The sequence below is a fragment of the Varroa jacobsoni genome, unplaced genomic scaffold (genome assembly GCF_002532875.2).
Source record: "Varroa jacobsoni isolate VJ856 unplaced genomic scaffold, vjacob_1.0 scaffold_23, whole genome shotgun sequence".
NCBI lineage: Eukaryota > Metazoa > Arthropoda > Arachnida > Mesostigmata > Varroidae > Varroa > Varroa jacobsoni.
In genome coordinates, this window is record NW_019212925.1 from 30635 (window position 1) to 134227 (window position 103593).

At 39.3% G+C, this 103593-nt stretch overlaps 9 protein-coding genes and 5 long non-coding RNA genes across 24 annotated transcripts; 8 read left to right on the plus strand and 6 right to left on the minus strand.

Annotated features, from left to right (window-relative positions):
* Positions 1–964: 964 nt before the first annotated feature.
* On the minus strand, positions 965–7737 carry bbc (choline/ethanolaminephosphotransferase 1 bbc). Its single transcript, XM_022830151.2, has one exon. The coding sequence runs from the start codon at positions 6296–6298 to the stop codon at positions 5123–5125; it is 1176 nt and encodes a 391-aa protein (XP_022685886.1). The 5' UTR covers positions 6299–7737; the 3' UTR covers positions 965–5122.
* A 180-nt stretch (positions 7738–7917) lies between these two features.
* On the plus strand, positions 7918–13104 carry LOC111258692 (mitochondrial ubiquitin ligase activator of nfkb 1). Its single transcript, XM_022830162.2, has 5 exons — positions 7918–8524; positions 10184–10395; positions 10703–10917; positions 11220–11456; positions 12037–13104. The coding sequence occupies exons 1-5, from the start codon at positions 8393–8395 to the stop codon at positions 12324–12326; spliced, it is 1086 nt and encodes a 361-aa protein (XP_022685897.1). The 5' UTR covers positions 7918–8392; the 3' UTR covers positions 12327–13104.
* Positions 13105–23737: 10633 nt separating this feature from the next.
* Positions 23738–27723, minus strand: LOC111258617 (solute carrier family 75 member 1). Of its 2 annotated transcripts, none has more exons than XM_022830033.2 (2): positions 27338–27723; positions 23738–26054 (listed from the first exon to the last, which is right to left on the minus strand). In XM_022830033.2, exon 2 carries the CDS (start codon positions 26047–26049, stop codon positions 24640–24642), a length of 1410 nt encoding a protein of 469 aa, XP_022685768.1. In that variant the 5' UTR covers positions 26050–26054; positions 27338–27723; the 3' UTR covers positions 23738–24639. The 2 variants fall into 2 exon arrangements, with proteins under 2 accessions (XP_022685768.1, XP_022685779.1); XM_022830044.2 differs by having other exon boundaries at positions 27656–27711.
* A 106-nt stretch (positions 27724–27829) lies between these two features.
* On the plus strand, positions 27830–29984 carry LOC147754005 (uncharacterized). Its single transcript, XR_015310230.1, has 2 exons — positions 27830–28094; positions 28359–29984. It is a non-coding gene; the product is annotated as an uncharacterized LOC147754005 (long non-coding RNA).
* Positions 29985–31628: 1644 nt separating this feature from the next.
* LOC111258627 (uncharacterized) lies at positions 31629–43962 on the plus strand. Of its 4 annotated transcripts, none has more exons than XM_022830067.2 (12): positions 31629–31843; positions 32314–32358; positions 32770–32899; positions 34862–34994; positions 35159–35301; positions 35412–35568; positions 35830–36056; positions 36352–36630; positions 36806–36937; positions 37061–37297; positions 37449–37619; positions 37928–38729. In XM_022830067.2, exons 2-12 carry the CDS (start codon positions 32327–32329, stop codon positions 38054–38056), a joined length of 1770 nt encoding a protein of 589 aa, XP_022685802.1. In that variant the 5' UTR covers positions 31629–31843; positions 32314–32326; the 3' UTR covers positions 38057–38729. The 4 variants fall into 4 exon arrangements, with proteins under 4 accessions (XP_022685802.1, XP_022685788.1, XP_022685795.1 ...); XM_022830053.2 differs by lacking the exon at positions 31629–31843 and adding an exon at positions 41917–43962 and having other exon boundaries at positions 37928–38071; XM_022830060.2 differs by lacking the exons at positions 31629–31843; positions 32314–32358; positions 32770–32899 and adding an exon at positions 34286–34680.
* A 119-nt stretch (positions 43963–44081) lies between these two features.
* On the minus strand, positions 44082–47201 carry LOC111258660 (uncharacterized). Its single transcript, XM_022830112.2, has 4 exons — positions 46836–47201; positions 46351–46496; positions 46005–46106; positions 44082–45421 (listed from the first exon to the last, which is right to left on the minus strand). The coding sequence occupies exons 1-4, from the start codon at positions 46924–46926 to the stop codon at positions 45320–45322; spliced, it is 441 nt and encodes a 146-aa protein (XP_022685847.1). The 5' UTR covers positions 46927–47201; the 3' UTR covers positions 44082–45319.
* Positions 47202–48524: 1323 nt separating this feature from the next.
* LOC111258643 (uncharacterized) lies at positions 48525–53699 on the plus strand. Of its 2 annotated transcripts, none has more exons than XM_022830088.2 (4): positions 48525–50125; positions 50740–50897; positions 52057–52407; positions 52980–53699. In XM_022830088.2, the coding sequence occupies exons 1-4, from the start codon at positions 49831–49833 to the stop codon at positions 53151–53153; spliced, it is 978 nt and encodes a 325-aa protein (XP_022685823.1). In that variant the 5' UTR covers positions 48525–49830; the 3' UTR covers positions 53154–53699. The 2 variants fall into 2 exon arrangements, with proteins under 2 accessions (XP_022685823.1, XP_022685813.1); XM_022830078.2 differs by having other exon boundaries at positions 48526–50125; positions 51703–52407.
* A 157-nt stretch (positions 53700–53856) lies between these two features.
* LOC111258662 (uncharacterized) lies at positions 53857–66981 on the minus strand. Its single transcript, XR_002679128.2, has 3 exons — positions 66856–66981; positions 55572–55705; positions 53857–55192 (listed from the first exon to the last, which is right to left on the minus strand). It is a non-coding gene; the product is annotated as an uncharacterized LOC111258662 (long non-coding RNA).
* Positions 56848–58766, plus strand: LOC111258669 (uncharacterized). Its single transcript, XR_002679132.2, has 3 exons — positions 56848–57297; positions 57480–57749; positions 58387–58766. It is a non-coding gene; the product is annotated as an uncharacterized LOC111258669 (long non-coding RNA).
* On the minus strand, positions 59301–61387 carry LOC147754006 (uncharacterized). Its single transcript, XR_015310258.1, has 2 exons — positions 60921–61387; positions 59301–60706 (listed from the first exon to the last, which is right to left on the minus strand). It is a non-coding gene; the product is annotated as an uncharacterized LOC147754006 (long non-coding RNA).
* On the plus strand, positions 66856–71928 carry LOC111258652 (acetylcholine receptor subunit beta-type acr-2). Of its 2 annotated transcripts, XM_022830100.1 has the most exons (8): positions 66864–67135; positions 67585–67697; positions 68484–68715; positions 69178–69372; positions 69724–69847; positions 70065–70196; positions 70611–70778; positions 71240–71928. In XM_022830100.1, the coding sequence occupies exons 1-8, from the start codon at positions 67005–67007 to the stop codon at positions 71468–71470; spliced, it is 1326 nt and encodes a 441-aa protein (XP_022685835.1). In that variant the 5' UTR covers positions 66864–67004; the 3' UTR covers positions 71471–71928. The 2 variants fall into 2 exon arrangements, 1 of the variants encoding a protein (XP_022685835.1); XR_002679115.2 differs by lacking the exon at positions 71240–71928 and having other exon boundaries at positions 66856–67135; positions 69724–69788; positions 70611–70750.
* Positions 71929–74717: 2789 nt separating this feature from the next.
* LOC147754007 (uncharacterized) lies at positions 74718–77535 on the plus strand. Its single transcript, XM_086967561.1, has one exon. It carries the CDS (start codon positions 75662–75664, stop codon positions 77246–77248), a length of 1587 nt encoding a protein of 528 aa, XP_086823687.1. The 5' UTR covers positions 74718–75661; the 3' UTR covers positions 77249–77535.
* Positions 77536–83400: 5865 nt separating this feature from the next.
* Positions 83401–95816, minus strand: Rh50 (Rhesus blood group-associated glycoprotein Rh50). 4 transcript variants are annotated; one of them, XM_022830190.2, is made up of 13 exons: positions 95540–95809; positions 94256–94406; positions 93073–93244; positions 92660–92753; positions 92279–92564; positions 91550–91736; positions 87814–87916; positions 87277–87469; positions 86797–86988; positions 86353–86462; positions 85636–85778; positions 85082–85251; positions 83401–84341 (listed from the first exon to the last, which is right to left on the minus strand). In XM_022830190.2, exons 5-13 carry the CDS (start codon positions 92460–92462, stop codon positions 84103–84105), a joined length of 1521 nt encoding a protein of 506 aa, XP_022685925.1. In that variant the 5' UTR covers positions 92463–92564; positions 92660–92753; positions 93073–93244; positions 94256–94406; positions 95540–95809; the 3' UTR covers positions 83401–84102. The 4 variants fall into 4 exon arrangements, with proteins under 4 accessions (XP_022685925.1, XP_022685936.1, XP_022685920.1 ...); XM_022830201.2 differs by having other exon boundaries at positions 87325–87469; positions 92279–92753; positions 95540–95810; XM_022830185.2 differs by having other exon boundaries at positions 92279–92753.
* Positions 95817–95969: 153 nt separating this feature from the next.
* On the plus strand, positions 95970–101514 carry LOC111258737 (uncharacterized). Of its 2 annotated transcripts, none has more exons than XR_015310208.1 (4): positions 95970–96273; positions 99418–99717; positions 99837–99927; positions 101401–101514. It is a non-coding gene; the product is annotated as an uncharacterized LOC111258737 (long non-coding RNA). The 2 variants fall into 2 exon arrangements; XR_002679163.2 differs by having other exon boundaries at positions 99418–99564.
* The last annotated feature ends 2079 nt before the right edge of the window (positions 101515–103593 follow it).

Genomic DNA, 103593 nt, shown 5'->3' on the forward strand with positions numbered 1-103593 from the left:
ATACACGCAACTTTAGATGAAGAAGAGAGAACGACTGTTAGATGGCAGTCAATTAATGGGTAGGACAGCACAGAAGTTCGGCACTACCATTCTTGGTCGCTGTTGGCGACGCTACCAACCGCACAATGTAAGCTTATTGGGTAAGACCCTAGGGTACCGGTTAGAATGAAAGCTATGACAACTTTGAGACTGACAAAATAACATACTAAAAACAACGGTGATTTTTCCACGGTGATGCGATTTTTATTGTTGCAGTTCAAAATTGGCTTCAAAATAAAGCGGGGTTATCTATACACAGATATCTAAGGTAAAAGACAGATCACTAGCAATAAAATTAGCTTATATAAGATTTCCAGAAGCTCTTTCAAGAAATAAAAAATAATTCAAATAATATATTCGAATGCTGAAATTTCTTAGTAGGTTTTATAAACTAAACAGCTTTGTAGCCTTGGGTAGTCGAACATCTCACGCAAGCAAATAGTAAGCTAATCGCAACTATGGAAAAATTGCGCTTTTGATGTTGTTGGAATGCCTAGTCGATTTTTTTCATAACCGCCATCTACTGATTTTTATCTGCAACAAAAAGAAAAACGTAAGGATAAGCAGAGAGAGAAACGTTTTCAATTTACTACCTAAGCGTATCTGCCATTTAAATTTCCCTGGGGCTAAAGCTTTCTTTAAAATAAAATAGCTTAATAGCATTAAATGCTGACCTTGACGTTGATATGCTAGATATGAAGATGCTTCCTCTACAAACATTACAGCCGTTGAGGAAGTATGAACCGCAAAAAACATAATGTGTAAAATACACGACTTAGTAATTTCGACCGGACTTTCGGGTGAGAAATGTTTTGATGAGGTGATCTTTTAAGAATTAAAATTAATTAGCATGTGCAAGAGCAAACAACGTGAAAACGCGACCATAATAAATAACAGAAGTAAATAAAAATAAAAAACACCAAAATTATAGTAAAATGATTCTTATAAACATTTTTATTCACTATTACATTTCTTCATATTCTCATTCACCGGTGGTATTTAATATTATACTCGATCGAACGTTATTTTTCCTTTGGATTAGCTACTATTTATCTGCCTTTGATCAATCCTTCTTCATTGAGTCCAATGTCGAATGCGATCAAGTTGTGTGTGGCGTCCATCGAAGCAGAAGATCCTGGCAGGCCATCATTTTTTCGAGCTCACCCATTTTACTCAAAAAAAACCAAGAGGGTATAGATACTCCGATCTAAAAAACTTTTCTCTGGCGCCATCCAATCGTACCTCATTCGCATTCTGTGTTCATTCAATGACAGCATATCACGTAGCATTTCACATTGCTCTGATACATATACATCACTCACCGTTTACCTCACGGCTTGCCGTATTGCATAGTACACAACTCAAATGACTTTGGTTTCGTGTGTATGTTTCTTGTTTAATCAGTATTCTGGACGTGTCTGTATTGACTGACAGGTAAATCAGACGAATTCAATATCATTCACTTTGGTTAGTCATTATCAATACTACTACATATATATATATACATATATTAGTCGTGGATTTCGTTGAGTCGAATATTCGAGTGTCGACAAGGGCATTCGTCTATGTGCGTATCCGTGTCCCTGTGTTTGTAGCTATTATACTACATGCTTTATTAATCGACCCATTTGGTACTAACGTTTACCCTCACCAGCTCGTATTGTAAATACACTCGCTTCTCTGCACCGCCGATACTAATATTGTAATAAAAAAAAAATAGAGCCTTCATGGTAGTGATAGTAATCGAATCAATTCAGAATTTTTTAGGTAACCGATGTTGCACAAATACGTACTAATAGTTATTTTAATAAAACGTCACCGCCGTCATAATTATCATATTTATAATATAATTGTAGTACTATCTACACACATGACCCTATCATTATCAATGCTGATATATTTTATCATTTCCACTGGCGTTTTACGTTAGAGTGCTGCGTCGTTTTATTTGCTCAAAGACCAAAATATACATAAATCGTAGATCTATGTGATCTCACCTTAGATCTGCATGCTTCCTTGCCTCAAACTTGGATATATATAGATACAATGATACAGTAGTTTGCGCATGTCACTTCTTAGTCTCCTCCTTCATGAAACCTTTTTTTGTTCTCTTAGTGTTTTAGACCTTATGCCTGTTTGGCTGCACCTGTACGTCGCTGTCATCTAGCGATTATGGGGCGATTATTAGGGTCTAGGCACATTACTTCTCTCCTCGATCAGTTCGTTCACTGGTCTTGCGCAATTCCGGTTGCAACTGACCGCGCTTAAGAAGTGAATGACGGCTAAATCATAGAAGGGGGTTATTTTCGGAGCATTGTCTAATATGCTTTATTAACGTCAACACTTCATCAATTTGTACTTTTACACTCTAGACTGTAATTATACTCTGTAGATAGACCTACAGAAAACATTAACTGTATTACTGGGACTTCGTTGTTCATTATCTTAATTACGTAATTCTCACTACATTTGAGTATACGTTATGACGTGTTTGAGATATCGATGTTAAAGACAATCGAAAGATTCAGCCGCTTGATTCGCTCAAAGCCGCGATACTTCTGTTGCTTAATGTTGCTGACTGTTTAGAGATGGTTATGTAGTAGGAAGTCACATAAAGGTTAACAAGGTTATAATAGAAGAAAACTACGTGGAACCACTCAATCAGCTCGTATATTCGTTCACGACACATCCGTTGCCGGCAGTATATACGCACGGACTGAGCTCGATGTGGTGCCGCCGGTGGAATTTGCCGAACTAATGAATGTAAACATCGTGATCAGACTAAAGTTCATATTGGAAGGTTTTCATATAGGAGCATGACCAACCGTTCGCTCAATAATTGGGCCGGATGCCACAAGAACGATTTCTACCCCATTTGGTTGGTTTAGCCCACCTATTCCTAGCTTCCGCTCCCACTGAAATTGACATTTTAGAAAAACCTAAAGGGGAGTGCGCATTGCTGCCCTAAGATGTTCATTAAAATTAGGTCGACATACAATAATGGCTTAGTGGATACCCATAGCACAACATAATTTTTAGTTTATTTCTTTATAGTAGTTTATTTCTATTTGTATGTGTCCACGTTGCATCACTATATCTGTGTTACCCTACTAACCGTATGATATTATGCTCTACTAGATAATTTTTGAATGCACGTTGTAAGCTATTTTCATTTTAGCCGATAATCTCCGACGCAACTATTGCTTCAACAAATAGCAAGAAAAAATCGTACCATATCTTTGGCCTCCACATACATCTGACTTATTATATAAGAAGTAGACTTATTTTCGAAAATTAATTGTGGTAGTTTTGTGATTTGAAAATCATATTAGATCGGCGACATAGTGAGACGACGGAAAAAGGTATGCTGAATATGACAAATTTAGCAGTAAATGGTTTAGAATCTAGGAAGTGGCACCTAGGCTATTGGCTATCACGGTATTAAACAACCATCAGTATGGACGCATACAGCATGAGTCAGCCGCGCCCCAAACAACTAAAGAGGCGCGCTGTTTATATAGGTGTCACATTCTAAACACTTAACTGGAAAGTTTCTTTAGAGAAACTATTCCACAGTAAACAGCAATTTGGAAGCCTTGATTAGCTCAGTATGCTGGGAGCAGGTGCTTCAGTGCAAATACAGTGCTTATGGATGGTTGCTAAACAACTAGCAAAAGATTGTAAACAACTCCAAACAGTAATAGGAGTAGCGGTAATAACAAAGTTTTCTACTGGCGCACATAATCGTGCTTTGATACGAACACCTACAGACATGGTGCTTTGTTTAAGAACCGTGTAGATTATAGAAGTCAAACATGCTGGAGCACTCGTTTCAGCTATGTGAGACCATGCTAACTATGATCCTTGCAATACTACCTTCCTTCAACGGACGGAGAGACAAGCACATAATTACAATAACAAGTCAGAATACAAAAAAAATCCATCATTAGCTAATCTTCCCCTCTTGTTATTAATAACATAACTCTACGTAAGGATTGATTGTGTGTACAGGCTTAAAACGATGACGGCTTCATTTTAAATTGACATATCAGTTATTTTAACTGAACGTTTGACGAACATTTAGTCTTCGGAAAGGTACTGCCGTTTGTGCTAAGATTTACTCTAGAGTTATTGGGCCTTAATCGACATGTTTATGTCACAAGATTAGTGACTTAGACGCTTTTGAGCTTGTCATTTTCGAAGCTTTCATTATTTGTATATTTTTATAGAGGTGACCAAGGTTTGAATGGACACGCAACTTACCGTTTAAGAGAATTTACTTATAGAAAGAATTACCATTTTCTGCAGCTTTTTGTTCACGCATCAAAATTTACTGCAAGGTCCCTAATATGGTAATGAAACAGCAGGATAATTTTATGTGGCTCAATACTGAACACCTCGAAAATAATGATCTTGCTTTCCTCACAAATTGATCCATTGCAACTGATTAAAAACTAACTACACGGCGGACAGTATGCTTTTCTGTGTTGCTGCTGATGAGGAAGAAGATCGTTTATGTTGATCACGTTATTTCTATGACAAACATACAAAACGCTATGGGAATTTTAAGCATCCGATCTGTTATACAGTCATTATATATATATATATATATGCGCATAAACTTTCTTTCTCACACATTCGTGTATTGCGATCACAAAGTGTGGGGAGCTCCGGTCGATTGCAGTTGTCAACATGTTCGGGAGGTGGCTACGATAACTAGACGAGGCGCCGACGCAAATAAGAAATGACTGATATAAATGAGTGTCACTTCATTTAGTTTACGGGAGCTTGCTGTTTGAAGACTGCAACTGCGAAAACATGCATTGTCGCAGTGCACGCTTGCCGTTGTCGTTCAATGGATGGGCACTTTACCAGCCCAATTAATGTGTCCTTTACACTAAAGCCGTACGCTCGATATAATCCGAACGGACTGAAGAATGCATGTTGCTGCTGACTTCACTGTTGATGTGACTGCTGTAGCGATGCTTACTGTTCTTGTGATTGTTCCCCCTGCTGTTGTGAGATGAAGCGGCGAGCATTTGCGAGATGGCATCTCACGTCAGAACGGCCGGGTCCTATTACATCATCTTTGGGCGGCGCTGCGGGTCATGCGTTTTTCACCACCAGACACTGGCTTTATTCGGAACAGCTCAATCTTTAGGTGCTGACAGAGTTCGCGACAGACTTGATGACTATATGCGACCATGTCGACGCAAGCGATCAATGTGCAAAAGTAGAGAACGTAAACTTCCGGCAAAAATTCGCTAAAGTATTGATTAAGGAACAAGCATACTGGGCCGAAGAGTGCGTAGTCTGTGTACTTCATCTTGCTTTTAGACATTTGTGCCACAATTAAGCGGCAAGTAACTTTGGCGGCAACAATACCAAACGCGATGATGTACAGAGTGGGATTGTACTCGAAAATATGAGATTCGCTTTTTTTGAAAATGCAGTACGCTGGTACTATCACCAATCCATAAGGTATGCTTGGAGATAATACTGACGTGCCTGCCACGGAGGAGCCATTTTTCCCCGCGCCTCCCCATAGAATGACGCGGAATTGCCGGACAAACACGTATACCGCGCACAGCAAGCCCACATAAAACGGCACGAACCGCAATTCCGTATGTATCAACGGTAGCTCGATTGCCCACATTTGTGGACCGAAAAAAGCCGTCAACAGATAGATAACAATGACAATACACTGAACTTCAGTAACGTCAAAGGCGCCCACATTCAGCGCCCCGGACACAAACGTCTGCCAGTGGGCGCAGTAAAAAAGCGAAATGGCAATAAAGCTTTGTAGAAACATATAATCGGGAATGTTACCATAGCCCATCGTAATGCAGGACCCGATTGAAACAAATACAGTTGACACGGAATCGCAACCATGGTCGAAGAGTTCACCCAAGGGCGAACTTGAGTTGGTACGACGGGCCTGTTTGCCGTCACAGGCGTCTAGCGTCTGATATATAAATAAACCCAGTGCTGAAAGGACAAGACACCACGACGGCACTGGACTTTTACCGTCAGGGCTGTACCATACAAGAAGTAGCGTCGTCAGAACATTAACAATTAATCCTAACATTGTCATCAGATTCGGCGCCAACCATAACGGCAGTCGAGCTGTGACAGCATTCCAGAACGGCTGAAAGAGCGGTTCCAGTAGAGACCGTCCCTCGCAGTTGTACTTGTGTTGTGCGAGCCGCCGCAGTTGCGACGGCTCAAGGACCTTCTCATAGCTGATCCAATTCAACATGGTCGAATTTGGACTAGAGCCATCGGCACCGTCGGAGACACCGAAATACACGTTGCGATCCGCTGTTTTTACTGCTGAAATTCAGGGCTTCGTATCACACTTGCCGTGTACTCCAGTTGCGCACATAGATTTGCCTCACACACACCACTGTTCAGTAGTTGCTTTTCAGTTGTCTGTTGTTATCACCGGGACGAGTAGAGTTATTAACCAGATAGGCAGATAGCTGCACGTAATTTTGTTTCGACCCAAACTGCGTTCGTCTACCGCAGTTCGGCTCCGTCAGCGGTACTTGCCGTTCCTGTCGTTGCTGTTAGCTGTGAAAGAGTCAACGTACCAGTGACGTTTTCCGCTCCGTTCGTGTCGCAGACAGCGGCCTTTGCTGTCTGTATATCCGTCCCTTGTCGTTTTTTGGCCTTTCGAATACTTTTTGTACTCCTGTTTTTCCGTAGTTACAGCTTAGAAGGAGAGCACACAGGCCTGTCGTAAATGCTGTTTGCAGCTGACGCTGTGACTTTTTCTATCAACTACCCCTAAAGTGTGTGTCCTACTGACAAGGCGAACTCCACTAGCTCACCACAGAGTTCACACAGCAAAATATCTAAATCAACACTCACGTACAACTCTCCAGCAGTAACGGTCGTGGTTGCCGAAAAGGTTGTTTACAGGCCTTGGACTAGCGGTAGAAACAGGGCTGCTGATAGAACTACCCTCCCCCAACTGTTGTTGTCACCTTTCAGACACGGAAAGATAGAGTACTTATATACACACAGCACTATCCGCAATAGCTCCAGCCACGAAGATACACGATGATGGCGGCGGCGAGGGCGGAAGAACGCAGAAGACAGTTCAGACTAGAGCAGCGGGCAGACAAGCCCTGCCGTTGTTAATGTTCTGCAGTGCTCCTATTCGCATTAACCGAGGACGAATTGCACGAAACAGGGCAACAGCAACGACCGGACGGCACAACTCGACAGATACTAAACGCAGACCTGACGCGCGCCGCTGAGCTGCGATTACCAGCCTTGGATAGTGAGAGAGGGGCGTTTAAATTTTGCAGCGCCAAGGTATCGTCGACAGAAGAGTAACGAAAGAAAAGCAAGAAAGAGCACGCATTTTTAGTGAATGAATTAATAAAGTGCATGTCAATGGGCTACATCGGGTAGCTATGTGATAAACTAAGTAAAAGAAACTAAGAGTAATTGGTCTCGAACTTATGTATTATTTTACACGATATGCACCTATAACTTGTTTACAATCACTCACATATATTGATATGGCTGTTATGCTTTTATCCCGTAGCGTATTTGTGTGACTGGCCGAGCAAGCTAACTTTCAAATCATCCCACGCGAATCTGTTCGATTTCATCGTTGAATGTAGAAGCTGTTATTCTGCTTAATTGTATTCACTTCGAAGAAGTGAATACAGTTAAATAGAACAAAAGCTACGCGAATTAGTAGCTGACTGTCGTATATTTGTAAACATGAAGTCGTGCTCTGATTGTTCTATCGTGGCGCCGCTGACGCTGCCGCTGCCGCAGTGTTGTGTTACGGTGGTGGTCCCTGTGACAGAAGCGCTAAGCGACGTTCGATTTCTCCTAGTCGCTTCAATGGCCACTGCTGTTGAATTTACTCTATGGTGTGTTATGCTGTTTTGTTGATACTTAACGTCCTCTCCTACTCTAAACCTATAAAATATATCAAGGGCAAGACGCTGCGTCCAGGTGCACGTGGAGACGAACTCGGCGGACCGTTTCTATATGCGTGATTGTGTGTGCTGGTTTGCTTGCGGCTTTTCACCTTTCGGTGTCATCCAGATCGTAAACTGAAACCAATTCTGATGGCTAACATTATATTATCAGAATAGAAAGTAGCTCATCAATTGCAGGTTACTGGCTAGTGTTGCTGCATCAACTCCGTCGGCTGTGCGCAGTGGACCTGGATCGTAGTGCGCGTGTGCTCACGACAAAGGAGCACGCAGTCTTGGATGCTATTAAATTTGCTGCGTCGTGGATGCCCCCACGCTCATCTGATAACAACAACATCGAGAACGGCACCAACTGAGTCGAAGAGCGCCTTCTTGGCAGATCATACAAAATGGGAATATGGTGGGACATAGCTGAAAATTTCATGACCGCCGATACCGTCTGTTTTGTAGTTAACGCGGCTACATTGGGCATATTGCATCGGGTGTACAACAGCAAATACCATAATTATGAAGCAGTGAAGGTATGTAGCCATGCTCGTATAAGCTACGTATTTGTATAGGCAAATCAAATGATTCGCCTACTTACGATAACATTGGAACAGCTGGTCGAATGCGTCTTGGCACATTGCAGGCGTGTTAAAATGTAAAATTGTTACAAAAATATTCACAAAGTAAATGTCCTATGTAAAAAGGAAAGTAAAATGTAAATTAAATAGGGGAATCGCATAAAACATTTTATATTTAAGTGTGCTAACGTCATGAAGTCTCTTAGTGAAGACTTTCTGGGCTATTGTCCACTGCACGATAACATCGTGATTATCGCAGACGTTGATCACGTGCTTTTATGTGTGATCGGCTGATTTTAATCGCAACAATTTGACGTTCTTTTAAATAATCAATTTGATATCTCTATTGAATATTGGAGATTTCTGCCTGGAATAATCCGGGTTTTCTAAATTATGAATGGGACAGGTTATGATTGTTTAGGGTGGCACATCTGCAGCATTTGGAAAATGTAACTTAAAAAGGAATTTATTTAAACTAAACAGCTAACAGATTGGCCTTATAATACTTGTATGTCGAAATCGTGCGGTCTAGTGACTTGGTCGCAATGTTGATTTAAGTCGGCTTATCTTTTGATGATGAAAGCCCAAATATGTCTATGATTAATTATAAATATAATCTATCGATATGGTAGGTGCTCAATATGTATTTCAAAATCGTTCGCTGTAGATATTTAAGAAGAGTTAGGAGAGTCGCCGACATCGACACGGACTAAGACAAAAAACACCTTCCACAGTAATGTGTCGAAGGGAATATTTCCTGGATTGTATTATTCCTAAACCAAGTCACCGAGCTGTTTGTGTTGACAACTCACAAAACAATATTACACAATACAAACGTATCTTTAGTTAAAAGGTAACGAGAAATACAATCATCATGTGTTAAAAAAAACTATTTTTTTAAGGCTAAATATACACAGAAACTTTTTCATTTCTAAAGTTCGCACCTGTACTGGATAATAAAAAGTACAACGTTAAAGTTAGATTGAGTGCCTTTTAAACCTTATAATCAGTTCTGCCTGAACTGACCCGCATCTGGTGCAGTTATAAAAAAGATTTCCAATGACACTGAATCATAGACTAACACAAGGGAAGATTTTTGTTTATTTGGTTAATTACGCCGTGGACGGGCGGTGTGCATTTTGTAGAGAACTGGGTGTAAATATTGTCGTGTAGATCGCTTGCATCGAGAATGAAATCACCAGTTAAGCTTTTTAAACTAAGTCGTCTTTGCTGAGCAGAAAATTTCGTATTTTGGTTTAGACGAAACGCTAAGTAAAGCAGGCATCGTAAGTGCACTTTCTTACACCGATACCGCTTATATTTAAAACCTTATTCCGATTACATGTTGAGCCCATTTTTAGAAAAAGAAAACAAAAAACGAGAATCGACAGAAGATTCCAAAAGCCTACTACATACAGCATGCAGATGAGGATTGAGGAGAGAGGATGGCCAGCAGTCGAAATTGGTGGGCTGGGACTTCAAACATAAGGGAAATACACACACGTTTAGTGTAGGTACTAGGTTGCCTTCATCAGCCGCGCTTTTTGTATATGTGATCAGTGAACGTTTATGAGTGGCTCCGTCATCAACGAAAATCTGTTTGTGTTATTTTAGACAGCTCGCCAGCTAGAGATTAGCGAACACTTAGACACTATCCTGCGGGAGGACTATCCCAATGGCACCTGCGTACACGCCGTCGTTCGGGGAACAGTCAAAGCAACTCAGAAGCCCCTAGAGTCTAAATTTGCTCAAGGGCAAAAAGGCGTTATTCAACGGCTAATGGTCATCGAACATAAGATGAAATGGAATCCCATTTCGCGATTTTGGTATGAACAGACACCCCCATTTCAACGCTGCATAGGATTATGCACCTAGGGAGTAACGGTAGTATCTGTCAACCGAACGAGTAGATCGTAATGTTTAATAACTAACTAAGAAACTTTTAAAAAAATCTTCAATAGACACTAAAACTTTTGTGAGGGAAAATATATTAAGAACATAAATAGTGCGTCATATTACATCTAAAGATCCGTCCTGGCTGTCCGAGATCTAAGTACATTTCTAGTATAGTAACGACTGCCATTTGCCTTCAGAGCTTCAAGTATTTAATTACGTTTGTCCATTCAACTGCAGGACGCACCAGGAGCGCGTGATTCAGGACCGCGTAGACACTACGCAGTTTGTATTAACGTCACTGGCGACAGCTAACCCTCGAGCGCGTGTTGAAGTGCCTAACCCCTTGGAAAGTGCTTCGATCCCTCTGAAAGCGGTGTATGATAAGTTCACGCCAAATAAGGATGGATTCGAAAAATCCTTTTTCGGTTGGCTCGAAGGTGAACAACCACAGGGTAAGCGACCTCTTGATCTAGTAAGAACCCAGAAGCATTGCTTGTGCAGTTTGGTCTGGAATCTCAAGGCCTATGCTGGTACGAACTACGCATGTACAAGTGTGCATCTAATGGCGTACCGCTGCCTCGCATTAAAATAAAGTGATTCTCTCGGAGGTGGCATAATGATAACTTCGAGGCTAACAACTTTAGTGCAGTTACGATAGCGATCTTAATTTTTCTTTTTTTTTTTAAAATTTTTTGTCCCTCTTTACGTATTGACCATTGCATTATATCTGTACGTTTGCTTGTGTTGAATCTAGGAATCCAAGAACAGGAATATCTTCTCCCTGAAAATACCATTTTGACAGGCTTCGGTACGTTAGTCAGAGACGAAACTGGTTCCGTATCGCTAGTGGTACCTAAAGATGGTACCCAGTTGATTCTTACGACGGAAACACATTCGAAGCTAATAGAACAGCTCCGCAAAGAGTGTCGCTGGGTAGGGTTAGGAGCTTTCTTTTTTGGGATGACGTGCACAGCGCTAGCAAGCTATATGGGTAAGTTTTTACTGGATGTTAAATTCAATATGGTTTGTTTGTAGTAGGCTATAGCTCTTGAGCGTTTCTGCGAGACACATTGCGGAAGAAAAAACGAAACTAAATGAAAGGTTGTGCTAACTAGTTTAGAATGTACCCTTCCATTAAAGATCGTACTATTAAGCTGATTAGAGACAGTTAAGCCATCTAAACTAATGGATTTTTTGAGTTGAGTTGAGAACAGTTTTTGAGAAGCGCTTCGTTGGTCGGATTTATATTATGCATATGCTTACCGACAAAATGGTTAGGTTTGTCCAATCGAAAAAGTGTATTCTCACTTACATGTTTAACATTCAGTAAAAAATAAAATCTACGTACTTTGTGCCAATCCATTCAAATGAACCAACATTCGAATAAGCCGACGACACGGAAAAAAAACTTACTAAAATCATGTAAAAATAGAGTAGCTATTTGACGTTATGAACTCCATATATAATTTCCTGTATGCTCATGTCTATCGGCTCAAATACTTTTTTTGATAAACTATGCGTAAGTTCGCGACACACGTTTCAATTTAGCATGTATCGCTGTTGGCTTTCAGCGTACCGCATCTATACAAATTATCGGCGCCAACGACAGCATCGCACGGATTTTATGCGTCGGGACGAGCTTCGCCGGAAACGCCGAAAGGAGGCGAGAGAAGCTGATGCTGTTGGCTCTCTAAGTGGAACTCCGCAGTGTGTCGTCTGTCTGACGAACGCTGTAGAGGTGCTGCTTCTCGAGTGCGGACATCTTTGCCTCTGCACGGATTGCTGTGAACAGATAACGGACAACATATGTCCGATTTGCCGCTGTAGGGTAGTTCGGCAAGTCGCAGCTTATTTGCCTTAGGAAGAGGTAATTGACGCCGAAAAGATGGGCTGCCACAGTTTAACGGGGAACGCCATAGGGTTTTAGCTCGTCCAGGAAGGTTGCCTGCCACGATAAAACAGTCAGTTGAACTTGAAATTCTACAGTGTTATTGTATTACTTTGTAGACCAGCTACTGACTTGATATTATTAGTCCCATGTATAGGTAAAGTAGGGCGGGAGTAGAAAGGAAAAGTAAAGACGATTGCAGAGATTATTCTATGGCTAGTTTGCAAATATTAAAATGAAATTAATATGTTAGTAGAAAGTTGGTACGGTGACGAGCTTGCCGAACAATAGGAAAAAGCCAAGGAAAGACTAATGGCTTAGAGTAGTATCACATATAATTGGGGAGAATTTTTTCAGAAGGTTTTTTCACAGTTTTTATAACTGTGAAAGTTGTATGGTGAGTAGCTGCTTTCAATTTGACAATTACTGGTTGGATCCAACAAACCGACTGTATGATACATGTAGATGTAGACTATTATTGATATGTAGTTGCTTGGTTTTTCTCCAAAGTAAAACTATGAGAGCCTATTTTGCTCATATACGAGAGCTGCAAGTGTGGTTATATATGGAAACCTGTTGTGCCCCGACGAATCTGTCATTGCTGCTCGGATCAATACAATTAGCAGTGGACAGATCAACAACATAATTGGATACGCTCAGCGAAGTAAGTTTTTTGGTACACTGAAATGAATGCATGTGATTTTAAATAAAGTTGCTTCGGTGACAACCTTTTTCTCGGGACTATATTGAAGTGCTTGTGTATAGACTTCAACAGCAGTAATGGTTATGGTTACCTGGTTGATCCCTGTGAGATTTCATTTAAAGATGAAATTTAAAAGAATCAAGCTAACACTTTCTGAGGTAAACAGCGGGATTATTTTAGATAGATATAGATCAAACGCAAACAGTTAGGGGCTTTTCAGTGGATCAGTTAATCGCCGTTTTGAATTGACTGGTAATTTGGGGAATTAAGGAAGACATCGGAACCTTCATAATTGGCTAAAAATCATGACTTTGATTTTGCATCGAGAGTTTTAGGGATGTTAAAGGATTGTTAAAGTTAAAGGATGAATTTTTTTTCCTTAGAAAAAAAACAAACATTCAGAGATTATCTTTTATGAAATTTAAGGTTTGAAGGAAAAATGGTTCATATTGAGGCTTTGCTCCGCAACTCATAGAACCATAATGGAGTAAATGTGGCTAGTCTGTATGAAGTAGAATACATCATCTATACATATAAGGTAGTTACTTCTAAGGCAATAAATACAATGATCAGTTAGGGTAAAAATCTAGTAAAGTTGTTTTACCTTTTTAGTTCTCTAGTTATCTCAGTTTACCCAATAATGTCAAAATATTTATGGGAAATATTGTAATCTGTAAATGACAAATATATATATTGTCATCATATATTACATCACACAAAAAACAGCTGTTTAAAGTTTGTCCTCTCTAGCTAGATACGGAAAATATTATTCCTTATAGAACATTTCCTACACTTATTGCTACATGATTAATAATGATTGTAAAAATTGAAATTATTGTTTTAGTTTTTATTGTTTTAAAATTCGTTATTTAATTCGTCAGGAAGAAACGATTTTTCAGCATGAAACGGATTTAAGCCTAGACCAACAGGTGTGTAGCTAAGCACGTTACTGCTTGTCGTCATAGGAACGACAAGAAAAATAGTCACCATTGTAAAAATTTACCAAATGGTGAAGGTCGTTGCGTGCACATCGGACAAGATTGCTTCTCAACAAGTTGACAAAACTTATACATACTAGTACGTTATAAAAAATGGCTTTATAGAAAAAAAAAAAAAAAAAAGAATGGCTAGATATTGCCGTTTTTCTCTGTTAGGTCATCAGCGTCAACAGATAAGTTACTGTAACAACTTTGCCGTTGAACTGGCAGAAATTAGGCTTAGATGTGCTGCCTACAGGACGTTTACCCGTAAATATTATGTACTTGGTTTGAGTACCTTGAAAATTCCCCGCGCTTTTCCGAACATCTGTGCCATCACAAGCAGTGTTCACACTGAAGATAAATGACGCTTGGGATTTACACCTCATTCGTTTTATGTTTTTTATTGAATAAAATTTCGTCTGTCTTTCTCGTTCCCTCCGTTCTTAGATAACCCCTTAAGAACTTAAAAATTGTTGTTTAAAAATCTACCGCCAAAAAATGCACTTTAAGAGGCTGTTTTGAATACGTTTAGTTGAATCGTTTAGCCTTATGCTTTGATAGACCAATTGGCATTCAACTCAAACTTGATATCTAGTAAATTTGATAACGGTTTCAAGATTTCCTCTTTTAAGGTATGGATTAGACAGATATGACAATGAAACAACTAAGTAACATACAACTTCAGTTCATATTAAACCACCGGGGTTACTACAAATAATCTGAAATCATAACTTGTTAAATAAAATCTCACACCAGTCTTGAGGTTTCCGTTAAACGTCACACGTCTAGAATATGTCCTCTGATTAAAGCTATTTACCAGAGCCTATGTTTGACAGAGCACTTCATTTTCGTAGCAGTAGAAACAGTGGCTTGAAAGAGGAGCCGCAGTGACCAACTCAATTCGTTGCGTTGGGGTCATGAAAAAGCTACTGACACAGACGCTATTGTGTCGTGTCGTTCCTCTGTCATCTATCGGCTTTGCTCTGTTTCGCACCGTGTTTTTCATTGCGGCCAGAAAACGATGTTAACCATGTTTTTTACAAATTTTAACGTGATTACAGTGCTTTCGATAGTATTGGTACTATATCGAACAACAGATTTTTATATTTATACGGAACATGGGATTTTAAATACCTTTTGGTGTAGCTGGGAGTAATGATTGCCTTGAAGATGGCCGGAGTTTGAGTGAACAAAGGCGTTGTCAACTACGTTGCTGATCAGTAAGTTTCATTATGAATCAATGCTAAAGCTGGGGGGGGGGGGGGAGCCAATGCGAAAGTACTTTACGATGAATCACATATAACAATATAAGCACCGATGATTAACAGTGTTCTTGTATATATTTTAAATTGAATTATATCTCGCTATTATTAGTCGCTATCCTCACAAAAAAAGTACAGTTAAACGTTAATACTATTCACACTAATTATAATAATTAGATGGTTCGGCCCAGTGCCACTGATTTAACCATTATTACCGAGTCTTACATCAAATCTTCGATTTCACGCTGTTTATCGAGGCAGGGTTTCTTGACAAGCGATAGACACTAATGGTTCGCTTAACTTATGGCATAATGAGTTATAGCCAAACGATGCCTAAACTGCAAAGGTGCTGCTACCCTGTTAATATTAATAAATGAATCATATTCCGCTACCTGTGTCAGTGGACGTATTTAAATGTTATTGAGGAAATGATCACACTTTCCACAAGTAACTCCGATACGGCCACCTCTTTGCAAAATGGTACGGAACGTCACCAGAGGTCACTGCCGGCGACGGCATTAATGAGCGGTTTTAGACTGAACATAGCAAATCTAAATTAAGCGGCGAAGTTAGAAGAAACATGAAGGAAAATAAAAAAACGCGTCGGAGTAAGATCAAACAGTAGATCAAGGTTAAGAAACATAACAAGAAATTAGGGTGCAACATGCTTTTTGAATGAGATTGCACATTTGTGGAAAATCTCCGTGACTTACCGTTTGATATGAGGTTTTTTGCGTCCCGCTGAGATTGGCAATTCGTCACCTAAGGAGTTGGTTTTTCAATGAGGGTATTTTCGACTAGTGAAATAAGCGAAATCGATATCAGGAGAAAAACTTGCTTGAAGAGTCAAACCGCAGACGAGTACACCACGGTGTAAACCGGTTGTCGCTTTTTGTTGTTACTAATGGTTCTCCGTATAAATTGGTAATTGACCCTCATAGCAGCACCTGTGTTTCAGGTGCAGAAGTAAACAAAAGCTAAACGACTAGTACCGTTGCCCTTATAGTATCGATTATTGTGAAATGTAAACATGGCGTCAGGGTAGTCGTGAAGTCCTTGGTAGCGAATGAATATAATGGTATGTTAAACCTTGGCGTCAATAACGGGTCTTTTTCGCTTGGTCTGCTGGTGCGGCCCGAGTGCTGCCGAATGTTGACAACTATACTAACCGCATAAACTTAAATAAATCTTGGTCATAATTGGTACAATTTAAACATGACAGTGGCGGCTTTCGCCTGTGCTTTTAAACCTAAATTATCACTTTGTAACTTAATGTAATTTTACCTAAAGGCTACATATGTAATATATAAAGCAAAAGATAAGTAGTACTCGTGGTAAGACTGTTTTCTTGTTCCATAGGTCTATAGTTGGGTCAATCTCGAAATTAATTATGTAAAAAATGCGTATAACTTAGAAAGAAGCTCCCACCGTATGCACAATGATTACTTAGAATTTTTTGTTCAGAAACCGTTTTCGAACTTCATAGTCTCCGCTTCTAAGCTAAATGTAACACAGAGTATCATTCAACTGTTTAATAACATTTCATCCTCGTAAATTAAGAAACTGCATTATATTAGATTGGAGAGAGGAATTGTGAACGTTTTACATCAATGTATTTTTTGAACCTGCGATGATATAAAACTTGCTTTGGCTTCCTGTATAATTGCGCAGACGGCTATTCTCAAGGTAAATGCATGTAAGCTACTAATAATTATTTACTATACCCTTTTTCGCTTCTGTTTAGAAGTCAGTGTTTCGGGTGTATTTTTGAATACGCATATTTTGATTTGGTGGAAAGCCTGGACGAGAAAACGATACCACGAGTTGTGACATCATGTTGAAGCTGACGATTTTCGAGTCAGACGTACAATTTCGTAATTACTTTCGTAATTACTACTGCCTAATTCTACATAGTCACCATATGGTTAAGGACAGGCGTAGGGTTGTATAATATAAAAAAATGTTTCCAATTTGACGTCCGGTACTGCCAAGCATTGTTTGGTGGTTGGTCCTTGTTCGCACGGTACAGGTGGATATATGTCAGGTGCCAATCTGCCAATTGCTAATATGCAAACAGGCTATCATTAGACAATCATGAGGGCAGGTTATATCGTATACAGGAATCCATTAGGTTTACTCAAATGTTCGCGCTATGAGAAAGTTGCAAATGCAATCGAATTAGTGCTCCCAAAAAAGGGCAAAAAAATCCCTTTTTGGGAGCCGTGCTTCTCGACGTCTCCCACGGTTGTTCGGAGGTCCAATGTTTACAACAGTGCAGCTCCCACCGTTTTATGCAACGATTTGAAACAATTAGTGTGTCTGTCGCTTTATGACTTGGGAGCCTATGGAAAATTCCCACAGAGCAGATCGTGTATGGAATACGATACCTGAGCACGTGTTAGGTACGAACTTATCACTTTCTTGCTGATCGCACAAGTTGGGCTTGTCGAGCGGTGTAAGTTATGCTGCACAAGGCTTCAGTGTTTGATATAAGGTCCGATTAGGCCAGGAGTTTAGGACTGCAAACCATGCGAAGTGTCGCGCGTTTCTTACAATAGAAACAACTGTAATAAAGTCCCAATTTTGTGTCAAAAGTAAAATTTTAGTCAGTTTGTTACCCTCCCTGATTATACCGACGTGAACAAAAGTGCCGCCCTTTGGAGATACAAGAGTCTGCACGCTATCTTCAGGACTAAAAATATGCGTATGGCGCCGGCCAGAAGCTGTCATGGAATCTTTTTGTTTATGGTTCTTATTACCGGGAGATGTTCGAAGAAAACTATATGTGACCGAAACTGGCTCAGATTTATTTTAAATGTGTTATTCGTACAAAATTGTATCCTTTGCTGACTGCTAATTCGCAACAAGTTACATGAAGTTTGGCGGATGTGCAACTTGCAGCGAAGCAACTGTAATGTGACATTCAACACTGCTGGGCCTTTTTCAGTGCGGTTTTTTTTAAAATCTATAAAATTGTATTTTCTGTTGTTGGGAAGCTAAAAGGGTATTCGACATAATATGGTAATCATTTTTGTTCGATTTAGTGATTTTTTTTTCTTGCTTTGAGCTAACAAAAGGTCCCGACAGGGTTTTTTAGGGATTTTAATGGTGAGCGAAAAGATCAAAGTAGTTTTCACTAAATTTACGTCAATAATTTGTCACCATACGAATAAATACAGCAATTTGTCAGCAAAAAGGAACCAAAAGTAGTGATATGATAAAGTAAAACGAAAAAATGCTTAAAAACTATTTTGTTTGTACAGTAGAATGGCACACTTGTGCCTACAAAGACGTATATGCATCGATTTATATTCACTATTTGTACAAAACAGCGGCTAACTTCCATATCACAACTGAGATTATTCGTTACTGTTTTTTTTCTTTCACTAGAAATTATTTTTTCGAATCATTTCAAGTCGCTTAAATAGGAACGAATTGAAAAGTAGGTGGTATTAACAGTGTGGAGATTATTGTTGCAGGCGTTAGATCTATTCGACGCAACGCAATGTTGACTAGATAAAATGCCTCGTCCAATTTCTGATGCACGAAGGTTTCAACAAGCATTTTTTTTTTTTTTTAAATTTTAGCCACGTATGGTGTGGGCAAAAATTTTAGCTGATAAACACAGACAGAGGAGACCCTTCAAAAGGCATTGTTGCGAGTTTCACATTACAAAATTGTTTAGCAAACAATTACGAACGGCAGAGCAGTCCTCGCTTTTCCTACTCAAATGATAACACTATGACTCGTGGACTTAAGTAATGAACATGTTTGGTTGTCACCTTTCTCAGACTCTACGAACTTCTAAATAGAGTTATATTCATAAAAAATCTACGCAGCGGCTTGTGAGTTATGATTTCAGAGATGTTGGATCAAAAGGAAAAACGGGATCCAAAGCACACCGTAGTGGTTTTTGATCAATCGTTGTGGCTTATCATTTGTACCAGAAGCGAATTTAGATTACAACGTACAAAGGATTTGTTCTCGGGAGCACTCTTCTCATTTGGCATCGAACGGGCGGAGGAGGAGTACTTTTCCAAATAACGTTATAGATAACTTCAGTATTTTGATGGTAAGCATTGTGCAGCATGAGAAATCAATTAAACATATTCTCTTTTGAGTCTAATTATCACTTTTGCAAGCGAACCTGACGACGATCTATCACGGTTTTTTTTTTATCTTCATGACTGAAAAAAAATCGCTGCCGTGTGAGTTTTAGATCTCTCTGTTAAATAGTATCTTTCATTTTTATAAGTACCATCAGTTTTGTCCACCTCGATTATATGAGAAATCACAGGTGCAACAGACTGAGTGGTGACAGCTATTGGATAAATCCCCTGAATTGAAAAAATTGTCTTCTTATGAGTTCGAATACTAAAGCAAAATGGAACAATGATTGACTAGAGGTTGATGCTTCTAGCCCTGTTCGACAAGTTATACGACGGGTGCTTGATAAAAATAGATCAGCCAAGATTAGTGCTTTCCGATATTTCGTAGAAACCTGTAACTGTGGCTGCTTGTTCTCCGGATCAGGGCAAAATGTTGAGAGACAATAAAAAGCCGTATTCACCTGTAGCTTTCGCCTATTATTGGCTTAATCTGACAGTAATATGATTGCTGAACATATTCCGAGCCGATTCGAGAAGATTGTGTTCCTTCTAACCTATCTTTAAGCAGTTCTTATAAATGACCAAATGGTTGACGGGGACGGATGCATCCTTTAGTTCCTAAATGCTTTTATTGAAGCTAACGAATCACCTTTAGTAATCCCGTCAGGCCCGTAACCCACGGCACAAATGCCCTAGCGTGCTTTGTTAGCTTTTTATTTCAGCAAAAAATGAAATAGAGCAGGTATCAAAGAATGCGGCGATTTTCGATTTCATTTCACTGCATAATGAAATAGTGACAGGTGTATCTAAAAAGCTCTTTAGAATGACCTATAGAAAATAACAAACAACTGAAAGTGAAGAGAAAAGGAAAAAGTTGAAAAAACGCCATCACTTATAACATTTTACACTATTTTAATGCGATAGTGCGCTGCTTTTATGAGACCTTGCATTAGATTCGATTGCTGATGTCCATGAATGCATTACAGTATCTTTAACAGGAAACATGAGATTTTCAACAAGCTGCAATGATTCTACCGCACTATCTTCTTCACATGATGAACACGGATTGTAGCGACAAATCACTGATGGCGGCGTCGGTCAGCCTGCCTCCAAAATTGTAAAATATCGGGTGCTATCATAGTACCTTTGGCAGGACACAAGCTGACCTAAGTATTGTGTGTAACTGGTATGGCCTTCGCTCCATTAGAATTCTTCGGAATCTTCGGTATTCGTTTAGTTTTGTTTTTCCGTGCGAATAGCGTCCGACGTCGCTAGAATATGGAGCGATGGAACAAATGGTAACGGAAGTAAGCAAAAAAACAGCCGAAAGCAAAGGCTAGCGAAACGGAGGATATAACCACCATGGCATCAATCCTCTTGCCTATTAAGACCACATTACTTAAGTGAAATTCATTAGTGAGAGGTGGTAACTCACTACATGGGTTGTTTTCAACCATGAATTCAAAAGAGGTTGTCAAACGGAAAGCGACCACGCCACTACCCAAGCTTCGTTGTTACCATGACTTTTCTGCTGCTACCGGGGTCCAACCCGGGTTCCGGCTAAGAAGCAACGATTCTGCTTAGAAGCAGCACTTGAACACTTCAGTGCAGAATAATAACATACGTTGCGTTGACAAGACTGCATCTAAGAGAAGGCGCTAGAATATACAGAGTTTCTAGGAAGTTACGCAACTTTATGGGTAATAAGCAGAAGTCTCACAGAGTACTTTATCTTCTTTACTACTGATTCTGGTAAAATAAAAGCGACCTCCATTTCCAAACAAAAAGAGAAGGCGCGATTATTTAAGAAATATGCCCCAGGTCCAGTCAATATATGGTTAAAATCTCCATTATTTTGCCACAAGCTCAAGCTTGTAGTACATAGCCTTTCACACATAATACCCAAACATGTTAATCTTAATATATCTTCCAAATATTGACATTAGTTGCGCGACAGAAAGTATCATATCTAATGGAAAATCTTGCGTTATAACATGTAGTTTTAAAGCAACATTATCCCTCCAGTTGTTAAAGATACAGACCTGCTCCTAATTACAAGCGTTTTTCAGTAGTAAATAGTGAACGATATATTTGATGCCAGTGCAGATTTCACTAGATTGATATTTTTGCAATTTCATTTCGGTTCTGCCAGTATTCATTCATATCGGGAACTTCACAAGCTTCCTTGATAACTTTATCAGGTGATTGAATCGACCAAACTTCCGATGTAAGCCACTTTATCTATGTCAATTAATGTTGTTCAAAATATGGGCACTAAGTTCAGCTAGCAGACATGTAGCACAAAACAAATTCTTCGTAAATTTGCCCTGCTAGAAGATAAAAGAACCATTAATGGTACGAGCAACAATTTATCGTCTATTGTAAACAACGTTCCAATTTGCTCACGACTTCTGAGTTTTTGGCATAGCGCATAACTTGCGTCATATTATGTAATGAATTGATGCATAATGAATAGTTCATATCATATGCGGTATTAATATCGTACTTTGTCAATCCGCAATACATATTCTCCATACTATTGAAGAATACCACTACTAAAACGGACTTTCGAGGTTAACTTTAGTCGCTACTGTTGCCTTCCCAGGCGCTACGAACAGACGTGACGAAGATAAGTATTCCCTAACTGTCTGACCAACAGGGTATGAGAGTTAATTTAGTTGATTTAATGGTACGTGTGCATGACACAAACAAGTAGAGAAACTAGGACAAGCTGAAAAATTCTGTAAAAGTAAAATGTATTACATTTAACTATTTACACTTATCCGATCACCCATACAGTGAACCATAAGCACAGTGATAACTAGGCATGCTTTGCGACTTTGCTGTGGATCATTACAAATTGATCTACAATTCCTGTTGAGAAATTATTATGTAATTATTTAAGAATTGCGTAATATTTTAAACAATGTTAACTTTTATTTTAATCGAGCTATGCATTGTCAGCCAAAAAGATACGCACATCTAGTCGTAAGGATAATGAATGAACTTTTAATGGCTTAGATATATATAGCTGACGAATATAGAGATTCTTTCTTTTTTTAAATCGCCACAGTGCGTAGTGGTCGAGGACAGATTGATCTTTTCTGAATTCTCATATTGACATGATGCAAACAAACACACGAATTACTGACTTTGTAATTAACCAAAAGCATGTTATATTAATTTAAAAGATTTACAAGATATTATAGTAAAACCAGCAAACTTTGACGAATAATAAACTCCTCTTGTGCACGGTATAAGGCAGACTGTAAGACCAATGGATTCAATATACTTAAATGCTTGGAATAAGGCAACCATTGCATATGGCTTTATACATTTTATATGATTTTTCAGGACAGTTAATTTTGTGAATCCACTAAGGAATATGAACCCTGTATGATAAGTTCAACCTTACAGGAGCATACGCAACCTATATCCTATTTTGATTCCTACTTAATCATGTGCAGTAGTTTGCTTTAAAAATAATCCAAAAGTTGCGTTCATTTCATTAATTCTATCTTGAAAGGTTGAATCATACCGATTTTTTGGTCAACTTATGCCTTTTTATGGTGTTATTATTTTGGTGTCTAGGTGCATTTACATTGCCGTTTGATGAAATGCTTAAGGGCACTACCGGACCTTAAACTCGAAACATGGAGGCGCATTTACGCGTCGAATTTCAATGCAGATACAACCATCGGAATAATGCAGCTCCAGCCGTCTGATTTGTCTTAATCATCTAGTTTTGTTGGCAGTTATTAATATTTAGAATACGCGCACGTATAATACGGAATTATTACATGATAGTAGCGTGTACGGTGCAACGTGAATAAGACGCAAACTAACAAGTCATTCTATCTCGAAAAACACTGCAATAATGTTACCACTTTATTTTTGGTAACAATGTTTAAATACTGGTTGTTTAACTGGTACGAGTTAGGCCCCATCATTTCGTTTAGAATAACAATCAGATAGCAGAATTATAGCACTTATGGCAAACTGTCGTTTGCCTACTATATATTTACTTCTTGCATACCCACTTTGTACGCATAGAGGTCTGAGTCAGTACAGAACCAGGACTCCCAGTGAAAGTCCGTGAAATAGAGCAAAATAAGAACCATTCGACACGTTTGCGTTTGGCTTATGACCCCCATCTAATCACTTTTTATTTTTTATTATTATTTTTTTGGATTTATTTGAATTTATATGGAGCGAATCAATACCACTGCTATGGTGGTATTGATTCGCTATTTCGAAAGCTCGAAGCTTTATACGTAATGGCATATTTTTTTAAAGGTAAACATCTTATCTAAACAAAGTAGACGACAGAAAGCAAACGAACTTATAATTTTATTCCGTTTAACGGTTGATAGAACCATCTGTTTTTGTTAGCTCTTGATGCAGGCCTTTATGAGCCGTACTTATTTGATACATGAAGACGTCAGTGATGCATTGATATTTGCGAAGCTGAAATTTTCATTGCTAATAGTAAATGTCTTTGTAATGGTACAACTTCAGGCATGTCGGTTCGTTCCTGAAACTCGCCTGTTCACCACATTATTATTCCTTTGTAGTGCGGTTTGTAAGAAGTACAATGTACATTTGTTAGTTATAAAACAAAAGGTTTTGAGAGATTTGCAGGTATTTTACCCGTTATCGAACATTATCCCTAAGCGTTTCTTTTATTATTATCTTATTATATTTGCATTTACGATTATTAAAACTCTATATAAAAACTGCAATGTAATATCACTACTATTAAGTTCTGCTTGTCAATTTAATGATTTCAGTGCATACGTAAGTCTACTGAGAGGTTACGTTCGATCGAAAGACGCGCAAATATACATTTCCGCTATGCTTTTATTTTTAGCAGATAACGCATCGCATTTATACCTCTTTTTTAATACGCAGACAATTGGATGAAATTCGTTTAATTAGATATCAAAAATCGATCATAGCTATATTTAATCGCATTTCGACTTTGTATGGTTTGTATACATTATTTACAGCGGAAATTTAGTATATTATTCAAGCTATGAGGGCGAAATATGTAGATCGATGTATATAAAAAAGAAAATAATATAAGAAACCTATTACATTGACTTTTGGTTAGATCGACACTACGAGTTAATCTGTTTTCAAATACTTGTGATGTTGAAGAGATAAGTACGTGTCATATATAACAGCAACAATAATAGAAATATCAAATACTTTATATATTACCTATTCTAATTAATCTTCTTTTATTGATGATAAGAGCTTCGAGCGGATACAGAAAAGCGGAATGATAAAAAGCTGCGAACCAAGTAGATAGCAAAACGACGCTCCTCGGGACCAATAGATTGTGGAAAACACAAGTGGACCTAGAGCACGACTTAGAGCTCCGATTGATCGCAGAATCCCAATGATAGTGCCCTTTTGATCGCGTGATCCTATGCGGGATACATGGGATGTCAAACAGGGAACAACGAACGCTGTCGACAAAGCATATAGCAGGATGCCTACATACAGGACAAGCGTCGATTGTGCTATGGCAATAATCGAGAAGCACGGTATTAATAAGCCAATGGCATAATATGCAGCCTTCAATTCGAGGCGAGGTGGAATTCGTCGAACGAAGCCTCCCTGAATAATAACCATGACGAGTCCAATAGTGAAATACATTTTCCCTTGGTCCATTCGCGAATAATCAAAACGCGAGTGGGTCAGGAAGGCAATGGTGTATTCCAAGCCGGAGTAGATCAGCAGGTATGTAAAATAAACAAAGCCTGTCATTGTTAGGTGTGCCTTGTCTCGCGCATTCAGCTTTTGCACTGGTTTAAACGTGAATAATGAGTGGGGGTTGATGTAGTCGAGAGCTGTGGCCATGCTGTGTCGAATACTTCCAGCGCGGCTTGAAGCTGGCAAGCTCTCGCTGAAGAGCACCATTATGATAAGCATGTTAAGAGATGTGCTTCCTATTGCCAACAGGGCCGGAGTCACCCAGAAATCGGAGGATCTTGCCATCATTGCACCAATCACCGGGCCGATAAGAAAGCCAACCGAAAACGCTGCACCCACCAAGGCCATTCCTTTGGCTCGAACTTGGGGTGAACAAACATCAGCCACTATCGTCGTACAAATGGATACGCTGCCGCGGCTTACACCTCCGATAATGCGTGAAGCGACGAACATTTCGAAATTCGATGACGCCGACCAGAGAACATAGCATGCTAGGGAACCCAGGTTGCTAAGTAACAGAAGAGGTTTGCGCCCATATACATCCGATAGAGCACCTACGATCGGGGATGTAGCGAACTGTAGCAGAGAAAAGATTGATCCGAGCAGGCCGCCTATAAGAACGATATCGCTGACTTCGTCTTCGGTGGTGGAGACGAGAAAGGTGCGACGCCAGGTTCCTGCGACGCTCTCCATCCAGGCATAAAGAGGACTGCCGTCTTGTTTACGGTAGTAATCAAGGAGCGATGGCAGGAGTGGCAAGATCATGGTGAAGCCAAGAAGATCAAAGATTAGCGAGTTAAAGACAAGGTACATGACGCGGGGCGCGCGTCCGCCAGATGTTGCAGCCGATAAGGAGGAGGCGGCACCCTTTCGTCCGGACTGGTCTCGCTCATCGAATTTAGCCTGTGATGACATATTCATTGGTCCTGTACGAAACAGATGACATCGCCCATTAATATTGTATACGGTATTACAAGCTAATCAATATGACAACAAATTGTTATTTAGCATTACTTTTTAACAGTCACACCCGTATCAATGTGGCTTGCAGATGTGAGTTGTATCGGCGATTGGTTTAGATTAGTTATTTCACCGCGTAACACGAACAATATCAGCGTGATGCATGTGTAATTTCAGTATGTCTGTGATGAACTAATGATATAAGTATTACTATTGCTCTTATTTATAGGTGCTTTAGACTGAGGCCATATTTACTTATATACAAAGCTGTCAGCTTAACCTAATCTTTATGGAGTAATTATGATAAAATATCGTTATTTGTTTGATTGACAAAAAATATAAATATAGTACAAGTGTTTTTTGTAAAAAAGGAAAGTATATAGCAAGAAATCGTTGATTTATCTTTGCAACTAAGGAAAGAACATTACATTAAAGCATAGCTATTTGAACTTTTGACTTCACATCATTCGTTCACATATGAGCAGGTGTCAGCAGTACTTTGTGGACTAATTCCTGTAGTGATTGCATTTCTCTGACTGGCACTTATTCAATTTCAAAAAATACTGACCATGTGTATAATACTGACCATGTGTATATCTATAATAGTGCTCATTAAGCCTTAAATACGCGGGATGCTTAGTGTGACATCAGGTTGAATGTGAAGGCCCAGGGTTTTTCGATGTGAAGGCAATTTTATAAACATATCAATAGCAAAATTCGATAAAACAGCAAGACCTATAGCTTAAGAGTATAACTGCTGGAAGAATTCAAATCAATTATGTTGAAATAATAAGCCTGCATATAATATAAATATGAAATATAAAAAAGCCAAATAAGTTGTAATTAACTTGACCTTTATCCGTTTATGTCGCAAAACAATTCGACATTCAACACACTACGGCTTACGAACATGCGAAAGCAAATAACTTTGTATTTTGTGCGACTCTGATGTAAACACTATGGGCATCACGACACTGCCAAAGTAGAATTAAATTTTTTCCACTATTGAATCTCGGTGTAATAATTGTGATTACATTTCCGACCATAAATAAGCAGCATCTTGTACTTTAGTCTTCGTCTAGTAGCTTGTTTCTATAACGTGCACTGCTGTTCGTGGACCCATCTAAGCGGTCAATCGCCAATGAGAAAAATTAAGTCATTATAATAAAACAATACGTCAGACAAACTGATATTGCCTCAAGGACAACTAAGTCAAAGGCAAAAAAAAAAACTGCTTTAAAGCTCTTACTGTTGAAAAAATATCGATGAGCACTGAGTTTAATTTAATCGGTCAGTCGTTCGTTCGCATAGCCGCCGTCCGCGACAAAGCAACCCGTCTGAGGAAACAGCTCTACGGGGCAAGCGAATCCAAACGTAGCCTTCTGTGAACAACGGATCCTAGACGTCGCAAGAAAGTTGACGGTGAGAACATCTGTGGACCGTCGTTTACACTTTGTATCAGCCACTTCTATAAGAAATGACTACTACTGCCAACACAAACAACTAAAAAGTGCCTCCACCTTGTAAGTTTTTGATACATTTTAGTCAATGAAAGTAACTACATTACAGTTCGTCATGACATAACGTTGACATATAGTTGCACCGTGCAGCAACCCGCACCGTGCGAGTTCGATTCGCGCCTAAGCAAGAGCTGCCAGCTGTTTTGCAGATGAACGCATGAGAACTGGAGGCCCGCGAAAGCATGCACGGTTTTGAAAACATCTATGTGTTAGTAGCTCAACATGGAGAGTCAACAAATTACACTTCACGAGGTGCAAACGGCATCTGCCAGACAATACTAAAAACCTGCTATATACGTAAAACTAAGCACATGTAACGTATAGCGTATGTACATGCAGTGGAGTATTAATGCACTTGATAGGGAAGAATGTAGATTAGCAGCTGACTGAATTTCACCGACAAATGTTACACTATGAGAATCATCTGGGTGCTATTTGTCAAACTCATCCTGCTTTGCCTCATTCGTCACTAACACTTGACTACAGGTACTACCTCGATGGGTTAAATACCTTTTTCTGGGCGTCGTAGTACGTCGTCTGGTCGTGGGGTTACAGCAGCATATTTTCCTATTCAGGCCAACCCAACGTTCAATTTCAACTTTCCTTTTGTTCTCTTATACTTAACATAAGCTACCGTATCGTGTTAACGCGAATCCTGTAATCTTCGCTGCGGTATCTCGCTCAACAAATTTCAGTGTTATCGCAGCATAGGATGTTCGAGTCCACTAATCCGTTAATTTTTCTTTGCAGCCAGATTATCGTGTTTTGCGTCTAACTCACCCGTCGTTTGGTCAAAATAAACCTTTCAGCTATGGATACAGTTAATCAAGACAGGCGCTAACGACAAATCAAAGATACTACTAGCTTTCAATTGTTAGTCCGTCAGTCAAGATAATAGTGATGAGAATCGGTGGAGGGTTGAAGTCACGATCCACCAACAGCCACTTGTTTCTACCCTAAACGATGCCCCTAAACGATTTCAATGGCCATCAGTAAACTGTATACGATACAGTAAGTATAATAGACAAAGAATTATAATACGTTTTAATACTATAAGACATGCCATTGCGCATCAGAAAATTTGGGTGCCGTAGGCCAAGATGTTTAAGGCCATTTAGTACACGCTATTTGCTATTGGCTAGTGTTTTCGTTGATGAAGTCTAAGGCTGACGATATTTTGAATCGAGCCGCTCGATGGGTGGCAAGTTTTAAATGCACGAAATAGTATTCACCAACAATTTCAGTCTAATAGCAGTTTGTTGGGTGTTTGAGAAATTAAAGCTAACACGCTGAAATGGCCACTCAACTCGGTATTTCCAAGCGAACTATCGGCACTATACAACTGTATATCTCAGTCAAATAAACCTATCTAACAAATACATACTAAATATGTATTTGTTGAAAAACATTATTATGGACCATATAATATTAGGTACATACAAATCAGATATTAAATTCGATAATCGACAAGATTGCCTATAGCTATCTGTATTAAAATAATGAGTCAAGACCGGATCCGAATGAATGCGATTGTACACGTTTACGTGGTAACGTCTCTGTACCTAAGCTTCTTCAAGATACCTGAAACAACGACGCTTCAAGGACAAACCAAATTCTCGACAAAACGTCAGTCGTACAGCCATAACTATAATTGGTAACCAAATTATCTTTTAATAGCTCCCAGAGAAGCTGATATTAATCTAGTAATAGTAAATTGAGAATAGTGTTATATTATTTCAAGCTCTAATGCTAGTAGGGTATCTGTATAGAAGGTAAAAGTTTACCCTATTCGTATTCGTTAATTCCCTGATGTCACAATTTCCATAGAAGGTATGAGTAACTATACTGCAGCATTGAACCATTGTATTCACTAAACTAAAGAAAAAAAAGAGTTTAATGTTAAAAAAAGTTTCCTTTGCTTAGTGAAATGTTGTGAAAACGAAAGCTTTTAAGCATGTTGTACCGTGGCTTAGTATTGATCTAATCATGGCATTTTGCGTGAACAATGGGACTGCGATGTTCTTTAGCGATTAAAGATTGCCCACTCATTTGAGATGACATAATTTCCCTGAAGTTAAAACCGTTATTAATAAAAAAGCTTTTTTGAAGCTAATTGTATCTCTACAGTGCCAGCTATAAGTATATATAGGGCAAATACTTTGAACAAAGTCAAATTAGTATATCCCAACCTTAGTTCATAATTAGCAATACTTTACCTTCTGTGATTCTATATTGCTTGTCGTCTAGTTATTCGGAGCGAGTAAGATTCGGACCTTGGACTTCTTAAAGTTGACGCAGTCAATCGATGATTGGATCTAGAAATTAGCTTAGATTCATTTGAATTGAAAAAGAAAACAGTTGCTCTATGATTTTTCACATATGGCTTTTCTTTTAAGTTATGGACAAAGGTAAAATCGTCTGGTGAGACTGCTCATAAAGGCTCACATTTCTCCGAAAAGAAACAGAGGAGCGAAGTTAGGAATAGAGATAAAGACACGTTACGATTTAACTATTGACCAATGGAACCCGTTTATTAGTTGGAACTAGTTAGCAAGCGATAATTCGCACTTTTGTCTACCATAACGATGCAGAAAAGAGATCCTTAACGGTGCTGGCTTGTTGCCAGCTAGAATCGTACCACAATAATAATTAACAAATGTAGCACTCGTTCTGTGTTTTTTTTTTAACTGAGGTCAAAATCACTTGTTTCTTATCAGTCAAATCAAAATCTACTTGTTCTGGCTACATGGTTATCGCTTGCTAGACCACGAACGGTGAGAAATACTTCGTTCAACCTCATAATCAATAGTTTGTTTGTATATAATAGAACACTCCTATCTTTTGCTAGAATAATAACAAGCTCTGATCAACAGATTACACTACTGTAATAAGGTTTTTCCATCGTCAGTGTTATCAGGAAGACTTTATTCTCATTCGAGTAGACCAATTTACGTTTTACTAACGTAACCCACCCTGACAACGTTTTGTCACCTCGTTCTACTGTGCTACTCGTTGACTGTGACTGACTTGCCGACATACGGCGATGGTTGATTGCTCAAAATGTATATGTTACAACACATAGTTCTATGTACAGCGTGTTAACGAACCCGCATTGAGGACGGGGAAATGTTTCATTCAGCTGTTTGTGGTCTGAACTCTTCGAAAGTTTCATCTCAGCTATTCTCCTACGTTGGTCGCAACCTAACTTCTGTGATGACTCTCCCTCACAAGCATCCAATAATTTCGTTTATTTATAAGTTCTCGTAGACAAATATCGACGAAGGGATCGAAGATTACCTGTAACTATTATAGCCCTCTGTTTCTTTCCATCGAAATATTAGTTGCTACATAACGAGCAAATTTCGATCGTGAAGTGAACCTCAACTTGAAACCGACGATAGAGATCTTCCGAATTTTGGTTAAAAACGCGTATGACATAAAGATAAAATAATTTTTAAACATTAGCTGTAAATATTCTACCACTTCAAACAAAAGTCTTTGTGTGATTGTACATGACGTTTGCATCTTTATTTTGTACTCGATATAAAAAAAGGCAGCCTATGTTGTTAAATGGCAAGCGTTCCTTAAACCGACGGAGAGCAAGTCTGTGAAAAACTGAAAGGAAAACTCTTCAAAGTTTCAATGATTCAAAAATTTTGCACAGTCCTCAATTAATAGATATAATAATGTTGTTATTACCTCTTTAATAAAGTATCTACCCAAAAATGAGCACCTCTACTTGCATAATAGTACACAATTAAGCGACATAATCTGATATCGGGCATTCTTTACTATTACATTGTTAAGCAAAGACAACGAGACCAAAATTGAGCTTTATCAGAAGCGAAAAATATAATCATCTGTATTGTTGTCAATGAATGACTTCACAAGTAACGGAACCTCGAAGCAGGGCCGCAAAGGTAGCTTGCTTGAGTTACAAGTTACAACGTATAGTTCAGCGCGGTCAAATCGGCGCCAGGCTTTGATAGCAGCAATTGTCGGTCGTACATACTATATAGTATACTGGTACGCCAAATATTATAGGATGTGGAAATATCTACGAAGTAGATTTTTCTGTTTGTACTCCTTACTTTCCTTTTATTGCTAATAAACGAAGTACTCGTGAGCAACTGAAAGTCAACGAATCCAGCTGAAGTCACGGATCCTGCCCTAATAATACTGTCATTTACTTGTTCTGGGATTAGGAAATCCTTCAACGTGGTGCCCTTCCACTGGTGAGTCGGAAGAAGACACTACGTCATTCAAGACTCAACGACGTATGCATTTCCCTGTGTACTTTGCCGCGTTTTGCTCTATTAACTGGTACCTTAGCAAAGTGTTTTTTGTGGTTTTTCCCAATAGGTGGACCGAGCTCAGTTCTAACTTTATGTCCCCTCTCCGCACAAAATGACAGGATTGTGTCCTAGCTGAGGGGATTTAACCTGCTGGATGCACGGATCTTGAGTCGTTTTTGACGAAGCAGGCGGCTTAGGCGTGCAAATTGATTGTGTATTTTACTGGCTGGCTGGCAGCCAGCCAGCCAGCCAGCCGAATTCGCCTGCTCAAGGCCTTAAGATTAGGTCTAGGTCGAATTTTCCAAGAAATAGCTAGATACGTTACCGTAAAGTACGTGACTGTATCAGTTATATAGTTCGCAGACCCGTACTTGACTGCTAGTATATGATAAATTGATTTCGTATTTAAGGTGGCGTCTCGCAATGTGTAATCTCTACCCAACCGCGACGGCTAGGTGAGGTTGTTTTCGTTACGAACCTTGAGTGTATTAGAATTAGCCGCTTGTTTTATTGCACTAGAATCGTCCTGTGCTTAACAAATTGATAGGTAGGACATCGTTCATGTTCTACTTAATAGTTTGTACATATTTAAACACTCGGGAAGAGACACTTACAAGGTGGAAACTTAACAAGTGGTCCTGTCATTTGGGAAGCTTTCGCGCATCCTTACAGGACTGCTAAAGTATAAAAACTAACAATGGCGCAAAATTTATATAGCTAAGGAGACCGGAAGAAGCGAAACGTGGCTTTTATTGCAATATTTTTTTCTGGTGATACAGATTAAACGGTTTTCACTCGCTTGATTCTCAGATTTGTTTGGGCAAGTTTCTCAGCCAGAAGATAATGAGATATTGCTGTTTGGTCAGCCCTCACCTAAAAACAGGCGCAGGAATCCACAGGAGATTGCACCGAAAAGCTTCCAGGAAAGTCTACAAAAGAGTCCACCGAAGAGCGCATCTAACGAAAGTCAATCCAATTTCGACCCGAGCAGTGACGGTAAAATTGTCTCGAAGTTCTCTTCATTGCATTGGAAACGAATCAGTAAGCGCACATATAAGGGGCACTTCTGTCTGACCACATAGCGATACAGTGGTTACATAGCGGTCTACTTTCTAGTTCGGGTGTGCTAAGCTCGTTCTAGCTGAAATTTAATTACAGTCAGCCGTACTTCCACAGTGACGCTAACAAGGTAAATTCGCAGCCACCGAATAGGTAGGAACAAGTTGATATTTTTCTATTTCTGTTTCATTTTTTTCAGACGGGCCTGTCACGGGCAATGCGCTCCGAAGATCGTAAAAAGAATACATCAAATTGATATAACTAAAGCCAATAAGCTAGAGAAGTTTCGCGGTAAGGCACATCAATGCCTTAGGGTTTTTGTCGGGCGTACGGTTTTGTTGACATTGAAATTGATCTATTACGTGACAGTTAGACGTTAAGGTCGATGCGGGTACAGCTAATCAACAGAATCAGCGATAGTTTAGAGTCTTCGACAAATAGATTATTCCGTCCCCCAGCTTTTTTTGATGATGTTTCACTTCTGCTAGAGTGCAACATTTACGGTTAACTTTTTGCTGTGGTAAAAAGTTACGGAATAAAATCATACTAAACCTAAGGATGCTACAGTTTTTCGTTGATCATGATTAATGTATCCTCTTTGTACTGGCGAACTTCCCGGATTTAGTGCCTCGCCAATGGGCAATAATACCTGTGGTATGGTGAGGACTAGATTTTTTTTCATAGTAATTTACACATGAATACGACATAATTTGAAATCGGACCTAGTGGGAATCAAGCTTAAGATTTGATGTTTCGTCCTGCTCGCTCTGCAGTGGTCAATTAGTCAGGTCCAGAACTAATGATAATCAAGTTACGGTTGTGCAACGCGTAAGTTAAAAGCACCTGCTGCTTCAAAAGAGTCGAAGGTATATATAAATAATATATATATATAAAAAAAATGCCAACCTGTATAAATGGCAGTTGGTGTATTCCCGCAGTTTTGTCTATCTAAGGATAGATAAACTTCCATTTATTGTGTGCCGTCTAAACCATAAAAAAAAAAAACTTAATTAAACTAAATAAGATTACTGTTAACAGACGGCATATGCAGTTCACTTGATGAAACAGGTTTTCTAGGAGCCGAGCAAGTAACTAAAATATGATAATTAAAAATTGCTTGTAGCAGGATCAGTAATTCCTTTAAAAACTCATTGTTACAGCATTCTTGTGTAATACACCGGTAGATTCGCCCCAGGGCATTATTTGTAACCGCAACTCTTTCTCTTCTGATTTACTCGACGATCTCCCGGGAAAGCGAAAGACTCTATTTGCAGGAAGGCCATGACTAGCTGCTCGAAGCCAAGGCTGCTTCGTCCGATTCTAGACATTGCCTTTGTTACGGGCAACAGCACTAGTCAATGTAAAGGCTATCGTCTAGACAAGACCGCAAGAACATTTACCCTTGCGTATTAATTCTCAGTGAACAAAACACAAGACTTGGCGTATTTCGAAACGGGTTTCTTCTAGTGAAAATGTGTATAACAACAGCTCACTGACCGGCAGGGCAATTTTGTTTACATTGACTTCTGGAAAGTGGTTCGGCCGGTCGGTTGGTTATTATTTTCTCTATAAGGTGACCGGTAAACATTATGAAAAGCAATGGTGGGCGACCTGATCTGGGGCGATCTGTGACGTGCTCAGGGTTTCGTGATTTGTTGTAGATTGTGTCGATTACCTCCGTGATGTGTTGCGATGTTTATAACCCCCATGACGATGAGGTAGTTATATGCATGCACGCATAAATATTTGTGTGTATAAATTTTGCGAATTATGGCAAGAGATTGTATTTTTTTTTTTTTTGTTTTTTTTAATAAACCATCCGAAAAATATATCACATGCTATTACTAAACATATTGTCATATATCGCCTATTCGGCTATACGCAACATCCAATCGCCAGTCAGGCCAACACGACCACGAGAACTTATTTGTTATAGAAGATGATCCTGCTGAAGAGCAGAACAGAGAAACCATCGGCTTCAAACCTCGACAAAAGCTTTTAGATGGCACCTCCCTACTAGCACGATACAAAGGTATCTATTTTGCTATATTTGTAAGGAAAATACGATTTATTTACTTAACTGAGATTAGATGATGATGATGATGATCATATCATGTTAACTATTAGCTCGTGATAGAATCTATAGCGAAATACAGATATTGCACCCTCAAACTCAGAGAAACGTTTAATTTTCAGGCAAACATGCTAAGGATTGGAAAGATGTCTTCAACCCGGAATATTGGCGAGGCTATGTTGTCCGATGGGAACATTTACCAGACGTTGTACTTGAACAAATAATGGGACATCTCAATATTCCTGACAAACACAGCATGTCACAGGTCCGTACAGAACCCAATGAACGTGGACATAGTTGTCAGGAAAATTTGCTTCGGTCACAGGCTCTTATTTGAGATATATCTATGAAAAAATAGCTTCTTTTTAAATACAGGTGTGTCGTAATTGGTACCGTGCCTTTCATCTGCCACGATGCTGGCGACATTTCATACTCAACGATCGAACACTGACCAAGCGAAAGTATACCAGATACTTTGGCTACGTATATGAACTCGACCATTACCGTATGCAATTTTGTTTACAAAAAGTGTGTAAGTACTCGAAAGAAAAATAGAAAAAAAAAAAATGTTGAATTTGTGCTACTTTTTTGGTAAATTCGATTGAACTTTTTGAAAAAATGTCACACACTCAATGATGAACAATCTTAGGAAGTACACGCGGTTAGGATTCATCATTTAAAAGTGTATTTTTTTGGTATTTTCGGAAGGTTTTTTTTTTTTTGATTTTTTTCACATATGTGGTAACACCTAACACCCTTCATCTTTGGTTTCATGCTTTTCATGCGCAATCAGCACCGTATTGGCATGCTATCCACGTGCAACCGATGTCGACTTTGATGAATCTATTCAACTTTGTCACTCTTGCTGCCCACTTCAGCAAATCGCGACGCGAACGGATCGGTGTCGAGGCGTTCAGAAACCTGCACACATTTGAGTTTAACTTTTCACCGGATCACATACAGGGTACTGGTCAGCATCACGATAACGTGGTATACGGAACAGGAGGACAGCTTCTGAAAGTAAGAAATGAAAAACATGCGGTACAAGTTCGTGATACTAAATTTTCCCCATTAGAGGATCTCTTGTGATAGGCAGTAATGTAGCCCTGTTAGTCTGTGACTAGCGTTACATAGATCTGCTTGTATTGCTCTATTAATCGATTTGCTTTATATAGAACCGTCGATAAAAGTTGAATTTTAGACAAAGAAAGGTTGTTTTCGATGCGAGGAATTATTTAAATCTAACTGTTTTTAATTGACTCGCAAAAACAAGAATTGAATGAATGATCTTTCTAACTACGAAATTATCGAGTAGGGTGTCAAGGACCTGCTGACTGAGCTACGCTTTCTGCGTCACCTGATTCTAACGAACTTACTATTGGATAATGCCTTCGAAGCTACGAGTCTGCTTGACGAAGCTGCTGCTAATTGCATGTTTTCGTTAGAAACACTCAACATTACCAATTTGACTCGTGGTCCAGTTACGTTTTTGCATCCTGGTACATTCTTTCATCTGCGCGTGCTGTACATGTCCCCTCAAAACTTACACAAGGACACCTTACGAGTGATCGCTGAAGGCTGCCGTAGGCTCCAGGTAGGTACGGATTGAGATGCTCATGTAATGGCGACAATGCCAAATCAAAGGGGATGGAAATAATATATATATATGAGCTTCGGTTTTGCGCAACACACATTTTCTATGCCCTTTTATTTTTATTCATATATAACTTGCTATGGATTTGAAAGCTGTTACTTATTTTTTTTTACAGGAGATGCATCTGGTTCAAAATCAGTACACCCAGATAGGCATGGTAGTTGCAGCAAAGTACTGGACAGAGTTTCATAGGATTAATCCAGCTATCAAGGTGCAACTTGTCCTGCAGGGAAGGGCCAGAACCGATGTAAGCGATATAGGTTTATGATTTTCGTACTTAACATAGTTTTTTTTCTTAAATTTTAGATCCGTTGCAATTATGTGTGTCAGTAAACAATCCTTTGTGTCTTCGGCATGCGTGCTTTCTTAGCTCATTTGGCAGGAGCGGTGTCCCGTTGAAAGCGTTGTTATAGACTCACGATTCAAGCCTCTCACAGCTGAAGCAGCTGTACTGGCTACATCTTTGTACGGAAATGGGCTGCGTAATTTAATTTACCTGGGGTTACCCCGCTTTCCACAAAGCAAGAAATTCTCGGAAAGGTGCGACTCATCACTGCTGCTTCTCGTTAGACAATGTACCCACTTACAGAGACTTATCATCCGGGAGGTATGTGCATTCTATAGAGAACATGTGTAGACAATTTCCTTAAAAATTCTTATGGGTAATATGATATAAAATCCAATGGCTGCCATTCAAACTATAAGACTTTCTGACAAAACTGTCACAATTCAGTATATAATTAATATCTACGTATCAGGTAATTTCCACATGCACGCTTCTCCTAATTGCCTACTATGGAAGTCGCTCTAATCTCGAACTGCTAATCGTACGAGCCAATGGAATTAAACGAAGATTCGATTTCCCGCCCAGCCCAGAATGGAGCCCAGAGTTTGTACAATGGGTGAAAGCCTGCTCGACGACTTACAAAGTAAGCAATTGAAACATATTATCTGCGTTTGAGACCCAGAGTACTTCGGTAGTTTCAGTTGAAAACACCTGAGACAAACCATACTTTCTTGATAAAACGCTGGGGAAAAAACGGTTAGTCATTGAATCGCTAATAGTATGCAGCTTCAGCGCGCAGACTGACTGTTCTAGAATCAGTCTACCTGACCGCCACCCCGGTGCGTTTGTTCTGTTCGTGACTGGATGTCTCAGAGGTTTTAATATCTATTAAAGTATAATTGAATCGATAGTAAAAGAATAATTGTGCACTATTTTATGCCCCTTTTGCAGGCTTGCTTTGCTGAAGTCTGTCAGTTAATGGGAGACCCGTCATGGAGACCACTCACTGACAAAGAGTTTAAAAAACTACAGAATTATGACAGTGTCCGCCACATGAACAGAATTAACTATAATGCCTAGTACAGACATAAGAAGGTATAGTTGTCAGTGACTGTTCTAGTTTATCTCGGATGTTTCATTTAATCTTAGACGCTAGTCGTCGACCACTGGTTACGGTTTACGACTCTGTTATCATGTCGTTTAGACGCAGATAAAGCCACAGCGCGTTCGAGAGAAGATATTGAAATACTTCGTTTACTAAACTTCACTATTGACAATTTGTTATAAACACATATTGTAATTAAGGAACAAGCTCTACTCTAATAATTCCGAAAGCAATGTATCTTCAGAACACGCCGTCTTTGAACACTCTTCAGTTAATATCGCTCAGAGAACAATACTTGAGTGGCGCAGTATGGCAATTGTTCGAGAGGAAGCAGCTACTTTGAACAACAGAATTTTCGCGTAATTTTTGACCATAGTGTGAGATTGTATGATATAGGGATCAAGCTCTCATATGTGGTAGAATCAAGATGCATCTATAGCAGTGGAGCCGTGAAAAAACCGTACAAACAACCAGAACCATAGCGTCATGTAAAATGTATAGGTAATAGTGAAAAGCTAGTATGGTCCCAGTAAACAATCAAATATTCAACCACAAAACTGCGCCTGAAATCCGATTGTCACTGACATGGATAAAGCTTTATTTTTACTATCCAATTCAAAATAAATACTTAAGACAAATGATTTCGTATATGCTTAGTTTAATTATATAATTAAAGTTGAGCGAGTTTCAAGACCTCGTTCTGCCTCCCCGCGCTGACACCACTGGTTCCTTCGACTACTTCCGCGAACTAGCACAATTTCAAGCAGAAAGCTCTTGTCTGAATATCATTAAAATTAAATCTATGAGTTGGCCTCAATTTTTACAGTATCTGCACCGAGACACGTGCTGCCACCGCGGCGTAGAATTTATAGATTCGTCTAGATTATGATCTGTATAAATAATCCATTACCGAATAATACAGTTATTGAAGCATTCGGCATATTGAAGGCAATAACATCAGATTGTTTTCATCAACAATAACAGTCGTGAAAAATGACAACTAGAAAAGGTAAGACTATTGAAGGTTGACCTTTATTTTCTGAGGCAGTTGTGAGCACGCTGTTGCGTGATGGTCATGTTCAGTGTGCGTTTTTTCCACGTTCTGCACGTGCGCGACTTTGCACACGTGGTTTCCGATCCTGCCACTTCAGTTTGGTAAGATCCACAGAGATACGACCTGCGAAGGCACTGGCTCTAAATAACTAGAGCACGCAAGCGAAAAACAAAGGCAAAATAATTACAGAAACGATTGTGGGTGCATTTTTAAACGTATCATTATGTATCTACGGCATGGGTATACTAATCAGTACTGCAAGTTTCTTCTAGTGAAACTGGATTCAAAATAACGTGTATTAGTAGAACTAACTACTTTTCCGGAAGAAGAGAGCAATCATTCTTGCAATTTGAGGTTTCACAGGCGGCCACCAACCTATGTTTAGGCGAGCGACAGTTCTCATCTGTTGTAAGAATGTTGTTATACATGAAGCAACCAGAAATAGGCGTCAGAAGTGTGAGCATTCATATAGTACCCTTGTTTGTATAACTATAAGTGCAATTGACGTTGGCCGCTGGCAATTTATCTCAAAAAGACGCTGGTAACTTTAGTATGCATAATACATGCAAACAAAATACGCAATCCGCTTAAATGTTACCCTACGCGACCTGGGCTTCGTGAACTTAGACGTATTTCCCTGAATATATGACCAGGTCTTTGAGAGTACGAGGGCACGACATACTCAGCAGCTACTACAGAGTTCGTTTTACCATATTCGCGTATGGTGTCATGAAAAACTGCTTGTTCGAGGCTTCGAATTATCGTGCTATACAGAATTATCAGCGTAGGAAACTGTGTGGCAAGCAAAAAATAATACATATATAAAACTAAGTATTATAGTGATATACTGATTCAACATCTAACGCGTCACGTCACGATGAGACTTACATAATGCAGACATTAAAAACTTACTACTTATCAGCTTGCTGATATATATTGTTGCAGCAATATTGCTGAACAATATTCAATTTTTTGACAGGGAATTTGTCGTACGAACTGTGGGTTAAAGTTCATTGTGGGATCTTTCGACTGCAGACCCAAAGGTCTCCGGTTTCAACCCCAATTTCCTCTCATCTGCCGTGGTTCCAACAAGTTTGCTTAATCTAGTTTGGCTGTTTTGGGCTTTATGCATTCTAAATGCTTGCGAATATGTCTAACGTTAGCTTAGGACACCAAAAAGAAAAGCCGGAACCGCTTTAGGATGACCTACAATTTGATCTCATGCATTCTTATTACCCTGCTATTAGCCTTTCTTATCTAAGTTTTTCTTTGAATTATTTCCAGTAGCTTGTATCGTTTCGCCTCAATATAATCCAATAGGTCTTACGAATTATGTGGTGCATTGTCAGAGGGGTGTACCAGTATCCTAGGTGGGGGTTTAGTAACTTCAACATCATAATGCGTATATTGAAGGCCTAACGTACGGCTTACTCTCTAAGTGACAGTCGCACAGCCAAATAAATCTAACAGTCAATTTTATTAATATCTATACAAATAGCTACCAACTGCAAAAAGCAAAAACTGACGTCAAGTAATCTGAAATGAGCTCAAAATCTTGGCTGATTGAAATCTGGATCCATATTCGAGGTTGTAACTGGATTAGAAATCGAGTATCCGATATTTGCGCAAAATGACACTTATCACCGTGAAGATGCAGACGTCGTTTGATGCGATTTGAATGGGAAGATTGCTGGCATAACGTGTCAAATATACAAAAACACCGTAATTTTTACGCGTCCTATGTCATAATCCCAATAAGAGGAAACGCGTTAAACGATAAAGAACTTTCTTTTCGAATATTAGTTATTTTATAGGGGTCACGAGTGTCTATCGCTATTAACAGCATCATCGCTGTGCGTCCGATAAGTGTGCCATTGAGTCCCGAAAAGCGGATCGCTTGCGGTACGATTGCGTAAACAATGCGTTAAAGTTAGAAGTGACTTTTCTCGTCGTACTTACTTTTAGCTGGGTTATATGAAGTAGCACCGATGCTGTGTGTTCTTCTGCTTATTCTATATTATTTTGAAACCTATAACGGTACCGTGTAACAGCTTAACCGCGGATGTTGGGTAAATATGGCGTTTAGTACTAGGCATTTTGAATTTCGAGATCGGAAATGAATTACTTTTTATGGGTCCGTGAGGACAGGACCTGTCGTCTCAAAGATTCGACGAGAAAACAGCTTAAAAAAGAGTCGATAGTACGTTCTTTTTGCAATACGGCACGAATTTGCTCTCAAATTTGTGAGACGAGGTTTATGCTAACAGCGTCATCTGTGGCATTGTTTCGAATGGAGGGCATTTAATGGAACATTTAAAGGAAAATTTGTGCTCGGCAATAGTCGCTGCTCCTAACATGTGTCTTTAAAAAAAATAATTCGTCTGCTATGATCTCACAAGAGAGCTAAACTGGTTGTCTCAACTCGTCTTCGATCGAATAGTAAGAATCGCAAATGAGGGATCAACGAAACGAATTCAAATCTGTGCGACACACTATTGAGCCTCATGAATCACGCGCTTCGACCTTTAGAGGCTAGTGATTACTTCAAACTGCCATTTAAACGCAGTGATCGTAATAGCAACAACCAGCTTTAGTCATTCGTTGTTGTTGATAGCAACAATTCCTTTGTCTTGCAGTGATTTTTATTTACTAATATGTGGATTACATCTGAAAGAAGTTGGCGCGCATATGGTGCACAGACCGTTGCACTGGGTTCATTTCTTATATAAGCATTTATTGTCGAATTTCCTTTCAGCAATATTTTATTGTATCGCCTTTCAGACATTGTCGTCACTGACAGGTGGATTTGGGCAACCAGACGGAATCCACATGAAAATTTGCTGACCCCGAAGCATCAAATAATCAGAGTATATGTTAATAAACTATATTGATTGTTGTGCTCACCAAAGGCCCGTATAAATATTGTTATTTGTGGAGATAAGCGTCGTGCCTACACTAAGTATATTAGCAGACACTTGTCTCTAAATAAACACAACCTAATGCAGATAAAATATAACGAAACATTTTTACTGGGAAAAATATCTGATGACGAAAGCTGCACGAAGGAAACACTTACGATAACATTCTGCTTTTTTGTTTGACAGATTCGAAGGCATCTTGCCTTGTTTTCTCTTGTTCTCTAAATATATGGATTAAGCAATGATCCATATCTCGAGTAACTGATGTGGTTTTAACTAACGTCAAAGTTGAAACAAGATCAGTATATCCTTATTAAATGCATTTTTTTTTGATTGTATGATATACCGCACTATTTGAGTATGTATACCCACGTGAGCAAAAAGTAGGACGAAAGGTTAGGTTAAATTTTGGTTAATTTTTCCTGTAAGGTCGCATATATCCTGTAAGGTCAAGTTACTATATATATATATATATATATATATATATATATATATAGAGAGAGAGAGAGAGAGAGAGAGAGAGAGAGAGAGAGACAGTTGAGTAGGTTAGACTGGTGCTTATACGCCTTTTCGGGGTGGGCGAACAGCTTATGGTGTCGAAGTCGCCTACATTGGAATACAAGAACCGTGTCTAACTATCACATTTTAATGAAATAGACTAGAAATAATGAACTTGTTCCTACATTGATTAATACATGCAACATAAACACGATATAAATCGTACGGAACAGGTCAGCTCAATTCTAGGCAAGACATTCAGTAGTAGCTATGGTTTGCACAAAACAGTAGTAAAAGCGGGAAATAATTATCGGATATTATTTTTATAACAAGGATAGGTGCAAAGGGACTACCGTCCACGTTTGTCTTGATATGATTTTCGAGAACCTCAGCTTGTACACCAGGCCCGTCAATTGTGAGTGAACATGAACGGCATATTCCGTGGCCTTACGTCTCTCCTAGCATTTGCCTGTTCTGCTAAAAAAACGATTCAAAAACCGTCAATTCTTAGAAGCACACTAGTAGCCGTATTATATTAATCATAATATAAAGCGCACCTTCAGACAATAATCAGTCACATAGATTTGTCGTAGTCCTCTTCAACGAGCATTGCGTCATGAAACATTATGTATTGAAGCATATATTTTTCGTGTATATATTACTGTCTTTTTCAAATATAATCAAGCATTCTCTTTCAATCGGCTCAACACAGATAGTAATAATGTCTCACAGTCGTTCAAGTGACAATGCGCAGTCTTTAACCACCAACGTTTCTCCTAAACAACCAGCAGAAGGCACCGTTCGAACACCTTGAAATATCACAAATACTTACGAATAGCACAATTTAGCTTACTTGTGTCCTTCTAGTTTCGCGCCTGTACACAATGTTCTTATATACTAAATGATATTCATTATTATCTAAATTCAAATTCTAAATACGACATTGAGGCACGTCCATATACTGCCTCAGTGCTGGAGTGCCTATTAAAAAAAGTATCGGAGAAATGCGCTAGGCTTACAGATAAATTCCAAGGTTGAAGTTCTAACCTATCTTAAGGCCGTAGTAGGCGGCCGCTGTGTAGGCGGCGACGCGTGGCTGGTAGACAGCTCCAGCAAACCTGCTTATGGTGAATCTCAATGAAGTGGACCATCACCCAGTTTCAATTTAATTGTTTAGCTCTACAGTTCGAAAGTTAATTAGTCAAGCACTTGTCGGTATCTACATGAATAACGGCCGTACCACGCCGTCAAAAGATCTTCAACGGGCTTTGTTGTCTTGCGAGCTATCTCTACGACTGAAAGCTAAACGCAAATGGATGGAAACTGGAAAATCTATATGTCGGTAGGCGCTATTTCCGTGGTCGAAGTTCAATAACAGATAACTTCACACAGAAAACCCATGAAGAAGACCTCTCAGAGAAAAATAACTCATTTTTTAAATTACTGTATTTTTACTTTTTCCTTTTTGCTCAGATATTTGACTCTGTAGACCGTAAAATCCCTCACAACATTATATGAATCCTACACCGGTCGTGATGCATTCTGTGCAATCGCATTTATTTAATAGATCTGAGTTTAATATTTAGACTGGGTTTCTTCTTCTTGTCGTCGGGTGCTACACTAAGCGTATCTCGGCAGTTACGTTCTAGTTCTCTCCCGGCTTGTTTTTTTGTGAAATACATTGGATATATTTGTGTAATTCTGTTTTGGTCTCTTTCTGTCTTGTGCAACTCGACTTTTATAGCTGGCTCAGGACATCCAGGCCTGACAGGGTGTATGGGGCAATATTCTTTTGTACGGCAAGATAATATATATATATATATATATTGCATGGTAGTAGCGACCAACATACAACGAAATATACAGCTCCATAAAAATATCAGAATATTTTATCGTTCCCAACATATTTCTTGAGCCCGGGTATTACACAGTATCTCTAACTTTTTTCTCTTTTTAAAGGTCCGTTTTTACCCATTAGTCGGATCTATTGCTGTGACTCTGGTCTTCTGCTAGCTATATCTGCTGTTATATCACTAGTTAATTTTTAATGTCACCCGTTCATTGACCGTCAAGAATGAAGCGAACAGTCCCTCTACATGTCTTGATTATATTGTCGGCGCCTTCAACTTAGTTGCCCCAGGTTTTTGCATCTGAAACTACGGGGCCTAAGATAACAAAGCTCAGCGACGTTTTACAAGCCTAGAACTTTTCTAAATAACTTGTTGATCCGAAACTCTACACGCCTGTGGGTTAGCGCAAACGAACCCATACATGGTTTTATTTAAATCTTAACGTTCAATCCTTTTTAACCTTCTCAATATAACTGAGTACGATAGAAAAGCCATTTTATGCCAACGTCTGTACCCTGAAGTGGAAACACAATAGTCATAGGGTAAGCTAACCTAAATGAAAGCTGTTTAGACATTGCTGCTTTCTTTTCAAGTAACAATGCCGAATTTAATAGCGGAACCGAGTTCCGCTGTGAGTGTTTTCCAAGTAGAAAGCCATTTCTCCATGCATCTAAAAGGCGATTCCAACGAAATAAACACAGGATCTATAGCCCTGCTAAGCTCCAGTTATATAATAATCGCTTTGGATTACGTTATCGAAAAGTGTGGCATAGATAGCGTAAACGGTTCCTGGGAAACTCCCACAAGTAAGTTATTCATTTATTTTCGACTAATAAAAATAGGCTGGAATAAAGCTTTGAAAGTTTTTCTAAAGAGCTCTCCAAAAGGTTCGCTTTCGAGTAGACAAAATATTTATCTTCATTTATCGTTTTTTTGCTTGATAGTTACACAGCTGTGTTCCTCCAGCACGCTACCACGGCCCGGCTGAACCACCATGAATGACTTGCATTTATGAAGATTCTGAAACCGCATCGGAAGGTTGGTAATCGTCAGATTAGGATGGGCTTATTGGGCAGTACGCAGTCATAGACTAGCATCAAGATGTGCCTTAGTAATATCAAGATTACGAGCGTAAAGCTTTGCAGAGGATAACCAGTATATCCAGGTCGATACTTACTGAAAACGTGTGCCCACATGCATTTACGTTAAACTTTTACGTAATAGTGTTTTGTCAAGCCTGAGGTTTTGAAAAAGCAAGTTTTAGACCAAAGGAATGTTTATTGCTGACTTCCGTAAATCTGCAAGTAGTATCGTTAATAAAGCAATCTAGTAAATATTTTTTTGTAAAAGATACGTCCACACACATACAAAACTGAGACAACCGGATTGACTGTCGTCTGCACTTTCATCTCTTAGCTGGTAGCTCTCACAAAATGCGATGAAAAATAATATTTTTTTGTTTGACTATTATCAAAATGACACACCGATACATGAAAAAGACAGGACTATGCGCAATAGATATGAGTGGTTTATATTGAGGTTTGTTTTTTTCAAGTAGAAATATCAATTAATTCGTTCAGTTTAGGTAAATGAGATCGTTTACCTTTTCAGCGACGAGGGTACAATCCAACGACTCGAAGTCGTCCACCCTACAGTTCGAGGTACCGTAGACAGCAGTAAAATTGTACATCGGGAAACGGCATGGCTAAATAGAATGAAATATAAAGCGGCAAGTCGTTATCGATCAAGCTAAACTTTGAAGTGTTCCCGTATTGCGCAGATTCACGGTAATCCCCTGTGACACTGCCGTTGATAGAGTTTTTCCTAAGATATTCAGATAGATCTAAACCAGGTTTCAGTCTACCGTACCCCGAAGTCATATTTAGCGAGCACAGCGCACTCCAGTCTCCTTTAAGGGCATGTTTAACTGCAAAGGAACGATGTCTAACCTTTTTGTAGGCATTGACAACTTCGACAAGGATATCTTGGAACTCTTGATGGTTTTGTTGAGAATAGAAATGAGCGGCATATTCGGCAGCCAGACGAATTTCGCTATCTTTAACATCTCGCGGCTCCCAATCCATGTCACAATCGCCTGGAACGCCATAAAACTAGGTTGTCGCTCAAATATTGTTAAAAAAAATTCCGGGTGCTATTTTCAAGCCTAGTTACTTAATCACGAGCTTTAAATTCGGACGGTGAAAAAAATGAAAGCAGATTTGTTTGTGCGTTTAATACTGGACAATCTCTCTGATTGTTTTGTAAATAAACACTTTACATTGGGCACTACATCTTCATGCTACGATACAACACGTCACCGTGATCCCCACAATAATTTTTTATCGATTCTTCATGACTTTTTTTTTCACTAGATCTCCATTTGCAGGGAACCCATAACACCGCATCCACACTCACTAGAAGAATCTCTACGAACCGATACAAGAACTGTTGACAGCGGTCGTTAAGTCGCACACGACGGCCAGCACCAGAGCGGCGCCAACGAAAGCTTTTATAACAAACGCCATTAAGACGAAGCAGTAACACTTTGAAGCTCCTGCTGCCAGCAAAACGTCCTAAAACGGATTGAGTCGCCCAGAAAACGGGATACCTGGGCGCACGAAGCAACTATCCACTGTCAACACCGACTATTGACTCTATCTGAAATGGCAATAGGCTTGCTATTGGTTGACAATTGGCAAAGCGGCGTTCTTCTGCCACAGGATCGATGGCAAGTAAACAGCGTTATCTTAAAACAGATTTAATCCCCCGGGTCTCTTGACGTGATGATGGTCGGCAGATTTCACGGGGTGGCTTTTTTTTCGGATAATCAGGAAAAGTGCATACGCATGGCTCTACTGATCGCGTTACTCGTAAGCTGGAAAGTACGTTCGGTAATCGGATTGATTAGCTAATGAGCGGTAGTTGGAGAAGCTTAGCTTGTAGCTTCCAAATAGAGAAGAGGAGTAGGTACGCGCGAAGCTAACGATAGGAAACGGCTCGTAAGAACGTTGTTTTCCGGCCTTTTCCTATCAGTTAGCGTTAAGAGAGATAGCTTTTAGAACGGAACGATAACTGAGTAGTCAATAAGCTATGATGTATGTCTATTCGTGTCTTCTTCTTAAAACTTCTGTATCCAAAAGTCAGATGTACGAAAAATGGCTTTCTGAGCTATTGTGGTAAATTTTCGAGCTCTTTTTGCTTGAATCAGAATCAAGAATTTTCCGGTTTACCTGATAGAAATATTCTTTTGAATTTTTTTTTCAGAGGCGCATGAAAATGGCGAACCTCATAAAGGAGGCTTCCGATCTCCTTGACGCTTCGTCCAGAGAAAAAGTGTTCGACGACAACAACAGCAACTGATCTTCGCAATCGCTAGATGCCGACCTTAATGATTAAGAAATAGAAGAAACATCTCCCATTAAGGTGCTCACTTGATTACAACCTTGTTGACCTATGCCAACAAGATACAAGTAGAACGCATTGCGCGCTCCGGTTATGCTTAACCGACTCCAGTCTTCAAAATCGCATGAGCTTATTAAGAGCCTGATCTACTTTTCATAGATTCATTTGAAACTGGAACGGAATCGAGGGAGTGAAAGCGACAGACAAAGTTAATAACTTTTTCATAACTAGGTAATGCAACTTTATTTTCTAAGGGCTATTAACAAGTCGTCTGTAAATCATGAAGAGATGAGACGGTAGTATAGTACTTGATGAATTTTGTTGGGGACTGTCTATTGCTAGCGGAGAACTGCTCACTTTTCATAGTTTAGTAGCCGTTCTAGCAGCGTTCACATATACAAAACTAATGTATTTCTATAGCATAATGTAGGGTACTGCAGTAACGACGTACGAATTTTTTTCTTCTGATCTGACGTTTGTGCTGGGCGCTAACCGGATTGAGAAAGCGATTTGTTCAGCGGATTAGCGTACAACCGGCTCTCTCAGTAGAAATACGGAGCCCAGGCAAGACTGCTGGTCAAAATTTCGCGCCGCTAACGTAGCAGCGCTAGCAAATATGTCCTCTGTGTACTTCTCGTGTTTCCCCTTTCCTATTTGCATTCGTTGCCCATGACTTGTGAGCACCCACAATAATTATATCCAAATCATATCATTTCGGAGCACTCGCGAAACTGTCGCCTAGTTTTATATGATTGTTTATTCGTTTCTGATAATATTTAGACGATTTCTGCGTATGTTTTTGTTAAACCTGCATTCTGTGAGAAAGACTTTGAGTATGCCTTCGGATAACCGCTAAAAATAGCTTATGTGATGAACAAAGTGGCATTTTTTCGTCTGGAAATTTTTGATAGCGCATAAATTATTTGTATCATTACGTTGCAGCCATGCTCTAGCACTCTGTAGACTACGGCATCAAGCAATTTTTGTACGAAATAAGCATTAGACCGTTAACTGCGGCAGCCACAGATTTACTTCGACAGACTAATGCTCAAATACTATTTCGTAATGTAGTTGTTTATTTTGTCAGCGTTTTTTACGGTTCCACTCGTAACGATGCTACTAGCACTTCCTAGAGGTATTTATACTGGAAATATCGTACGAAACCTAAAAAGCAGGCTCCCATTATCGTATAGTTATGAGCCAACACATACACACAGACGGAACCGCATCGCTAAACATCTCAGCGTCGCGGAAAGTTCGTGACGGGAAGTCCCTTGTAACACACACACACACACACGGAGGTGTCTCCCTATCGGAAGCACACGAGGCACACGTTCATCTGAGTTCCAGTTAGCGACGCAAGCGGACATTACAATTTCTTCTGCCAAAATGAGCCCTGTTTCTAGCTGACTTCGCTATTGCCACTGACCTAACGGAATCTGCTGTGTACCCCGCCAGCGAGTAATGTCAAAGTTGAACCCCGAAAGCCACAGAAGAAAAACATTTAGATGTCTCTCCCAGCAACTGCTTCGTCGTCAGCATTGTTCACTCGTGGTCTGCGGTGGGGAGTTAGTAAGATTTCTATTCGTGCTCGACGATGTCGCTACGAACCAACAAAAACCATGGAACATTTCGTGTGGTGGAACGTTAAAAAGCTGCCAATCGTTTAGGAATGAGCGAACTTCCCTGAGCCGGTTTCATCCTCCCACATAAGAGAGGCTGACTGATTGGGGAACACAACCCCTGAAATAGCAATGGCCATATATAAACTAAATGCGTTACCGGTTCGAAAACTTCTACGACGCGTTTCCGTCGTACTCGCACACAACTTATATGAAGCCAGTGACTCTCACATCGAATTAGGTACCATCTATTAAGCATCCATTCAACTGCGGTAAATCTAGACTTTGCCTTAATCAACTAGTTCGATATCAGTAAACGGATTATCGAACAACGGTTAAAGAAAACAATCATATCCGTATCGAATAACTGACACGTGAACCGGAACTTTCGTACGAGAAGTGGCTATGGGTGACCAGAATTGCATATGTTTGGGTGTTAGAATGAAACTAAGGGGCTTAGTGGCATGCTTACTTGTGTTCGTGTTGGTCACCGCCGAAGGTGCTTTTACTAGTGAGGACTTGATAAATCTGGAAAGTATAAAAGTCAGCGATGCTCTCCTACAAGAACTTCAGGATATTGATGAAGTACGAATTATAGAGGTGCCCCAAAATAGTCATGAGCCGTTCATGGGACAAGGAAATCAGAAGACAGTGCGCACATTTACTGGGATGCTATATCGAAAACCCGGCAAAGGTTTAGGTGAGTTCATGGACTGAAAACGATGCGTGTCCTTTAAGCTTGCTCAAGGACGCATGTCTAGTGGCGATGTTGATCATTGCATAATTGCGTCCGCTTAAGTGTTTCATGTCATGGATTTTAGCTTACAGCTATCTGAGATTGAACTTAAGTAATGCTTAGTTTAACCTAATGTTATTGTTCTTTTTTCGTCTTGGCTTCTGTGTCAAAATCTTATCTTATGAATTTTTTTTATATGTTTTACTGAACGTCAGGATAATATAAATACGCCCGTGTAAAAACAAGCGCATAACGAGCAACCAAAACAATATAATAATTTCTGTGAATAATCAAATTTAGCAAAAATGATCTTACAGGACAAGAGAATAAATCAACAGCGTAGTCTGTTTGATCTAATTAGAGGCATTCGAGAATAGTAAAAAGGGGTTGTAACTTAAATATATTCGCATAAACACAGTACTCCGGTTGCTTCCGTATATTGATACTGTTCAACTTGACGGGCGCGCAAAAAACGTTTATCTTCTTTGTGTCGTTCAAATAGTCCCGATTCATGAAATGTTGATCTACTTAGTAACCAATATCTTACGCCTGTATTCTCGGCTCAACACTGCTATCAGGTCCTGGTTCATTCGCGCAGGAGAAAAGACGCGAACCTGTTATAATAACAAGCGATCGAGACCAGATGATGTTCGTTAACCTGGGCGCCATCTTGGGCATGCCACACGTCGGGATTGCTCGGCTGCCACTTTCCATTCTCAATAATCAGCAATATGAGGTGGGTTGTCGCGCTCCGATGTTCCCATTAATGGAACATTAGTCTGTCATTAGGTAATTATTTGGGTAACAATGCCAATAGTCTCCGAATTGTCAGTCCCTGAATACCTCAAATATTCCTTAAAGTGGGCTATAAAAGCCTAAAATCTAATAAATATATATAATAAATACTTGCATTTACGAAGGGTTTTGCTATATCTTGGGTTCAGATAGGTACTATTTGAATCGGCATTTAAATGTCTCAAGGCCAGCCCACATCTGGTCAGTGGTCTCGTTTGCACAGGCGAATTCACGAATGAAACGTTATTGATGATCCAATGCTTGAAAAAACAAGATCGGATCGTTTTTGTTATACTATCTTGACCTCGAAAAGATCGTTTAAGACAGCTTCCTGTTTCGGTAACATGGAAATGTAACACAAGGGACCCTTTATCGCATGTTATCGAAATATAAAAAGTAGTGTCGATAAAGCTGTCGATAAAGAGGTCTGCTTGTTCCAAATTCATCGAAGGCAAAGCGCTAATTACCAAGTACAAATAACAACTTTACCTATGAGCGCTTGCAATGTAAACGAACTCTCTTCTCGAGTTATGTTTTCGAGAGTAAGTTAATTTCATAAGTGAATTTTCTTTTCTAAACCTACTGTTACGACAGATTACTGCTCAACATGGTCACATACGCATTGTAGAATTCGATATCAGACTTTAGACATTATTATCTTATGGTGTACTAAAGTGGTCCATTCTTACAAATAAGTTATGCGACCATCTAGCCAATTATATAAGTGGGCTAATTTTTTCCTGCAGGGTCGAAGATGGGTTGCGGTGCCTTCTATTCCGCATGAAACGAAGAATAAAGTTGTCAAGCTTCCACCTGTTATCCGAGTCACTCCGATTTCAGGAGTCAATATCAATTCGATCGATTCCAAGACTATGTCAACCCAGTTAGTTCGCTTAAACTCCTTGCAAAAGTCCCCAACGAACAACTCTTCTGGTGATAGCAAAGAAAATGCTTCCGGCACTGGACAAGAGCCAGCTAAAGACTCTAAAAACAATTCACCTCTTAATCTGAAGTATCGAGATCAGTACGTAGGCGATCAACAAAGGAGAGCCCAAAAAGGTTATTCTGAATCGTCCAACAATTCGTTCGTTATCCCGCAGCGACCGCCGCTACAGCATCTGTACCGAAACCAACATCTGGGCGTTTCGTCCCAGCCGATTCCTGCTGCTATAATGCCGCCAAAGTACTACCAGCCTTATTTACGACCTGTTCAAGGAACGACACGGCCTCAATTGCCGAACCACTCAATGGCGTTGCCGGCGAAAGTGCCACGTGTTACCTCGTCCTGGATACCTGTCGGCAAACCGCTTAGTCCCGAGGACTTTATGCATATGCCTACCTTAACTGCACAACCGATTCGGCGCACCCCTAAGATGCTTATTCGCCAACTGTTTGGCGGTACCCAAGACAATATCGTTATTACAACTGACAACAATGAACAATTCTTCCAGGTAATCATATATGAGCGTTACTGCTTTTTTTTTTTTTTTTTTTTTTATCTGACATTGATACGCGTAGACTGCAAGTGAAATTTCGATGAAGCGTTTCTCTAAGGAACGAGTTGACCATTACATCAGAATGTTGACTTATAATTAGCCATAATGTAACGAACTTTGAATATATTAAACGTTAACGAATAGCACCTCTTCTGGTATACTTTTATTTTTCGTTTACCCTCTCAATTTAAAAATACAAGTTGCGGCCATAATTATACGTTTTATGTGTCTTCTTATTTTTCTTACTTATAAAACACAACCAAGAAACTTCATTGAAAGCTGTACGAGTGAGCTGCAAGTGAATTACTATAAGCCGATTCGTAAATGTTTTAAACTTTGCTTTCGCTAACTAGGCATTGCTTCAGAATGCTGGTCCCCAGCACGAAACGAAGTGTGTCCATGCCCGGGTTAGAATCCTAAAATATTACATATTTCTAGATTGACTTTTGTCTTTGGCAAATCTCTAGCGATAGAAGGATGCAAAAATAAGCGTTGATGAATATTTAGCAGTGACTCCTTATTTTCAGGACGATGCTCCACTTGTTCCAGCGCCCTCAGCGGTCGCACCTGTCATAGCGCTGCTATCGCCTGTTAACCTAGAAAGAGGTGCACTGCGGTCGGTGGTACCCTCTAAAGAACTGCACAGAAACGCAGGGCTTTTGTTGGATCAAAAACGTCGATATCCTTCATATTTCGGTTAGGTGACCGTTTGATTAAGTATGGCACGTACATGCGCAGTATAGGCAATTGATACCATGTGTAGGGGATTGTACCAAACTGAACAGGAAAAGTCCGCACTGCAGCATTTGGCGTGAATACTCGATGGGTATTAAAATATATACACACCAACGATCTTAGATGCCCTCCATGGTCCAGCTTTGTTCTTAAAATATATATGTATATGAGTCATTAAACGCCCTTGAAGATCAGAGGGCCACCTGTAATGCTGATCTGACGAATCCTGATCGATCAGATGTATTGTTTAAAGAATAGAAATCTGAGTTGCTTAAATGGTCACGAGCTAAAATGGGCATGGCACGGATCAGGGGGGTATGTCTTAGTGTGATTCATTGAAATGCGGTTCGTCAGATTAAAAATGAACTTCTGAAAAGTAATATCCTTTTTCCTACCTGCCTTCACCCTGCACAACATAGATAAAAAAAAAAAGAAATAGTTGTTTATGTAACATACTGTGCCTATATTTATTATTATGTTACAATTGATGAATAAAAGCAATCTAAATGGTGTCAAGAGTGTCATCATTTTTCTAATGCATAATTAAAGTCTAGCCTAAATTAACTACCGAAGTGTATGACTGCCAACTCTATTATTAGAGATACTATTCAACACGAATAATTACGATTTCTATAGAATAAAAATACTCTAATAAATAAAAATACTTAATAAAGAAAGTAGAAAATATATTTGTAACATTTACAAGGGAACTAATTGTTTCACTGCAATGAAACTCTATGGAGAATATAGTTAATATTGAACACAGTTCTCTATGAGCGAACGCTAGCAAATACATCGACGCCCACAAGCAACACCGAAAGCCACCATCAGGAGTACTCGCACTCACGTAGGCAGCGTGTAGATCCGCTGAAGTTACATAAGACAAGGGTTCTAATTTTACTAAAGGCTTTTGTAAATTCAGTTAAACAAGACCGCTACTCTCCCGCCCTACCAAGTTGACACAAGTGTCTTTATTGCTATTGACTATTTTAACAGCAATCTTAGAAAGCCGCTTGCACAACGGTGTTGTCATGGGCTTAGGATGGGTGGTAAATGGTCGTGATGATTCTAACTGTTCAAGAACTCGTTCGCGCAAGCAACGTTTAGCCATGCGTATGACCACGTAGACATCATTTCTATCCTTTTTCTTCAAATAGAAAGACCTTTTTCCTTATTCTCCTCGCTCTGTTTTTTGATTTATCAGACATATTGCCGCGACAAATCTAGTAAAATAATAAAAATCTAATAATAACAACTCTAAAAATTGCCTTTAGATTTCTAATTTTTGTCCTGATTTTCTATCATCCGCGCATGCCGCAGAGACAAAATTAATATCGTACTTCGAAGCATCGTCGATCCTAGCAGCCTCGTTGCCAAGGTCAAGACTAAGTGTAAAACAAAAATTATTACATTAAGAGTTTTTATGGGCTGAAATGCGTTGCTGTACTTACCTTCAACTGCCACATCGGTCTGCTATGGGCTAAGTGAGTGATTAATAGAATGGGTCGATTTGCCCAAATATTACATTGTCCCATTGCAGTTGTTGGATTGTCTCGACGATCGTTGGTTACCGATGCAAAGCGGTGGCAATTGCTAGTAAGTTTTTGCGGTGTCAATTTGAAAACTGTGTAAAATTATCTACCGACTTAGCGTGATGTGTGTAAATTTTCTCCGTACAAACGATCGAAGTGTGCTGAATTTTACGTCCAGTACCGCCGTCAGGCATTTCACAAAGCGGCTGTGGAAAAACGTGTGTCTACGCCCAGGTTTGGAGCCAGACCCCCAAATGATCCGACCTTGCTGTATCTATACCGATTTAGTGAATTTTTTATTTACATATTTAGATCGCTTCATGTACTACAGGACGCGGGAACAGACTCGCGTTTTTCAAGTAATTGCACGTATAAAAAGTTCCTTCCCGAAGACCGATGACTTCGAAGATATTCAAATCTGCTAATGAACTATTTGTTACACGTTTCTTTTACACTCGTATATAAGCGTTTACCTGAAAACCGTAAACGTATATTTGTAATCGAGTATATATGTAAAAGAAAACTATGGTGTATATCTAGTTTTTTTACCACTGAAAGAGATTTTTGACCTTGTTGATTTCTTGTCCATGCCAGTTATTGCGTTGGACCCTGTGGCTTTAAAATAGATTATATATTTGTGGCGGAAATTTCAGAATCGGTTCTAATTTTAAATAACTTCGGCTTGAATTGATGATGTACATCGTAACGTTCTGCAGGAACCGCGGGGGCTGCTTATTTGGCTGTGTCAAAATATGCGCGATGATTTTTACCATTTCGCGGGCTCTTAATAAAAATTATATATTCTTTTTAATTTATTTAAGATGAGACGAGTGCAGCTATGATGATACTTACTCAGGGAAAAACGCTTTTGTGTAGCATGCGTTGGGCCTGTATATAAAGTCCACGTGTCAAGGAGACGCTTTGCATCGTAACGTGCCGTTGCAAGCCCAATGTATCTAACCAACATCATCGTGATCATTTGTTGTCTGATAAAAAAAAAAAAACACTTTTTTTTTAATTATTCTACAAGATCGTATAGACTACTTGGCATTAGTGCACAAAATACATCGTTAGGTTGAGGTACGTATACAGTCTTGCATTGATCGACAAGTTACGAATGCTTGCTTTGTCCGAATTTTACCAATTGGTATCTCGAGAATTAGGCGTTTGCTACTTTCATCTATTATTCCGCCAACGTCAGAGATCATGTACATATACACCAGTTTTCACTCATGTATATATAATCCTCTTCAGCGGCCCCCTTGAATGAAATTCAGAAAGTCGTTGCACTCTAGTGTAAATTGCTCGTACTGTTGATGACTGCAATGAACAGCATTGTTTCCGAGTTCACCTCAACGATCGCATAGAAAGCTGAACGAATTTTGTCGTGCGTATCATGAAAATCTGATGCGGCTCTTCGGACCGGAGTCTGGCCAGCCATTGACGGATGCCCTTGTGAATTCTAACGTTTTTGTAGCGGAGGATTTCGGCGGCGAACTAAGACTAATGAATCTGGATTCAATAAATGATGGTCGAAGAGTTCACCTTGCGCTGGCCATATTATTAGGCTTAGTTAGAATTTTAGGGGATCGAAATATTTAATTCGTCCCTTTTGTCATCCATTGTGAAATGGTAAAGTGAGTTCAATTCAGTCGCTCATTTTGTAGAATGTAGCTAAATTTAGTAAACTGGCAAAAAATGGGCCAAATAGGAGATTTTGCCTTTTGGGCTCCTATTGGCAAATGATGTGGTACCAATTAGGAAAATGCGTCTTAACAATATAGTATCCATACGAAAAGATTTATTTGCCACATTCCAATATTGTAACAAATAACAAGAAATAACTGGAAAGAAAATAGTTTTTTTTGGGTAATTTAAGCTTTAATAACAGCTTTATAAAACATGTAAAGACAAAAACAATACAGTATCACTGTGAATGCTCGCTGCTGTACTCTTCAATGTCTCCACTAGATTCACAATAACGAAATGCTGTTTAAATCGTTGTTTTCAAAATGTCCTTTGAAGTGATGTCAGTAATAACGCGCAACTGTCACTTAACAGATAGCATCACTTTGGGCTTTTCCACGGATTCTAGAGCACTCGTGATATATTATTAATTTGTATTTACCCTATATGATCGATTTTTTATCACCCATAATCAATCGCTTTAGGAACGGCTCGACTCTGTTGCAGTTCCGTCAAGTTTCGCAGATGGAATTATTTTGTGTGGCAGCTAAACGTCCAACCTTTTTTTTGGAGCCTTCCTTCGAATAGTTCAACACAGCTGAACAGTAGATGTTTAGTTCCTTGGCAATACCATGGCTACTTGTTACTTGTCAACTTTCGCAATATCTTTACCGACGTCTTCGTCATTACCTAACCACTGCAAGAACAACATTTAACGCACGTCGGAGTTTCGACAGCGAAAGCGTCAGAGCCTCTTTTCGGACCGTTTCTTCTAGTAACGCATCTGGACCATAAAAAGAATACATCTTTATATGAGCTTGTGTGCCCCTATCGTAATAACACTGTAAAATATAGTGAATCGTTACACGAATCTCATTCGTGTTTCAACGAAGTAAGTTATACCATCTACTGCACTGTTAAATTTCAGTTTCCAAATGATGCCATTGCGACTTAAATTATCCAAGATGTGAGATTTTAAAATCACCGTTAATACTTACTTTTTCGACTAGCCCACACGTATGTACATATATTTTCATACTGCTGAAAAACGCTTATTCCGCCCTGTATATTCAGGTACGAACAAGCACGCCGTCGAACTTTATCTGCGTTCTCATTTCGGAGGGGGAGGCACATCTTCTAAGTTTGTCTATCTGTTTAAGGCCGCTAAAAATTGTTCATATCCAATCTGAGTCACTGCGTCAGATTGTCTCCATTTCGATTCCCTGCATTGTGAACCTGTCGCTGGACATTGTCCTCGCTCAGTTCAAAGAACTATCATCATAACTGTGCCATATAGTTTCGCTAGAGGATAAATCACTGCTGTAATCTACATTACCACTATAGGTAATGTATCAAAGACCCCAGAAGACTGTTTTAGATTGACGACTAAGAAATACCAAGCAAATAGGAAAAAAGAACATTACACTTAGCCAAACTAATTAAATCAAATTTAATATACGAGCAGTTATTTTCTCTTGTCTTCCACTGTATCACGCAAGCCTGCGGCGACGCCATAGAAATTTTGCTTTGTAGAACAAAAGAAAATGCTAGCTCCTTTTCAACCTATATGAAATAAAATAGTGTTTGCTTATTCTTATAATTTCTGTTTGCTGGTTGGATATGCCTATGCCGCGTAACTTAAACATTCGTCTTGCGAGTTCGCATTACCCTACTTGCTTGAACTCCGTAAAAAACTACTCATTGAGAATAATTTCGAAAGCAGACCCGGCAAAGATATGAGCTTCTTCAAGTATAATACAGGGCCAACTGCTAAAGAAGTTTGGCACAAATCGTGTTACTTCTAACGAGAGCGATAATTACTGTTACTGTGTTGTTTGAGTTGTTTTTATAGGAAGATATAGATTTTGTTCGCATCCCTTTTTGACAAACTGAATTAAGCTTAAACGGTCAACTCGACAAATATAAAATTAATAATGCATTATAGAGCATGAAATATGAGTGTTTTCACGAACCGCTGCAGGTTGACTTCTCTCGGTTAATATTGTGGAAGTTTGGAGATCGATAAAGTCAATGGGAAGAGATTTCACAGTTCACACAACGAAAGTACGTGACCCTCAAGGGACCTTCTGAACAATAGTCATCTACGAAATCATCGCTAATTCAATTTACTAAGAGGCTGACTCGTGCCGTAATTGATTATCATACCGTTTTTGGAAATGTATGCTGGTGCTGGAAAAGTGTTTGTTCAAGAAACACACATGCGCATGAAATGAAACTTTCATGTTAAAAGCATCTGTCAAACTTAAACTAACAAGCGTATCTGCATCAAAAGCATGAAACAGGAGCTATGTTTAAGATCAATAACCAACAAATAAAATACATACATCTAATCTATGCGTATCTCTAAAATGTGTTTTTGCCCTGCTAAGGTTTAGCGTATTGGAATTGCTTTGACCAAATCTACTTTAAGACATCGGTGGTACTGGAGTGTAGTCATGCAATAGACGCGTCTGAACTACATAGCTCGTATTTTATGTGCCAAGTATAATAATAATAACATTAATCAGAATCTGACGACTACTTCATATTTATGTCAGACACCTACCTCGTAGTATTCGATGCATTATAGGATATTTTCAAGACCTTTTCAGTGCGTCTAGACGTGTTGTTAACTCGGCCTTACGGCGTTTGTGGGTTATCAAAGTTGTGCGAACTACATAACGGTTGGCGTTTCTTAACAACTTATTTTTTCAAATAAACACCAAACGGTTTTTGGTTTGAACCACCTTCACGTAGTTATCATATCATGAGCGTTTGCTAACAAACCCGTCCACTGGGCAGGGATGCTCAGGCTGGCATTAAGCAAATACCTGGCACTATTTTACCGTATTAAATGAAGATAACTGCAGCTAGTTCAGTAAAACTACACAGGCATTGCAGTAGCATGCTACAACTTAGTGTTCACAGAAATTACATAGTAGTGATATTTTATTGACTATTATTGACAAAATATATAGGTCAAGCTATACAGAAACAAGAAAGACTAACAATGAAAATCTCATCATTTTCATGTCCAGATGTTGAAACATTTCTGTTTTTTTTTCTTCTTCTTCTTCTTCTTTCACAGAATTCACTTCTGTGAAATGTACGGAAACCTAACAATGACGATTATATTTGCGTGTATGTTGTGCGTGCACCTGCTATAAACGGTTCGTGTATCGTACGTAAAGAACAAACATCGTTTATTGTTATTTGCTTTAGAAATAACTAGCCAAAAAGTATTTAAATGACATCAGCACCATTGGGCTGTCCGTGTCATTAGCGAGGTTAGCAATAAGACAGATTCATGTTAAACACGCTTTGTTTGCTCGGTTGTTGCCGACGGACTTTCGAATGATTGGTCTTAGAAGCGTGCTGTTGTTCCCGTAATGTGATTTAAGGATGGCTCAATAGTGGTAATTTTGACAGTGACGGCCCTATTGGATTTGTCTAATCCCACCCGATAGATTCGGTTGCTGTGATAGTAATAATGTCAAGTGATTTGAGAGGCGTTACGAGTATCGTAAGCGTTCTCTCTATTTTCTAAGAACTAATTGCAAATAACCAAGGCAATGTCGGAGGCCCTGTTTACCGAACTACAAAGGGAAGCTAAGAAGGCAGCCTAATATTTTAAATTTATCTTAACTAGGATCCTAAACCTGATTGGTTCAGCCCGCTCGTCAATAGTTGACACATTGAAATAACTAAGAAGACGTTACTTGATTATATTACTTCCGGCAATGCACGGGGAAACTGTTCTGGCATAGCTTTGTAGATAAATAAAGCCACTTAACAAGACACCAATAGCCCCGTTGGCCATTACGCCACAAACACACGAGCAGCGCCAGCTTTCGGCTGAAAGCAGCGGCGTTCCATAGCCTAACACACTAGCATTTCAATTGACAACGCCTACGGATATTATTAAGGCTTATTACGGGAAGCATTCGACGGTTGGTAGAGACAACCACAGATGGTCGAAGCAGATGCGTCCTTTTTAGGCGAGTTTGAACCTTAGTTCTGTTCGCGACTTCAATGTATTAGAGATCGAACTGGAATTTGACTAGTTCATTATTTTACAATAATTAATTAATAATAATACGATTTATCGTGTCGGAGCCACTGTTTTTCTATTAGCTAAATTTAGCCTCGGTTCTATAGAACGCGTTTGAACTTAAGTAACAATATCGCAGGCAACGCGTTTCGGTCTTCGTGGCTCTTGTGTCGGGCGTCTGAGTCCTGTGGCCATCATCTCGTTACTCAGTTTGCTGACTGTAGGCAAACATATGCCGTAGGTTCGTATTCTGGATAAATATAGATGCCGTAATTTTATTTAGTCCGAAAAGAACAATGTCAAGCAAAGTTTTTGTTCGGCCTGCTATTTCTTGTTACTAAGGAAAAATATCGACAACTGATTCATTTGGTTTCGTGTTGTAATATTATGGGAATTTCTTACACTCTTTATATGATCTCATGATAAGTATGGTAAAACGGGTGCGATATCGAACAAATTACTACCATCACAACGAGTTCTGCCAGTAGGATGTTCCGTTTCAGAACGATTTATGTGGTCTCCTTGGTCGACCTTGCAGCAAAGCGATTGCAGCTTTGCTTCGTTAACTGATTCAGATCTTCGCCTGAGTCGTATCCAACTTCGGATTTGTATGCGTTTGATAATTTCGTGCGATCCGTCCACAGGGCCGCTGGTCTGAAAAGTCTCGTTATACCGTCAACGTTGATCGTTCGTACTACTACTGTTCCGTGGCTTTATATAACTTAAAATATACTTGATTTTTTCACTGTTCATTAAAGGTCTACAGTTTTGAAAGCCTATAGCAAACAGTTTTACGCAACCGACAGCTACAGAGGCTTGCTGGGATGATTAGGGCTACGATGCTACGGCATAGTTTTGTATCATTTTGAATTATTTGTAAGATTAAAAACCCTAATAAATAAGTATGGGGAAGAAATGTTTTTAGGAGAGCTAAATATTGGGGCTTTTTTGATACGATTATATGGGTGTTGAGCGTCATCCATGATCGATATACTGGTGCACCAAATCGCTCGATGAAAACTTAGTAGATAAAAACCTCTATGAACTTTGCGGAACAAGAGGTCCATTAATATGAGACAGTAAAGGGTGAATGTAGTTATTAGCGTTATTTACAGATCCACCGAACAAAATTTTCGGGTTAGGTATGGATGACGATGGAATACTTTGGGTGGAACTCAAATGCTCTTACATGGAATCCCATCGACTTCAATGATCTATCCCACTATTAGATGATGAAAACATCGGTCTTGACAGCAATTCTCACCACAAACTCGAAATGAACCAATGCCCAATCATTAGAACGCCTCCCCTTACGTAAGTGCAATCGGACGTGCGCGTACAGTTCAGAAAAAAAAACACGCACCTACGGCAAAGGCTTATCTATTATATTTGTTCCTTTATCTGATCACACTTCTCATCTGATAAATCCACCGTCCGTACACCACTTCACTAGGTGAAAAGCGAGCATTTATTTAGTTAATCGCCTATGATGACCTGTTATATACAAACTCTTACCTTGAGATTAACCTGCGTTCAGTTATTATTTTAAGTCTGTGTCGAATTTTGCTATCTTTATGCTAAAAAAAGATACAGACTGGTGATAATATCATTTGGTGTACAGTGGTGCCCCCAGGCTGCAATGCCTGTCTCGGAAAACTGGTTATTCCAGCAAATGAATTCGATTGCGAAACAAACATCAGCGCTCCAGGTCGGAATTTCGAAATACCACCTGTGTCCATAAGAGCAGGTACGTTTTCGAAAAGAGACTTCATGTAATCTGTATTTATTCGAATTGTAGTAAACTTTCAATTTCAAACATGCCTAAAAATGGGACCGAAAGTTAAACTAGCGAAGTCCAATTTGTTTCAATATATTCTTACCGAAAACTGAAATAGCAGGGACATTATGTAACATAATATATGATCGAATGACTATGTACCTCAATAAGATCTGCTTTTATTGTCAGTATCTCTTTTCAGTTGACCGACTGAAGTGAAATGATAGCGATACGTAGAATGATAGAAATGTTTAATCTCGATGCTTATGTTTCTCATTAACCGATAATTTTATATTAGATCAATCCTTAGTTGTGAAGTGTGATCATTTTTGCGCCGGTGTCTAACTAGAACACAGGTTGGCCATCGATGAAAAGAGATACCAGTTATCTTTATATAAGTTTCGTAGTGGAACTTTCTCAAAAGGCAGTAATATTTGTAGGCGAAACATCTCATCTATTCCTACTTGGAGAAATCTAGCTTGATTAGTTATCCTGTTAGCGTGTAGAAACATGTGCTGACGTTGGTTTCTGCTGAACGATTTTGCGCCAGAGCTTCATTAAATGTATACAAATAATAGCACGTATATTGCAAAAACACACTCCGCTTTCGTCACTGATGCCTCGTATCATAGTTAACGATTGCTATTAGATAGCTATGTCCTTTGATACGCAAGCTGGAATATCGACTGTATTCGGAATTCTGTCGAGATCTAAAGGTGAACTTTTTTTATAGGATAATTCTGCCGAAAATGATACTTGTGAATTTTCTTATAAAAAACGTTCGTTTCTAAATAATATTAGTCAACTGTTTAAAGATAAATTGAATTAATAAGTTGGTCTTTAAACATTAGTTAGAAACATTACAGAAAAGTACGGAATTTTCTCTGTAATTAGATGTCCTTAATTCTTAATCAGTTTGGCGCTGTTACTTTTCCTAAACGCTCTGTTTTATATATATTTTGTGTTATATCACAAATCTTGATGTTTAAGGGTAAAAAAAAGCGCCCAATCGGCCTACTAAACAGACAGCTCTGTTACCAAATATTACGTACCTAAGCAGGTGTCAATCGCTATCTATCTAGCCTTAGTGTATTATGCAAAAATACGCGTAGAAAAAAGATGCAATACAAAAAAAATTATATTTATATATAGACGGGGTGGCGATCTTTTCGTTGATTATCTCGAGTTTATGAAAGTCATTGACGAAGCTAATGTGAAAAATTTAGTGGGCATCCGCCGGAGTGCACGCCAATGGCTTTGTCAAAGCTTATAAAATTTCATTTATTTTCTATGAAACATTGCACTCAGGATTAGATGTTCCAGTATATAATGTATACTAATGTGATGTGTTTTTTTCGGAGTCGCTTACCCCAGCTCCTAGGATAACATGTAGGAATGCTGTGCTCAGTTGTCTCATATGTGTACAGATAAACTGATTCACAGACGTTGTATGTTGCGTCAAAGTATCTATATATCTGTTTCGTCATGCCCAAGATACATGGGAGGTCATCATTGGAAGAGATGTAGAACATCAAGCGTTATCAACTTATGTATATTGATAAGTGGTTTATATCTTCACTGAGCCACATTCAAGTTACTTAAGTTTATGATACATTTTTGTCAGCATTTAACTCATAATTTGTGCGTGTACTTCAGTTGACCCTGGCTCTTTTTTCTGAATTGCTGAGCTGCTGGTGTTTGCTGAATCTGTGATTGGATGCCGTTCCTAAGTCGGGTTTAATTTCGGAGCGGCGCCTCGTATCCACTTTTGTTTTGATCACCGTTGTCACCGTTCAGGTTAATACACGATCGTGGGAATCTTATGATTATCGTTAGCCTTCCGCAACTCTGTATAGCTTACCAATTCGCAAATCGTCAAGGGTATCGACATGTCAAAGCTACAGTTTCAACCAGTTTTGACAAAGTATCGAAAAATCTATTAAGTAAATGTAAGCGAAATATAGCCTGCAAACTCTACGGCTTCTAAAAAAAAAACAAAAAATAACGGGTTTAACTCTAAAAACCTGTTACAGTGAATAGTAAGGAGTCTGTTTGTACTGTTAGGTTAATATATGCTTAAGACAAGCGCTCTGCGACAGAGTCGTATCAACGGAGTTGTGGTATATATTGTTTTTTCAATGATCAGCTATTTTCAGTTCAATATTAATGTCTACAATCAATGTATTGGACAGGATAAGCTCTAACACATCATTCACGGTCGAAATTCGTGGCCGTCTCAGATCCAGACGTACGCACCACCCTTAGCGCACTGCCTTAAACCTCCACTGATTTTTATGCTGTTTAGCGATCTGGTTTCTCGTCAGCTTGTGTTCATGGTCTTATTTGTCTTCCTCGTTCCTGTGAACGAATTCTTAAACTCTACCTACAAATTGAACGAGTCGGTCTAAAAGAAAGCTATTTCGAAACTTGATTTAACAATTCCAGTAACAGAATATATAAGGTGTATAATAAGTCCTAATAGTAATAATAATAAACAAGGGAGACAAAAATTATCTGGGTGCAGACAAACTTTATTTTCTGTTCGAAGAAGCCAGCTGTCTTAAGGTAGTACAGGACCTACAACTTGAAACATGCATTCAGGTGATACCTAACGAAATTTGATAAGATCTTACAGATTGGTTTTTATCGCAATAGTTCTGTATGGGCCATATCCGTTGGGTATAATAACCCAGTCGGTGTGCGTTTTGGTTGAAAAGTGTGGCTTTCATACCATTGCATAGATTATGCAGTGACAGCAAACACTGCTAATCTCTTTAGCTATTCATGTTTACTTCTATTTGTAATCGTTATTTGTTCTTTAGATGCATCGAAGCAGCGCCGTTCAAAAGTACGTCGAACGAGTTCGAATCACTATGCTTGGCTGAACTTCGCAGACAGCTACCAATGATGATTTTTGGGCGGAACCTCGACCCGGATAACGACCAATTCAATTATAGCGCTCTGTCGACAATAAAATGGCAAGGCAGTTTGGCGCAAAGCACAAGCGGACACCTGCGTATTTTGCGCACTGGGCACGAAAGACAGAGTAAGGCGCACTGTGCTTTACTGTCAGGCGCTAACTAGCTGTCAGGGATAAGCAGGCACACAGAGAGGTATCAATGAATGTTAGTGTAAATGGAATGACGAAGAAGGTCAGGGGAAATTGGAATAAGGTTACGGCCTCCTTTGAGGACATTATGAAAAAAGGAACAGCTCGAAAGAATGCGCTGCGAAAGACTAACGGAAGGACAAGCTCGAGACGAGCAGTCGGCTTTTATGAGCAGAGCACAACACCCCGCCCGGAAGTTAGTGTACTTGGGAAGGAGGGAAGCCCGAACGGAGGATGGACCGGAATATGACAGAGGGGATAATCGTCCAACGCCTGTCCCTGCAACATATGGTTTCGAAGTAATATTAAACTATATCCCGAACCAAAGCCCAAGTCTTCGAGGGTCCAGGATTTAGCGGGTAAGAGTCCCACAACATCAGACAAACTACAGAGTTGTGAAGTTTGGTCTGCATGATGCATTTGACCTCAACCTCAAAGAAAAAAAAAGTTGTAAGACTGATACTCAGTGCCCTTATTTTACTTGATTTGTTCCGCTTCGGATACTTCTTCCTGTGAAAAAATATTGATCGACACGGTTTATATATATCCCGATAGTTATTTTTAGTATGTAAGAATAGCGAAATAGAACGTACCATATATTAAAGAACCTGTAAAACCATTGAAAAGGACTGATAAAAATAAGGTGCGAAGGCGTTATACTGGGTTCATCGATTGTATCGAAGCTATTCTATCAGAGTTTCTACTCTCCGTAACAGTTAAGACAAAAACTCAAATACTCAATAATACGTGCTAATATTTGCCGCTGAATGTTTAAGCTTGCATTGCCCTATATAGGCCCTATATAAGGTCTTACTTTCATTAGTTTATTCTATGTAAGTATCTCTGAGTTGTCGAACCTTTCCGCCAATAAAATCGTGACGTGCAGTTCTACTTATTGAGTATATCTATCGCTGCCATACCTGTTACGTCCAGCAAACGTAATGTATTTATATAAGGGTTGGTATCGTGTAAATAACGTGTGTGAATGAATTAAAGCTATTCTTATCTACCAATCTAAATATAACAGATCCCTTCGTTCGTTCTAAGGCCTGTTGGAGCTTCATCCATCACAATGTCAACTTGCTTCCATGCTCTGGTTTTTGACAATCGTTGAATATCTATTTGCGTTTTTTGTCATTTGCATTTATAGAAGCCTTTATTCTGTACGCTTTTTCGCGTAAACTTGATACGGCAATGTAGCATCCTCCTTAGAGAAGTAATATATCAAAACGAATAAGGAGCATCCCACATTGTAAGGCTGTGTTTTACTGTCGAGTAAAGTTCTCAATGAAAGATAACGCCCACAAATATTAGCTAGAGTGAAACCCACTGGGAGTATTCGACAAATACCAGAACAGCGCCAATACTGGCCAATGACACAGATTGGAAAAACTGCTTATTAAGCTTTCCAATCGGCGACTGTTGCGACTCTCTATCCGTTAGCAACACAAATATAGGCTATATATATTACTGTTATTATTATGTGATAAAGGCAAGCGAGAATCCAACTTACCTTCCCGGGAGCTCCGAAAGCACAAAAGTGAGAACGATTTTTTAGGTTCGATATCGCACTGTACAAGGAGGAGCAACTTCGAACTGTAATTCCGTAACACCGTAACGCGTAAGGGTTGATCTCGTAAACTTAAAAACGTTCGAAATTCAATGGCGTCACCAGCAGCGTCTAGCTATCGTCGAACTTCGCTGCGTTCTTTGTCAACAGTCATTGTGCTTATGGTGCCTTTGCTGACTATGACCAAGATCATCCCACTTGCACGAGCTGCTAATGATGCCAAGTACGTAACAATGAGGATGAACGTGCGAGTTGAACCCATACGAATATCAGTAGTTGTGTAATAGATTTCGAAAATTTTGTGTGCTACACTTGTTTTGAAGCTGTATATAAAGGTGATTGCTCGGTCAAATGATAGCGTAGGAGAACGATTTCGCATACTCATCTCTAGGACACGTAAAGGTCAATGTTGAAAACGTCGCGTTGGAACGAGCCAGTCATCTGGAACGATGCCTAACCAGAGCGGTGCTAGACATAAAGCTCGAATGAATCAATCGACCATATTTCGAAAAGTATTTCTGGGTACGACGAGACGCTCGTATTGAAATATAATTCATACCCTATTTGTACATGATACGATCTAGCGGTACTCGACTAAGTTCACCACAGGAAGATTACTGAGTTAACGATATGTTAGTATCTGCTAATATCTATTTTGCGTGTTTGGCCTAGATATTCTTCGGAAGTGAAGTTGCTCGACTACTTTCGAGACTTCGATGTTCACGTGCCGCCCGTGGACAGTGCCAGTGATCTGAAGAATCTCCTAATCAACATTACGATTAAACGTACGACAATGTTATTATAAATATTCTCTTATTAAATACTGTGAATAGATAATAACGTTTTCCGTATGTAGATATCATATAGGTTTTTTTTCTCATCCAACTCTGCCAGGCCGATGTATAGGTTATAGGCGCATATATTATATATAGATTGATCCGGTAATCGGTCAAAAACAACTATTTTCGAATGAAGATGACAGTTGAACGTAGTGTCGGACAGGCAGACATCACCAGCATCAGTGTACAAAATACATACATATATGTCATTTATTGATGCTTTTAGCATACCCCAACTATGAAATGAGCATAAATTAATAATAATAATCTCATTATAATAATGGCATTCGTATAGAAATAGCCAAATGTATTTTTTTAGATAATTAATATATAACTATTGCGTAACTAGCAAAATAGGTAAGTGATATATAATAATGAGGCCATTTAGTAAATAGAAGTGTTCCAACACTAACATCATTGCACAATATAATGGAGAGCTGCAAAATTGCTTAACGGTAGCTTAACAGTAGGCTATTTCAATCAGAATCAAGTTGAATAACAGATTTTGTGTCAAGATTTCTCCTAGCTTTGAGCTGTTAAGGCCCATGTCTAGCATAGCCATGTCTAGTAGGATCGAAGAACCAAGCGTTACCAATTAGATATTATAGCACTCATCCCCTTAACACCCCTCCTCCCAAATCTTAAAGGACAAGTGGTTTCTTCTTGGCCAGGTCCTTAACAATGTTAAATTATCATGTTAGTTGTTCTAAACATTGATAAATATCTGTCTAGCGAACGAAATTTTCGGTTTGACTGTGGACGAACACCAAGACCTCTGGATCGACCTTTTGCTTTGCCTCTATTGGAACTCCAGTGCTTTTACATGGCTGCCTTCGGATTTCGGCAATATCACCTATATATCATGGAAGAAGAATCACATATGGACTCCCCAATTTACCTCCGGAACGCACCTCTTCCTCGGTGCTGATGATATGAAACCTAGCCGCGGGAAAATGCTCGTTATGTAAGTCATTTAAATTCTGTTGGGTCAGAAAACGAAAAATATGGTTTTTCATCAAGCCGAACGCTTTCTGCAGCCCCCCCGGCTGATCGCATAACGTAACACTAATTTGCTGAACCATTACTACTGTTATTAAATAATAAACGTCAAGACTTCCTAGCTCATGGATTAGTTGTCGCGTAGTCGGAGTTATCTGCTTTTTGATCCGCACAAAATTTGATCTCAACTATTCTATTCAATACCTTTCATTGAAACCTATTTTTGAATGCGCCAAGTGTTTTGCCGCGGCCTTGGCATCTTTCAATTGTTTCGGATGCGCATAAACCGAAGCTATTTTGATAATCAATAAGTAACTCCGGTCAGTGATTATCATATAACGCTGTTTTTAACTGAAAGTTTTATTGATTTTCACGCCACAACGCGTTTGCTACGTCCACACTTTTCATCCCCATTCAATATATCTAGGATCCGTTGGGACGGCCTGACAGAGTGGTGTCCGCAGGTCCGGCTTGTGTTGTCGTGCAAAGAGCAAGCCAACGGCTTTGATTCTTTCCCTGCGGATCAGCTAAAGTGCGTTAGCGACATTTCCAGTATTGATACAATACACAGTGGGCAGTACGCTAACATACACAACTTCACGTACTCTAAGCACGATTTCAGGTAATTTAACAACATGCCTTTTACTATGGGTTCTGTTATCTCTATCGGGTAGTACACATCATCCAGTAGTTAAATACTACACTTTAATTGGGTCCCTAATTCAGAAACGATCGGTGAAACACACAGGTTCATAGCAGTTTGCTTCTTCTTTTGCTGCTTATCACAAGGAAATCAGTCGTATAGCTAGCGAAATTACGTTGCAGCATCGCTAAATAATCTGTAAATTGGACGAGACATATAAAATTGTTAATTTATTTTTCCAGACTGCGGATTTAAAATGAAAGTCATTATGGGGTGCACGATTAATGAAAAAAGACTACCGAACTGATACATATTGTGGCCTCATTTCAGGCGAATGGGTGATTTATTTGGTAATTCAGGCTATCGTCTTCAGTACATGCGGACGGAAACTACAAGTAAGCAGAATAGGATTGTAGTCGGCATCCGTCGCAGTGCCTCTCAGTGGCTTTATCAGGTTTGAGCTTATGAACACCATTGCCGCCAATCACGCATAATATTGAAGTACGTATTGAGTAGAGTTAATCGAATAATGAAGTAACTCAAATACAAGATAAAACGGTTAAGGTTCGTCGTTTGCGTAAAAAGTCTGTGTAGGGTACTTAATCTGCAGAAGTAAAATCTAGACCAAAATTTAGCACGAATTACGATTCTTTCTACAAATATGCGATCAGATCACCCTCCCGATCATACTGATGGCGTTGCTCTGCATAGTCAACTTGTGGCTGGATGCAGCTCCTCATGAAGACCATGACAGTCGCCGTCTCACAACAACCTTCGCACTAATTATTTTAAGCATGCTTATGGTATGTATCGCATTTCTGATAATCCTAGTTTATCTTCTGGTAGTGCTCATGAATCTGATCATTTGGCCATTATGAAAATGACAAGCTTCGCACCATGATCAGCATCTCCCTTTGTTTCTGTCATACCATTTCAAGATGCTATGATCATTCAGCTGTAGACCTGCCGTACGTTTTCTTTACACAATTAAGTGTACTTCTGTTGTTGTTGATATTTTCTATAACGTTAAATATCGTCTCGTGGCGGTCAAACCAGCGATTTGTTCTATTGCTTACATCTATTATTTCTATACGCTTTTGCATATGCACTAGACTTCAGTAATAGGCATATATATATATATATATATATATACGGCAAGGAGATATATAAGCTATTCTACGGGCTAGATTTCTTTTCTATTTCTGATTGAACGTTAGATTCAAATGTACTCGCCATTACTGATTCACTGCTCGAGACCTCCATTTATCCTGACACTTCTCGCTCACCTAGTTTATAGCCAGTCCTTCTTTGCTGCAAATTACATCCTTCTAATACATATCGACAACTGCGACAAAACGCCGGCCTTGTACCAGCGTATCCAGCAGGTGCGTTCTTATTTAGGCTGTCGAACCTGCGTTATAGGTATTGAATAGAAATTGTGTCCTTTGAATTTTTGTCCTTGATTAAGAAAACGTTATCGATGCCATATCAAAGATGCTAACAACAATTACCTTAAATGCCTATACGATACTATCAGAAAGTAAGATCGCTGCATTTTTGAACCGGTTGCCCTAACAGCCGTCAAGAAGGTGAACTGTACCTGTTCCATTGTCAACTTATATATAATTAATGTTTGAAGCTAGTCCTTATCAAAGAGCAATATCACATTAGAATAGATTAGCGTGAAGTATGAGTTCGTTTGTGACAAAGGTATGGTATAATTGTTTTTGTTATGTTGAAAGGGTAGTAAACAAGTACGAGTTTTTCATGGCTGTCGGTTTGATCTAAAGTGGCGGTCAATCAGTAATTTCGAACTTTTTGTTCCGGTTCCTGCTGTCCCGTATAGATGTACGAGCGGAGTGGTGCATACGGATATGCTAGATATGTTCGAACTATAATGTTTGGCTGGACTTTCGAGAGATTTGATAAAGACTGCGAGAACAACGTTGGTCGTAGAGAAGGACACGTTAAAAACCCAGCAGGAAGTCTAGCAGGAAGAGTCTTTCTATTGGTGAGAACGTGCCTCACCTTTGACATTATTTTCAATCTATGCCGGTTTGGATTTATATTTCTTTAGCAATCGATTGTAGGGCATCGGTTAATTCTCAAACAAAAAAATAACAGTGATAAAAGCCGACTTTGGAAAGCTGCAATGAATACAATTATCGCAATTAGAATATTCTTGTGAAAACCAACCTTCCAAAGTACAAAAAGATCGCTAATGAAAATGAACGATTTAAATTGATGGTGGTCGCGCAGCTGAAAAGGGGGACCAATGATAGAAGAGAAAATTGTTTATATATCGAAGTTTCGTGCATGTACGATCTTGCACGTGTATGTGACGTCGAATTAATCGACTCCTAAATCCTCAACCCGACCGGGTTGCGGGAGGCATCTACTTGTTTGATGAAAGCAGCAACGATTTCGGTATTACTACAATAGCCGATTCGCGACCTAATTGGATGAAAAAGTGTATGGGTGTATATGCAAATGATGTATAATAAAGATAGGAGGGTGTTTGCTTATTCCATATTATTTGCGTACCCCTAAGTGATTTGTGAGACATTTTTGCATATTTCAGCTTAAAAACCATTACTTTTTGTATAGCAAAAATTTAATCTGTTCGCTGCATCCTTGTTTCAGTGCATTAGGAATAAGTACAAGAGAGACTGGAACAGGCCAATCTCAGTTAATCCTACTTTTTGAAAAGCCCCCTGACAACGTAGATAAGCAGATCCCAAACTGAGACCTAGCGCATTAGTGAACCGTAAGAAAGCAGGCCATTTATTGTGTTCGTTTTAACCAATTTGTGCATGCGTTACGAAGTTGGATGTTCGTGGAATTGATGCAAATCATCCGGCCCGCCCAGTTACCCACTTCAGAACAGAATGATTCCGCCGAACGTCATTGTCACTACAATGCGGCGTAATAATGTCAAAGGAAACCAGAATCTGCCATGTTTGATGTTCTATTTTTTCTTCGAACAATGAAGTAGCATGAGATATATTAATTCATAGCCCCCCCCCCCCCCCCCCCCCAAAAAAAATGATTTTTTTTCTAAGACAGTTCTATTGAGATAAGGATATCCAACTCTCGTGAAGTACAAGGGTGCCTGTGATGTCAGTCCTATTAGCTAGTATAACAATTAGCATTGGATTGGTGTCTTTTGCTAGAAATGGAGGGTTCGCCTGTCATGGTCAACGAACTGCAACAAAAGTTCAGTTTCAGATAGCGACGATCAGCAGTTCCGTGTAGTTGTTTACTATTGAATTTCAGGTTGTGTCCATTGATATGTTCAGCTATTCAACGTATGGGTTATCATACATGTTCCCGTAATAGAATTTACGCTAATGCCAATCTATTTTGCCATAACGATTGCGCTTTCAGATGAAAAAATAATGCCTATGGTTATAATCGCTTTTTACATATTCTAATGGTATTAACATCTGCATTTGGTACTTTTCCTTTTTTAGAATACATTATTCTATATCGTCAGTCGGTTGATCTGTCTATAGTTGTCTTGTGCCAATCAAGCGGTATAGTCATCAGCCATATTTTCTGTTGTTCTGTTCACTTCGAAGCCGATGATTTCCATGGCGTTCGTATCTCCTTCGCCCGCTCCTCAAGTTGGGGAACAGACGGTAATGTGTGGCACGATCTAGACATAATATCGGATAAAGACCACTATGCACACGCTGACAGAACTGTGTAGATGCCTCTATACAACGCGTTGAGCTGTCGTAACCCAGCGCTGGGGTCGGGCGAAGGGGCATACTGATTCTGCGATCCAGCTATTCTCACATTCCACTCGGCACCAGGTTACCAGCTCATTCTTTGGACGACCTATTGAGCCGCGAAAAAAATATCTTCTAGACGGAGTCATGCATCTTTACAATCCTCATACAACCCCTTCAGCCATACTGGTTCTAAACAAACATCTAGTGTCGCTGCGAATTTATGGGCTCATTTCCGGTAAATCATAAACCGGAGGAAGCCACCGACGAGCAAAGCATCGCTTAAGCGCCGCTGGAATCGGCAAAAAAACAGCACTCCCCTAAAAGAGGCCAGCGCAGCAACGCTGCTTCGGCGTTGTCCAAGCAACGGCTGACGATGAGCACCCACTGGGCGTCGTGAATCGAACATTACGCATTCGGCCGAAATACGAACGGGTAGCGGAGCTGTTGAGCGCCGATAAAACAGAGTGTACGTCGTTATTTACCTGCGGATTCAGTTCAAAATCATGGTGCATTATGCTTATTTTTTATTCGTCCCGTGCTAAATATATAATACTCTTGCTTATGAGAAGAACTAGCTGCATCAGAAGGTTAAGTTCAAGTTGTCATTAGCCCTGACTATTTAAACTTAGTTCGGTCTAGAGCTTATCTCAGACGAGAGCAAAGATGCAAGTTAGCTCTAACTTGTACGTTTATGGCATTACTACGACTAATAACGGCAACTGTAATAATAAGCCAAACGAATTCCTCTACCGTTTATTTGTTCGGTAGACTAATATATCGCAGAGTGCCGCTTAAATGAGATATACGTACTTACGTGCATCTACGTGCTCATATTTTTCTCTCCTATTATCGCCTAAAAAACGCGGTAATGCCTATCTACCAGGTCTAGATGACCTTCTGGTTTTGGTCAGAGTACTGACCCTTTAGTTGTACAAGTTTTCTTACCTAGACCATTAGTACTGCGAGAGCCCCTTCGGATCATCTGACTGCGATGAGCGACAGCGTGCGAAGCCCTGTATTGGCCGCCATTTCCATCGATAAGCGCTGTCCAGCGGAGCAGTGTATTCGGCCCATTATTCTATTACATCGTTGTATAACATGTACTGTGCTTCAGGTTTCCTGACCTAATCATTTTGCTGTCATTGTTGTTAGTTAGCATTGATTCTATTGCTAGATTCAAGTGAATGCTGCACCTTCTTGATTGGTCACCAGGTCGATCAGGAGCTGCTGCTGGTGATGTTGTTGTTTCAGTCGCGTCGAAGGCCTGCGCTAGAGGTATAATCACAAATCATTACTGTCTTCATCATCATGTTTATATTGTTGGTGTAGGCAATGTCGCGAACACCTGTCCCGCAATATGGCCACACTAAGGCAATATCCAGCGGCAGAGGAAGCCAGGGATTGTGAGAATAGTGTTACTAGAGGCGGACTTGGCAGCCGCTAGCAACTGACCGATACGTATGTGCGCAACAAGCCTAAAGGCGGACGTACGAGCGTGTTCGCCTACGTTCCTGGTCGCTGCTGCGAATCCGCCCTGCGGACGGCAGCGGCACTAGTCTACAGCCGCTACCGGCGTCGTGTTCCATTGTCAATCGTGAGCACCGGCAGTGTAGTAAGCGCATACACACAAATGCTGATTGAGCGTCTCACTGGCTGGCTAGCTGACTTCCTAACAGCGGTGCGCGATAGTAAACGCGGCACAAGCCGCAGCATCTATATCCCCGATACCTATGCATAGTCCGAGGAGCGTCGCGTCCTTTCTCCAAACAGCAGATAGCGTTGGCCACAGTTTTGCACAGCGGTGCTCATGTCAAAGGAAAACAGTGCTGCTCCGGTAAACCACTGGACAACAAGAAGAGTTGTTGCGCGGAAGAAGCAAAAAAAGAAGCGGCGAAGTGAGCCAAATTGAATATCGCGGGAATGCTTACGAAGTTAGTGGCCTGTGACGGCGAATTATTACTAAGCTTGTTGTAAAAAAACAAGTGTGCTTGTGCTCTTCGTCTAGGTAACCAGGCCTGGCTAACTCCTTGGCCTCACCGAATGCGTGCGGGACTAGCAATGCTAAGCGCTGTATTTTTTTAGTAGAGTTGTGTTTGTTGAATAATGCATTGGGAACTCTAAGCACTTAGTCTGGCGGACTCGTTACGTTGCCGGTAGCTGAAACGCATCAAAACGGGTACGAGGTACAGAGGCCAGAAAACGCACCGAAGTCAAGTAACGTGGCGTAATTCTTGCCAGAAGAAAACTAAAACTAAGGAAATAAAGCGTAGGAAATGTAACTAGTGAATCACCACTTACATATAAGCGGAAGAGAATACTAGCCTGAGCGCTTATACGAAATCTGGTACAAGCAGAACGGGCAGTTAGGTGTTGGAATTACTTATAACTTCAATAAGAATCTACAGCTCTTAGCCAAAGTCGTAGGATTCGTTCAGCTTTTGTAGCTGATTTAGGCCGTTTTGCTACTGGATTAGTTACTCTTCTTTGAATTTGATGACCCGCTATTTGAGTGGTGTATCTTTTCGCATGGAATGATAAACGTCTCGGTGGAAACCATGTCCTCGTCGGCTCCATGCACATCCTGTGAAATTGAGCCGCGCGACGTACGCTGCGTTGATCTACTTGAATTTCTGCAAATCAACGAGCAGCTTCTCTGCACCGTTGTATGGGATACTCTGCATCATTGGGCGTTCACCGTGGACGGTATCAGCATCTTTGAGTACCTTTACAATACTGAATGGGATTATCACCAGTGGGCTCTTCGGGTACGGCGTTTTTTCGGCAAGTTTCTACAACGCGAGATTGAGTTGAAACTATTCTTAGCGTGTGACGAATCGTACCCTGTGGCCGGGGTCGTGCCTTCCCGTGGAGTGACGTATACCGACCGTCTCACCGATTGCGCGTTCGACGTAAATTACGCATTTGCTCTATTTGTCGATACTTGCTACGATCTCGGTATGAAAGTTAATGTCGTTGATGACGCCCGTGAAATGATTGAATTTGCCAACAACAACAGATCACCCGTGATATCGGCTAATACAAGATTCTGCCTGTTCGACATGGAAAATGGTGTGGTTCTGCCACAGGTGCAGCGGGAAGGGTGGCCGATGCTGGTGTACTACGATCGGTACGAACTTCTGCAGAAGCTTAATTGCAAGAACGATCGTGTCCTGTGCCAGCTGGCGCTTCTGGAATATCTCGATTGTCTGGAAGACCGCGGTGACTGCTTTTGCCACCTGCCCAAGGACGTCAGGGTACCGCGTAAATTGGAGCCATACGTCGCTACATTGCTGATGCTGAAAGATCTGACACCGTTCGAAGTTCGTTGGGAAATCGTCAAGAACAAGATTACCCGTCATCGCAATCTGATCGACAGTCATCTTCGCCTATTCGAAAAGTACTTCACTACAACGTCGGAGGATCTCAGTCGGCCGACGTCAGCGGTGAAGTACTGTCTCCGTCAAGGTATTTCCCCAGCGGTCCTCAACGACAACTGCGTGGACCTCGCTCCATCGCTGCATGATGTTATTAAAACGTTGCTTCGGGGCGAAAGCCGCACGTTTCGCCGGTCCATGGAAAGCTACGCCGTCGATCAGCTTGTCAGCCTCACGGACGATGAACGTCTTCGTCAACTACGCAGAACACTCGATCCTACCCATGATTTGGATGTGTTCCGTATTGAGCCTGCCTCGCTCCGTCTGCCGATTCTGGCAGTGCATTATTGGATGGAACACTCGCGGACCGCGTCCTGCATCGAGCGCAATTTGGTCATGGCTAGCATCCGTATGGCTTCTTCCGCAGCGTCTCAAAGCTCACTGCCAATGTCGAAGCCAGCCGGAAACGTCGAGGTCGACCTGGAGGTGGCAGGTCCGTTCATGGAGCTTCTGCGCGTCCTGACAGCAGCCAAATGTCTGAATCGTGTGCTTGGTACACCGTTACCAGATCAGGGACTCGAAAAGCTCTTCAACTTCTGGTGCATGTATTTCTGGCGGCTGAAAGTCGATCCGGCATCAAGGCACTTTCAGTATTCATACCGTCAGTTCGCACTCGCCGGTCGAAACTACGGTCTTCGATCCGAATGTAAATATGGATGTTATCTATGCGGGGTTCGACTGTGACGGCTGTCGGAAGCCACTTAATCAATCGAAGAAAATCGGCCAAGTTATTATTTGAAATAGTTTTGTGCGTTTATACTTACCGAAAAACGCGTTTCCTAACTTTCGTTATGACTGAACTATAATTATCGTTAATGAACGTGCTTTGGAAAATTATTCGCTAAAGCCGCACTTCCAATGGGGAATGGGCACACTACACCGTTGCAATAGTGACCAGCCGACATACAGTTATTGTATATCGCTGTCAATAAAAACCATGCATACATCTATTTAGATAATAGAAATAACAATTCTTATTATATACATACATACACCTGTTAAAGAAATATTGCCTTCTTCTTCATTCAAGCCAGTGGGAATCGTCGACCGGTGATGGTAAACAGCTGAGCTGTGATAGTATCCCTTGAGAAACTACATTGTGTGTAGATGTATTATGTACAGTATTGCTTCTATTAAAGCTGTTAGGGATCGACCATAAGGTTTAGTTAGTGATGTATAATACGAGATTCGTTTTTGCTAAAAACTATTCTAAATGTACAATTTTGGATCCATCGAATCGCGTTAATTCAATACAGCGACATGGCCGATTTATAGACAAGTAATAATTCGATGATAGGTTCAACTTATAGAAAATTGCCTCGACTTCCTTACGTCCGGTTAATCAGGTCCACTAATTCTTTCCATAGCTACGTCTCAGCTGTTTTTTTCTAGAACAAACCTTGGTATCGCTGCTTATTATTGCTACGGTTAGCGGGCTCAATATGAGCAATCTGAGCAGGAAAATCGATCATTGTATCTGTTGCCTCTGTGTTCTTCGTGTTTGTAGGCAGACACGTTACCATTGCACCACCACGGGAACTCGTCAGGCCCGCTGTTAACAATTGTAAGCTTTTGAGTACTAAAGCTATTGTTGGACTTTACCTTGCAAGCCTTTATAAAGTAGCTGTCGATCTGTTAATGCATACGTCCAACGATACATCCAGAGCGCAAGATAAATACAGGTCTACAATAAAAGGGACTTAGGTAATAACATTTCTGTTCAATCTACCTACTTGTACAATATTAGCAATATCTATTTCGTTTCAAACAATCATTACTGGCTTGCTATATATGCTATACGTGGATCAGGCCGAGGCTCATCGACGTGTTGTTTAGCATTTGTATGGCCGACCTTTTACAATACGTTTTTACCTTTCAGGACTAAATAGTATATATATATATATATATATTTTTTTTTTTCGCCCCACATATTTCTAACGGCATCAACTACATAGCTCATTCTCTTGTCATACTTCACATGTTTCGTGGACGTCATATTTTTCGTAGCATGTAAAATGTCGAATTAGCAAATAATAGGCAAACATAATAACTTCTATAGTCATGCACCAACTAACATTTACGAACAGTACCACATGGAAAAATGGTAGTCTGTACTCAGGCTATTTTTTCCTAAAAAGTCTAAAAGCAAAGGTTAATATTAACGCACATTGGCAACGTTCCTCCTATCCGACCTCGGCTAACAAACCCTCAACCTATATATTCATCGATAACCAGTCGTACTTAATCTTCACTTCCACTTTGTTAGACTTAAAGGTGCGGTCTTATTAGCAGTTATTTTGCTCAATGGTTAGTAAGATCGTTTGCGCGCTCTGTTCTTGGAACTGACCATTCGATCCTTTAAAACCATCCGGGTTGAAGGCACATAGTCCTCAATCAATGATCGTCTTTCCGTCGGATATCTTAAATTTTGGGTAGAGCTTTGCAGTAGATAGAAACGATTGGCAGGATCGTGACATTTTAGTCGGGAACACGACGGGAGCTTAATTTTTGTGGCCGGGTGTTCTTAACTGGGATCGCCGTGGCCCCACTAAGGGCATCGCAATCAACGCAGTTGGCTTAAATCAAAAAAGTTCTTTGCGGATCGCTTGCATCATTGAAGGTTTCTCGTGACCTAAAAGAAAACTAAGAAGGCGGAAGTTTAAACTATAAAACTTGGCAGTTGATGAGGCATCTATAGGTTTATATAGACCAGCGTTTGGATCTGTGAACGCGGAACTGACAGTTTGGGATCCTCAGAAGAAGCAGAAAAATGCCAATGAACGAAAAAAGAAACGCTCGAGTCGCCAAAACGAAGGAGAAGGTGCAGCTAGAGGTGCAAAGTGCTTAGCTACAAACAGAAGCCCATAGGAAGCCGTGAAGGCTGACACTACAGAAATTATAATCTACCCTATATAAAACGCTTGTAAATGCCTAGTGTAGGAAAGGAAGACGCTTTTTTTCTCTGATGATTCAACGATTGTTTATCATTAAACTACTTTCCTTAAATAAAATATTCAATGCGATATCAGCAAAAAAAGAAAAAAAAAGATAAGTTTAAACACTAGAATCGATCCGCACCAACGGGTCAGTCGCCTTCGAAGGACGAAGTAAACTGTGTTTCAAAAAAGGTTCATCAATCTTCAAAGCCAGAAAACGACGAATTTTATGCATTCATAGATAATTATGAGGTACGTCGCGTATGAAAAAGCCGTCGCATCAGCATAGACGAACTAGTGACTGCAGATTATTATTAACATAAATACACAAGCCAACAAATACGGGATAACGTTTCTACGTAGATAACACCTCCCTGAAGAAGTACTAGTTACGCACACATGTTGTCCTGTATTTGTCTCCTTTTTGTCAAGAGTTCCAGCTATCAGGATGTTAAGAACCTTTTAAAGTTTCATATACGGACTTTTTTTTTTTCACTTCTTGCTTTTTGTTGTATGCACACGACTTAAATGTACTTAAAAAATATGTTTTCCCGCGTATCACGTAAACTTGCCTTGTTCACAGCATAACATAGATATGTGTGTATAAGACAAAATGACAGTCTACTCGTGTTCGATAGCTTTTCTCCAATCTGGCAGTCTTAAATAGCATACAGTATAGAAGATTTTCTCAGATATAATGTCATATGTTAAAATGGCGCTGGATCGCACTCGCAAACGTATCGAAACTGCCATATTGTAGCATAGACCTTTGTGAAGATCTAATTAATCTGGTTAGGAAACAACAAAAGTACAAGTTCATTCAAACTGTTCGAATAGATTTAGGCTGAAAGGGTAGATATGGGGTAAAAAACATCCGAGAAACATAACACAATGGATTCGCATATTTTTATACTGTTTTTGGTATTGGCAGTTTTAGGTCGACGAGGCAACAGATTGCACCTGCGTCAGCTAGAACAAAATTGCAGTGGCGCGGCGTAAAGGTTACGTAAAGGTCCGGTTAGATTTTACCAAGGTTGTTCTGCTGCCGACGATTAAACAGCAGACAATTTACATATCTATGAAATATCGTGGCGTCACGCTATAGGCAGCGAATGGAAATGATCGGGTCTGATAATTCAACTCAATTGTTTTATTCTGTTTCATTTAAATTTGGAGATTTGCTCTTTTTTGCGCTAAACCCACGTAATAGATTAGTAGCGTCTAGTGTATTAGGCACTGAATTCGGAGCTACCGTGTGTAAAAAGGAAGATATACGCGACTCAAACGTACAAAGTGAGCTTGCTGGGCTAACCGATCTGATTCTAGGGATCTATCTAATATCCGCAGATGGTATTGCATCGCGTTATGACGCTAACTAATGTTACTCATTGGACTAGCTAGCTGCCCCTATGTGGAATCCAGTTGTAACGTGCCGGTCAGCCGTACTGATTATTTACGTAATGTTGAGAACACCGTGCGCTCTATGTTATATACATATTGTATTATGCATATATATATATATATATATATATATATAGATACTACCCAGAGAACACAAGTATCTAAACTCACAATGACTCGACCCTCTCAATCAGTAAGCTTTACTCCGAAAAGTTGCCCGGCGTCTTTTAAAACAATCATTGAAACTGCCACATTGTTATAGCCCACACAAATATGCCGTATATATATATATATATATATATATATATATATATATATATATATCGAAACCTGTAGAACAAAGCAGACGTAAGCAAAAAGTGGAAGAAATTTTTCGACTTTAAAAATATTTAAAAAATTATTGTTCTTGAACCAAGCAATCGAAAACAGAAATTAAGCCTTCATACATTTTCCTTAGAAAATAAATCCTATAAAAAAGCGCTAGGCTGACCACAGCCGCGATGTCCAGTATCCGTACAATTACAAAGGTTTGCCATTGAGAAGGGATGTGGCACTTTAAGACGGTATTCGCTAAGAGGAAAATCGAAATGAAGAAGTACTTCTGATGTGACACGAGCCATGTTGATGAAGCAGCGGGCCTCGGCAAATAGCTCTCAGCTCTTCCAGTGTGCGACATAGATAAAGCATCATGCCAGAATGTAACTTCACGTTAGTGAACGTTTTTGTTCCGTATGGCCGGCGTTCCACACAGAAAATACAGCCTGGCAGAAAGGAAGGCAAAGAACAGGTTGGGATTGTGCATATTGATTTCGATATATTGGGTCATTTCATTGAAATCTTTGAGAGTCGAAGGAAATTAATGGCATAGTGGTGTTCCGCTAGAACACAGATATCGAAGATGAGGGAAAGCCAATAGCCGTCCTAGAGATGTCTGTCAGATGGAGAGATTGTGGTATTAGCATCGTACAGTATCTCGTAAATTGAAATAGTTCATTTATGAGACGAATGAAAATCTAAAGTGCTAATTTAATGGCTACGAGGATAAAATGCGTTATTTCTTTATGCAGACATACATCTTTTTATCTATAGGTAGATAACGGTTCTGGAGGTTGGCCACATTCATGTCTAAGTTAGCCAAAGTAAATAGAAGCATACTCATTATAGTTAAATTCGTATTTTTCGTGGAAACGTAGACACGGAACATCACATTCATTAGAGCCAATACCGTGAAAGCGAAGTAGACACACATAGAATTAAGTATTCGGTTCCTCAAAAACTGTTTGAGCCACTCTATCACTTCTACTTTTCGCACACTGTCGTCTTGAGGCTTTTTTTTTGATGCTTTATAAAATACTTGGATAGAAGTAGATAGCATTTGCGCTATAACGCACACGCCGATGGTAGGCTATTACCCTATCTATTCAAGCCTAGATCTCGAAGCTGTAATAGATCTAGCTATCGAAATCATTCTCATTTCTCGAACGACGATTTCTTGCTTGCTCAGTGATATTTTACAAAAATACGCCCAAAAGCGTTTATAAGAAGCTACCCAGGTATGCTGTATTGGGGTTCGGATTTGTCCTGCCAATACTTAGCATCATAGGTCGGTCTTTTATTTTCATAAAACGCATGTGCTTTAGTACCTTTACTAATTTCACTTCTGAAGGCATATACGTATTACGCACTCTTTGATAAGGTCTAATTTACTCAACGATTGAATTAAAGTCGAGGTAGGTGTGCGCTTTGGTAGCGATAATTGGCTAGCGAGTTGCCCATGTTCTGTACGTTGTCCAAAAATCCTCTACAATTTGCTACGGAACGGCGATTTCAGTTACGATTGAAACGTATTTTGCTTCATCAGACCCCCTCAAAATTTGTACGTATAAAATTGTCGCACTGGAGAGCTCAGCAGGTAATAAGAGCGCTTTAAGTAGATATCTCCGGATTTACTTCGTATTCACATAGGCTAACTACGGTAAAGATCATCGATCGGTTAAATGTGTTATTTACTTCGGACCTAGGTATTCTGCAATGATACAATTTTTTGATCTCGTTCCTAAGATGCTATCCATCTATTTTTTTAACTTAGCCAAAAGTATATCCACTTTTAGAAAAGTCTTAGTAATCCCTCGGGATAATGACAGCCTTTAACGAAATTAAAGAACTTTAAAGTCTAGTAAGAGGACTCTGTTTTCACTTTATATTGAAGATTGCTGAATCTAAAAGTAAGATTCGTGATATAGAAACGCTAAAAATAACGTATACGTCGACGCTGCCTCCAATTCGCTCGTCATGTTACATATGGCTTAAATTATTATTTATTTTAAAAATGACCGCTGTGATCACAACGCTAACTGAGTCTGCATTTTCGGGAATGGTTATAATACACTACTGTTTACTACGATTTATTACCACTCGATTGGCTCGTAGTAGACGCCTCTACGGTTAGCAACATGGAAAATATTGCGGAGTAATAGAAAAACAAATTTATGAACAGGCTTAATATTTAATTCGATCATCTTTATTTAGTTATGTAAAGCAGTTCTCACATCTTGATATACCAACATGGATCGTAAACATATACGGGATACTTTGCCTGAATTGTCCATTTTGCGCGGAAGTCTACTTTGTTGGCCGTATAAAAACTATCCGTCTACTATACGCACATTGTTACTCACTATATTTTCAGAGCTATACGTTCGTACATTGTTTTTATAACTTGAATCTAATGACTTTTTGTATAGGACCGGTGTATTCAAGGTTGAATGGGTAGACACTCGTGCAATTATTTCGACCAGAAAGATCTATATATATATAAAGATATAGTTTTAATTGTGGTAAATAGGATGATTGACTATTGGCAGCTTTCGGAAGAAAAGATGAATACGTTGATTTATCTAGAATAGGCTAGACTAAAAACCCGCGTACGATAAGCAGAATACCCAAACGATATCCCGTTGGCTTAACTCTACTTAACGTTTTTATTATGCCGGCAATTACATCGAATGTACGCATATTGTAAGTAGAGCAGACGTCTGTTCATTCTGTCTTTTCCATTGTAATTCGACTTTTTTGGGTTCATCTGAGCTGCTTGCTTAGTAATGTTTAAGCTGGACGATAATAACTCACAGCACCAGATCTCTCTAGCTGTGTCTAAGTAATTCAAGGCTATACTTCGTATGAAACCCCACAAATTCTGCCTTAAAACTTCACGCTTGTGTTGTTGACGTCCTCTGACGTTACCTTCGTTCCACCCGTTCCCTGATCTTGGCTGTAGCTATTCGTGTGCCGTCTAATTACCTGCGTCGACAGCATTTCCAGAGGCTTTGGTCGTAGGATCGAATCGTCCTCACTGATCTCAGGCACTTCCCAATGAAGTTCGTCATCAAAGAGATTTTCACCTTCGATCTGATTGAACAGTGGCAACGCTAGGATGAATCCTGCACATTGATTCCACCAAAAAGTATTTCATAATTTCCATGAAACCACGAAAAAAGAAAGAATTTTTTTTTCGAAAAAGTCTAGACGCAACAAAAACGAGTATAAAACAAAAATTAAGTCGCTTTTGTCCTTGTTAATGGTCAGATTTGAAAATAGATAAAAGTATGATTCATTACTGAACGACAAATACCGTATCCGCCTTAAGCATGCCTTATATACGCGCTGTTTGTCTAAAAATATTTGCACATAATAACATTCTTATTGAGCTTGGTCCAGTTCTTCAATAAAAAAGTAACAGAAAATGAGGCGTGTGATTTAAGATAAAAGCCTACAAGCTGACAACGCCGACCTGTGACGCATTCGGACTATTCTAAAACACACTCAGCCTTAATAAATAAGAAGGATAGAGAAGAAATAAGGCAACGTATTCTTCTGGGCTTGCCCTGGGTCTCAGTTCTGGGTCCAAAAACTAGCGCAGTTTTCTTTCCTTGAGTTTTCAGTGCTCATTCAAACATCACAAGAACGTGTTACACTTTGTACACGCTCTATTATTACCTATGGGATCGCGTACATAATAACTGTGCGACCTTTTAGACGCTGCGGAAATATTTGGCCTATAAACAGACTGTGACTCATCTTGTATATCCAGTTTGAGAAAATGCATTTTAACAATGAATTGCTATTATTAAAAAAAAAAAAAACAATCTATTATTCAACTATATCGAAGTGCTGATCTTACCGGTTAGAAGTCCTGAAACTAACGCAATCCCCAGGGTTGCTGTAAGAGCGGCTAACTGTTGAAGGGCCTGCTCTCGTCCTGATAGCCCCAGGCCGGCCTCAAGATCTGTGTTTAGCTGTTGGGCTTCTTTCAGATCAGTGCTGTTAGCGACAGGAGCTCGAGCCGGGTAGCTAGTATATACAGATATGAAAGATACATTAGGGTATTGATAAATAGTTTCCTTAGTACAAATCAGTTTTTATTCTTATTATTATATATATTATATTGGCAAGTGAAAAATTCTTTCATAATGAGATTTATTTGAAGCGTTTCTGTGCAAAAATATATAAGTCGAATCTTCGTTCGGTCGAAACTTCTTATATGACGAATGGTTATTAGAGTTAAGAAGTATGGTTTGATCTGGTCTTTTTTGGCTGAATATGGCCAACCTTGGCATTGTAATTTACCGATCACAGTATGCACCAGCCTAAACTGAGATGGTGAATATACACACTTCGAATTTTTCCGTTCGAAATCCACCGCTACAAATGAACCTATCTATTTCACATTCGTACCGTTCATAAAGCTGGTCATTATAGTGGGTGTAGTCGGCGCTGGCAGCGACAATAACCCCTATGATACCGCCGAAAACTCCAGGCATCCCATGAAGATTGTTCACGCCGCATGTATCGTGAATTCGGTAACGCAGAAGCATAGGCTACAAACGCAAAAACGAATTCATAGTAAACGTACAATAGTTTAAAATGGAAGATATTGTGATGACCATTAGATGCGATCTTAGGTTGCATTGTTGGGAATATCGTTGAGATGTACGAACATCGGTTGAGATGTACGATTCCGGTTGCAGACATCACGGGGTTTATCGTTCATCGAACTGAATCTTCTTAGGCTCGTAAAGCGTCTGTAGTTTGATGAACGATAAGAAATTAGTCTGGTACTTATTTAAAATGATCCATAGAAACGAGTAATATATAAGAAATGTCTATCCTACATATTCGTTTGAGGAATGAACTATACTAATATATTGTTAATTATGTTTTGACGAAAAAAATTGGCTTTAACGGAAAAGCCTCCGAATCACTTCTTACTTGAACATGATCCTAGCCAAAATGAGCTGCTCAAACCTACAAATCAATTGTCGTTTGGTAGAGTACCGTAGCAACGTATATTTGCATTACGTTTCATGAGCTGGCTCAGACTTGTATTAAATCCCGTATCCCGAACTAGCCATTCTTAGTCAAATATTTCGACTCTATGTATGGTATAGATACCTGCAAATATCGATATCCAAGTGTAGAAATAACTCCTGCACCAAGTCCAACAATGAGAGCACCGTAAGGGTGTATCATCATATCTGCCGTACAACCTATTGCTACGCCACCTAAATATTAGAAATATTCCGTAAATTGAAATTTCATATTTTATATAGTTTCGACTACTATCTATTAGCCTGTTTTCTATGGCGACCTTCCAAATCTAACGTCATCAATCTTATAAAAATGAATTAAAGTAATAATAAAAGCCATTGAGCGTCCTTCCACATGGTGACTTCGATTCAAATGGTATCCAATTGGAATAACTTCACGAAAAGTCGCTTTTATTAATCATAACTTACATCAAGTAGCTTTCAGCAACATTTCGAGAATAGTGGTATTCACGTATGTGCCATTGAAGAAATAATCCATTGATAGCAATTGGTTAATGTCTCCTGTTACCTGCGAGGGTGGCGTTCTGCACGTGTACCATTGACAGTCTATTGTGCTCATCGGTTAGGGAAGAAAGCGCGAACGTAGTCACGCAACTGCCGCACAGCGCCATGTACGTGTTAAGCACCGCCCGATGTCGTGCATCACCTTCCACCGAAATGGCATTAAACGATGGGTAGTGCATCCATAAAAATAGCGTGCCTACAACCATGGTCAAGGTAAGCCCAACGTCGTAATAGAACCGTCAGTTAAGTCCCCGGAAAAAACAGACCAAGGATATTTAGGTTTAACAATACGTTTCGTTTTATCTTTGTGAAATCCTCTTCAGCTCACGGGCGGAAAAAGGAGAACAGGAACTTACTTATATTTGCTACATTTACTAAAGTTAAGACATTTTGATTAAGTAAGAAATACATGTGAACACTTCAATATATTTCCAAAATATTAATTTCGTAGTTAGTTGTTTACAAGCGGAAATTGTCCACTAACCAATCATAGCAAATATATCAGAAGTCCTACTGGACTCCTCTTTCGTACTTATTTTAGCGTCTTTGCGATACAGCACAAATGTCAGAGCAAGGCCAAAATAGGCTCCGAATGTATGAAGGAACATTGAGCCTCCTACATCGACCGCTTGGAGTACGACCATGCCCAAGTGTGCGTTTATTGCAAATACCACCACCTATTGCAAAAAAGGATTTTAACGAACATGTAATAATTAATTCATATGCATTGAGAGCTTTCCTACACTAGCATTGACGGTAGGTACCTTGTCAAATGGCCTGTAACCCGATCATAAAGTGCCTTTATATTACCTGGAATTGTTCATCACATACGTTTTCAGAATTATACTACAGAGTATTTTACTATTCTGACTTTTCCCATTTTTCCTGGTCCTAGCCGCTATAAGGACAATGTCAAATGGTGCTTCGACCATTTTTCAATATACTCAAGCTGCGAACATAGCTACAAATGGACGAGAACACGCCAATACGTGTTCACACATTAAGGCAGATGAATACGAACCTCTATGACGGTCATAACGATAAGTTGAAGTGGCGAAATCTTGCCAATAATAGCTCCAAACGACACCAACACGGCGGTGGATGAAAACAAACCTTCGATAATTCTGAAAAAATAAAAGATATTTATACGTTTTTTTTTTAATTTTCTTTAAACCTCCACTTAAATACGATAGCTGCCGAACTTTTTCGTATATAAGATACCAGTAACAGTAAGAAATGCAATATACATATGTGGATAGTACGCTATATTTAATAAATAAGCCTACTTTAATATTTAATCGCATTAACTACATTGAATTTTTTTGAGTAGGCGTAGCAGATATGCTACTAATAAATTGTATTAGTTAACTCAAAACGAATTGGAGAATAGGAAAAAATCATTAAATGCTCGATACTAGGCGTGTGGCATTTAAGTGAATTATTTCCCGACTGTATGGAGCTACCATTTGTTACAGCTTGCAATACCGATAAACTTGCACAGCTGGTCCAATAATGCGGTTCTTTTTTTTTTTTCGTAATATTTTTAGATTCGTTTTATGTTTCGAACCGACGTTTCCATGGCAACAAGCGATTATTTACCTGAAGGGAAAGTATTAAAATGGAAGCCGATATATGAGAACCAGGTCGCTGACTTCTGTAGCTCCATATGTAGTTTCTTAGTGTTTTTGTGAAATTAAAATTAATAATTATAAGTGTAATTTGTTTTATCAGCACCGTGTGTTTTTGTTATTATTAAAGTATGCCTGTTTGAATATTCCCGCCAGATGGTATGTGACTGTTGGAAACAGAGGCCTATTTTAGTTTCGTTTCCGTCCATGAAACGCATATCCAGCAGACCGAACCGACAAAGGGTGTGGGATAAAAAACTATACGACGTATTTATTAACTGCGCATACATTGTACGCGGTATTGTATTAATATATATATATATAGTATTAAAGTAAATTCAGACAATTATGCAAGACATTTTTTTATGAATAGGATACTCTGGTCGATCTAATCTTACTATTATTATCAATAATTATATACGTACATTCGTATTACTTTGTACATCGAGAAAACCACTAACAAGAAACAATAAGTTCCTTTCTCAGTGTGTTGGTTGCCATCTAAATACTTTCAATTCATTCAAACAAAAGCGTGCGGGTCAAGACAACAACATGTCTCAAATTAAAGTTGACCAAAAAACATCGTGGCTAACTTGAGGCTCAAAATGTCGACACTGAGGTGAACAATACCATTCTATACGGATTGACCAACTTATACATAATTCAACAATGGACACCGCTATTCCATTAAATTAGTTTGTTAAAAAATTATCATAAGTGCGTTCGGCAGAATGTAGTTAGCCTTGCTAATAAAACGTCTAGCCTAATCAATGGAAAATTATATTCTTTGCATATTAAACATTTGTAAAAACGTGTGGTTGATGGCGACTCAGACGTTGCTAGACATCTTTGAGCTTCCCAGCCCTCTGTCGGAAACCGCGAATGAAACCTCGGTACCTTTTTCATCACAGTCACCTACCGGATTTGAACCTGCGCCTAATCGCTAGATTAATTCGAAGTAGGTGTTTAACCCACCTCGCCACGAAGCGGCGGTGAGCAGCGTAGTCGATGTTCACAATAGACACTTGGCGAATACCAGGTAGAACATTTTTTTTTTTTCTTTTTTTCTGGTAGTGTTCTTTAGAAAGAGAAACATCGGTGAGACAATCTATTATAGTTGGACATTATTGCGAAGACGGACAAGCGGATGATTAAGTATCGGTGCTCAGTTATTAAAATTAGTACTTACACATGATAACATGAATCCCTCAATGATTAGCTGGAATTGTATGCTATAGGCCGGCATGATGAGATGACGAATACAGAGTGATACAAACGTAGATATACAATAAATGAAAACGTAAGGAATACAACTGGCAGGAAAATAAGCTCCCAGCTTGTATGGAGACTTTTCAGTTAAGCGATTCCGTCATTTGGGGATTTTTGTTTTTTACGTCAGTTTTTGTGCTATCGCAAGGCTAGTCTTACGTTAAATGTGTGGTATTGTTGTTAATTGTATGGTGAAATATGGCTGTACATATCCTAAACTCGCTGTAGAACTGCTATCTGCAGCTTGACATTCGCCACCTGTAAGAATATTTTTATTAATAGAAGAAGCTAAAAATTATCTACTAGTTTTATAAATCGTGTAGAATAATTTAGGTTGCTAGTCTAGGCACACTTGTGCATGGGCTTAGTTACCGTCTTAATTGATAGATACCTAAACTTCATATTTATAGGTGCAAATGGAAACATCGTCGTGGTGTCGCTAAATGCTTCGAGTAGCTTACGCTTCCTATAAATATGGATAATACAGCCTATAGAGGAAATGTCATGTGTCGGGTCGGCTGGGAACTACTATCCAGACTACAGCGGGCTGAGTTAGACCCAAATGTTACGACATGGCATTTACTTAGCAGCATGCAGGAACCAAAATGCCGTATTTCCTTGTAAGATATTTGATAGGTCAGTCTATTCCAGCTAACATCATCTAAGATACGATTATTCCATTAAGTACCGCTTCCTAAGAAAGAAGCACTGTAGACCACAGTCACAGTGAGAGGATCAAACGACTATAAAAAATCGAAAGGTCATTACTCCTTGTAACCGAATAAACAAACTGGTCGCCATCTGGCATCCCATCTAGCCTCCAGATGAGCTACTACTTAGCGACTTCTTTTTCGATTCACACTGTGACCACCTTCTTCTTCTTAAGCCTTCTTCTTAGAAAGTCCTTCTTCTTAAGAAAAAGATAAAAATTCGATTTAACGTTATAACGTGTTGTACAAATTAGATATTTAGACAAATGTGCGACCCCTAAAAATGGGTTTGTATGAAAATAGACCACTGTGAAAATGCTTCGACATTTGTTGTGCGTAACCCATGAAGATCGTCGACCGCTAATCATAAGCGGTACATTGACATGATAAACAATACGCTTGACCGTTTATCGTTTCTTTTATAAACGTTACAAATCTCGCTATAGCTTTATATATATATATATATATATATAGTACTACAAAGCGTAACAAGATAGAGCACAGACAGATCTACCACTGCACGTCGAAACAGCTAAATCATCTTCGTATAAGGTTCTCTCTGAACACATGCATGTAGAAATACTATATTAGCGTTTCGCTTTATCACAACATTAGTAATGATGCTATATCTCCAGTGTGCTTTTTCATGGTTTTAAATACAACAAACGTTAAGTGCCTAAATTACCATGACATACGATCTAAAGTTCCACGTAGATAGACCTAATGGTTCATATTTTGTTTCATCTAAACTAATTAAATGGAAGACCCTTGTACTTTTAGATTTTGTCCAATAGCTGGCGTTTTTTTCCCACATTATTACGTGACGAATCTATCCTGAATCTAGCTGTCGAGGCACAAGCATTCTAGATATGAGTTTTTGTAATGCATAAAAGTATTTCCGCTATTGCGTACTAAACCCAGTAAATCGTACATTTATAAAGCTAGGTACGTTTTGTTCGCGTAATAAATTTCTTAGCAGACGCCTCAGTCTGCCAAGAGTATTGTGTAGTTGCCGTTACTGCGAAATGCACATTAAAAACAAAATTAGTTTGTTCATAATTCAGAACTACATAGTATCTAGATTCTATCTATCTTAAGCTAATGAGCCCAATATATATTTAGGAAGAAATTTCAGGATCTGTCTGCCTACCTTTCAACACCAAGAGATATGTAGCCGTTATGGACTTCGTCTAGGGCCCCACGCACTAGGATAGAGGTCTGCATTGCAATGGTGCTTGACAATAGGGTGTATCCCGTCGCAGTGAATCCATGAAGTCGTAAAAAGGTCATTAAAAAGCCAAAACCGACATAAATCATAACGTTTATATCCTGAAACACTACAGGTCACCGAGCCAGTAGGGTAAAAGTAAAATACACCTGATTAGAATATAACACTTGATAACCTCGTTGAAAACTTATAGATTTAAATTATTATTTACAATATAATCGTATTTATTAGCTGGCTTGACAATGCTAAAAGTATCAGCCTTAATATTTGACGCATACGAACTAGAACATGTTACCACTTAGAAATTCAAATTTTTTTTTTTTTCGGCTAAAGCAGTAAGCTATAAGAATAACACAAAGTAGGAGAAAGAAGAACTCGAAAGCTTCCTAATGAATAAAGGAAGGTTTCTTTATTTACTTGGTTGCTTTATTCGAAATTAGCACAGAGCTCTGTATAACTGTGATAAAGACGTTTACGTTTTATTTTCAAACTTACGAATAATGCAGTTGATACTAATTTTCGATTATTTATCATTCTGAAGATTATTTAAGAAGTTTATTGTTGGAGCCGGTAATGCTCCTGACTAGGAGCAGAATCGATAGATACTTGCCAGCGTCAAACTAGTAAAATAAGATAGAAAAAAAAACCTACTTGGATAAAATTTCTCAATTGGATTATCTTGAGGATCGGCTCCACCAAAAGGTCGCTTGTACGAGTGCTTTGGATTTGTAGCGTCCGCCTCTTCGTCATACTTGACGAAAAATACCGTTAACAGGGTGAGCACCAGCTGGATCACGATCAAAGCCGCAGAGAAGTTTCCTTTTCTCCGTTCCATTTTTTATGTATATTTAAGATACCACCATAGAAAAATCTGGGTTGAGACAGCTGTAGATTGGTGGCCGGTCGACGTTTTTATTGCAGGACGCTCAACGCGCAGCTTCAAGTGGAAACAAATACTCTTTTGTCTTTGACTCGAAACACTTGTATAAATTCATTGGACTACATGTGATAACTGGCAAACGTATTTCTTACCGTGTACGATATAACAAGCAGGCACAGGGAAAGAATAACTGACGCCGATGTGTTGCGTGGTCGGCATGTTACTCTGGTCTATTTTGAGTTCACACTGAAGCACAAATGAAGAACATATAAATAAATCACATCAGTGGATAGGAAGTCTTTGTTAGAGTCGTCACATTTATCACAGCCATTCACTATTAATCATTCATTGTCATAGAACAATCAGAGGATTATTAGACCGAACTACTGTATAAGTGGAAGGAATAGACGACCTGAATAACTTAATTTTAAAAATATGGATGATTATAAGTCATGTAAACAATAGTTAGGCTCAATATCTGGATATGCTGCTCGAGAGGCACGTTATTACCGATAAGAGTAATTGCATGTCATTATTTCTCCATGGGTCTTTTTAAGCCACCTACAATTCTATAGCTCGATTGACGTCGCAGGCGTGACGTTCCGCTGATCTGCTAACTACAGAAACCCTCGCAACAATATCATTTCAATCAACGTGTTACCGAACAACACATTAGTTGGTTTATCAATTGAGCGTTTATTTCACTGAGCTCTAAGGACAGAGCCGATCGATTTACTCTGAAAGCAAACAATCGCGAAGCGTACCTCGTGTTAAAGATAAGCAAGAAATGTAAATGTTGATGCACTGTGAAAGAACGAATAAAAATACGGAGGAACACCGGAAGGACAAACCATAACATTAAGTGAATGCGAAGTTTAATCGATTACCACTGAATTTGCCGAGATTCTTTGGAGATTAACCAAAAGTGATCTATATTATGGTAGATTATGTAGTAAATGCAAATATGCCAACAAGGCTCGTGGCTGTTACATGGTTATTAAATTATTAAACATCGAATCACTTGCCCGTAGGCTTATCTGATTGTCTCAGTTTGCTCGATAACGGGCGCCTGTATTGTCGGTCTTTGGACGTGTCGGCATTATATGCAACGGTATCAAACTGTTCAAAAAGATCGACATCAACAATAATAGTCGTACATTTGACGGCATAGTTTCATATATGGTATGAAAAATAAGTCGTATCCAGTCGCTCTGGCCACCTAGCATAAACTTTACCTGTAGTAAGCATATTCCGTATACAAGTCCTTCGATTTTACAATCGCACTGGCAGATCTACGGTGGTTGTGTCAATGAAGGCTATTGCGGAATTTATTTATGATCAGTAAACTGTTAGTGCGCTTTTATGTCTTAAAAATGTTCCTTGGTCAGTCATTGCTTTGAAAAAACGAACGATGACGTAGTAATTTAGGCACTGCCAGTTGTTATCGGAGATTTATATCAGCCGGTCGATATTTTATAATATTTCCTTGGCTTCGGTAGTTATAGTTCAGTCCAGTACCGCATCCCTTCTTGATATCTGCTAATGATAGGCATTATGATAAAAACCACGACACTTAATTGTTTGTCCATAACGATACTGTATTTTTTTTCATAGATTTCAAATGTGGAGTCGAGTGAGGCAGCTATTTGGGAAATAAGCCTTTCCGGAGCTAAATACCGAGCATTTGCTTCACATGAGTAAGTGCGCTTTTGTCATTCTACCGGTAGAGTGCACCTATCATACATTACCTTTTTTCTCGAAGTAGACGCCGTAGGTTATTGCTCGTTTTTGTGCGGCCTTTGGACATTCAAAGAATGTTTCGATGAGGCAAGCTGGAAAGCTCCCATTGAAAACGCTTAGGAGTTCACCAAAGGGTCCGAAAAGCCATTTTTGAAACACCTGTATTTTTGACGCGAAAATTAACGACCATTTCAAATATCAATTGATAACTGTGTCGTTCATATAAGTTATAACAGTTAATCTCTTCTTTGGGCTTTTGCACTTTTCAAGCGGTTTGTTTTAACTTGCCTGCTCTCAGCCTAAAATGGATTTTACTGAAATTATGTTTATGCTGTTTTTTTTTTTTTTTGTAAAAAGCGTACTTAAGCGACTCTTTGACGAGAGCACATTTACCAGTACCACTTGACACACAGCAGCTACTGTTCAGAAGGCTATTCGCGCGTTCCAGGAGGAATATTTTGAAAATGATTATTGAGTGGTTTAGGTCTACTATTGAAGATGTCACTGCGTTTGGTAACGGTTATGTTAAATAAATGCAACCGCCAGAAATGACATCTGCAGTTGAAAAGTTTTTTTCTTATAGTAAGAATCTCTTACGACACATTGCATGATAACGTGCGTTATGGAACGATGTCCGCAGGCCCCAGTCAAGAAAGCGCTTTAGGAAAACAAGTGTCTTTACCGTAGCTACACATCTATTCATACAATTTAAATAGTACAGCTGGACACAATCATCTACAGAAGCCTGTTTTAGATACTGCTAGCCTCGTAGACACTTCGGCTTCGAAACACCATTCCGTTCATAGCTTCATAGCTCCGTTCATAGTTGGTCGAATCGGAACGTTGGGAACTTGTAAATGATAATCTGGTTGAGCATTGCCGAAGGTGATTACTAAATCTACGATATGTGCATGCTATAACGGTCAATGGCGTTGTTTGACAACGTTACCGTACCTTGAGACGGTGGCTGAGTGGGTGTATCATTTTTCTTTTTGAAATGCAGCCTGAATGAACGTCTATGTCCTCGTAAGGGTCAATTAACGAAACTTGATTGAACAGCCTTACTCTCTGTCTTCATATTGCGGGATTTAGTCGAAGCATAGAACTTTATTTATAGATTGACTAAATCCAATGTAAGAATTCAGTTGATCCTATCTATCTAATACCCTACAGTATATATAGTTCACAGAAACAATTCGAATTTAGCTCTATTTAGGTCTATTATTTTTTATTTAATCATGTCAGAGCCAAAAGTTATGGTCGCAGCACTAGATTAAAAAAGAAGCACTTACCTTGCAACGATTGAATTGAACGACCTCCAGCTATTCTGCAGTCTCAATTCGAGCGTGTCAACCCCCCTAAAGTGAAGTGTCTCGCGTTCTATTTGATACAAGTGAGCAAGTAATCGCATACAAATTCACGTCTAGGCTGCGTTCCAGCCTACTGACTTCCGCGCACTTTGCGTTCCTTTTTAAAAAGTAGCTTCTACTGTAACTTTCAAGATCACTTTACAGCAACTTCCAAGCATATAACTTTTCAAGTCCAAATAGTGAAACAAAAAACGTTGATTTATCGTCCGCTAGTCTATCTCTATGAGCATCTATGGCTAGGAGAGCGGAAATTCAATCCTCTCTTATTTCTTCTTTCCACTATAGGTATTTGTGATTTTTTCTTCAGAGCAGAATCGCTGACACCCTAAATTACACTAAAAACATAGTCATTTATGGAGATAATCCGCAGTGTTTTGATATTTAAAAAACGCATGTTCAGACACATTAATAAGAGTAATGAAATTGCTTGAGTATATATAATACGTCAAGATGTAAGTTATTGGCATCGCTTATGATAATAATTTAATACGTTGAAAGCCTGTATTCGGTACGCATAGTAGAAGTTAAGCGTGAATTTCTGCGCCGTTGCTGGACCCATGAAATTAAGCTTTAAAGACTTGCTTAAAAAAAACAAAAGAAAACATAAATACGGACTTTCTCAAAGTGAATCTATTGCCCACCTTTTCTAACTATAGGTAAGTTTTTATGACCCAGTCTAAGCAACCTCTAATCCATGGTATTGCATTAAAAATCGAAACAGATGCACTTGTGCATATCGCCTCAGAATTTTCACGTACATCTTCCCTGTCCGCTACGATCATTTCTGACTTTAGATCTGTTAGTGTTTCTTCTAAAAAAAAAAAAAAAAACTGTCAAAACCATAGCGCTTGAAGTGCTGTCGCTAAAAATAGCTTGACTTGAATACATGTCGAACTGTTATTGGACAGAAGAGAAATACATATACAGCCGTATAAGTTGCTAAGATAAGTTTTCCTCTGTATTGTATGTAGCTGTCCGAGCGTTACGCTTTATATTGATTTCTGGGCAGTTAATAACAACAAGATGTTAATAACCTTTACATGTTATTTTATTTAATTGGTAATAAAGGAGATGATTTGTGTTTTGCGTTTACGTCTGGACTTGGGTATTGCGTGTGCAATAAGAGCTTTCTGAGCTAGACAACACTCAGGAAGTGTGTAAGATACATGAATGATAATAGAATTACTTGGTAGTCATTTGAAAGGGCGAAAACAGCAGCAGCCGCCGCCGCCGCCGACATGTTATAGAAATAGAACGACATAATAGGGTTATACCAAACGGAGCTGCTTCGTATTTAAATCAACGTAATTGAGAAAAAAACCATTATGCTTGTCTCCGGATTCTGAATATATAGTGCATATTTATCATTTAGCGGAAAGTATGTTTGAATCTAGTTCAAACGTACTTCAACAAAACTTCACAATATATCCGTTACGCCAGCAATGTTCATGAATCGCAGGGCAATTGCCTCTAAGATGAACGAACGAGGTCGGAACTTTGTTGACGGTTTATGTCAACTTACCTACGACATGTTTCTTTGCAAAGCCGCCAGCCAGGATTTGGTCTCAGTTCAACTTTTATACGCATCGGAATTTCCCCGCCGATTTAATGGACTACTACTTATTACCTTAAAATAACAATATCTTCTTATATCAATATCTATATCTTCAATATCATATATATATATATAGTCTTGCAGACTACTGTTATGAATACCTGTCAAGACTGAGGGCTGTTTTTTTATTATTATTATTGACATTCCTTATAAATTTGTGGATATACGATGGCACCTTCTGTAGTCGTTACCATTCAATCGACTGAAAAGTCCTGCTGCCGCTGCGTCTAAATTGGCGACATGCTTGCGTTTTTTTATGCAACGTCTCAGAGTATAGTCGCTAGAGCTCTAACAATGTACTTATTTGCCCCACTGAAGTATATAACCACAATTATGTGGGTTTATTCAATTCGGAGGAATTAGAGATAAAGGCGCAACGTTCTCTAGCAGTAGTTATAACTGTCAACGACATCCAGATATTCTGACGCAGAAACGATGCTAAATCACGAATTCTGGCTTATTTAAGCAAATAAAACAACAGATCTTGCGCGCTCGAAATGGCCAAATTCACAGATACCTAGCTCAGTTTATAATTCAATTAAAGTTGTCCTTTTAGTAGAACTTTTCTTGGTTATTACCGAAAAAATACTGGCCAATAAAAGATAATCACTGAATGGATTGCATTTACGACGATCTAGATTACGGTGTGCAGATATCCAAGGCCATTATATCGCTATTGTAAGAGAGGCCTACGGTTTTTTGGTACCAGTAGTAAAAGGTAGGTAATTTTTGAATTTACAGAAAAGTAGCGCAGTGGCAGCATTGATTTCGGCTTTATGTCCTAAATTTCGACTGTCCATAAAAAGTAATCGAAAAAGCGCAGGATTTAGCGGTGCTAAATCTTTCTCGTTAGTAAATAACAAAAAGCGAGATTAGAAAGCTAGAAAGGCTTTATTGCTTTTAACAGGCACCAGCCTTAAATTCCCGATTCGCAGCTTTGTATGACAGCTTGTGCTGAACCCCTATTCCTCTACTACAGAGTTAATCTGTAAATTTCGTACATTAACAATTGTATAGATGTTGTTTAGTATAGCTAGCTTCTTTTTTGTTTTTACCTAGCTTTATTCCGTTCGCAGGGAAATTAAATTTAGATAAAAGTAACTTTTGGAACGCTTGAATGGATGTCCTGTTGTAATCTTTCAGCTTAACCAGCGTGCTTTCTTTAACAGAAACATATAGATTACGCAAGTTTAGCTCTTCTTTATATATAGCTTTCTTTGCTAACATGAATTAGTTCGGACATACGTGTCGACACATTATTGTATCTTGGATCTTTAAAAACAAGACATTCAAGTTCCTTCAACTCAAGCCCCTTATGAGCCCAAAGATCAATGATGCAATCGCGTTTTTCAATAATGCATTTTTCGAAGAAAAGAAAAGTCAAAATGATCTGTCACATAAGTTAACCGGCAAGAAAGTTTTGCCACTGACTATCCACACTTTGCATGATGGACTTCAGGTGGCTGGCCCCTTCTAGCATAAAACGAAGAGCTTCTATGCTCATCTAAGCTTGAAACATTTTGTTTTTAGGTAGCCGAGGGTTGTGGCTGGCCACGTCTAAGGACACAGCCATAGGCCATCACATGAACGATAGACTTACTGTTAGATTCAAGACTAATAGTCAAACGAACGTCATCGACGATATGCGATCACGACTTCCATAGAACAGCAGAACTGGCGTATATTAAGTACAGCCCGATTTCCCCAGATCCCAGAGCCAAACTCTGGGAACAATTGCGTTCGATTTGCCAAATCTAAAAAATAATCCATATGTATTTCGCTTGTTAAGCGAAAAGAAAAAAAGTCCTTATTTATTGTGCCGCATAGGTTCGAATTGGCAAATAGCCTGATACTCTTGTGTAATACCGGTTGAAGACTATTAATAGCGTTTATTATACAGCTAAATATATATTATACGAAAGCATCATGTTTGATAATACGGGTTCAAAGAACAATAAAATTGAAAATTATCTTAAGATACTAGAGGTATAAAATTAAGCTGTTTTGCCGAAGCGATTGCTGTGAAGGATCCGGGGGGGGGGGGGGGTATGTCCTGTGTAATTAGGATCTGAACAATTCGTTTGAGTTATATATGCACTTAAAATTACACAAATTGTTAGTCAGTGTTCTGAACAAGCGCTCACCCTTAAGGACATCGATATCGTTCGGCATGCTTGTTCCTCAGGTACAACGACGCCTTATATTCGATCGCTGCAGTAGATAATCGAGTGATTATCGGGTGGGACCGTGGTCAGCATTGGCACGCATACAACTAGAACTTCCCAGCAACGCTTCGTTGGGTGACGACTTTGTGGTGAATCAAGTTGAAACGGTAACACATGACACAGTGTTATTAACAAACATTTCAGTAGGATAGTACGCTTCAATTCAGAGAGGTGGCTGTAAAAAAAAATGTAGGCCGTAATTACAGGCGACATTGTGCGTCCCGAGGCAATAGCGAGCTGCCAACGTCGTATAGCAAAGGGTGAGTTAGGTTAAACTTGGTACGAATCAGTAGAATAACGTGTGTACGTAACTTTTGTTTCCGACGGATTTCATGTTTCTAACGACTTCACTCCGTATATGAGTGCGCCTTTATTACAGATGATGGCTCACATGTGCAGCAGACGCCAGTTTCCCTTAGAAGCGAAGCGTCCTTTTTATTTGCTCGTCGGTACACTTCAGTCTTCAAATAGTATGTCCACCATTATCTTTACGATTTCGGCAACCGTTCAGCTTCATGGACTCACTTAGTCGCGTCCTCTGTGTCGACATTGACCTATTTCGCATTGTTTCTCCATTTCTACTTCTGAGGTTCATTTCACTACTATAATAAGTAATTCCATTAGTATCGTTTGATCCAGTAACATGAATGGCTTTACTACAATAACTAGAGTCTCTTTAATCTATGCTCAGAAGCCTAAGAAACCTAAGCACGACGAATGAATCAGTTGTTTATGTATGTAACCATTCGATAAGTACAGATGGTCCCCGATAGACCCCATTGGTAGTTCTGTAGAGGATGTCAATCAATCGAAACTAAAATTCCTTCCAGATTTTGTGTCTTAACCTGGTCGCACCTGTTTGTATTGCATGTCTCTGGCCAATCTTGGACCAGCAATTTTTGTTCTTTCTAAATGTATGTTCAGCCGTCCAAGCTGACGTTCTTACCAAGCGACTCGCATTACTCATGACCCATTTTTTTGAAACGATACGATGTAGAGCTCTCGGGAAATATTCAACTGTACAAATTATGGAGACCGCTTAACGTTTTCAGCCTATATAAATCCAGCTGTGACATAATTATCATGGCAAACAGGCACTGTACCTATAAGTAGGTAAAAGTTACGCTTAAAATGCCTGCAATTGACACATCCGATAGGTGACCTCGATATTCGAACCCGACACCGTCATATAGCTAATATCGTCTACTCGAATGTCTGGAGTTTTACGTCCGGTACTGCCGCGAAGCACTGCTTCAGCTGGCTGGCTCTTTCGAGCACGCAGCAAATTCTGCTTATACTTGGTTTTTAACCTAGGTTACCTTACGTGTTTCTAAGGTTAACAGATCAACACGTCACCTCCGCATCGTCGCGGAGCTATGTGTTCTGCACCACAGTACAGAATGTGTATGCTCCTGCAGTCCTTCTAACCAGTTACCCAATTTCCCACAGACAGGAGTATGTTGGAGTCACAAATATAATGTAAAGCCTTATTAGATTTATCGTTACTTAGCTCACAAAAGCACACTTCCCTCACCATTGGCTCCTTCTCAAACGATGATGTAGAGTGCGACAACCATGGCGATAAAAACGAACAGTAAAAGCCTGCAATTCTGTAGACACCTAGTCCTAGCGACTGACGAGGGTAGTCCGTCAATGCCTTTTCGGGTCACGCACTTAAAATAATCACCGGTGGATGGTTAGATAAGCTCCTTGTCCTTTCTATAGAAAACATAAACCTTTCTACATAATAAGGTTACAGTGATAGAAAGCACAACACGAACCATCGGGTCCTGGCGCACAAACCTGAGACTTAGCGAATTTCTATTTTGCAATTGTTACAATGAACAATCAGGCTTCTCAAATATGCGTTTGTACTACTTAGACTGACCTCCTTAGCAAATCCCGTCAATACGAGGTGGCTCTATTAAATTTCATATTTTTAGGTGATATTAACAATACGCAGGAAGACCTGGTGGTCCAATTTTAAATCTGGACATAGACACCATCCGAAGCAACGCCTAACGGCTTAAGCAACGAATGTAAAAACCGAAAAACGCACCCTTCAAACAGGTAGGCTATTATGGGCCTTAAGATTGACACATTGTTCTATAATGGCTGCCGTCATCTCGTGACAAAAAGTTTGCCAATGTTTAATAATGACTCAAGCAATTGCTGAACGGATTAAATTGTGGTAAGTATTTGTGTCCGCTGAGTTCTATAGAGATAGATGGCTCTTCGCATCTGATAGGTGTAGACAAACAATTTAGACAGAATGTTGTCATACAAAGGTAGTCTACCTAAACATGTCTACTGTGTCAGGGTGGATTTTTTCTGTTCGTTGATGTCGGTGAGCCTAGATCAGGATTAGCTCGCATTTTGCTCTCACACTCGTACGTTACGTGTGTACAAGTGCTCGCTTCGACTTTCTGAAAGTTCCTCTTAATTGAGCTTCTGTGAACAGCGACATAATAAGCCGTCATCGGCGTCCGATAATCAACTTGAATAATAAAAACATCGGCTTTTTATTGTAACTAATTCATCAAGGTGCATCAAGGCTTACTCGTATGCACAGCATGTTAACAAATGTGCTTGCGCAAATACATCAAAGCACTATTATTATTATTATAACTTAATAATTAAGTTCGATTTGAGATAAACCCATGATAAATCTACTCAGGATAGTCAGTATAATGAGTCCAAGATCCATTGCACTCCTCGAAAATCATGTTGCGCCCAGTGCAGATGATTTGCCATACGGCATGTTTTTATAAATTCGTATGAAGACAGGGTACAACAGAAAACATATTGTTTTTAACTGGATCCACAGTAATGTGTTGCACTGAAGGCAATCGGTCTGCTCGACTAATTTTCTATATTTCTGTTAAGAATAAATATATTTGGTGGAATAACTCCTAGACTATGCTGAACCTCATGTCGCGTCTAATTCTAAAATATGGGTCTATCAGCAAACTTTCTAGAATCATTTCTCAATGCGCTAATGCAGGTCATAGATTAGGAATATGACAGCATTTGTAAGGATAATTATAATTAAACGAAGTTGCCATTCTATGCAAAAAAAAAACATATAAAAATGTAACTTATCTATGACAAACTCGAATAGAGATGAAAACTGTAGGTACTGAAAAAGTAGAAAAAAATTACTACTATATTTACTTCAGACATGGATTTAGACACGTGTTCGTATTATACATATTTCTTGTTGTTTCAGAGAAATCTTAGATAATTTCTTTACATAATTTAGTTACCTAACTTTTTGATGGTAGCCGTTATTCAACCTGAGACGAATACAGAAGCTGTTGGAAATGTATAGTATTGTCTATGCATGCGTTATTTATAACTGGCGTATACTAGTATTTGCCGTCTGTAAAACTAAACGTCCTTACCACTTGACATTAAGATCTCATAGTCATTGCTGCAACTATCCGAATTTCTCTGAAGGCGATTCTAAATAACATTTGGTCAAGAAAGTAAACTCAATAGTATTTCTACGGCCGTACATAAACGGTTACGAGTTTGTGTTATCCCTTATGAAATCCATTCCGTAAACTACTGGCCCAAAATTGTAACCATAGTATAAAAAGTGCCGCAAAAACTTAGTATTTAATATATTATTGAAGATTCGGAACCAGTTGTGAGTTGGTATCGTCTCACCTGTTCGGAGGTAAAGTGCGACATCAAACTGGTAAATAAAACTTGTTGAATTAGCGCTCAATATTTCGGCAAAGTACGGCGGAAATTCATCGAAATATTTCGGATATATTCACCCTTTGTTTATTTAACAGTGTTGAAAAGTGTTCCGTACTAATATTGCGCCGGATAAGGCTTACTTTGAATACTTCGAAATTATGCGAATTCACTTATTATATCAGCTCTTTTTTTTCGGGATCAGGAAAGTCTGTAAGCGCAAATTGAGAACACTTTGCCACGGCTTTGATAACGATTATCTTTATTGCGACGGCACAATATATCCAAATAATTATGTCGGTATTATCACTATCGACATGCCTTTAGAGGCATGCTGTAGGACCTTTTTCTCTCGGTTCTCGCTCCATGGTGCTATTTATGGGATATATTCTGATTACACGCGTTTTCTTTGTCGCTCGCTGGCTTTTTGT

Bases quoted from the DNA above. Each gene is read 5' to 3' on its own strand.
- bbc (XM_022830151.2), bottom strand. From the start codon at position 6,298: ATGTTGAATTGGATCAGCTATGAGAAGGTCCTTGAGCCGTCGCAACTG.
- LOC111258692 (XM_022830162.2), top strand. From the start codon at position 8,393: ATGGGAATATGGTGGGACATAGCTGAAAATTTCATGACCGCCGATACC. The intron at 10,396-10,702 runs GTATGAACAGAC...ATTCAACTGCAG, and splicing joins AATCCCATTTCGCGATTTTG to GACGCACCAGGAGCGCGTGA. The intron at 11,457-12,036 runs GTAAGTTTTTAC...GTTGGCTTTCAG, and splicing joins AGCGCTAGCAAGCTATATGG to CGTACCGCATCTATACAAAT.
- LOC111258617 (XM_022830033.2), bottom strand. From the start codon at position 26,049: ATGAATATGTCATCACAGGCTAAATTCGATGAGCGAGACCAGTCCGGA.
- LOC111258627 (XM_022830067.2), top strand. From the start codon at position 32,327: ATGTGTAATCTCTACCCAACCGCGACGGCTAG. The intron at 32,359-32,769 runs GTGAGGTTGTTT...CTGTTTGGTCAG, and splicing joins TACCCAACCGCGACGGCTAG to CCCTCACCTAAAAACAGGCG. The intron at 36,938-37,060 runs GTAAGCGATATA...GTGCTTTCTTAG, and splicing joins AGGGAAGGGCCAGAACCGAT to CTCATTTGGCAGGAGCGGTG.
- LOC111258660 (XM_022830112.2), bottom strand. From the start codon at position 46,926: ATGGCGTTTGTTATAAAAGCTTTCGTTGGCGCCGCTCTGGTGCTGGCC. The intron at 46,497-46,835 runs GTTCGTAGAGAT...ATGGCGTTCCAG, and splicing joins TGTCAACAGTTCTTGTATCG to GCGATTGTGACATGGATTGG. The intron at 46,107-46,350 runs GTTAGACATCGT...CATTCTATTTAG, and splicing joins TTGTCAATGCCTACAAAAAG to CCATGCCGTTTCCCGATGTA.
- LOC111258643 (XM_022830078.2), top strand. From the start codon at position 49,831: ATGGGTGACCAGAATTGCATATGTTTGGGTGTTAGAATGAAACTAAGG. The intron at 50,898-51,702 runs GTGGGTTGTCGC...TTTTTCCTGCAG, and splicing joins TCAATAATCAGCAATATGAG to GGTCGAAGATGGGTTGCGGT. The intron at 52,408-52,979 runs GTAATCATATAT...CCTTATTTTCAG, and splicing joins ACAATGAACAATTCTTCCAG to GACGATGCTCCACTTGTTCC.
- LOC111258652 (XM_022830100.1), top strand. From the start codon at position 67,005: ATGGCGTCACCAGCAGCGTCTAGCTATCGTCGAACTTCGCTGCGTTCT. The intron at 68,716-69,177 runs GTAAGTCATTTA...CAATATATCTAG, and splicing joins CGCGGGAAAATGCTCGTTAT to GATCCGTTGGGACGGCCTGA. The intron at 70,779-71,239 runs GTGCGTTCTTAT...TGTCCCGTATAG, and splicing joins TGTACCAGCGTATCCAGCAG to ATGTACGAGCGGAGTGGTGC.
- LOC147754007 (XM_086967561.1), top strand. From the start codon at position 75,662: ATGATAAACGTCTCGGTGGAAACCATGTCCTCGTCGGCTCCATGCACA.
- Rh50 (XM_022830190.2), bottom strand. From the start codon at position 92,462: ATGGAACGGAGAAAAGGAAACTTCTCTGCGGCTTTGATCGTGATCCAG. The intron at 91,737-92,278 runs GTAGGTTTTTTT...GGTGACCTGTAG, and splicing joins AATTGAGAAATTTTATCCAA to TGTTTCAGGATATAAACGTT. The intron at 85,779-86,352 runs GTATCTATACCA...TTGCGTTTGTAG, and splicing joins TTGGATATCGATATTTGCAG to CCTATGCTTCTGCGTTACCG.